This window comes from Dendronephthya gigantea, unplaced genomic scaffold, assembly GCF_004324835.1.
Source record: "Dendronephthya gigantea isolate DGI-Jeju-01 unplaced genomic scaffold, DenGig_1.0 000047F, whole genome shotgun sequence".
NCBI classification, from domain to species: domain Eukaryota; kingdom Metazoa; phylum Cnidaria; class Anthozoa; order Malacalcyonacea; family Nephtheidae; genus Dendronephthya; species Dendronephthya gigantea.
Window position 1 is genome coordinate 807,403 of NW_021163057.1, and position 137,433 is coordinate 944,835.

Below are 137,433 nucleotides of genomic sequence, written 5' to 3' on the forward strand. Positions count from 1 at the left end.
TAAAATCAATGTTTCTGGCTTGAATATTAACTGTAGCTTTAAGTGAATGCAAGAGATAAGATATATAAATTAGAAGCCATTATATAGGCCATGGTTTGCATCAATGTATTTACTCGTGTGCGTGTCTATTTTATGTGCAGCTACAAGATCATGAGGTATAGTGCATGATGTTTTGTATCTGTTCATATTTTGATATAAATCATGTTTTTTCATAAATACATACACAATATTATATGTTCAATTACAAAATATAGTAAGGCAAGATATAATCTATATTTACAATGTTTGCTGAGAAATAAAAAACGTATATCAGTATTTAATTTACATACAACCAGACCGAATAGTGACCCTATAGTTATCATTTTACAATGTTAATTCCGAAAGCCGCAATTGACCGGATTTCAAGAGCCGAAGATGATTTCAATCAGGACAAGATAGAGAAAGAGGAAAGAACCTATGGGATTATGTCTGCCATTTGTGGCTGTGATTTGTGTTAGTGTGTATGGCTTTTTAGCCATTTCTTTTGTGCAATATGGGTATATATAACAGTTGTGATGTTTTAAGTTTTAACAAGCAAATTATCAACCTAAACCTTAGCGCAGCTCTAAGCACAAGCGAGCAGTCCTAAGCGCAAAACCGATTAAAATATTTAACCGAATTTAAGAAACATTTGCTCACATGCATCATGCATCATGCATTAGCTATGTTCCTGGTGGCCAGAACTTAGTTAACTGAATTTAAAACTTTATTTAACTTAAGTTCGTTAACTAAATTAGTTAACTTCGTTAAGTTAATCATGCACAGACTAACCCCTGCATGCACATTTTTTGACCACCAGGCTACTCTAACCTGTAACGATGCCCGGGCATCGCTGAACGTTGCTTTTTGGCGTCGATTTGGCGTAGTTTTGGCGTATATTAGGCGTCGAGTTGGCCTACATTAGGCGTAGATTTGCCGTCGAGGTTGCCTACATTAGGCGTAGATTTGCCGTCGAGGTTGCCTACATTAGGCGTAGAGTGCCGTCGAGGTTGCCTACATTAGGCGTAGAGTGCCGTCGAGGTTGCCTACATTAGGCGTAGAGTGCCGTCGAGGTTGCCTACATTAGGCGTAGAGTGCCGTCGAGGTTGCCTACATTAGGCGTAGAGTGCCGTCGAGGTTGCCTACATTAGGCGTAGAGTGCCGTCGAGTTGCCTACATTAGGCGTAGATTTGCCGTCGAGGTTGCCTACATTAGGCGTAGATTTGCCGTCGAGGTTGCCTACATTAGGCGTAGAGATTGCCTACATTAGCGAGTGTTGCCTACATTAGGCGTAGATTTGCCGTCGAGGTTGCCTACATTAGGCGTAGATTTGCCGTCGAGGTTGCCTACATTAGGCGTAGATTTGCCGTCGAAGTTGCCTACATTAGGCGTAGATTTGCCGTCGAGGTTGCCTACATTAGGCGTAGATTTGCCGTCGAGTTGCCTACATTAGGCGTAGATTTGCCGTCGAGTTGCCTAAATTAGGCGTAGATTTGCCGTCGATTTGGCTTGTCGGTAATAGCTCAACAGAGCCCATCAACCTGAAATAAGATTAAAGAAATAAGCAAACTACATTTTTTTTTTGAGAAGAAACACGCGTAAAATCGGGATTGTAAACAGACCCAAAACAACATTTATAAAACCTCTCTGGGATTTCAAGTATTTCCTTGCCATTATTCATATTAAATTATCATGCGGCCGTTGTCGTTCTTGACCTGAATCATGCATAAACTCCCCATTGTTCGGTTTATCTAAAAATGTTTAATTGCTTAATACTCACGTTTTATTATGAACAGGTTTTGTCGTTGTTTCAAATGGCTTGACCCGCTAAATCGCTACCTGCAATAAAACCAAAAGAATGCTTGTTATAGACAGCAATTTAAAGGATTTACCTTCGATGAAGGGAGCTTAAATATCGGGAGAAAACTTGCGGTGTGATTATTCAGTTGAGAGAACGCGTGATGCCTGATCAAGCGTTTCAAGTTTTCCCATCCTATTTTGAATAAAATAGACCCCAAATTACCTGTTCATTTCAGCAACAAGTTTAAGAGCAGCTTTGGACTTGCCGTCTCTTTAAATGCGAGTCATCTCGGCGAATTTCAGCTATGGGTTTTCTTTCCCAGCTCATTTCTATATTCGGTTTGGTTTTAGCTTTTAAACTCTACCTGGAAGAACAAAAGGCAATGTTAGTTTACTGGTTTGGTCTTTATAACTCAATTCAAAGGTAATTGCTTGCGATTGGAGCAAAGGTTAGCGGCTCACATACGATTTAGCGTATATTACCTTTCTCATATCATCAACAAGTCCCAAGAAAATGCGTAGACGTGCTTTCTCTTCAAAGGCGAGTTATCTTGAGTCAAATGCGAGTCGTCTCGGGCAATTTCAGCTACGGTAACGGACTTTTTGCCCACTTCACTTCATTCAGTTTGGTTTTAAGCTCTCAAACTCTACCTGGAAGAATAAAAGGCACCATTAGTTTACTGCTTAGGTCTTTAGAACTCAATTCAAACGGTAATTTGCGTGTGGTTAGAGGGAAGGTTAGCGGCTCAACGGTAAGATTTGACGTATATTACCTTTCTCATATCATCAATATTCCCCAGAAAAAGCCTAGACTTGCTTTCTCTTCAAAGGCGAGTTATCTTGAGCCAGTTCAGCCACAATTCATCGGTCGTCAATCTCTTGCTCACAAATTTCATCGTTTAACTTCGCTTTAATACGTCAAAATTCTGCATGAAAAGAATAAAAGCTACGTTAGTGCTATACAAGTTCGTATTTGAAGCTGAACACAACACAAGAGAGGCATTACAAGACGTGAACTAAAGACACGTGGAACCTCAGCCCAAAAGCTCACGAATCACGATGAAACAAACTGATAAAAAACGCAAAGGGAAAGGCATATTACCTAATATTACACCAACGACAGTCTGTCAGAGATAGTAAACTTCTATTAAACTTCTCTTCTGCTGAAGACGATAGCAATCTGATAGCAATTTCTGTTAAAATTTACTTGGCATGGAGGAGACTCATTTTTATTCTTCGAAGAGCAGCGTTGAAATGATGTCTCAAAGTGAGCACATATTCATTTCACCCGCTCCTCGTGTCTGCAAAATAAAGTCATCCTATTGGATGAACACTCCAGACCTGACAGCTCAACAACGCTTCTGATTGGACGTTCATAGTAATTTAAATAATATGATTAATTCTCTTCTCCTGAGCCTGAACATCAGAAATGAAAGGAAAGAATTAATCATATTATTCAAATTACTATGCTCGTCCAATCAGAAGCAATGTTGAGCTGTCAGGCCGGGAGTATTCAGCCAATAGGATGACTTTATTTTGCAACACGAGGAGCGGGTGAAATAAATATCTAGCTTTGATTCAACGTTGCCACATCACCGTGACATGGATAACACGGAGTCGGAGTTCCGGAGCCGGAGTTAACATTACGGAGTCCGACGTAATAATATTGGAAAACACGGAGTCAAAAATCATGGAAAACACGTAGTCTGCCAAAAACATGGAAACCACGGAGTATAAATGTTTGGAAAACACGGAGTCAACGTAAATTATACATATATTCATAAATGAAGGATCGCTCATAAGTCTATACTAATTTTTTATACCACAGTAATAGTATAAAAGAAAGAATACACAATAACAAAAGATTATAGCTATAATGCCTCTTGCTCAAAGTCACCTTAAATCACACCAAAACTACCACATCCAATTTCCTCTTTGTCTACAATATCCTCCCATTTAAATTGAGGAATATTATTTATGTTTAATATAAGGATAAGTTTTTCGGTCGTTTATTTACTATTTGCGGAATAGCAAAAACGTTACGCGAATTTGACGCCATCAAATTTGCCAACACGCTATCAAATTTGCATAATTCACGTTGAGTCACTGAGCTTGGCAGACGTCCAAACATTTATACTCCGTGTTTTTCATATTTTAACAGACTCCGTGTTTTCCATAATTTTTGACTCCGTGTTTTCCAATATTATAACGTCAGACTCCGTAATTTTGACTCCGGGACTCCAACTCTGAAACTCCGGCTCCGGAACTCCGACTCCGTGTTATCCATGTTACCCTGCGGAGGAGGCTATATTCTGTCAACGTGATCGGAGATAAAGGACTGCACGCATATTCTGCGCGATCAAAATTGAACGTCTGTACGCATATTCTGTTTCTCGATAAAAACTAAACGATTGCGCGCATCTGCTTCCATTTATAAACATTCTCCGGCTAAAAGCACAAGCAAAATCATTCCTTTAGGTCGAGTAAACGTCGATTAGCAAGTTATTTAGTTATGTTGAGTGATGATTGAAACTGGAACTTTGTACGTTGACTGCAAATGCTATCAGTCGTCTGAAACGGTTTCATATTACTCTTTACATATGTTATACGTTGCCCTAATCTGGCAGACAGCGAGGTTTTGTTTCCGACAACATTTGTTGATATATTCGCGTTTTCACATCGACGTGGTTTCTGAAGACTGCATTAGATATAGCTACGGTAAGCAAAATTAATCTCTAAAATCATTAAGATATAAAGCCTGGTTGGTTCAATGCCCGAGCGTTTTTTAGCGGCGAAAAACGAAATCATTCCATTTGCGTTTTCGATTGGGACCAGCCAACTGAAACGGGCGAATTTGTTCCCGTGAAACGACGTGAAGAACAGAACTTGCATGATATTGCGAATGGTTAACGAAAACAAAATTCGTTGCGTTAAAAACGAGGCAGCATCTTGAGATAGCACAACATTTTAACACGTAATTTCTTATTACATTCCCGCGAAGCAGATTATATACATATATCATATAGAATATGATTTATATATAGGGTGTCAAAATTTGATCACATAACGCCTATACTTAAGAATCTTCGCTGGCTTCCCATATAGAAAAACAATTATATTTACGAGTTGCCACATTTGCTTTTAAATGCATGAAAGGCTGTGCACCAGAGTATTTAACTTAGTAAACAATTCGTCTTTAAAGAACAAATATCTGGACGTTTAACACGTAATAAACAAAGTCTTCCTATCCCACTTTTTAAAACTGCATTGGGTCAAAAGACATTCCATTATGGAGCTGTTAAATAGTGGGTGGAATTTGTTGGACTATATAAGACATGAAACTTTGTACAAATTTTATTACTTTTAAAAAAATCTAAAAAAGAAACTTCTTAAGGATTATCTATAACATTTAACCCGTGTTTACACTAAGGGGCCGTCATTTACCCCTAGCTGAGAAGTACCTATAACCAGGCTTTACAGGAAATTTAAAATTGTCAACTTCATGCAAAATCTTTGGTTTTAGGTAAAATGATGTGTCAAAGATTCTGTGTGGTCATTGTACTTCTATTTCTTCCTGTAATCGAGTCGAAGGTAAAATCTGCATGATGAAAATCAAGTGCAATTCTGTCAAATGTTACAGCTAGACCTTCAAGCAAAATAAAATTATAGCAACTTCACGGAGAAAAATATAAAACTGCTTTTGATATATGAGATTTTATAACACGATAACATTAGTAGCTCGCTTATAAGTTATAAATATTGCAAGTATGAATCCGTATTCGGCTTGAGGGTGCACTAATGACTGATTTTTGACCGAGCGTGAGGTCTGTACTGTGAAATATACGGACCACGGATTAGAATTCCTTATACGTGGACTCATGCATGAACTTTATGGCTACTATAAAAAAACCCTATGAAATTGAATCTCCAGATAATTTGCACACTTTCGACATAGATGCGAAAAGTGCTTAAAGTTCGTAATTACCATGACCCTGGAACGTGCGCAAAATCCAACCACGGTGAGCTCATCTTGGTGAAAGATCGTGAAAACAAGGATACCATTGTGGTGTGCACTGAGGATGCAGGAATATACAGTTGGAAGACAACGGAAGGTTTGGCGGAAACTTTGTAGACTAAATAATTAATACTTAACAATACATTTTCTCTTTTAAAATATCATATTTCAAAAATTTGCGGTGTTACTGAACAGTTACGACAATTTTATAATTTTATTGGCTTCCCTCTGGCCATTTTTATGCTTTCTTAAGCGACCGTTCACTTTGTTTAAAATAATATACTCTGTAAAAACAGATTGTTATAAAAACTAATTTAAAATGTTGATCAATCATATTTGGTAAAAACAACCAAAAATATCAATATTCGGTCATGCATCAAAATAATGTATCTCGAATGAAAACTATTTGCAGTTACCTCAATTTAGTAAATACATTGCATTTGAGGGCTTTAGCCGCTGGTCCCCTGATTCCAGCGTCCCTTGCGCTGTTGACCAAATTCTTGGTTATATACGGTTATGTAACGGATTTCGTGATTTGCGGTTAGGGACTCGGTTCAAAGAGTAAATATTTAGTGCGCGAAACTTGACGACAGTACCAAATTCTTCATTCTTCATGCATACGTGTTTTTAGGTTCAAGACCACCTGGTGAATATTTCAATCCCGGATATGACTGCTTGGATATCTTGACTCGAAACAGAAAAGCGAAGGACGGTTATTACTGGGTTGATTTTCACCGCTCAGTTCCATATAAGGTTTGTTCACAGGGCAATTTATGAACCAATCCGGGAGTGATATATAACTATATAGGCCTTCTGAGGTAATGAGGTATGAATACTGCAATTCTATTGGTTATTGAGCTGCGTCAATAATTGCATCATTTCATGAGCTGTTTTTGTTCCATTTTCTCAGCCAATTACAGTCATTGCAGCATTACGACCGTCGAATTAGCATTCGGGAAACATGCCTTAAATTTTGTTATCTTTTAGAGAAATAACTATTCCAAGGGGCACTGAAAAAATATTTTGAGTTTTCATTTCTGTAAAATCAGTGGCCTTTAATTATGCAATAGTGCATGCCAAGACCTTCATGCGTTTAGTAGCAGATGTGAACTGGAATTTTATGTGAATTGGATTATGCCCGATGGAATGAAAAGGTAAACGCCTTCTAATATAACAAGACAGTAGCATATGGTAGCGTCTGCAAAGAAAGGACCTTTGTCAGGGTAGTTAATAAGACTAAACTTTTACCCACATTTTACACTAGGAGCACGTGCATGGCAACTACATTGTTTAATTAATTTCTAATTATTTACAGGTGTGGTGCGACATGACAACAGATGGTGGGGGATACATATTAATAGGGTGGATGAACAATAGCGTTACATGGAATGTACCCTCAAGCAACGATACTGTTGGACCATTTGATGAACCTCATTGGTCAAGCGTGTTTGGAGATATACCTATATTGGATTTTAGAGTCCAAGTTGCGGCTGACGTCGATTACACACAAACAGTAGCACACTGGTATGCGTCTTAATTTGCGTTATTGCTTTATATCATCCTCACTCCTCAGAAATTGAAACAAAATGCAAACTACGCAGTTCATGGGTGACAAACAACAACAACTTTTCCCAAGGTTTTGCATTTTACTATCAGTTGATGTTCAGTAGGGGTATCGAATAACAATGCATAAGCTAATTAACGTAAGAATAAAATAGACAAAAATGTTAGCCATTGGACCGAACACAAGGGTTGCAACATGCAGGGGCAGTTTTGTGGATTGTAATCTTCTTTTTTGCTATATTGATTTTACTACAGTTATTAGTGCCCCACTGCCTGTGTCCCCTTTCCCTGGCAAAAAATCTTGGGTTGGGCCCTGAGTTGTTATACCACATTTGAAGACGCTGCCCTGCTGTTCCCTTTTCAAGGTGAGAATAGTAAAACAATCGAAGGGAAGCAGAATTGTCCCGTATAGCTCAGCGCCATTCTAATATAGAATTATATCGTATAGCACGTACTTATTTCAAATGTATACCTATAGCAGCAGCATATATGTGCTTCAGCGTGGTTACCATTATGTATATATGATTACTTTTTAGTAGTCTTTTTTTAGTAGTCGATTCAGAAAGTTTGGTTGAGTGTGTCCGGGATGACGATCAATTACAATACGTTTAACAATGGGTATTTTTCTAGGTCATTTCGTTTTAAAAATAAACGCCAACTGTCAAATTTGATGATGGTAAATGAAGGAGGCTGTCCATACAATCTACCAGGAATTGGAGATATTTCATATGTGAAGGACCTGATTACTGAAGAAATTTCTTCAAAAGACTTTTCATGCTCAGTGTTTGGTGTTTACAGCCATCCTTCAGCTAAAATTGGTTGGGTAGGTACATAAACATTAAAACTGCGAATTCTAGATGAAAAAAATAAAAATGCATTGCATATTACATCGTTTATAAAAATTGTATATATATTAATTACTTCATGTAGAAATATATTAAGGCGAAAATAATTATTACGATATAAGTTCGGTATATTCTGGCAGGCAAATATTCGCCAATTAAAATTCAACAAAAATGTTTCACTTTGTTTATAGAGTATGATGAATTCTTGTCTGCAAAAGCCGTGTCCTCATGGATTTGCATATCATCCCTTATTTCCTGTTCAGGTTGATTTTTCTGGCGGATTCAGGTAATTGCTTGAATATAGGACAGCATGAGCCGAAGATATAATAAGCTTAAGGTTTAGTTATATAGGAATAAAAGAGGAAAATTTTACAGGGAATTGATATATAGTTGCCATCCACCTTTCATGTTTTTATCTTAGACCCAAGATATCCCTGCCTAGCTACTGAGATATTCTTGATCTGCTTGGGACTAATAATTCTCATGCTCCATTTCATTTGAAATAATTTTACCATTGAACGCAAAAAACCTTTATGCTATTTTATATTTATTTGGTGACATTTCTTATTATTCATATTTAATCAGTTTTCTTGCTGCAAACCAGTCTGAAACAATTAGTGATGGTACAACTGCATTTTTTGGATGTGATAAAGGAAAGGTAGAGTCAACAGATTTGCTGTATATACACATATCATCATCGGCACTGGGCTAAAATTCAATGTATTTTGAATGGACATTATATTTCCCTTTTATTATTAGTGCTGTGCCTGTTATGGTCCAGTTGGTCGCAATGGAGTATATTGTGGTAGAGAATGCAAGGCTAAGAACGGTGGTACGGTTGTGAAAGATGCTCACGCTTGGTTTTGGATACGATTAAATCCTCCGCAAAAAGTCTGGGAGAAGTGCATGGAATACAGGACGGAAGAAGAAAATGGTGACGCAGCATGGTATAAGCTGATTGGAGATAGAGAAACACCTGTGAAGGTATACGTTGTTAAAAAACGTCGGCAATATAGCGAACGCAAGTGTAGTGAAATAACTATTGTCATTGTTTAAAATGAATGTTGCTCTTTTTCACTAGGAATGTCCTGAACCTGCCTGTATTGGCAAGTAAGCAACCATGCTCATCTATACCTGATTACACTTTAATTATTTAATATAGGGTCGATGTGGAAAAAATAAAGCAATTTTAAATGATGGGGTAAGCCACCTTCGCGCAGACTATAGATTATATTATCATATATTGCAATGAGCTTTCTAAAACATTTTGCGCCAACTTTGCGCCAACTAGATATTTCTTCATCATACTCACGAAAACCTGGATCAACGAAGAACGAACGATATATCTATAAAATTTTATATCAACAAACTTGAAGAACTATTTGCCTTGAATACAATATCGGGAAGAAATAAGTAAATAAATAAAATCATCACTGATTATATCAGTTAATTGAACAGTGCGTAACACGGAATATCTTAGATTGTAGTTGTTCCTGATGATGTCACCCAAGATAGAATACCGCATATTACTGGTTTGTTGGCGTATCAGAAAGATAGCCAAGTTCTTCGTTTAAGAAAAAAAGATGCGTGGAAAAATGTGGCAGAGGAAGAAATGGTAAATTTTTTCTTTATTGCTATTATTAATTTTCGGCGTACATGGATGTATGAAAAAAAATTCAAAAAGACATTAATAATTGATAAACAAAATACAAAAGAAATACTTCTAATCTATGTTTCTACCCTGCAGTAGAGAACTCATTAAGAATACAAAAGAAATACTTCTAATCTATGTTTCTACCGTGCAGTATAAAGAACTCATGAAGAATACAAAAGAAATACTTCTAATCTATGTTTCTACCGTGCAGTAGAGAACTCATTAAGAGGAGATTTTTTATGATGTCGCGTATTTTGGCGGGAAAACGCTAAATATATATGAGCTAGTTTGTAACACAGAAATTGTTTTGGAAACAAGTTGAAAGTTTACGAACTGCTTTTATTCCACACAACATTGTTGTTTAGATTTATGCTTATATATTGTTGCGTTGCGAGTTGATGTTGAAAGTTGTTTTGTGTATAGCATCATTACCTTTAGACGTTAGAATGTATTTGGTTATTATGTATATATATAGATGAAAGGCAAATTAGTGCAGAAGAGACTGGTTTTGTTGCTGATTTCTTCATGGTTATCCCATGCGCAATTCTAATTTATTTAAAAAACACTTTCCCAGGCTTCTATCGTAATTTATCGCAATTTTGAAATCTCGATCAATTCGTTATCATCCATGTCATGATAATAATAACAACTTGAAATTGAATATTTTAAACAACAAATTGAATGTTTTAAACAGGTACTCAGGATTAACAATGAAACTCTGACAAGGCTGGAGTTGATGGTGAACTTACTACATTCTCGTAAGTTATGCCCGTTTTATCAGTAAACTATAGACGCAAGTTGAATCTAATGTAACGACGTCGAAAGCGGGCCTTGCAAGTAATAGTTATAGAAATAACTACGAAATTAACCACAAAATGTGTATAGTATTAATGGCCAAATTGTATCAAATATATATTTGTTGATTCATAGGAGACATTTTAGCGTCAACAATATTGAGAAATGAGCCACCAGAATTTCTGGAAAGACTCAAACAGTGGATCCCATTTAATACCTTAACTCGATGTTATCGGGCCTCAGAAGATGGGTGGCTCTCGAACGTTTTTCACTTGCAATGTGGTGGTATTGGAAAAACTGTTACCCTTGTAAAAGTTCAAAATTACATTTTTGGGGGATACAGTGATCAATCATGGGGAAGTAAGTGCCGAGTGTTTAGTGGACACATGCATATAGCGTATTTGGCTATTTGCATCAGACGCCCATTATAATAGACCAGCCTGATCATTCTGAGGAGGAAGCAGGCTAATTACTGGCAGGTCTGTGTCATAAAGGGTTGTGCATGCATGCATGCATTTGTTTACTGTTTACTTCAGTTTCAAGGCGTAATAAATGGAGTGATAATTTAGCTACGAATCGAACTATATCTAACCGTTTACTGAAATCGATATCAATGAAAGCGATATCAAAAGTTTGCGCAAATAAAGAGCTTTCAAAATTTCCAATTCAGAATTCAACCATATTCCTACGTCTTGCTAGTGCTCTATAGCTAAAGCAACGTCGTGCATCTCAAACGTAAATATATACCCGGGCCGCTAGGCTAACACACGATGAAGCGCGAGCCGCACAACATTTAATATTTGAACAATCGTAGTTCCATATATTATTTAGAAATTATTTGAACATGCAGTTCGCACGTGAAAAGCCGATTGCGCATAAAATTTTGTGTGGAATTGTAATTCATCTAATTCTATACCGAAAATGTCTTTCAGTAATAGGTTCCAGTGCATCATACATATCCAGCTCAAACTCCTTCGTCTTCTCCTTTCGTAACAAAGACAATCTCAGTCCATTCAAAGCTAATGTATATCAAAACAATGGTAACGCTATTTACACAAACATTGGTTACGGACCAACCTTTGGGGGAGGACATGATTTCTACATTGCGACCAATGCCAAGAGTTCAACGAGTTCATATTCAAACTTTGGTCACACCTACCTTCCTCCATCAGGCTACAGCTATGCCAGCGGTAACACCCGAGCGTTATTGGCAGGGAGTTATCGCTTCCGCCCTTCCGAAGTGGAAGTTTATTACTTTTATTAAATTACTTTATATTACTATTACTTTACTTTTATTAATTAATATGATTAAAAATATAGAGCTAAAGTCTGAATTAGCAAATTTTGCTACTTTATGTAACTTTAATTGAAAATGCCGGTTTTGAACATACAGTAGTGAAAATTTCCATTATTGAATAACTATTAGAGAGTCTACCACTCTACCGGCAAATTTATCTCAGGGCTGTTTTGTAAAACTTTTAAGATTAAGACATGTAAACAACAGAAATTCATTAATAAAATAAAGATACTCGTAATTCTTAACCTCTCCATACACGCATGGTACGGCAAACTATGACTCAGCCTATGAGGATATGAATAAAGTTTATCACACATTGTATACTCGCTACGTATCTTCTTGAACAGCACTACGCATAATAGGCGTTGATCGACTAGTGAGTTGGTGTATGTGCACGCATCATGCATGTGCACGTGTCACGTGCACCTAACGTACTAGTGATCTCTTACATAACTGTTCCTATATAGGGAACGAGCAAGACGCACACTATACTTAAAGAGTCAACTTTGAATGAGTCAACTTTATGAATCTGATAACCTCTTGTCGCTAATTCGAATGCCAAATTTCACCAAGTAGTAAATAGCGGCGCAGCGGATTTGGAAACCGTAGACGGTCGGTATAACCTTTGATGGTTGCATTGTAGCATCTCTTTTTTTCGCTTTTTCTCCACGAATTTATTGCGCTTCACTTGTGTGATTCTTTTTACGCTGGTCGGGCAATTGGTAGTATATTGCGAGTGAACGGTAAACATACTTTATGCAAACAAAGCAAGTGAATAACATTATCTTGGTAACTTAGCATTTGAGTTGTTAAACACAAGTTGCTAAGTAATAAACTTGCAAATATTGATCCAACGGAAACATTACTTCAAGAACAGGAATTTTAAATTGTACCAAAACACTAGCAATTTACGGAAAATGTAAATACAAAAAAGGAATAGAAAGATATGAGTACTACGATTATGCAAATCATTCATTAGATACTGGGCTCCAAATCTTGTATATATAATTGAAGTGGGAAGGTGATTTTATGGGTCTAAAAAAGTTATTTGACGAAGTATTATTATTGGACCATCGACCGAATGGATATCGCCGGAAGGAAACTGCAAAAAATGCGAGTGTGACCGTCGGGCTTACACTACGTTGATATCCCACATTGATTTTAAATAAAGGTTACATACATGACAGACCAAGTATACATATGCTTCGCTTCATGATACTGGTATATATAAGATATACCGGGTTCAATGATTTACCGAAAGTATACTTTAAACTCTCACATGCTCGCGCGAATATTTCTTTATTAACGCGTGCATTATAATCGCAATTTGTAATATGCTATTTTATAGGTGCGTGTGATTTTGCTGCTGTACAAATATATATACATTCCCAACCCTGTTTTTCCAACGTACGATCCTATATATTACTCTATACTAACCTACTGTAAACTTTCCACTTGCGCGAAGCTATTTGCCATCTTCTTGATAATTCGGCAGGAAAATTTACATTACAGCGTCCAAAGAATACGATCACGAAATAATTCAAAAGGGAAAAAGCCGGTTTATTAGACGCCCAGTTACGAATGGCCAGAGGAGTTTTGTCGCTGCTTCGAAACGAACATTACTGCCAAAACTAGCCAATTAAACAGGCTTCAATGAACTATTATGGGGACACATTGTTAAACTTTGAAATATTTATGAGATCCGGTCAAAAACAAGTAGCTACTTGAAAATTTATATAGGATGGAAAACCTTAGAAGACGATGGTCTAAATCATATGAGTAAACAAAGTAAGGTTACATGAGTAAGGTTATTAAAGGGTGGAGTTCTGAAGTAAGTTCTGATTTATTCGAAATATGAAATAATGAAAATTCTAATCTACGAAGTAAGCGTATATGAGGCTTTCAAAACCTAATACAATTGCTACGATAAAGAGTTTAAGTTACAAAGGCGCAAAGGTCTGGAATAAGTAATTAATTTTTTTAGCTATATCATTTGTAAATGCATGCTACTTGTACATATAAGCTCACGCTCACGGCTCTATATGAAAAACAATGTACGTATATTGATAGTCTACCGTGATTAAATAAATTTAAATGAAAGGAAAATGAAATTAAAGGAATGAAATCTAAATCCGCAGCGGTGCACATATAGATACAATAAATTGAGCAATTTGAACGGAGAGTCAATAAAAACGTCTATAATACGTCCGGATTACTTAATGTTCATGCTCCCACGATCCCTGAAATACAATTCCATGTAATTTAGAAGATCTTTTAAATTCGCAAAACAGCACTGGATTTCTTAGGAACTTTCAGGCTTTTCATTTTCTGTCCATTTGTATGTTTACAATCAGTTCAGTCAATCGCACTGCTTGATAAATGTATATATAGCCTAGTTGACGTTAATTATTCCAATCATCAAATTAACAATTGATCATAGTATGAAGTTAGCTGATGCATACATGCATTACATACACCATATCCTACATGTGTTGCATGAATAAGGAAGTTAAAGAACTAAACATAAATCTTTCCCCGGGCGGCTATTGGCCAAAAGGTAGATTCAGCTTTCCGTACATGGTCTGAAGATGCTTCAATGCTTTCAATTTATCCTCGCGATCTTCTCCATCCTCACAATAATCATTAATGGCGTTTTCCATCTCTTGGTAACTTCCAAGCTCTGGGTGCGCCAGGTATATAATCGATTTTGCTTCAGGTCGTCCACCATATCCAAAAACCAACTTTCGAACATTTCCTTATCAAGATCATTTAGTCGTGCGGTTGCTTGCTCTTTGACACCTTCTTCATCTCTCATTTTTTCTATCTTCCCTTGCAAAGTTTTCAATTGCAAATTATACCGAGCCCTCCTACTTGCCCTATCTGTACCAGGAAAGACATATTCTGATACAAGCGATTCCAACTTGAACGCAATTTGACCAACCAATAATCTAAGCCTTTCTTCTTCGGATTGCAAATGCTTTTTCTTCAGGTCGTTGACAATCTTCTTCGTCTCTTCGTTGTCTCTGATTAGCTTCTCATTCGCTTCCTTGAGCTGTATCTGGAGTCTTTCGAAGTTTGCAATAATTCTTTTCATTTCCGCGTTTTCCACCATCAGCCTTTCATTTGCTTTTTCTAACGCTTCTATTCTTATTTCGTATTCATTTCTGCATTCATCGTGATCTGATTTTATCTGCCTCATCATTTCCTTCCAACTTTTCGCCAGTTCACCAAATTTCTCGGACATATCCGCTGTCTCCAGCTTCGAGTTCGCTAAGGCATCTGTCATTTTTCGAACCTTTTCACGCAGCGAAGCATTTTCGTCTGTCAAATCTTCCTGTGTGCCAAAAATGTGTTCAATTATATTATAGGCGCCTAATCATAAAATCACAGCGTACAGTAGGTCTAATTTTGCTAGATTTATACTCTTAATACAGAATATATATAATATAATTTTATGACCTGGAATTCTGGAAGAGCTATTACCAATAATTAATACTTCTTTACTGACACCGTAGAAAACAGTGTGTTTACAGTTTTTACTTTTGGCACGAATGACCAAAGTCGCCGGAAAGTCGCCCGCACACGAGAGCATAGCTCTTGTGTGCGCCGGCCGGGTCGGGTAGCTAGGAAAGGCATATATAACAGCGAGCATCAAATTTCATACAAAAGCCAACCGCTGCTATATGAAATACTTTTTGTTTTTTGCATTTTGTGCTTACATTTTGTATGGCCAATGCTGCTAACGCCGTACGATCTCTATTGAGCACACCACGTACTTCTATTCTTTGCAGCTGTGCATAAGAAGGCTATAGAAAAAAATTTTATTCTTCACTGCACCAATTATAAGCTATGTGACAGTAAAGCTAATTTCGATGCACAACCTTCTATAAATTTCACAATACATTCCTTTTAGTTTTCCCGTCACTTAGGAAGTAAACTTACCCTATTTCTTTCTTCTGTCATTGAATGATCAAGATTACCTGAAAGTTCTGTACCGTATGGAGAAGTCTATGGAGGAGATAATTAACACCCTGATACAACAAAACACAGCAACAATTTTTACAAACAAAATTTGGATATCCAATGTGCATATATATACTGGCTATATATAGGGTCTACATGGTCACATACGTGAAATAAGACAAAATTGAAATGATAAAATGCTGAGGAAAATGTGAGGTTGTTTCTAGACACATTTATGTCAAGACACCTAATATACTTATTTCCATCAAGCTACTTATAGCAATTGTCAGCGAGTTAATCATACCCTGCACTATAGCACAATCAGTTAAGTCAAGATCAGCCGAGTACAAAAGCAGACTGTGTTGCAGTGTTACACAAAGACATCGTATTAATTAAGAAAATCTGTTGTCATGGATTTAAATCCATTGCGTCAATATGACAAATGATCGAGAAATCACAAGATTTCGAAACTTTTTGCATCGAATATACTCAACTGACTAGGAAGCCACAATGCCAATAGTAGTCTACTGACAGTGAATTTACTGACGTGACTGAGAATTTACACGGTTTTAATTCAGGAGTATAACATTTTGTCTAAAACATGGGATGAGAAAACCGTTTACTTTACGCAAAAGGGCCCCTACATTTGTGAACGCTGAACCAAGAGGTTATACACTCTTTGCCTTTGGAATTTTCTTTATTTTATAATGTTTAAGGTTGATAGTTATATATATAGACATTTTTTATCCGGTTAAAATTGATCGATTAAAGTTTCAGGCTGAGCAAGTAGAAACATGCATGATAACAAGAAATAACGAGACCTTATGATGATATGATCGTATATCATATATAATTTTATATAGTTTGCATGTGAAACAAAATACACGATTTTTGGAGGTTATATACGAAATAGTCATATACGAGCATTAAATAAACTTTAAAGACATATTACAGGCACAAGTCGTATAGATATTAACCATCAGTTTTCTACCGACGCATATACTTCCGTGCATGTAAAAACTCGACATGCATGCGGTAAATGCCTACCATGTTGTTCGCGAAGAAGACGAATAAACGAGCTTTAGATAAATTAAATCGGCAATTTACGACGCAAGAAGAAAAACCATCGATATTTACAGTTTCACAACAGGGATAAACATTAAATTCTCTAGTTGGTAAAACAAAGTAGGGCTGTAAGGCATGTATCTGAAACGGATCGGATTTCTGAAATTGGCGGCTGTGTTTATCACACTATACTATACATAGTCCATATAGCGCTGCCGGATCGGCGTTGTACTTGTTTAGATCTCATGCATACAATGACATACGTAACGAACTAGAGAGCTCGTGAGTTTTTAGATGAAACAGCCTGTGATGTTTTAAGAGAAGAGTACCAATAATGAAACGGGTTATTGTTTCGTTAACATCGTACAAACGAAGCAAGCAGTCAACTTTTGTTTCTAACAAGCCTTCCTTTTTACAGCAGGTTACCCCGCCATATCACTAGTCATTATAAACTGATATTTTATAACGATGAAACTAACTTGTAATTGAGGTAATGCCATTGAGTTTCCCAAACACTTTTTTCCAAGCTGTCACTTTATACTGGAAAGGTATGTCGTTAAATTTTCGACACGAGATAACGCGATATGGTTTTGCCTCTTGGCTCAGTATTTGGATTCAGGTAAGCGACACAATAGCAACGATGTCTTTCGTTATTAAAAATCACGTGAGACATCTACTGATGCAATGTTGAGAGAATCTCAGACGAGGCATATTTGAAGTACTGATGAAATAACAAAATCCCACAACGCCCTCCCGACTGAATTATTAATAATTCCCGGAAGAAATTTTTGTATATGACGCATACGTTCCGAGAAGACTCCAAAAAAAATTCCAGGGCAAGGTCGTCGTCAAAGAGAGTATGCTAGTGGAAACATACACAGTGGAAACACCTTGGCCGATAGCAGAAAAGTTTTGGGGATCACTTTAACTATAAGGAACAATATAATTATTCAATTGGGGCCGGTTGTATCAAGCCCGTTTAGCTTAAACGGTGGTTGAGTTCAAAATAGAAAGCAAGTGTATCGTTTTATTCAACAAGCAAACTCAATGTTTTTAACCTTAATACAAAGATACTGTTTACAACTACATATTCAGTGCATAATAATATTCAAGTTGACTCATTCAAGAGAGACGTGAGATCTCGAGTGTTATTTAATTTTGACTTATCCACAGTTTGAGCCAAACGGACTAAATACAACCGTTCCCTGCATGATTGTTATATTATGATTATAACATATATTGATTGAGCACTCTAACGCCTAGATCTGGCCTGCATGGACCAGGTCTAGGACAAGTCTAGGTAATATGTGCCACGTTCACACTGTCTTCCTTGTTGATGATATCGGATAGCCAAAATAATTGACAAAATACTTGGAAAAACCCCAAACTCGCCGAAAAGTGGTAATACTAGTATGGATCATACTATTAAGTTGAAAATAGATCAGGAATAAGTAAAACCCATTCCCATTACAAACATCGTGCTCCAGGTCAGGTCTAAGGCCTGGTCCAGGCCGCCTTCTGATGGCCTGGATTTTGTGGCCTAGACCAGGTCCAGGCCTGGTGTAGGGCAGATAAACAACGTAATCACCTAGGTCTAGGTGGCTGGTCCAGGCCAGGTCAAACCACATAGCTATAGTGTAAACGCGGCTTTAAAGGCCTCCGATTTTGTAATCTTTGAATATTAATTAATGCAGTTTTTAATTGTTTCACAATTCTAGTACTTTAGCTCGTTAACCAGCTCGTCAACCAGCTTAAACAACCGTTCGACTAGGATGTGTTTAACTTTCCTAGGCCTAAAATGTCGTGCTTCTCGTTCATGTGCCGAACGCAATTGACCGCAAAGAAAAAGATGGCGGCAAGTACATTTTAATGCATTGCGGGCATTAAGAATGATTGACTGAAAAAAGATGAAAAACTCCTAACGACGTGAAATTTTAACACAGCGAAGAAAATAACTTGTCTGTCTAACTAATAATTTCTCTGTATTGCCTGTCCTTTAAAAGACGTCAGTTCGCTTTTTTAAACGATTTCTGACCGCAATGTATTCTGGTAAAATGTACATCCGCTATCTTTTTTGTTATGGTCAATTGCAAGAATAGATAATGAGTAAGTAACCACCACTAAGCCAGTTGCTCTGCTCTAGCGCGCACCGGCCTTATAATATAGTACTTGAAATACATGCATGCAGCAACCCCTCTCCATTTTAAACGAAGCAAAATATTTCGTGCGCAACATAGGTTTGCATGTTCAACGGACCTTTCCCCTTTTAGCTTTCAACCGCGCAATGCGTGACGGTAGTTAATTATCAAGGTCAATTTGAGTTGTGATTTTGCTATTTTCAACTCAAAGTTGCTTAATAATCAACTACCGTAAAGAATTGCGCGCTTGAAAGCTAAAAGGGGAAAGGTCTATTACGCAATTGTAGACCCATTGAGATTTTCACTGATTTATCTATCCTGTCACATCAAGCCCGAGTTGTATCAAACATTCTCTCGTCTTTCGAGAATATTTTCGAATATAGCCTATATGGCAGAACAGGTACATGCTTCGCTTCATGATACTGGTATAAGATATGCTGGCTTCAATGATTTACGGAAAGAATACTTTAAGCTCCGTTTACGCTACACTCAATTTATCGGCACGGCACGGCTAAAATGGGTACCGTGCCCATTTCATGGGTTCGCGTACCCATTTTTACAGCCGTACCGTGCCAATAAATTGACTGCATGTAGTGTATTTCTTTATTATCGCGTGCATTATAATTGCAATTTGTAATATGCTATTTTCCAGGTGCGTGTGATTTTGCTGCTGTACAAATATATATATACATTCCCAACCCTGTTTTTCCAACGTACGATTCTATATATTACTCTATACTAACCTACAGTAAACTTTCCACTTGCGCGAAGCTATTTGCCATCTTCTTGATAATTTGGCTGGAACCATTAGGAACAATAGGAACAATTTACATTACAGCGTCTAAAAGATCACGAAATAATTCGAAAGGGAAACAGACAGTTTATTAGACGCCCAGTTACGAATGGCCAGACGAGTTCTGTCGCTGCTTCAAAACGAACATTACTGCCAAAACTAGCATATTAAACAGGCTGCATGAACTATTAACTTGTCCGTTAAACTGCAATCGCTGGCGAGCGAATTGTACAATTATGGGGACACGTTGTTAAACCAAAGCACCGTCCCCGATAACTTCTGTTCAGAAGCCTTCGACTATTCTAAAGGCTTCTTTCAATTTCAACCGAACCGTACAGTATGTCTCTTTCCTAAACAGGCCGACAAAACTGGTTTCCATTCGAACGTAATTGTCGTGAACATGTGAATATGGATGATGCAAACAATAGAATAATGCCATGTGCATGTGTTTAGTCAAGAATGGCTGATTTGAATACCAAAAATAAAGATATATTTACATCCTAACGATTTTACATCGATTAGAATAACTTTTTACAGACAATCTGACAAAATGGAAACTAGGCTAGAGAACTAACGACTCTGAAGCAAGAGAACATGTCACGGCACATTACGATACGTCGAAAATGAAAACCAATTCGTATAGACCTGTTTCATGAGTAAAATTTCACATGTGCATATCAACATGTATATTCGTCAAGACGAATACATTTAAAAACAATAGATAATTACGCATTCCAGCTCATTATCCATTGTTTGTAAAAAATAATGTGCATGACGTATAGGCGTGCATGATCAAAAATACCAGAATTCCCTGCTAGACAATCGAGAGAAAAAATGGAATTCTTCATGACACACCGAAACATTTGAGGTCATATAATGCATATTAATGCACGTTTATTTGGCATATGTGAAATGTATATAGCGTAAAGGTCTGTTCACACGATCCAATTTTGTTGGATCCACTTCACTTCTGACGTATGGGATATAGTCTGTTATTGATAAAGCAGTACTGCATTGGCTTCAGTGCATTTGCTGCCCATAAACATCATAAGACTATAAAACATACATCAGAAGTGAATTGGATCCAACAATATTGTATCGTGTGAACAGATCTTAAGAAACGCGCCTAATCAGGAAAGTAATGAGACAATTTTACCCAGGGTTTCGACCTAACAGCTGTTTTCGCCGACATTTCTCCGGCCAAATGAATTTTATCGTTCCAGATGGTTCCAACCTAAAACGCGAGATTGACCATTTGCATCGCGCGATAGAATCGGCTAGTGGAAAGCGACTAGTGGAAAGCGGCTAGTGGAAAGCGTCTAGTGTCTCGAAAGATAATTCGTGATGATCAACAGCATTATTGACCTTTGCTCGCATTATTTCTCCTGATGGAGTGTAGTTAATCATTATCAGTCTTCTCTCGTCGTGATGGGCATCTGCATTAACGATGCTTCATAAGAGGATTCGGTGTCAACATTCATACTTCAAAATACTGATCACAAAATTATCTCTTCACTTATACTTCCGCGCGTAATGCTGCATTCTGCAATTGTTCCCATCGATTTCTGTTTGCAATGGCTCCGTCAAGAAGTGGTTTTAGAGCGGGATTGACTTTTGCACAAATCTATAGAGTATGAGGAAATTATATTGAAACGTTAAACTATTGTCTATTATATTATCTAAAGAGAGAAACTTAAATCAATGCATTCATGCAGTGAACTCTAAGTAGACTGACCGTATATCATGCATTTACCGTAGACCGTATACTTTTCGAATGATAGGTATTACTTACCCGAAAGATAGGTATTCCAACAGAATCAAAGAATTGGACTTGCATTTTTGGAAGTTCGTTCTTCTTTTGCCTATCCATCATCGCCTAATAGGTAACAACATTGTTGGTTACAAAATTTATCTATAATAATAACATCTCGAATCAAAATAAAGAGGCATACACCTCCGACACGTAATATTATATGCATGGACATAATATGGCGAATCCATATACACGGATTATTACAATGAGGTCTTTCGATCACAGGTATTATAATTGCTGCGAGGTATGAGCAGTGCTTGAACGAAGACGATAAATTGTCTGTTAGTGTGATTTTTAAACAAGATATATATATAATCTTACAGGAATATCATTTTCATTGAATTTCTCCCTTTCAATATCACCCTGCTGGATGAATTCGCTTGTGACTAGATGTACCACCTAGGATAAAAAAAAATTATTATTCATTTAAAAGAATTCGCAGCCTCTGATTGGCTAATAGCCATGTGTCATACCTAACGTGTGACGTCATAACGTGCGATACGACTTTTTTCTTGCACGCTATTACGTCATAACGTGTGACAAATAGTCGTATCCCACGTTATGACGTCACATCAATGGCGAAAATATGAACGTCCCAAAGGAACGGGAATGTGAGATCGACACAAATTCAAGCGAAAAATTGAAAGTTGTAATTAATGTTCATTGTTTTAAATAAATTATAAAACAATTATCAAATTCAGTTTTCAGATGATATGAAGAATTATCAAGCCTTTGTTTGTCATTATCAACCTCCTAAGCCTTTGGCTTCGGTTGATAACCACAGACTTCGGCTTGATAATTCTTCATATCATATTCAACCTCAATCAAAAATTGTTAAATATCAAATGTATATACGGTTGTCTAATCTATATCATCGATTATACCATTGCCACTGCCCGATTCTGGACAATGTGGCCGTGGCGTAGCCAGCCCGACAATTTAGTCATGCTATGCTAATATTTTGGTGTGCATTGACTGTGAAAACAATAAATTTGTAAATAAATGAATAATGATAATAACATAAAATTTGCATAGCATGACTAAATCGTCAGGCTGGCTACGCCACATTATGTGGGTGGATATCAGCGAATAAATGACTTCTCACCTCTCGTTGTATATTCCAAGGTTTAGTTATCCCACAAAGATCACACGCTGTCATCAACATCCCTCTATATTACAATACACCAAATAGACATTTAGTGCATGCGTATCATGTGTTAGTGTTTCTTTAGGTAAAGTACGTAGAAAATTATAATTATCGTATTATATATATTACACCATGTAGTGAGTACGTGTCTATAAAGCTACACGCCTAACTCCAAAGGAGATATATACACGAAGAAATAATGGTAATATTTGTAAAAGAAGGAAATAATGGTATAGTACTGTTACTAGATTAATTGTCAGTACATACCTCAGCAAACTTCGATGATCCTCATTTTCTAAATTCAATTCCCCATTTTCAACCAATGGGAAAAAGGTCGAACGGTACCTACGAGAATTGAACTTCATTATGCGTATACATTTTAAATCACTTTTGATCCCAGTATTTAAGCAGAAAATGCTAGAAAAATTTATGGCGTAAATAGCGAAGCAGATGAAATATTTTACACCCTTTTTGGTGAAGAAGAATAAACAGTACTGTAATTTGTAAAAGTACACAGATGAAAAATTTAAAATCTAATCACGCATTGCACTTTATTAGACTACTGACCGAAATTAATTCACAAACATTCCGCATGCATGTCAAGAAATTGAGGAAGAATCAACCGTCTCCATGCAAGTACCCAGGTACCCTATAACACATCGAAATTTCTCAGGGTACGAGTCCCAGAAGGACTTGTGATGTCAAATTGATTTTACTGTTTTTATAGTCTTCCCTTGTTAACAATTAATTTCCGGTAAGACTTACAATCTTATAGCAAAGCGTGAAAGTTTTCGATCTTCTCTGACTCAGACTGCATGTAGTATGAACAATATCTCATGCAAAAAGTGTCTACAACTATATTTGTAGTTTATTCACTTAGACGTACTTGAAATTGATTGCCAAATCAGTAGAAAGAATTGAATGTCGAAGCAAACTTATAACTTTACGATAGCTCTGTGAGGAGAGATTTTGGAATATATTGTGGCCCTAAAGGAAAAATATAGCATGAAAGGTTGCCAAATTATAAATGGTATTCAAGCAACTACACTAAGTCTAAAGAGCAAATATACTGACTTATTGCATATGGAGAATGCAAAGCAGGGAAAATGTATAATGTTTCAGTAAATTAAATGAATATACCCCAACATGCAGTGACCCTGTTTATATCTCTATTTCTTTATAACCTTTGTAAACTAATAACTAATTTAAGCTATGGTAGGCACGCACGTTGTGTCATAACTAGATGGAAAAAGGAAAACTCACCTCTGTGTTTAGGATCATTATTGTATGATTAAAATGATGATGTTCCATCACGCTGGTACCATAAAGCGTTGCTAGTGGGGATGCTGTTCTGTTTGAAAAGATTGATTTAATTTTAACGAAAGTTTACCTAGTTTTGTTCAAAATGTCCTTTTATAGCCGTCTGGTAGAATGATAGTATATTTCAGTCAACATTCATCACTTGGCCTTTGGCAAACGATGCGGTTTAATCAGGATTAAATTGTTTGCACTTTTGTATCCGTATAAATATCCGTAAGCAATCAACCTTAATGCCGTGGTATTAGAACTTATACAAAATTTACAATTCATACTCATGTGTCGTGTTGTATACATAAAGTATTAGGTATATAGATATGTTGAAGCATACTTTGCTTGAAATGCATTGTTGGTTCCCCGATGGTCGACGTCATGACACAGGCACCCAGCTAGTAAGGCCAAACACTCCAGCTTACTCAAATACTGGCTCATATTCCCTCCCTTGATTGCGAGAAAACATTCGAATATTAAAATTTGGATTCACACAAGCAGTTTTCGGTGAGATTTTTCGTATTGCTTTATGCCTATGCAGAGGGTGATTGAACGAGTCATTGGTGATTTACTTAATTCTGGTCAATCTCTGTTCCCTTTTTGAAATAACGGGCGGCGGTCTGGAAGTCAGATTTCGTAACAATAGACGTATTCATCTTAAGGGGACGTTCCATTGCATTGATCTCAATGTAATAATAGGTCCTTATCCACTTGTTCACGTAATTTGAGTGGAGGGAATCGCAAACATGTGCATACTGCTAAGGTCTCGCAATATACATGCACTCACCGATAATATGGCAAACATTGATTGGGCAACATTAAATGCATGCCTCCAATTGTGGTAGATGACATTCCTGTAGTTCTTTCGTGTAGTTGTTAGCCACCAGCATAACGTCTAAGAGAAGTTTCAAAAAATGCCTTAAATAATTGAAGCAAATTATCGGATCGATTGTGCATGTTGGCTATATTTGCAGTTCGTTTGATATTTCCGCATTCACCTGACTAATTAATTTTAAAAAATTGAAAAAATAAAGTCGAATTTGAACAAAACCATTGAATGAAAGACGTTTAATGAAAAACGTGGCCCGCCTTTTTGGCCGAAGGACATTTGGGCTAAGGACATCTAGGGACCGACAGACGTTTGACCGACAGGACCTTTCACCGACAGGATATTTGGCCGACAATACATCAAGCCGACTGAACGTTTGACCGAATTTTTTACATTAATTTTCTAAAATAACGCTCCCGGGTAATGACTAATTGGATTTGAATCATACCAGTTAATATCCGACTATGTTGATATTAAAGATCAGTTAGAATTTATATCGGAAGATGGAAGATATCATCTTCGCCACGATCGATGTCGTATCGAAAGCCTTATAACTCCTATATAATCCTTAAATTCCCTTAAATCCTGACCATATTAAGCGATGTTTGATAGGAAATTCAAACTGAAATTATATTCACATTATTTTTTTTATTCGAGATATATTTTCTATTCAGAATTGTTTTGAAATTGAACACATATTCGGATTTGCAAAAAGATGCAGAAGCAACCCGAGCTCGTTCTCTTCTATCGAGATTCATTGAAAATGATCGATGACAACGAGTATTGTGGCAGCGTATATTCATTCACATTCGACATGCAATCAAGCTTTGTGAAAAAAGTTTTGAAGCGCATGCAGGAATAGCATGATATTTCCATGAAATAAGTGATCCTATACATACCTGATAATCGATGTTGAATTCTTCGATCAAACCGCACTCCATAAACATTCGCACAGCAGCCGTAAGCATCTGGTCGGGATCCAAGGAAAAATCATCGAACTTCATGCTACCTAAATGAAGGCTCGACTGGGATGGAATCAAGGAAAGCTAGACAATGAAAGAATGATAAAACGGCATTGGCAGAAACCCGAGAGAAATCAATTCTGCAGACTGGGATTCTATCGCTTCAAGGGGCTAAAAATCTCTCGATATATAGATAGGTCATGAATACTTATATCATGCACCAAGACAGAATGTATGCATGTGAACTCTGAATAAACGCAAAACACTCAGTCGAAGGTTACAATTGTAGTTGGAAAACAAGCAACCTTGAACTAAAACTACCTTCAGTTTTTCAACCTCCATCTGAGGACATTTGACGTGGTAAGAAAGCACCTGGTTAGAAAGGAAACACGGATTTTAGGATTCGCGCACATGTAATATACCCTGCATGTATGATAAAAAATCATGAATGGAATGAAATGAACCGGCCGTTGTTGCATACCTCCAATGCAACTTGCTGCTTTGCTTTGGCTTTCGCCATCTGGTCATACAACATCGTATTGTTAATACCAAGCCCACAAAACAGGACGATTGCCTAAAAAGTTGACAATGCAAATTATATAATGGGCGAATACATATCCGTGGACAAATTATATAATACAGCCATCCAATTGTATAAGACCAATTTTTCGGTCATACAATCCCTAATGGCAATGCTACGATTTTTTATGAACGAAGAATTGACGTTATAATGTCATGTATAATAACAGTTTATTCGCGTGATGTGGAGGGGGATGCAATCGTGTGTTTTTCGTCGACTCATCCGAATTCCGAAACGCATATGGTTTTCTAATATACTCTCGAAATCATATTATAATACCCAAACCTGGGAAATGCATGCAATTAGAAATTTACATTGTAGCATATATGTAAGCGAAATACATGCATCATCTTTATACAACATTAAAATTCCTCATCTAAGCGCCCTATTTTCGAAGTAAGTTGTTAAAACCAAAGTGAATTGTCCAAATTAAGAAACTAACCTCGAATAGTGAGATGTCGTTTTCGTCGAACGGAGAATTATTCACCTTGTTCATTAGTGATGCAACACCTAAAACCAAACACCCACGCGTTACATTTATTGGATGATCGATACCTAGAAATTATGATCCTGACCTACAAGCTACCTTGAGATAAAACTAATCATTGTCTTACCCAGTATTTCGGACTTGCTATTCCGTATTGGCATGCTTAATATCGATCTGATTTCGTCACACGAACCTCGAGTCTGTCGCGAGTAATTTAGAAAAAGTTCAGAAAAATTTAGAAAAAGTTATATATCGTATAGGCCGTTTATACGAAACAATACTGTTCCCACACTGGATGAAAATATAAAAAAGAAGGAAACTGACTCACTCCATTACTTTATGAGTCTTGAGTAATCGAATTAATTTTGTGTCATTTGTATACTTCAAAATGATCAAACTCTACAAGCACTGAAAAAACTCTTCTTTACCTACCAAATTTTTTACGTTCGCGTCTTCATTGATGTCCGAAATACACAATGTCTATAATTAGTGTTTAATGCAGAAGATTATTTCAACCATTTCGATATGACAAACTATATCGCCATCAACGAAATTTTAAAAAAATGAAAATTAAATTAAATAACCTAGTAATAAGACTTAATAGAAAATTAAGAGAAGATGCGATATCCGATGGCAATAATTCCAAACAAATTTGAAAGAATTAAGCAGTTTTCAAATTACTCATTAAAATTAATATTATTCCTGAACTTCGCCGTTGTTTGTTCTTAAAAGTTGTATACATTGGCACAAAAGGACATGCACGTACCTTCGGATTCGAAATCACACGCTCACTTAAAATGGTTAAGGCGTTTAACAATTCTCCATTTATATCGCTGTAAAATATGCACAATACCAGATTACATTTAAACATTTATTTCGCAGTGGGGCAGAGCGTGAATCCACCTTTTTCTACAGCACAAAGACCAAGAGATTTTTTGATGGGAAAGGTGAAGGTCTAGTAATTTAGGCATGCACCCTCGATAAAGTGATCTGTAGTTAAAATAAATGTAGCCATTCATGAAACACGTCATGATCATACCTTACTATGACAGAATGTCTGGCCGAGGTTGTTGCTTTCAAATGGAAGTTGTTGGAGAACTTTAAGTTCTAAATAATAACCAAACTTTGTTACATCATTCATGTATGACGTACAGCCCAACGAAATTGTACGCAAAAACCTCAAGAGAATGCATGCTGCATGTCATTGGCGCACGGGAACTGCATGGTCAATTTGTTCCTGACCGTGTTGAAAATATTATATAGTTTAAGCGTTTACCTCAGAGTTCCTATCAGCAAATTGGCCATCTCCCGTTTCAATTAGTGGTTCGTTTAGCAACATCACTGAGCAGTGCTCACATTTCATTAGTTTTAAACTTCGCTTCATAACTCTGTTCACAATTTTACTGACGGACGTTTGCTCTTCAAATATGTCATGAATCATTTCAATCAAAACCTAGAGCCAAAAAGAAAATTCATGGACCAAGGCGAAATAAAAACTGCCTGGACATCTAATGAAATTTTAGCATCTTAAGGATGTATTTTGTTTCACAAATGTAAAATCTTGCCTTATTTCTTTGAAATTCTTTTTGTGACAATTCAAATAGCTGTGCATTCGTGATCCCTATGCCACAGAACGGTAGATATCTGTCACACAACTAAAAAATGAAAATCATCAAGGATCTGTTACAGTTCACATTTCAGAATATATATTTATATTTGTTCGTAACCTGGCAGCAAATAAAAATAACAAAATACATCAACCTCTCGTCGATTTCGTGTTGTTTCACATATCACAAGTTTCACAAGTATCAAACACTTCACAAGACTATATATCGACCGACCGTTTTTTGGCCCTTGAACTTCATATGACGAAAATTGCATTATTCATTTTTGATGTTTTAAGGTTTAAATAAAAAGTTTTTCAATGAAATCAATGAAAGTTTCATTTAGAGAAAAAAACTGTAATAATAATAACCTCTTGGTCTTCTTTGGTAAAAGCGGACGCATCTGGATTTTTGTTGATGAGTTGAGCCACACCGACCACCTTTAAAGAATTATGAACAATCGTTTCCATCGTTTATAGCGTGCTGGGGAGAGGTAGATGAAAGGTAGTTCACTATTTTGACCGCAAGAAACATTTCTCAAAGCAATAAAAATCGCGTTGGTCTACTAAAGAAATGATATAGTCGGAGAAAGAGAGATTTTGCGAAAGCCTTTCCATACCTCACCATCACTATTTTTGATTGGAGTACAGAGCAAACTCTTCGTTCGATAACCAGTCTGTTTATCAACTTCTTGGTTAAACCTTGAATCCTGCGTATACACAAAACGTGAAACAAAACCATTAATTAGGACAGTGATGATTATTACTCGTGCTCTTGGGGAGCGCGAGTCAGCGGTTTCGTCGTGTGTAGGTCGCGTTTTGGACCTCGATGACCCAATAATGCATTGCGCACTTGTATCGAAATCTCGCAATATGGGCACTGCTGCATGCGAGGAGTGACGAAATGTAATTATCCGACAATACAACTTATACAAGCCACATTTTACAAACAATACGAAGGATGCAAATGCCAAAATACATATGCATGCACAGAACACATTGATTACTATACGGTGCAACGTTTATATATTGCTTGGTGCATGCGATGTTTACTTTTAAATTCCTATACGAAAGCAAGATTTATCATGGATGTTTTGCCTGGCTTAGACATACAAAGGTTTATAAATGCTATTGAATCTCTGCAGCACGAGTGTACGCTAAGCCGGCGTCTTGTTTCTTTACACAATTTGTAGAACACTACGCGTGCATAAATACATTTGTTATCTGCAAAGCCTTCGGTCTGTAAACCCAAGCCTTCATTGATTGTAATCTGTTTTCCAACTTTTCGTATTATCTCACCAGTGAGTCTGACAGCGTTAATATCATTAAATACCCTAATATTCCCTGAACTTTCTAAAAGCTTATACTTGATCCCACAACCTTTTTGACGTGTGTGATTTTAAAAACAAAGCGGGCTGTAACAAAGAACTGCATGGGATAAATAAAAATTAATGCCTTGTGTTATTATACATTTGAATCAATGAAAAGATATAATATACTTTGAATATTTCAAATGAAATTCGTTACGTATGGCGAGCAACTACAGGTATAGCATGCATGAAGGCCTCTTCTAAGGGATATTCAATACTGCGCACTTGAATTATCGTAGCTATAGAGACCGAGGACTGGAGGTGCTATCGTGATGAAAATATTGAGATATCTCAAATATATGTCATCACTGAAATGGCCAATACAGATGTACAGATATTTAGGTAAATTATGTACAGCTTCGTATATATACATTTTCCAACAATATTTTAACAACAATAATTTCTTTCGCACGGAAAGTTACCCCTTCGCCCCGCCGTTGTTGAATATCAACCTGATTTTTAAATATATGCTCTATATAATCATCCTCAAGTCGATATTTTCAAATTTTAATACTGCATGCACACAATAACAATTACATACTGTACGCATTTCAACACTGTACACTTTCCCATAAAAAACATGTACAATACTGCACGTTAAACCGCTGAACTATATATGGATGTAATGTTCTTACTTCGCAATTTTACGTCTTACGTTTACTATAAAAAACAAGACCATGCATTAAACGCTGGGCAGCGACAAAATGCGCGCACAGCTGCTCAATGAAGAATATGTAGATGGTAACGATAACAAAGAATTTTCAACACCATAATGTGTGTGTGTTTTGAAATGAATTGACGAGATGATTATATGTTGTAATATATCGCCGCAGGTTTAATTTAATGACACGATAAATTTCTTGGCCAATTCCCAATCAACTTATAAATAAATCGCTGGATAACATCGGCTAACTATATGCCGCACACATTGACGCTTAGGTAACTGAATAACTACCGCAGGCATGCATGATCAACTCGGGCGTTGGCGCGCTTCCCTTCTTCGTTTTCCGTGCATCCGAACACAGTTAATGATCCGAATAACGAATGTCGTTCTGCTTTCTTAACATCTAACATCCAAGTTAGCAAGGCGTTAGTTACCAATTTCTTCCGCGCGGAAAAGAAATTTTTCGCTAATATCATAATCAGATGATTTTGCACTAAAATATAAATAACACAAGGTAATTCTTCTCTGGTTTTAAACAAGTGTTGGTTTCTATATGATACAAAAATTCGCATGCGAATTATGTTTTCTTATGGCCTTTCATATTCATGCAATAGCCGCTTAGTTCTCGAGCGTGATAACGGTGAAAATCCCGACTTCATTTACGAATAATTTATCTAAATATATGCCGTGTTTTGCATGATTTCTCTAGGCAACCTCCAGCATCAATCAACAAACCAATGATTAGCAATTTGCAAGGTCGCCGTTTTTTTTAGTACTTATTTCTTCACAATGCACCATCTGCGTTTTCGGTTAGGACAAAATATGCTTTGCCTTAGCATATGCATTAGAAATTATTTTGAATGTGGGATGATAATTTTATCGCCTGTCCTGAGTTAGATAAGCCAAGCCTGTGCGTAATCAAAGTTCCTTCGATTTGAACTGCAAGGATTTTACAATCTTGCAGATTTTTTGTTGTGTGAAACAAAAAAGAGGCTTTTCAAATATAAATCACCAAAGATGCAACGTGGCAACGTCTTTTAATAACTTCGCTTCAAGGCGAGACGAAAAGCCTTCGATCGAAATTCAAACGTCCCATGAGTTTATTGAAGTTTTTTGAACGCTAAAGACCCGAATATGAGCCAAACTTTTTGAGAAAACAATGCTTGGATTTAAACTATTATATAATAACAAATTGTGGGCGCTTACACATAAGTTATAAACGTTAACGTAGGCTTGTTTTTTCACACCAAACAGATTCCACTCTATATTTAATTGATGTGACGTCTTTTCCGCGCGGTCGGACACGTCATATTTTAGATAAGACAAAGAAACCCTGCTTGAAGTTCCCATTGTGTTTTTTTATTCAGCGAATTCGTTTGAAATGAAACCCAGCAACACAAGCCTACGTTTGTAATATGAAAATGAATTACGGAAACGTTATCGAATTTTAATTACAAGCTATTTCAATATCAGAAGTAATTGCACGGTATTTATATAAAAACACGAATACATAGTTTCCGCAATTGCTGACGCAATCTTGTGGCTTAGATTGCTGGGTCAACGATGCTAGAAGAAGTTAAACATATAAAGAATTGCCTTGAACTTGCCGCACTTTTGCCGACGTTTTGAAACATTTGAACAAAGCATATTTTCATCCCATGGATGCACGCATAGCTGACGGAAAAGCATGCCTCCTTCATGGCTAGTCAACCGGCACTTTATAACTACCTATCAAAACGTCCTACAGCAGCGAGCTCAAATTTATCCGGACAAACACATATTATAGAGTATTCACATGATTGCGTGAGCTGTTGGCGTGGGAAAATCGCATATGCAAAATGTTAAACTAAAATAAATAGATGGAAGATAGAGCTGCAAGATAAACACGACTATATATATGGAAATCTGACCTCGAAATCGTACATAGAGCATATTTTCTTTTTTACTTTGTTCCAATATAAACAGAGCATGCACTTTCAAATTTCTTTATACAAGCATGCAGACTTTCATCTTTGGTTTAAAAAACAATTTGAGTCCAACGAATAAAAATGAATAAAGAATAAAAATGAATAAAGAGGTATAATTACTGCTGAATACAACGGGCTGCAGAGTAATGAAATTCTTTTCTGAAATCAAATTGCACTAGGAAACTTGAATTGCAGTCGGATTCCATCGGGTTTTAATTGATGATAAATTTCGATATAAATTTCTTTGACGCATACTGAATATTATTATATAAACCTTTGTTTTGAATTCTTCACATTGAAAATTAGGCTCTCGTTTCGTTGCTGAAAGCGGTTAATAAATGGGTTGTTATCTCTCTCATATACATATAACATTTAAAAGAGCATATTTTATTGCTCGCCGTTGCGTCACTTGCGGACGAAAATAGCATTGTAAAAGTTTTTTCTTCCCATGCAGTTCAGTAATATTGCTGCGAACATGTTATTATGCATGCCCCGCGCATAAAAAGTATAGTTTTAGGAATTGCTTCCTATATATATTTCAAATATATTACGCAATTAGGACAAACAGGCGACCATAAAAAAACAATGATCTTCAGCTTGATTCGCCTTTTTAAACGATTTCTAATGGCAATACATTTGTTTTACTCTAACTAGTGCATTTCTTTTACAGTTTTACAATATAAATAGTAAACCGTACATCGCGTGCAGTGTATTTGAATGCACGTTATTAGCATGCAATAAGATATTATTTCATCAGGTATGTTATGAACGTGGCTCAGGGGCAGTCTGATGCTGTTGACGAAAGCACATGCATGTAGCTATGTTAACAAGTAGAAATGTTAAGTGGAACTAGAAGCGATCTGTTTTTTATTTGCATGTTTACGATTCCCAGCTGACTGTATAGTTACGTGTTATAATTACCGGCTTGCACGTTTCTGTTCAAAAGCGATTTTTAAACGCGACAATTTTAGAGCTACGCTCTTTTTTATTGGGTTTTTAAAAACATTCGACGAAATGTTTTCGACACGTTCGAGAGAGTCATATTACTGCGCGCAGTTTTAAGTAATGAAATAATAATAGGAAAAACAGCTTAAAACACCTAATTATATTTACGCGTGCCGCCAAGACCGTAGCGAAAAGGATATGGTCTTATGCAGGTGGACAGGGGTGTTGAATGAAACGGTTCATCGATTATGCAGTAATCGCAAATATTCATCCTACTTGAGAATACTCTTCCTATATATTTTAAATTAAAAAACAGCTTTTGTAGCATAAAAAATAGATTCATTACTGTATTGATCATTACCGCATGTCCCACTGATGTCACTGCCCAGAATCATTCTCATCGTGGAACAAAAAGTTGTTTATTTTTAAATCTCACGAGCTATTTTAACATACACCTGATGTTGACGCGCGTACATTCATTATTGTGCGTTGTGTGTTCGTGCGTGTATGGTCGACGTTTTTTTATGCTATAAAAGCTGTAGAGACTACTGAAATACTATCGAAACATGTTGGTTTCTTGCATGTATACAATTGTCGGGAAAAGCTTTAAAATTTATTTTCCGTTAAGAACTGAATATTTTGCCTGGTAAACCTCCTCCTTCATTTTAAAAACCTTATCTCAAAATGAACTCGATCGCTATTATAAGTGTTATAAGTGCGCTGAATTTCACCGCAAGAAACTAATTCTTTAAAGAGATATCAAATTGCATTTTGTAAAGTGAATAAATGTCTCGGTAGTTGATATAAGTGGGTTTGAACAACAACTCTTGCGCACTCAAGTACTCAGTAATTCATCGTGTTGTTCATGGTTATCAACTTTGGGACGGTCTATTTAAATTTTCAAGTGAGGACTGAGGTTTCTCCCTCGCACCTATTTTTAGTGTTGAAAGGTTCTGAGAAGGGACAAAAATAACTTTGAGAATATACTCAACTTCGAAGCACGTTCGACCATTATCTAAATCCTAGAATTCTATTATATTAAAATATAGAGTCGCAAAATATAGAGTTCAAAATATAGATTTTAGAGCATTCGGTAATTTTTTTCTGGCATTTTCATGTTATGCATACGTAGAGCTTCGCGATAATTTTTTTACAAATTTTCTTTTGTCATGAGCTAGGCCGGGTCTACGGTATCAAATTTCCAACAGCCGTTGATATTGTGTTTGACTTCACAAAAATACAATCAACATAATTTCGCGGGTGTATAAATAACCTATAAGGCTATATATGCATGTATCTATAAATACTCGAATAAATAAAGTGAAAATCTCACCGACTGAAAAACCAAGAATCTCTATTCATATAAAACATGAGAACGTGTAATATTGAATCACCCCTTAGCTGCTTTTTATTTGCTTTGCAATCACGTAAGAAAATTATATTTAGAAAAGACAACAGAACACGAATTCCTTTCTTGAGAATAGGCACGAAATTATATGGCACGAAATTCTACCCATCTCCAGTTTAAGATCAGGATATCTGTATCCGGATCTTTCCTCCAAGCTGCCAAACGTACATACATTTCGCTGACCTTGGACATATCGATTGAATAATTGAAGTTAAGTGCTTTTTTTAACATTTTCTAGTGATAACTTATCACGGTATAGTGAGGGAATTATAGGATTAGAAAGATTCTCGTACAATATTTTGTTTATACGAACAAGCTATAGAGTTTTTTACGAGTCTAAATATCGCGTGTGTACATCACTGCATAGCCAAGCGTGCATGAAACGAGATAAACCATAGATAAAATCGGTCGTTATTTACTGCTCTCTTGTAGAACCTTTGACCATTAAAACCGAGAGGAGAACTCAGAACTCAGCTCTTGGCATGCAGGTGTTAATAATGCCTCAAGAATCATATCATGCATGGTGAGAAAAGGGAAGGAACATGCTTTCGGTGGCGGCACGATTAACTTTTTTTACTAACTTTATACAGGTTATTTTTAATTTCAAAATAAAGTCGGTACTCACTGAATTGATGAAATTTAATTAATTTGTTCCCGCAAAATGTTTCTTTGTTTCCCAATTTGAAGTTCTGTTTATTTTCTCAGACGCAAATTGCACGTACATTCTTTTCTATATGCACAATTCAGGTGCGTAATTTGTCATTTCCGTGTATGTTTAGTTTTTATTTTAAACAGAAATTGACAGGCTGCATGACAGTGATTAATTTCATTCATTCATAGATAACATGCAGGCAGGCCAAAAGCATAACATATACGACACGAGTATTGCTTTTATATGTTCGTTCGGTAGCTTCGATTGCGATTGACAGTTCCAGAATGAACGAGGTATAAAGAAATTAAAAGAACAAAAAAGAGAAACCTTCCATTTTGTATCTATAGTCGTTCACTCTGCGTGCATCCTTGAGTTTGCTAGGCAAGTTATCGCGCGTGATGACTTTTTTTTTTCATGTACTTGTGCATGCGTTTTCCTTCCGCAAAGTTCATGTATGGGCACAAGAAAGTTTAAAATTTTAAATCTACTTAAAAGTATTAGGATTTCAATGATGTGATTTGACAATATTTAAGAGTACTGAATTTGGCATTCCCTGAGTTTCAAAAGAGAAGATTTAAGATTAAAAAAATCCGTATACATGCGTATATATATCAAAGCCAAAGGCATGCATTGCATGGGGACTGGTTATATAGGTCTTTGACTTTCCCTACATTGCATTTCTTTATCTCTGTTTGAGAAACTGATTACTTTACATCAACGGGATGAGTATACTTCAGGCTTTGTGTTAACCTTTAACCCTAATTGAAAATTCTTGCAGTCGTGTCTATGACGAGTCGGGCTGTTGATTATAACATAATATATACCAAATCGCCGTTCGTATGACCCTACTTTCGATGCGAACTGTCTGTAATGTAAGCTGTCTTATCGAGTTATCTTATGTATGTGCGAAATTATGTATATCATTTATCAGTTCTTAAACGGGTCCAATTATTTTTGTACTATATAGTACCTAAATACACACTAGAACAATAACTATAAAAGGAACTTCTGCCGAATTTGTAATTCAAAGGCCTTCGAGCTTATATTCTGTTATTATGATTTATAAATTTTATCAGCGGATCTTGCACAGGTTCAAAGGTATGGCCACGTAAATACGAACGAAATTAACTGTGGCCTATATAGCAACATTTTCGTCTGCTTTTGTAATCCTGCTATTCTTTGCAACGACGTAGCGAGTGAAGAACATTGCTCACTTCAATCGCAAAAAACACTTGATCGCATGTTGTCATTTCGATTCCATACTCATGCCAATATATGCGTTGCATATGCAGTATTACAGGTATCCGCACCGCAATAGCGTGGATCGCAGCAGAGGCGACATATAAATGCACGTACAGTGATAATTAATGGCTATATGTATTTATCTTACCGCATAAGCATCTTGTATGTTCACAGTTTGGCCAGTCTCTGCGGCGTATCCAACAATCCCTTTGCCCCATGGAACTCGAATTTCGAGGCCGCTTTCGTCGGTTTTCGTACGAAGTCGTATTGGATGCACATCAAATAACTCTGATACCAAACTCCGCCGATTCTTTGGTCCTTCGACCAGAAATAGCGAGCATCGGTCAGCGTTTGTTAAGATACCGATGTTAACGAGTATATTATAGCTCAGTGTCTTCAGGTTCAAATTATTCGCAATATCTTTAATTATCTCGTAGAAGAAATCCTCTTCGTTGTTATGTTTCAGGTTGAGCTTTTTCCCTTGGTCCAAAGACTTCGAGTTTGGTAGCTTGATTCGCGACTCTATAAGCGAGCCAAGCTGAGCAATCGAACGATGCCGTTGTCGTACAAACGGCGCGCCTGTACTTTCGTTGCCATATTTTCCCGAAAAATGCGAATCGGAGCTGTGCTTTCTTATCATCGAGTCACTAGTTTCATCTTCGGGAATCGTTGCATGTATCGGACTTTGCAGTGAATGATTTCGTCTGAGTCGGAAGCCTTTCCTAGCATCCCTGCCGCTCGACACGGGCTCCGAGAATCTCCTTGCATATTTCCCCTGGCCTTGATATCGTAATAATGTTTCGTCTGCGCTGTCCACCAGGTCATCTTCTAAACACGAAATATCCTCATTCTTACCGTTCGCACTGCTGTTATTGTTATTGTTATTGAGTAAGTCTTCTATACAAGCGCCAGGCGTCTTTATGTAAATACCGTGCTTTTTACAAGTATTTTCGTTCAGGTGAATCCATTTAAGGACGAACTCTACGGTCGCTTTTCGTTGAAAATATTCCTCTGTCCATTCACAATTTCCATCGAGCCATACCTCAACTTGTTCGCCACACAGTTTTATCTCTTCCCTCAACAGGTTCACGTCTGTACTCGGTGCTTTTTGTTCATCCATCGCACGATATGACACATTTAAAATACAAACGATAACGCGGCCATTTATTCGCCAGTCAGTATCTACAGCGTAATAACAAAGAACACATATCTTCAGTAATTAATATAAGGGCCTGCCGTATTGAAGTAAGAACGTCTACATATAATTATAACCTTTATATGACGGATTTATACTCGGACACAGTACTAATGGTTACCTGCCAGTATTCGTGCGACGACCGGCTAAGCTCTGAATGTTTTGTTTAAGTTATATCCAGTATGAGCCAATCAACACCGCGTGTGTTAGCCCTAATATATGTAATACGATCCACGAGCTAAATTTGTTGTAGACACCGGGAACCACAGCTATAGATCAGCGAAGATGCCGGAATGTCTTAAAGGGAAAGTGATTGTTTCATTTGCTCTCAGACTTATGAAAGCAAATGTCAACATAACGCTGAAGCAACCAAGTAACCCCTGAAGCAGCCAAGCGGAATAAATGCACAGATAAATTGATCGTTTTCTAGGTGTCATCAAAGGCAACATGCAAATTTTATATTATCGTCGGCCGCTCTTTGAGTGCGATCTTCCTACGCCGATCAGGAGACGTGGCCAGTTTGTAAATGACTATACGATTTTCATAATATATGCGTGCATGCATATATAGAAATTCATTAACACATAGTACATATACAATGAACGCAGCGCACAATATCTTTACCGCATTTCAATCTTGCATGCTTGGTTATGTTTATATATGGAATGGGTTGGGAAAAAAATTAAAAATACACTGTATAGTAATTGAACTGGCATTATTCATGTGTCGTCTTTATCGTCGAATCAAAAAGCGTTTGTTTGGATTTACGATTGTGGCATGCTGGCATGCATGCAGTCAGGCGAGTGTTGAATTTTTGCCATAACCAAATACTGATTCAGCAAAACTTGGCTATATATAGTTTTGTAACGGCTGTTCACAATCAAGACAAAAACAAAGGTTATGACTGGTCGTTACAGACGTACAAATTAAGAATAATATGTAATTTCTATCGACTATTCATTCGTTCACTGACGAGTTTAACAGCTGATGCATGGACATGGTTTGCAACCAGATTTATACTCAAGAGAGCAATTTATCGTAAAGCGAGAGTGTCCGCTTGTGGTGATGCTGATATGAAAATTAACATGTCTTTGTTCCCGTTTTAAAATTTAAATACTGCATGTCTGATTATCTATATTGTCTAAAACAGCAAAGTTCTGATTTGTAAAATACTACTTCCTAATTGCGATTTCAATCAACCTTGTGCATGCAATTTTCGCACGGCTGATATAGGCATCCGGCGGCGAAATTCGTTAGCCTCTTCGTGTTTACAACACATGCAACAGAAGGCGATTGCATATTGTGAGGGTCATGTAGCAGCTCAAACAAGGTGTGTTGCGAGCAATAGGAAACAACCTTGTTCAAGCTGCTACACTACAGTGATTGTGATAGTTCACACTTCGACACATCTTTTCTTTCTCTTCATAAAGAATATCCTTTGTCTCTGTTCTTTGCCTTTTGCTAGGGCAGACGGAACCGGACGAATTTTGAACTGCATCCATGGCTCCTTCGTCGCTATTCTCGTGTGAACACATAGAACCTGTTCAAATCTTTTAACAATAATGTAGCTATATGCGTTATTATTTCGGGGTTTTTTCGAGCTTCTTTATATATCGATCGTTTCCTAGCATCGCTTCATTTTTTTATAGCCAAGTAAATATATAATAATATATTACAATGAAATTAAGTCTTAAAATGAAGAAAATTATGTTTCGGCTTCGAGTTCGTACCATCTCTAATTTTAAGAATTTTTTATCACTGCATGCACATATCATCAGTCATCACAATGGTATATATAGTATAGATTGGCATGCAGGACATGATACAATTGGTACCAATTGGAGATTGGTAATTTAAAGATGGAGGAGTTGTAGAGGGTGTGAAAAACCTCTCACAGAAAATTTCCTGTATTTTTGAGTCCCTATATATATGACTTGATTTCCAGCATTTTGGGGGACAATTACTGACTGAATCCATCTCAGAAGAGTGAGATTTGTTGAGAAAATACCATAGTTATCACTGCACATCTCTCATTTTATTACTGCACATTCTATACTTTTATCGTTGCACAAACTGGTTATAACTGCTAGGTATGGTTCGTACGTCAAACCAGGCTAAGCAAAGAAAATTTTCTTGTTATTGTAAGAAAATAGACAGCGAAAGTTCTTTGCCACTTAAGGCTAGTTTTCACTCTCCTTTGGATCGGACAGTACAGGAAAGTTTCTCAGGAAAGAACTCACCGACAGGTGATTTTTCTTGAGTGGAAACTAGCCTGTATAAACCATAACGTATTGCGCCCGTTGTTTATATAGATCGATCAAGATGTCCATGGCAAGAAAGATCGACCATTACTTTTCCTGATTGTCGCAAGCTTGCAGGAATCGCAGTATAGAGAAATGTTTCTATTCTGGCCTTATATTATTAAATTATACACGACTTACAAAAGTGAAAAGCTGATGCATTAAGCCCGCTGCACACGAGGGCTATTAGCTGAGCTAAATACATCGTGAGACTGTTAGCTCAGCAAGTTACTCTCGTGTGCATGCGGTCGTTTTTCGTGAGGAATTCGCCTCGAGAGGCAAGTTTCTCACGTGTGCAGGTGGTTTTCGGCTGAGCTAACTGCCTCGCAAGGTCTTTACCTCAGCTACTAGCTTGCGTGTGCGGCGGGCTTTAGCGAATTTATAATTCGTTGATAAGTTTTCATCCAATGTTATTGGACAAAAAACACCACATGACAAACAATAAATATTTTGACTGGCGTTGGGTAACCACGGTTACCACGCAACCGCTATAAACATTAAACAGCATTTCCTTAAACGAGCCGAGCATGGTTATCTGGTATGGGGACAAAAACTGTTTAACAAATAACAATGCTATATTTTCCTCTCTAAATATTCTAAACAGTGGCCCTTATGCTAATATCATTATACTGAACTATGTCGTTATTATTACTTTGCAAGAGACCGCTTAGAAAGACCTCTAAGCGACTGTTTTTAATTTAGTCTGTCACAAATTTAAATGAATTATGGCACATGCTTGCATGTATTTAGAATATTCTAAGAAGGATAAATTTGACAAGTAATTTAAATTATCTCCATATGGTTGGGGTTAATGGCGAAAAGTTGTTGACACTTGCGCTAATTGCATTTAGTGTCACGAACCTTCTGCTTTCTAGTAAAAATCTATAAACGAGTAATGTGATATATATCGCTTCCATGCGGAAGGATACAATTAAAAATTTAAACTCTATCGGATCTGAAATGATGCATTTCAACGATGAAAAGGAATAATACAATTTTATTTTCTCATCGATCTTCAATCAAAATCCGATTTCTCCGCGCACAATCTTGTATATAGCTTAGCCTGCTTCAAGGTCATACCTCTCATATGTGCCATTAAGCGCATTAAAACATAACACGTTCACTTGAGATCATTATAGCTGTTAATTTGTAAATTAACAATCGACGTCGACCGTGGCACATGCATGAGAAGAAAGGTGTTTGGAAACAGGGGGCGCTTTGCTTTGACCGTCCAAAATGGTCAAACCGGTCAAAATCAGGAAACTTCATTTTCCGTGCTAGACAGATATAAATAACGATACACTTGAAAGCTGAGTTTTTGAAAAACTCTAAAATACAAGTAATCTGTCTGTACTGGAATGCAACAGGAACGGCCGGTCAAACTTTCCTTACTCAAAGAGTCTTGCACAAATCAAATACCACCATGCAAGATATATGAAAAGAACAAACGCAAGTCAGAGTTCCAGTTCATCGCCGCAGCAATTTTCCCTTTCGTAAACAGATGTTGCCATTTGAAACAGTCGTTGCTTTTTTTTACAACGGTTGATGAAAATGGTCGTTGCCACGTTTTAAAATGACTTCGGATATTGTGTAACATGGCAACGATAATTTCGAAAGGGATCGACCGTTCTAGAAAATATAGCAACGACCGCTCAATTGGCAACATCCGTTTACGAAAGGGAAAATTGCATCGCCGCAGTTCTGATCCAAAGTCGCGGGTTCCCGCGAGAGGACACATGCATACGCTTATTTACGCTTGCATGTATATACGCGGCACTGGCTATCTCATGCGGAGAAGATAAAAATGTAATACATGCGTTTTTTTACGTAAATCTATAGTTTAAACGCGGTAAAAGGCGTGCAAGCGCTCACCTTACCTTCTCAGGGTTATCGATTGTTCACGAAATATAACCAAGTTAAGTATCTACTGCAGTACTGCCCTCACATGTCAGTAAAATGATGCACAAGCCATGAGAGGTGTTCGTGACGCCAGTACTGTGCATGTATGTACGGAATTATTACAGCGAATTCGATTCTTATCTGATCCGAGAGTTGTGTTATACTATTTGGAATATACCCATGCGCACATTCATATGATAAACTAATACACAAGTCCAAGTATATACCACCTGAATTAGAATACAATTAAAACAGTATTAGCTGCGCGGTTTATGTCGGTTTTTATTAACGAATTACGAATAGTCATTATAGGGATACTTGGAGATAATCCCCCTTTATTTGACTGTCTTAAGACCATCTCCTATATCTAGCCTTCATATAGCCGTAGAAAGGTTAACAAAATAGCTATATTATGTGCTTACGCATTTTTTTGTTGTTGCAATTTTTGGCATGTCAATACTGTCTCGACAATTTGAGTTGCTCTTTATAAGAGAAAATTGTAATAAAGTGTGTCCCGAACCGTGAAAATTTAACTGTATGTGTAATCAATGCTTTGGCCGGTATAATCCTCGCTGTATCCTAGTTATAATCCACCATTGTAATATAACAAAGCATATAAGAAGATTTAATCGCTTAAACGTTTATTATTTCAGTAGCTGTAATTGCATGCCCTAATACTGAAACACTGTAGCCTGCATGTACAAAAATGACTTAGCTAATAGATATTGTTTGTAAACTGCGGGTAACTTTCTACAATAATTACATCGTTACTTTATAACTCAGTCCCGACTTTTTCAAGCCACTTTTTCATTAAGTCGTCATTGTCGTGAATGTTTTAATGTGGCTAATGTATTTAGAATAATTGCTATAGCATAGCCATAGGTGCATGTGTGGAGTGAACAAAGAATAATTTGAATAGCTGTATACGTAAAGAAAATGAAAGCAAATTTCCCATCGGACTATTTCACATTGGTAAAAATTACTTTTTTATGTGCAGTTCATGATTGTAAAAGAGTAAAGCTTTCATTGTATCTCTAGGATTACACAATAGCTAAATACTGATCTCTCTGCATACTCGACACAAAAGACAAGATAATCTTAGACTATTTCACATGTCACTCTACCAGCTGGTGCATTGGTTACTATAGTGACAGGTTACTACTAAATGCCTTTATTCTATAACCATTACTTCGACATCTAATTTTAAAAACAAATCAGGGGAGGTGAAGGAAGTGTACTGAATTCGCAATATAGAACCAAATTAATTAAGGAAAGGTTCCTCCCTAGAAGTGAAAAGTTGTGCCGCGATCTCCTTCGTAACAAATTATCATGAACATGTCAATAAGAAATTGAAAATGTTTATATAATAAGTTGTCTAATAAGCTGTTTTCTGTTTTTTAATTCCGATGGACTACCCTAAGTACGTATTGTATCACTATACATACACATATGACATATATAACTTGTTTGTGAAGGCTGCTCGCGTACAGGTTAGTATTGGCCTGGGAAGAAGCTGCAAGTTGTGACTGGCGTGAAACTGAGAAGCTGTGACTTAATTAAAACAGGGTTGCATGCAGGCAACTAACAGATGCTCGTGGATACTGAATGTCAAAAAAAAATTCCAAAACAACTGATATTTTTGATGATTGCATTATGTCAACTAAGCCCTGAAAGTGTTCCTTTGCCTCTTGTACGATATCCCCCGCATGGTTCAAACTAAGGCTTATAGAGAGATTAAATATAACTTGGTGCATGTAAACTAAATTGTACCGATGAATAATCATAATCGACATAATTATTGCCAACCATTTATATATATGGATGTATTTGCCAAGGCCCAAGCTTTGGGCGCTTTCTTTGTTTTGCCAATATTTTTTTGAGTTTTTCAAGTTCTAAAATGTGTTGCCATGAGGAAATATACATATGGAGGTAAAAACTATGGATTAAAATTTCAATAATCTATATAAGATCGGGGATAGCGTAATCGAGCTTTAATAGTTTTGCGATAGTGGAGTATCTATACCCAATAGGGGATCTTTGACATCTGTAATTAACATAGATATAAACGTTTATCTGAATTCTCACCTGAAATAACTTTACACCGAACGTTAGACGGCCAATAAGGGTCAAAGAGGCCACAATATTCTCATTTTCAATGCGAATTGACCGCTAATTTCTTTCAGCTTTGGCACTTTCTCACAACCGAATTTAGGCTATTGCATCGTGTATTTCACACGAAAGTTTCCTTTATTATAGGAAAGGATGCTCGAGAAGGAAACGAAGGAGACTAGCGCTTTCGTGCGCGAAACATACATTGCTTAAATACTGCACATGGATTATCATAATCGCATTCGTTGGCTAGGCAAATGATTGATGATTAGCGTATATACTGAATGGTTCCTGCATATTTTCTCTAAATGGCTCCTCATAAATGCATGTAGTTGAAACGTAGCTGGTGTGTACAGAATAAAATAGTTCCCGAACACCCTCCCACAAAACTGAAGATCGCTTGCATGTAAATGATAAAGTTTTATCGTGGGTGCAAAGTAAAAAGGGCATGACCAAATGCTTAGGCAGCTAATTAATATTGGAAGAGTCAGATTGAAAGGAATTTTTAAAATATTTAACTAGTTTTAGGCTTTTTTTCCGTTCGAGCTATATATGGGACTATAAGCCGAAAAAAGTTTGCTAGGTTACATTAATGAAAAAAAATACAAAAAAAGTGGAAAAATAACACGTAAATTTTTAATGAGCATAATAAAGATAATTTCTAGATTTATGGCAAAGAACGTCAACTCATTATTCATAAATCAAACAACCCGTCATCTTTTCTATAAACTAAAACTCTAAAAATAAAAACTATATATCATTACTGATCGATTGTATGACATTACTAATTCAACGCAAACATCACCTCAACGCCCATACTATATATACATCCAAACCCTATATATTAACATAAGTCGGAAAATGTGGTTTTCCACAGGGATCGATTTTTGGTCCACTGCATGCTTCTCATATAAGTTTTCGTCGGCAGATTCCAGTCTGTAGAATTTGGGAACGTGCTCGAATTCTTCTTGTTCAGATGTCCACATGGTAAAAATTTCACTGGTTTTACGTGTTCAAACGGGAAAGTGGACGAATTCAACTTATTCAAGCCAGGCCCGGTTCTGTGTTATTTCCATTTGCAAGCGACCATTCGGCGAAAACGTTTTCACATTTTTTATTACGTTTCAAACGTTAGGCACAGTCTCCTACGCAGGCTTCCTTGTTGCTTAAAACTAATCTTATCGTCTAACATGAACATTTTAATTTTGCCTGAAATATGGCGCGGTGGCCTTGTAGCCTCCCTGCATGCGCATCTTCATGTATATAAAACATGCAAAACGTCATGTTACTCAAAACGTTATGTACGATGATAAGAATATTTTTAATATGATGAATCTCGATCTGCGGCATCTGCCTGACGTGCACGTTTAGTACGTAATAAAACGCATGAAAACGTTTGCGCCAACTTTTGCTCGCAAATAACATAGCCTGAAACCATTCGATCATTCTTTACTAACTTGTTGTTGATTAGACAAACAAAATTGTCACTAAATTCTAACACTTTCTTATCGCCAAATTAGTGGGTTTCGTTAACTTTAAAAATTTTCATTGGTTTGAGTGCGATCATCCTCAAATATAGTGGTAAAAAAAATCGTAATTATAAATTCCAGATTAAGAGAATAAAATGCATTTGTAGCACTTTCCAGTTTCCATGAAAATTCGAGATGGCTGTTTTCAGGCATGCAGATATGCATGGAAATTATGTAATTGTTTGTCAAACAACTGTCTGATTCACAGCAAATTCTTCAAAAATGTAACCTACAATTTGAACGATAAAATAACGAATTAACAGAATTTGATTCATGTGTGAACTATAGAACTATAGAACTATAATGTGTGAGAACTATACATTTTCGTCAAATAAGAGGTGTTAGCTATTACTTTTCATGATGAGTGTATGTATCATTATGTGAGCAATGAGCGTTGTTTTTACCAGCTTGATTCTGACATCAGTATTTAGTTTGTCGCTTCGGGCTAAATTTGAGTTTTCTCATAATTTTTTTTATTTCACAATAACTCTCTGTCTATATATTATTGTGATATAGTTCTCGCCTAGTAAATAACCAGGCGAAGTAAAAATCTTCTAGCATACCCCGAAGGTTGGTTGCCCAGAATAGCATGCACCATCACCCGAGTAATACACACAACTATATATCACAACTTTTTGTCTTCTTCTTCATTTCTTCATTTAGGAGATTTCTTCATTTAGGGATATTTTATATATGTCTAAACTCCCATTAAGTTTGGAGCTACTTTTTAACGTTTTTTATTCTTTCCAACCCTTAGTTCGACGAGAAGGCCTTTGCAGTGGCTTCATCCTTTTCCAGTGTGACCATGCATGTATTTGATACTCTCTTCTGCATGCTTTGAATTTTGTAATTAATAAAATCAGGTGGGGCTGTTTGTGTGCATCCGACCGAAGTGGTAAAAAAAAAACTACCAAATCTGGTCACACTTTTCTTTGCTGTGCTGCAACAGCCACTTGGTCGCCGTTTGAAAGAACCATGCATGCACGTACATACTACATATCTAACTCCTTTTAATCTTGGCTTGAATTGGTTACGATAACAGACTTGCTTTTAAAAGTGTGTCAGCTATATACAATTCCTTCTCTCTTTTGTATTTAACTTCAAGATCATATATCATCATTAATTTCGTGAGCATCTTTTCCAATTGCACAGGGCTTGACGTCGCGCTTAGTTTTTAAAACTTTGCCACCATGCAGCGGTCTATTATGATCGGTTTATGAAAAGTTTCAATTCCCAGCTGTACTGGGGTCACACTTTAATCATTGTATTAAATCAACTCATACCCCCGAAACAAACTAAACAACGAAATAACGTATTCTACATTACAGCACACGCTCAGTATTGAGATGGACAATATTTTTTTGCGCCGCAAGCATCAGCATAATAATTGATGCCGCAAGCGCGTCAGCATCGGCATCGTATATTGAATCAGTTTTAGCGAGCATATATACATATACTCCAACACAAACTAAGACATATATTCACTATATGAGAAAATTTCAACTATATCAGAAAATTATGTTTGTAAGCCTCTTGTATATACACCGCTCTCGCTGAAAAAGATGGAATTTTATACAAATTTCGAAACTCACTTGTGCATGCATGTTTAATTTTCATATTGCCTACTCGAAATATTCTATTCATCTATGCACTAAGAAGCTAATGCTGCAAGTGCTCATTTGAATGCAAATTGAATATAGAATGCAGTTATGCGGAAAACATGTATCTTTCTACTTTTATATTATTACGCCTTTATTGCTACCCTATAGTAATTTATTATTTCAAATAGATAATTAGTGAACTAATAAATGTTATTATTAATATTTATTATCGTAAATTCTATATATATACGTCTTTCATTTATCACATAATGCCAAAACAGCGAAACGGGCGAACGGCTGATATAAATGAAACCAGTTTCAGACAGTGAATACTTTTAAACGCTTTGGCCGCAATAACTGATAAATTTAAACGTAATATTTCTCTTTTCTTTTCTCAAACAAGAAGGTATATAATAATATATATGTCAATATAACCTAAAGCATATATAAACAGAACGAGCATACCTTTCCTGAACAAGCTGTTTTCCACGAATCACGTACAGGAATTGAGTCGCGACACAGAATTAGATCTCTGACGTCGTAAACATGCACTTTCCACTGGCGAAAACAATGTAAAAATTTTTCCTCAACTTCACACGGATTCAGCGCAAGCAAGCTGAACTTATACAGCACACCGATTAGAAGTTGTCAAAATGATGTGATGATATCAAGGAACTGCACTAGGTGACAACATTTTGTACGGTCTTTGAAGTTGCCAAATTATAATTGCAAAATATATATGAAATTACAGAGACCAAATCACGAAGTGGAATTACGCATCGCTGTACATCAAACCATGGACTCTTCGTTTATATGTGATCGGGATACCGCACTCCCGAAGTGATGGACGCTATCAATTTGCCGGAAAGATAGGAATAAATACAGTCAGTGAATCGTTTTTTGACCTATAATTATATGTACATAAACATTCAAAACACGTCGCATTAATCTATAGAGATATCGTTACTACGAGTTACTATCACAAAAAAAGCGATGATGCCTTAAATTCAGCCTATAGTACGATGCGGATGGCACACAACTCGATGAAGTGAAATCACATAAAAATGCGGATGGCACACAACTCGATGAAGTGAAATCACATAAAAATGGCGCCGTGCATGCAAATGCAAACTTGCCTGTCAATCCTTAAAGTTTCCTTGACGTATTAGACAACGGGGTAACAGCGCAACGATTTACTTATATATATGGTCGCAATACGAATAATGCAAGCGAAAAACTACGACAACACAGATTGTATCAGAACGGCGCACTGCAATATACGGACATCAACCAAAGTAGTTCGAAAGTCGGGGATGAGTTTGAAAGTCCTTCGTCTGAACGTTTTACCGTACATGCAGGTGAAATGCCTAGTTGTGGGCATAGTGATGAAGGATATAGAAAGGTAGCCATATAGAAAAGAAGAAGCTACGGAATTCAGATTTCTCTGCCGCTCAACCGCGGTGTATACGATCATGACTTTATTTTTCGAAGGAATATAATTATCATAAAGTACTGCTTATCGGCCGTAAATCAGCTCGAAAAATTAAGGATTTATTCAAGTCAAAACATTGCATATCATTACATATCATATCAGAGTTGTTATTCGCGTAGTCAGAATATTAGTGACGAAATGCATGGCAGGTGATGTTTTTAGGTTTGCATGAGACAATACAGCAGGCGCAAATAGAATAACAACCTTCGCTCCTGGGCACGAGGTTGCCCTCGCTCGTTGTGAATATACCGAGTTTAATATGCCTGGACAGTGCTTGCTCAGTGGAACGTTTCCTATAGTCACGGGAGCAATATTTTAAAAAGAGTTTGAAACAATTTGGCACGAATTTTTTCCGAATCCATGCAGGAGCCAGCGTGAAGAAGAATTCATTCATATTTTTCGCTCGACTGCTTGAGACTGAGCAAAAATATGAATTGCATGAATTTTTAAAAAATAAACATTTGAACTATATATTTTGAACAAAGCGTATATAGCATGCAATAAGTATAATGGTATAGTTTAGACTGCAATTGCGAGTAAACATGCGTGTGATTATATTTTATGGATTACAAATAGTACCCAAAGAACCATCGCTGTTTATAATCTTTAATATACTCACGAAATTACACAGGCCTAACTAGACTATTACTTGTTCATGATATTCATGGAAAAATGTTGTGTTGTTGAGTAAAGTTAGTTATGAAATTACAAATGTAATCCCATGCACGCTCCTCTTATATATAATTATCAGTAGCCAATGAGCATTGAGATTAATGTTTTACATCGAATGCTTTAGCGCCGTCATTCGCATGAAGTTTAGAACTAATCTGGCTCTGTAGTTTATGATAATCCCACGTGTCATTATCGTCAGTATTAAAACCAACCAATTGGCGAACACGCGATTAAGGGCTGCGACGGGAAACTTCCCCTATATTGAATTTCCTGTACTGAGTCAGTGTATATGCTTCGAACCGACCGAAAGCTTTGCAGATAACACCACACGTGTCGCTCCTTTAATACACAATAAAAAATTGGGAGAAAATATTTTCATTTCTCGTGTTAAAAAATATTAGAAAACACTCGAAGAAAATTAAAATTTTTTCTATATATAGTTATCAATTTCACTTATATACTGTATGTTAAATTTAATATAATTATTCTAATTATTGTACGTTTCTTTTTATTTGAGAGAGACGCCAGTGAATAGATGTATCTATGCCTATAGAATCCGGTTGAGGAACTTTTCTTGGACATCATTCCTTTCCTTCTATTGTATTAACTTTTATACAATCAAAATTTTTTACTTCTCTCACACAACTTATTACATGCATCTCTCAATATTATATCTAATTATGGTTGGACTGCATGTCCTATGCCCATCTACAAACGAAATACTCTCTGACAAGCACCAACTCGATGTGTCCTTATTTCATGGGAACACTATTGTAATGAGCAATGAGTTAAGTCCAATCGAACCGGTTACGTGCAGCAGATTATTATGCAGGAGAGAATTCCAGCCAACCCTATAGACTATATGAATGTCATGACCGTTTTTTGTGAGGAACTATATGTTGCAATTCCATTGTGGCATTGCTGCCTAACGCATGCACCGCAAAATGAATGCCAGAATTCCATTAGTTAACGTTAGTTTCCACTGAATCCATTAACGCGGTCGCTTCTAAAATTACGGGCAATAATTATTATGAACCATCCATCATCAATACGGATCTTTTTACATCATAGCAATGAATAATATATGCAATTTTTGGCTTGAATAATTGGAACTCGAAACTGGAGTAAAACACCCACACACGCCTGCATGTATTTAACTCTCTCACACTCATTCACATTGTGTCTAGCATTCTCTCCCAATGCCTTCACAATCAATAAGTTTTAATAGATATATGTTTGCAAACAAGCCTAAAATATTATGTCGATGTGATAATGAGGCAAACCCTTTTTTACCTTTGAAAAATGGGAGTTTGCGGTTGTAACACTGAATAACGATTTGATTAGCATTCTGTGGCACAGGCATGTATGCATTCATACCATAGATTTTCAGTTATATATATAGTGAAAGGAAAAAATAGATTTATATATTTTATCAAAGATACTAAAAGATATCAAAGATGCATGGGTCTGTAGTGAAATGTCAAATTTTGCTTCGTCTACAGCAGATCACATACGCGAATGTTTTCGCGACAAGCTACCATCCTTGCATACTGCATGATGGAAGGATGTTATGACTGGTATTCTGTGGGATTTTTTTCTTAAAATGTTTAAATAAAGAAGTGCAGGATTCTGTAACAGTTTTGAAAAGTGTAATAGACATGCACTATAGACAGCTCTTTTACAGTTTTGGTTTTATTTGTTGTTTTGTACGGATTTTCTTCTCCTCTGGTGTTGTGGACCGAATCATGCAAATCCTTACCGCCGGACGATCCTTACTTACGAGCTTAAGAAGAAATTTCAAACGTACCTAGACTACAACGCAGCTTTATATTGTCTGCTGCTTCCCAAGGCAAGCGATATTTCAACGCCGGAAAATTAACTAAATTATTATCGTAATAATTACGAGACCCTTTTAGCATTATCCGACCCATCCATAAATACTGCATGTTTTGCTGATTTCATGAGATGCAATGATTTTGCCGAAATAAACAGAATGGCGGAAAGTTATTTGCATAAAAAAGCCCGGAAAGATAAACGAAAATACTTGTATAGTTGAAAAAAGTATAACATATTGGATAAAATATAGTTTTTTTGTGTTTTAAAAACTATCATGCTTGAATTGAGAAATCTCTTAAAAGATAGGTGATGTTTGATAAGGGACAACTGGGGGGTCGAGCAAAAGATTGGCAACTATGAAACATCCGGTCAAACTTTCGGCCAAGATTGCCGCGGACAAAGTTGTTTCTTTTAAATGCGCTAAATCACTTTAGTTGTCAGCGTTCTCCCGCATTTTTACTTGCTCGCTAATACTCTATCACGAGTCGTGAAACAACGCAGAAATTGTTGTTCATAATTCACTGGTTCATAATTTTGCATCTCATTGAATAAATGGAAAAAAGTTCAATTTTTCTTTTGAATACGCATTCTACAATCTTTTGACAGCTCATTATACACATCTGCACGACAGCTGTGAAATGGCCATAGATTATTGAGGTCTAAATATACAAAAGGTTATTAATTCAGACGATTCGTTTTCACCGTGTGCAAGCTTCAAATTTTCTGCATGTGCAAGTTATATTTTGTTGAAAACGAATTTCCGCGGTGTCCTTGTGGATAACAGTCGTCTTGATTTTAGAAGAAAATTCTAGGCGACCTCTGGAGTCCTGGCCGTGATGAACTGCTATAGGTTGCCATTCCATGTATTACATAACGGTGGCATTGCTAATTGACGCATGCGCAACAGTATGACAATGAATGACAGAATGTTCGAAATTCATGAATAATGGCATTTGGAGTTCATTTTTTACTTTCCAATCCTTTATGGCCGTTTTCTCAAGTGAACCGCCTGTGTAGGGATTTTGTCCCATTATGGCAATTAAAAATATACGCAGTCCTTATTTTGGTTTTAATTATTTCTCTATACTAAACAAAAACACTACGACATGGGGTATATTTGTTTCACACTTGCCTCTCAAACAAAATTTTTACATAATTGCAGGCAAATAACATACAGAAAAATTATTTTAAAGAATGCCGATTGGCAATTTAAGTTTTCGCATCTAATTACTCGTCGGCAGGTTGTCCATTTAACAGGGCGCGGATTATTATAAATATTTAATAGCTTGTTTATAATTTTGTTCCGTATTCATTTTACCGTTTGCAAGCCGTTCATTTAGCGTCACGACATTTATTAATCACAAGCCTATGGGAGACAGCTGAATGTGCTGAAAGTTTGTTCAACCGTTGTGGAAACGCAAAAGTAATGTATCAGATCTATCGAAAAACCGAATTGATATTCTCACTGTTGGTTACGCTACCTGTGGCTTTTTTGAGCTGGTCGAGTGGGTCCCAGCAGATTGAGCAGAATCCAATTTGTCGACAAGGATTTTTCAAGAAAAACACCGGTAAGAGCTTGTTTACACGCGACTGGAAGAAATAGGGAACCGTTTTGAGGGCCCCCTTTATATTTATGGTTTACGTGTGAAGTTAGGCGCGGAACAAATGAGCAAATGAGCAAAAGATAATTCTCCAAGAGTAAAAATTAAAGAAACAGTCATTTTATGTGCATACACGTTTTTTGAACCTATTCTTTTCAACCGGTAAAACAAAAGTTCATGGCTTAGTTTTTAAAAAATGCCATTTTATCAATGAGAATAATGTATGATAAAACACAAACTTAATTGTCTTGCGCCATCATCTGTTTGAATGTATTAGCCAACATATAATCAATGCAATTTTATTATGAAAAACTATATGATTCAACACAAATTATGTATTCATTTTCTGTCCATGGTTAAGTAAGGACAATGCAGCATTAAGCTAACAATATGAATTCAGTCTTGTTTGCGTCAAACATGAGAGGAAAATTATCAAGCGGACAGACAGAAATATTAATGTTTTTACCTATATCATGTCAATACAATATCATGCATATATGGCGATAAAATATAAGCGCAGACGTACGCTTATCAGTCAGTTTCTATTTTATTTGAACAATTTTAATTTACATCCAAGAAGAACGAGTGCATATGATATGGCTAGGTACACGACATAACTTTGACCATGCATCCGTACGCGGCTGTATACTGTGTATAAGCAGCACCTCAAAGGCCTGCTCATGTGGAACTATATATATAGAGCAGTCTCCATGGCAGCTGGTGCAATACATTCTTTTCGGCGCTTCTACCAGGTCTTTGTCTAAATAGTCTACTGAATAGATCGAGGGCTTTAGACTTGACTACAGCTCCTGCTGCGGCCACGAACATACACACTACCTCGCGTGCCAGCATAATAAACCTTCGCGAATATAATAACGAACGCATGTTCGAGAATACACATAATCAGAGCCACGGTTGTCAGCTGCCCCACTGAAAAAAACGAATCTAGTTTTGTTTGGCAAAAATTCACCACTTGCACCGTGGGCGCCACGTGTACTTGACACGTGATCAAAAATGTAAACAATCGCAAAAGTTCGGACTACGGGTCACGCAAACTCTCACGCGATAGTATAGAAAACATTAGTACATTGCACGCAAAAGTTCGGACTATGGTCGCAACTAAAAGATGCGCTTGGGGAACATGTAAAAATGATTCAAGATACCCGATAAAATCAGTGATAAGTCGGCCAATTTGTACCCATGGGTCGATAACTTTTTCTGAAATAATTTGTTTGCCCCCCGGCCTCGAACCTCACTTTCAATCTAAGAACTATTTCAACTGCGTGTGTTTGTCTGTTATCTAGCAACTGAAGTAAACGTGAATATCACCAAGCAAGTTTCCGTCGGTTCTGTTTTGGAATGCGCGCAGCTGTGTCTCGCTCAACAAAAATCTTGCGAAGTCTTCAAGCATAGGAATGATCATAATCATGACGATGCCATCAACTGTCAAGTAACACAAGGCAAACCGGAGTATTTTTCGATATCTGAGAAGAATAGCGCTAATGAAAAGTGGAAGTTGTACACGTTGCAGATTGTTGAATCGGTGCGAAATTATCAAATTAATAATGAATAGGTATATTCGTCATAGCTAAGTGGTCGTATATATTAATTTAAAACTTATATCAGGTTGTGAGCGAATCCTCTTTTTGAAGGTTTTGAATGCGATGAAAATCTTTCAAATGAGAAATATTGTAGTATTTTTGAGAATTTTAAGGTTTCTTGTAGTAATTCTGTAGCGACAGAGGAATTATGTTCTTAAAAGAGACGACTGAAAAATAAAACAGCTGCATGCATGTCTTAAAAAAGCGTTATATCGCGTATAGGCTAGCTATTTCCAATAACTGTTTGAACAATAAAAATATATCCTTATACACGATCCCGGTAAGAACATCTTAGAATTACTTTCAATTTTTACACTGCATGCAATGAAGAGGTCAGTTCAGCCTCAGGGCAATTTGGAACGATTTTGTGCTATGATATATATTAAGTACATAGATATGAATAAATTAAGCGCGTATCCTTATGCAGTAAATTTCTCCACATTTTAGCCAAAATGTATCAAGGACAATCTATGCCATGGCCATGGGCTATGCTTGGCAAACAGTTGTGAGCCTGAAGGATTCAAGTGCGACTGTGATGAGAAATACTATGGAAAATATTGCCAGCATGAAAAATACCGTGAGTATATTTTCAGATCATTTATGAACATGCACCCTCTGCTCCTCGATCATGGAATTCGTGGAACATGAACCAACTGGATTATTTTGTCTTATAGATAACTACGACATAGACTTTCCTAACTCTACTGAGAGCAATTTCCTTTTCCTGGGGACAGTAAACGAGGATTTCGACGAGTTCACATTTAGTGCATGGATTAAATTTAATCCAGGATTTACGGTATACCCTTTGATGTCGTACAGTTCCAAAACCTCGACCGAAACGATCACACTCGCGTTCTACGCAGACGATCCAAGCGGAGCGTCAATCAAATCATTTTCTGGAAATCTGTTTGGTCATTATAAAGGGTAAGAACGTTTACGAAATAGCTACATGGGCTTGGAGTAACCAAATTTGGGCAATGCCATAGCTGCAAGGGGCTGTAATAAAGGCCTGGAAATTCTCATGAGTCAGCGAAAGTCGGTGATGTATACATGGTTTTGGGCAGGCGACGAAGAAAATTGTTTCAAAATAACAAAGCACTTTTATATTCCCGAACATCACTGGTACAACTATATTTCAATAAAATGGGTACCAAACATATTCGACAGCTTAACAACAAAACTGATTTGTTGAGACAGATTCTTTACTTTTGCTCGGATAACTATTTGAACCCTCTATTTTTAAAACTATTTTGACTGTAATATTATTCCGCTTTATTCGTGTGACTTTATTTCTCAGAACTGCCACCATACCCATAAATGACGGTTATTGGCATCACGTGGGATTCACCTGGTCGGGTGTTACAGGACAATGGATGCTGCTGATCGATGGTGTTCTTTGGGCGCACAGAAATACTTTGAAAGGAAGAAAAATCCAATCTGGTGGGATTCTGAACATTGGAAAAATTACACACAAAGAAGTAAACTGCACTTTGGTTGGAAGTATAAGCCGGGTAAATTTATGGAGTCAGGCAAAAAACGGTAGTGAGATCGAGTTGATTGCTAAAAGTCCTGGGTCTAGAGAAGGTGATTTGATCGCTTGGTTTACAGCTAAAGACAATATAGTATCACGTCAAAGAATCATCCGTCCATCAAATGCATCTTTCTCAGGTACGACAATACGGCTTATCACGAATTATTTGTCAGAAAATTGTATGTACCTCAATATGATCAGACATTTTTTATTATACTAATTAACTGATGGAACAGTCTAAGACTTGCGGTGCCTCGTCGATGCGATAGTCAGAGTACAACAGGGTATTGCAGGGCATATACATCTTTCATGCACAGCCAATCAGCCAGAACAGATACCATAACACCATCCACACATTTTTGTAGGTGATGGGTTAAATTACGAAATGACACTACCACTGTCAAACGAAGTAAACTATCCGGGACCGTCCAAACCCATGAAATTTCTATCAACCTGTTTGTGGGTTAAAAATGGTGGAAATGCGCAGTTTTTTGCCTACAGTGCGAGTAATACATTCAGTCTTCGCTATACTTCGCTGAAGGAATTGGCCTTCACTCTTAATAGCTTATCTGAAGGAACGTGAGTATGATTTGAAGTTTGAACGGTGTTGCCCGAATTCGACCACAACTAGTTATTTTTTAAATTACATTGTATAGGAGAAAAAGTAAAAGCGAATAATTCAAGTTCAGTTTTTAGGTATATAGCAAAAGGGTCCAGTTTTGTAATGATAGGAACAGTATAGGTGTATGGTCGAGGGCACCACGCGGATGGTTGAGGGTACCTTATGTTTTATTTTCTTAGAGCTGTGACCTGTGACGGTTGGCATTTTCTGTGCATGAAATGGAATGGTGAGAAAGGTAAGGCGAGTTTATACTATGACGGGTACCAAAGTGGTAATAGTTTCGAGGACGCAAAACTCGTGACAGAACTACCTGCGGGAAGGAATTTTATCTTCGGTTCCAGTGGCGATAGTGCAACTCTTACACAACTCAATATCTGGTGGATTGACAGTTTATATACACGTGCGTAGACACGAATGGAACTCATTATAATTGAACTTTGAAACTATGATGACAATATTAGGTATCAAATAGCAATCATAGCATTAGCATATAGACGCACAGCGAGACGGAAAAGGTGTAAATATAACGCATGTTTTGTTAAATAAGTAAATGAAAGAAAGACGGGCTAACCTGAACGATAAACGATGAAATAGACAGCTAAAGGATCTCGCCACAGAAGTAAGACATTGACTTTATATTCTAGTTTGTTTACGCAGAATTTATGCATTGTATGGGTAATTTATACGCCACACGTGCGAACATTTATAGGCTTATATGCATGTTTACTTTAATATTTCTTTGTATTAATTTGCTCTATTTAGATCGAATTGTTATTATATAATTTATAATGCGATTTGCGAGACTTCTTTGGTTTAATGTCTGAGATTACTTGCTAACCGGTCGTCTTGGTTCCGACGAAACACTATTCGATTTCTTGCTAACCACGGTTCGAAGGAATTTGAGACGAATTATACTGTAAAACGACAATGGAAAATATGACATCGAAAGACGGCAATTGCGACGATTTTAAGAAAGCTAAGATGAAACGACGAAACGGCAAAGCAGCATTAACACGGCTCGGGAAAGTTATAATAGTCCAAATCGAGGGGAAACGTTCGACCGATGAGGTTCAAAGGGCGCTTGATAATTATGAACACGCATTTGCCGACCTGGAAGCCAAACACGAAGAAGTGACAATGCTAATCGAAGATGACGAACAGTTCAATGAGGAAGAACGATATATTGAACAATGCCAGGAAACCTTTCTGCGCTTAAAAATTGACGCGCAAGATTATATAAAGCAACAGACGAAAATATCAGAGATGAAACAAAATACTGTCGAAACCGGAAGCGTAAATACTCCCGCAGAGAACTTGTCGAATGAAGAACAAATTAACGAAATCCCGGCCGGCGAAGAAAGTCATGCATCGATACCGAATGAAGAAAATCAAGACAACCAGATATCAGCACCAGTAGCTCAAGAAACCCAAAGTCATCCTGTACAACCCAGCACATCTATTAATGATTCATCGTTCAACACAACTGAGAACACCGCGGAGACAGCAACTCATATAAGCAAAGGAGAAAGCCTATTTCGAATTGAGAAGCCAAAGATGCCAAAATTCACTGGTGACGTCAGAGAATTTGGAACTTTTAGAGCGGACTTTAAGCACTTGGTGGAAAATAGATACAGTAAACGTGATGCAATAACCATTCTGAGGTCTAGTCTCCAAGGAAAACCGCTGGAAATGATCAAGGGAATTGGTCAAGACTATGATGCCGCATGGGAATATCTCGATTCCGTGTATGGAGATCCACGATTTGTTGCTGACATCATCACTCACGATATCTCCAAGTTTAAGCCAATAAAGGACGGAGAAGATGCCCGGTTTTGCGACTTGGTCCATTTAATAAAGCGGAGTTTCAACACCCTTAGAGAAGTAGGACGGGAGAATGACATGGATAACAACCACATGCTGGCTATCATTGAACAGAAAATGTTTACCGACGATCGCAAAGTCTGGTCACGCTATTTGGAGAGTTCAAAGAGTCAAGCCACATTGGAGTCGTTAATTTCCTGGATGACAAGTGAGATGAAGTCGAGAATGAGAGCAACGGCACCATTAAGAAGCTCATGGCAGTCACCCAAGCATGTTGGACATGTTACTGGAAAAGAAGATGGGAAGCCAACAAACCATAAGTGCTGGTTCTGCAAAACGTCTGAACATTGGACCGACCAATGCCAAAAGTTCCTTGCCCAGAGTGCTAGCGACCGCCTGAAAGTTGTGAAGGAGAACCATGCCTGTTATAGCTGCCTGAAGCGAGCTGGTCGTGGTCACAACATGTCAACCTGCTCTCGAAGGCGCCAGTGCAGCGAGACCATCAGCGGAGTTCAGTGCAAGCATTACCATCATCCACTATTGCATATTTTAAACATATCTGCTGTGTCATCTGTTACTACTAGCGGAGAGACTATGTTACCGACTATTCAGGCAGAAATCCTGGGACCACAGAAGGTCAAGAAACAGGCTAATATGTTACTAGACACTGGTGCTCAAATCAGTTTAATACGGACATCAGTCGCTGAGGAGCTGGGTCTCAAAGGCAAGAGTGTCACAGTAACAATGGCGAAAGTTGGAGGAGAAGAAAATGAGATGTCAACAAAGATGTATCGATTCCAAATTCGATCCCTCGAGAACCAGTCCATCCACACAATTGCAGCTGTGGGAATCCCAAGTATCAGTGGTGATATTTCCGGAATGAAACTTGATGGCATAGCTGAAGCTTTCAACCTTGAAAGAGAGAAATTACGAAGAGAGAATGGTCCAATAGATGTCCTGTTGGGAATTGATCAACCGAAGTTGCACACTGGTGAGACAAAAGAAGCTGGTAATCTTGTTGCAAGATATTCGCCATTGGGATGGGTTGTCTTTGGAGCCACGTCTGAAAAGTGTGACGTCAGTCAAGTCTACCATGTCAAGTGTTCAAATCCCATCGATATGACCGACTTTTGGACCACCGAATCAATGGGCGTGGAAGGGAATATGTGTTCTTGTGAAAGCAAGAAGTTAAGTCCAGTTGAAGCCTACGAAGCCAAGATTATAGAACAATCCTGCAAAAAGATTGGTAATAAATGGTTAGTTTCATACCCCTGGGTCAAAGATGCATCTGAATTACCGGATAACAGAAGCCAAGCGGAGAAGAAATTGGAAACAACCGAGCGTCGATTAGCCAAGAACCCAGATCATGCAGAAGCGTATGACAAGCAGATGAGGGAAATGAGTGAAATGAACTTCTCTCGAAAATTATCAAGTGAAGAATTAAAGTCATACAAGGGACCAACCCACTACATATCCCACCATGAGGTAGTCAGACCCGAGAAGAAGAGCACCCCCATCCGAATTGTTTTCAATTCCTCAGCATCGTATAAAGGGCACCGCTTAAATGATTACTGGATGAAAGGACCCGATTTACTAAATAATCTGTTTGGAGTTCTCCTACGATTTCGAGAAAATGAAGTGGCTATCAACGCGGATATATCCAAGATGTATCACAGAATCCTAATCCCGGAAAGAGATCAACATGTTCACCGATACCTGTGGAGAAACATGGATACGGATCGAGAACCTGATGTTTATGTCAAAACAGTCTTGACATTTGGTGACAAACCAGCCCCAGCCATGGCACAGACCGCGCTGCAAAAGACTGCTGAAGAAGGAGAAAAACGCTACCCTGCAGCTGCTGAAGTCTTAAAGAAGAATACTTACATGGACGACATATGCGATTCGGTCCATTCTGAAAATCAAGCAAGAAAAATAACAGCAGAGATTGACGAAATCCTTCGCAACGGTGGTTTTAACGTGAAGTGTTGGCTCTCAAACCGGTCATTAAAGAAGAATGATGAAAGCGTTATTGAAAAAAGTGAATTGGAATTAAAGCTCCTACAAGGCCCAGTTGAAGAGAAAGTTTTGGGAACTGTCTGGAACCACCACGACGACGTTTTTGGGTTCAAAGTGATTCCTCCTGAACTAGTTAAACTTACGAAGAGAGCAATACTAAGCCAAGTAGCTCGGATCTACGATCCTCTAGGAGTAGCTGCAGCTTTCCTGATTCGCGCCAAAATAGAGATGCAAAAACTGTGGTTAGAAGGACTACAATGGGATGATGAATTGCCGCCGAATCTCCAAATAACGTGGATACGATTCTTCCAAGAGATGAACGACCTGAACAACGTCACCTTCGAAAGGTCTCTTACGCCAGATTCCGTGATCGGAGCGCCAGTACTATGCATTTTCTCGGACGCATCGATTGAAGCCTTCGGAGCATGTGCTTACATCAGATGGGAGACAGAAAACAACACCTTTGTAACCAGGTTCATCGCAGCAAAGTCAAGAGTAGCCCCACTGAAGTCGCTGACCATACCTCGTTTAGAGCTACAAGCAGCTGTCCTGGCGACACGATTATGTTGTTCTATTCTCGAAGAGTCTCGAATGAAGTTTGTGAAGATAATTTTCTTCTCTGACAGCCACATTGTTCTTTCATGGATCCGTAACCAACCCAGAGAGTTTAAGCCGTTCGTTTCAGCCCGAATTGCCGAAATCCAGAGCAAGTCTGAACCAGATCAGTGGAGACACGTTCCTGGAGAGCTAAATGTCGCTGATGATGTGTCGCGAGGAATACCTGCTCTGCAACTGACAGGCAGATGGAAGTATGGCCCCGAGTTTCTGAAGTTACCGGAGGAAGAATGGCCGAGCGAGTCGTCTTCTGCTACCATCACTAAAAGCGTGGATATCGATCAGTCTGAACGTCGAAAAGTTCAACCTGTCTTTCAAGTAACCCAATCGCCAGAAGTCATTCCGTGCAAGAAGTTTTCCAGTTGGGGGAAACTTATCCGAGTCACAGCCTATGTGTTACGGTTCATCAACACGCTACGAAACAAGCATCAAAACAAAGACAACACAGAAACGACCCGACCGAAACCTCAGATGATCATCCAGCAAAGGAGTTAGAAGATGCCGAAGTTGTATTGGTCAAACAAAGTCAGAAGTCACTTCATGATCGCCTGAAAAAGGGAGAACTGAAAGGACTCACCCCGTTTACCGATGACAACGGAGTTATCAGAGTCGGAGGTCGAGTAAGCGAAGCCGTAATCTCGTACGATGCCAAACATCCAGTTTTACTCCCACGTGAACACTGGATATCCCTGCTGATCACTCGTAACTTCCATCGAAACGGCCACTCAGGAGTTGCAACAACCGTTGCAAAGATCAAGAAAAAGTTTTGGATTATCCGATGTCATGATCTTGCCAAGTCAATAAAGTTCCGATGCGTATGTTGTCGCCGAATCCAAGCCAAAACCGAGGAGCAGTTCATGTCAGACCTACCAATTACCCGACTGGAGCCATTCACACCACCCTTTCATCGCACGGCATGCGATTACTTCGGTCCTTACCAAGTTAAAATTGGCCGAAACAAAACAACCAAACACTATGGCGTACTGTTTACATGTCTGAATACTCGTGCCGTACACCTGGAAATCGCAGTGGACTATTCCGCTATGGAATTCTTGCAAACCTTACGTCGATTTTTCGCAATCCGTGGACAACCGGCTCTGATGATCAGTGACAACGGGACGCAGCTGGTGGGAGCTCAACGTGAACTCCGAGAAATGATAGAAGGATGGAACGAGAAAGAGTTGAAGGAATTCAGCGCCGAGAAAGGAATGGAGTGGAGATTTATTACTCCTGCAGCACCACATCATAACGGTTGTGCTGAGGCTCTTGTCAAGAGTTCGAAGAAAGCATTAAAGATCGCGATTGGTGAACAAATTTTGGCTCCGTTCGAGCTGTACACATGCTTGCTGGAAGTTAGTAACCTGATTAATCAGCGTCCTATTGGAAGGATCCCCAATGATCCAGATGACGGTTCTTTCCTTTGTCCAAACGACATTTTACTTGGTCGAGCATCAACAATGGTACCACAAGGGCCATTCAGAGAAACGAAGAATCCTCAACATCGTGTTGAATTTGTCCAGAAGATCATCGATAGTTTTTGGAAGCGTTGGAGCAGAGATGTATTTCCCACCTTAGTTCCCAGAAAGAAATGGACTACTGAAAAAAGAAATGTACGAGTGGATGACATCGTCGTGGTTCAAGATACGAATGCGATTCGTGGAAACTGGACTACGGGCAGAATTGTTAATGTATATCCTGGAAATGACGGACGAATTCGTAACGTTAAGGTGAAGACATCCACATCGCACTACGAAAGACCTATTACAAAAGTCGCAGTACTGTACCCTGCAGAAGGATATGAAGATAAGTAACTCACAATTAGTAACATTAAGTGATGAGGAAGAGTCCTCATCGGGGGGGAGAGTGGATTGACAGTTTATATACACGTGCGTAGACACGAATGGAACTCATTATAATTGAACTTTGAAACTATGATGACAATATTAGGTATCAAATAGCAATCATAGCATTAGCATATAGACGCACAGCGAGACGGAAAAGGTGTAAATATAACGCATGTTTTGTTAAATAAGTAAATGAAAGAAAGACGGGCTAACCTGAACGATAAACGATGAAATAGACAGCTAAAGGATCTCGCCACAGAAGTAAGACATTGACTTTATATTCTAGTTTGTTTACGCAGAATTTATGCATTGTATGGGTAATTTATACGCCACACGTGCGAACATTTATAGGCTTATATGCATGTTTACTTTAATATTTCTTTGTATTAATTTGCTCTATTTAGATCGAATTGTTATTATATAATTTATAATGCGATTTGCGAGACTTCTTTGGTTTAATGTCTGAGATTACTTGCTAACCGGTCGTCTTGGTTCCGACGAAACATCTGGGACTATGAAATAGCGACCGAAAGTATTTATCCTATGTCTGCTGGAGGATTCAATGTACACGGGAATATGCTTTCGTGGGGCAGCATGACAAAATCTCTAACCGAGAACATGGCATGGAAAACTGGCGTATATTTACCCGGTAAGGAAGAGTATACATGCAGGCCCCAGTTGTATAAAAGACTAGTTAACTTTTAACTCTATAATTAAGGACAGAGTTGGCCAATCATAGTCGAGTTAACTAGGATTTAACTATACAAAATGTAGTTAAAGAGTTTTATACAATCGGCCCCAGAATAATATATACATCATTTAAATTGAACACAGTTCTATTTACATAATATAGTTTATCAAAAGAAGTTGCCGTTGCATTTTTGAGTCGTTTTTTTCTTTATTGTTTTTTATGACTCATCATGGGAAAGATGACCAGAAAGTAATGTTGTTTGAATGTTGTAATGTTGTTTGCAAAATTATGAGAAAATATTGTTCCAAGATTTTCCCCTCATTCGAGAGACATTTCTCCGAAAAAACATCTGGCTTTAATTGTCTCAGGAAACACATGCATGTCAGCGAACCACAGATGTTTATATAATAGATTTCTTTGTTTCGAAGATATTTCTCGAGAACGTGCGTTTATGGGCAGGTAATGATCAAGCTTTAAAAATTGATTGCATGGGATTGAATTACCCACACCGCTGAACAATTATATTTCCCACCCACAGGCTTTACTGTTTTGGGCAAGAGAACAACATGGTGTCATGATAATATAAGAACCAGCTGCCCCTACGATCTACTAGCAAGACTTGGAGGTCACCAGGGGCGCAAGAATATGCAGTGGCGTTGCTATTGTCCCACGGCACTGACTGAAACCAAATTTACATACAATTTTAGTTCCTCAACCACCTCCTATTTCAGTAGACACAGCGAGCTCACCGCTATAAATGACTGAGTTATGTATGGCTATAGTATATAATATAGGTATAAATAAATTATATAATATACGAGTCACTGCTGTATTAGGACAAAATCATAGAAGCAATGAATTTGGATCATAAGACCACAGGTAGCCCGCTATTGTGTTGCTTCACGTGAAGTATCCACATCCTTAATTGCTGATTCACCTGCTGGCATATCATCGCAGGAGCCGCAATTTTTTTTCCATGCACTTCACATCAGTGCACTTAAAGTGAAGTGCACTGAAAAAAATTGCCGCGCTTGCGATGATATGCCAGCAGGTGAATTAAGAATGCGGATACTTCGAAGCAACACAATAGCGCGGGCTACCTGTGATAAGACAAACAATTATTGTTGTCACTCAACAAAAAAAAGAACTCAAGTTCTTTATACGTCGAACATTGTATTATTAAGATAATATATATATATATATAATGCAAATTAAACTCCTTCTGCTGTAATGATCTCAGTACATGACGTAATTTTGCATGGCAGCTCACTCCGTAGACTAGAGCAGGACATATTTTCATTGGAGAAACTACATGCACATCTGACACCATCTAAGACTAATTTTCAAAGAACAAACCGAGACAAACAAATTACACCATTATCATTACTTTCATCGTTTTCAACTACACTCATGCATGCCTATAATGGTCCGTCCCGGCTACACTCATGCATGCCTATCAACGTTTGAACAACTTACAAACGTACCATTTTCAAAATGTTTTTAAACAACGCATTTTTAAGAAATATTTTAAAAAATGATAGTTCGAGATGTTATATAATTTATAAGAGAAAACATGCATTTCGTAACGTAATACAATAATCAATATTATCACGGACGCTTTCTCGCCGCGGGTATTTTGCAAAATATAAGCTTATATATTTAAGTTGGGACAACGAACGAAACGTTGCTAACGAAAATAAAACACAAAATTTCTAATGAGTTAAATTTCTAGCGATTCGAAAACGGTTTGACGTCATTCTTCAAGGACTCTATATTTGAAGTTGCATTCCTTTTTCCGGCGGACATTGTTAATTCCGTTCTGGAAAATAAATAGGACGTGCAAGTTTGAGGCCGTGTATGACAACTGAATCAAAATTCTGAAAACAAGTTTCTGCGAAATGTCAGCAAAATCAAAAGCCAAGAAAAGCAGCGGCGGCGGCAAAAGTCGCGGAATCAAAAGCAGAAAAATAACCAAGAAAAAAGTAACCAAGACTCCCAGTTTATCCCATTAGGTAAATAGAGCACCTTTTAACGATTTACCAGATATGGTTCATAGATATAGTTCTAGATTCGATACGAGGTTTACGAGGTTACTTTATTAATAAGAATACTCGCCCTCTAGGGGGCCTGGGCGGGTTGCATAATGGTAGTATGTATATATATATATAGGTGATATATTAATTGTTCCTTGGGCGATAAAACTCACGCCCCTCTTCATACCTTGGATACACTGATTCTGTACGTGCATGCCATAAATCAGACATATCAAAATGCAGGAAACATTGCAACCATGGATGTAAAATGATGAAAGTCACATTAGTTGGATTAGTTTTGTACCCTACTAATCCTAGGTCTAGGACAGTTAATTGACTTTATAAATACTTTGATTTGTAATTATATGAATTTTCTAAACCCTTCACTGTAGGAATCCTTGGTACAATTGGTGCGCTTGTATATGGTGCGTATGCTTACCGGAATAGAAGATCGATGAGCACAAGCGGTGGTTACCTTACGAGACTTCGAGTATTGGCACAGTCAATCATTGGTGGACCATGACAATCTGAATGGTTTTTGGAGAAATAATGGCTGGAGTTACACAGCTGTATAGCGAGAAAACTTAATTATTGATTTTAGAATAATCTATATAAAATACTTTTTCGAATTGTTACAAAGGTTATTATTGAAAATTCTGCCCTGTCAAAGTGACAGATGAAGAATTAAATCAGTATCTGAAACAACGAAAGAAGCAAAAATATGCTTAAAATATTTTGATGTAAAAACTGCGCAGTAGGACAGTGCTTATAACTTAATTCAGCATAATTTTTTTAATTACGTTTTTAATTACATACTAAAACAATTATTGACATAATATAACTCTAAGAAAGCTCATGCAAATCTCCGTTGTCATGCATCCCACTTTATATATCTCCTTCACTCTTCAACGGCTCGGGAATGATTTTCCCAGCCCATCCGGTGATCCTCCCTTTTACTGTATAACTTTTACTTTATAACTCTTGCGCACGGCTTTAAAAAACAACCCACGCATAATATCGTCACGTTCCTTATAGTTACTGTCGTGAATTTGTTCAAACTTGAAACTATTCTCTAGCGAAATCGTGACAAGAAACATGATCTTTATTCAGTGGGGGAGTAACTTTATGACGTCAATAATCAATGACGTTCTGACAAAGCCTTTTGCTCACGGAAATTACGTAATCCATTTCGCAAAATAAATACAACGTGCGAGATTTGAGAGCAGTGCATGAGACATAGAAGGTTTAAGTTTTGACTTTTGAAAACAATTTCACGCGAAATGTCAGCAAGAAGAACACCGACCGCGGAAGAGGTTGCCGAATTTGCATCACCAGCAGTTGAGGAGTCTGAAACAGATAAATTGCTAAGAAAGAGTCGAGATCAGCCGTTCGTTCCATTAGGTAAATAAAGGACTATTTGAGTATTTCACAATATTTTATCGTCCTATATAGTATTTTAACATCGTAATGACTTATAATTTACCTAATAACTCCTATATAGTCACAACTTCGTTACGAGGTCACCTTAATGGTGCTAGACGTAATGACTAATGTCAGTTTTATCCCCTCTGGAGTCGGTTGTATGAAAAGGTAGTTAATGTACTATAGTTTATGACAAAATTTTGGGGTTTGAATGCAAATAATGTAGCGAGTTTTTTACAATCAACCCAAGAGAAAATAAAAACTGTTCCTTTAGCCAATAATCACATCATCCCCCTCTTTATTAAGGTTTTGTATTTGCCATAATTAGAGTTTTCACTTTGGGTATTTCAGATAAATACCCCTAGATATTTTATCCCCAAGGAACATATTCCTCATTTTCGACTCAAAACTTCCCCTATTTTGAGTCACCTACAGAAAATTCTTGGGGTAGTGCAATACATGTAAAATGGTGAAGGTGGATTTAATAGTTTTTGCATCCCAGGATATAAATTTTTGCATCCCAGGGAGGAGGATTTTTTAAAATATGTAATGTGAAATTATATGAATTTTGTCAACCCTTTTTACTGTAGGAATCCTTGGTACAATTGGTGCACTTGCATATGGTGCATATGCTTACAAGAACCGAGGACCAATGAGCACAAGTCGTTACCTCATGAGACTCCGAGTAATAGCACAATCAATGGTTGTTGGAGCAATAATGGTTGGAGTTGGTTACACGGCTATAAAAGAGAAGCGGGAAAAGAATAAATAAATAATAAATTAATAAGTAAAAATCAGTTGTTGGGACTGTATAATATATCATTTTCATGTTTTAAATTGTAAATAGGATATATGAGATTATGTCTAAATTATCCTCATTAGGTAATATTGTATATTTATTCAAACAAAAAAAGTCATTCGAACAATTTTGGTTAGAAAATTGTAAAATTCCTAAAGCAAAGCCAGAATTGTTTGTATCTTAACATTGATAGTATGAATACCATTCTACCTAGACTGAATAGTCTGTGGTAACCTAATGGCCAGGCATTATGAATAGATGCAATTGTAGTTGTTAGAAAATGCTTTAGAGTAGTTGTCCTTTGATTTTCTTACATGATCATATAGTTAGAAAATCAATTGCATTATATGTGGTTAACCTTAATAATACATCAGAAATCATCACTTTTATTACAGTTCACCTATCTATTAATATTTGGTTTCTTGTCCTATCAATTACTTATATTTGTTGGGAATACAGCTTTATACTATTTGGCTGTATGTAAAATATAGTAGCAATACGTACATACAGAAACTCCTATCCCTATTCTGCAGGTGAAATATAAATTATACCTTGAGGCTTGAGTATAAAACTTCTATTGAAAGTATAAATATAATCTTGCCTTACTTAAATACCTGATTAGTTGCCAGTTTTCTTTTCGTAAACCGCGCGCTTCTGTATTGGAGAAGCATACTTTCAAAATTACTGAAAATTAGATGACGTGTGGAACAACTCCATTCAAGAAGCTCATCCTCTACAGACCCCAGATTAGACATCAACATATTTTAAATGCGCAGTCTGACTCAATGATCTGGGATTCTGACTGACTTAAGACCAAATGACGTAAGACTAAAGTTGATGACCGCGCAATGAGTTACTGGGACTAGGGAGCAAACCGGCTGCAACAAGTCTAAAAATATTACAATAAATCAACTGAATATTTCTTTACTATATTTAATATCACACGAGTGCGTAAGAATGATAAAGAAATTTTTTATCCCGAAAAAAAAGTTAATCGTGGAGAAAAATGGTAGTGGGTTCAACTATCTTGGCCTGGCTGTCGCACGCCTCCTATTCACAAGTGCTATCCCACTACTGTTCGACGCGGGAACTTTTGTCTGCTATGTTTCCATCCTGGACCGGTACGTTCCTCCTTAATCAACCTGGTGGACGAGGGTTCCCCGAAGTCCACCATATTGACGCCTAACTTAGTGTGGACACCCGATCGACATAGGTCGACGTACGACAGGAATCCCGACCTCAAGCCATTCGACACCACCTGCTCCGTAGTAGCTCGGTTACAGGCGCACGCCACCACGCCCAGCGATAGTATAAATAAAATTTATTGTATATAAAGCCACACATAGTTGATACATGTGAAATAAAAAACATCTGTATAGGTAGACTTTTCTACAAGTTTACAACCGTGAACATTGAAAAGTGTAAGTGTATAAAATATAATTCGAAAAACTAGACGGATGGAGTCAAGTATTAAAAAGTTAATTCAAGTCTGATGCTAGTCTACAGCTCGCGGGCATCGTTACTCTCTCAAATTAATTTCCGTCAATATAGGTAATTTTATGTACTTTTCGGACTTCAGGCCACCATGTCCTCTCATAGGGAGGATTTTTACCGCAGGATTAATTGATTAAATGTGGGAACAAAATTATACAGTCTAATTCGAATCTTTCGTCGATCTTTCGAATTAACTCATTGAGTGAGAGATCTCAATTTCTCATAACGTTTCCATGGCTGTAATTTCAGCCGAGTAAGAGCTTGATTTTCAGTTTTTCACCTTTAAAATCTGTCAACTGATGAAACATTTCTCTCATTGATCAATAACTAACAGCAAAATTTCTATTTCACACTCAATGAGTGTGAGTGCGAGTGAGCTCCTTAAATACCGCAGAGAAAACCGGAATGTTTTAAAAACGCGCGTCGTAACGCGGCCTCGAGTCAAGCATCCATGGTTCGCCCAGTACATAATAGTTCTATATCGAACATCGTTCAATTTCGGCAAACAGTACAGTGTCAGTGATGTAGCTGTGTGACTATTGATATTTAAACTGATGCTCGAATATTCAGTCATGCATAAGTAATGACACGTGCAAAAAATAGCACACAAGGGTGCTATTTCATACGGTAAAAACGGCTAGACCGCTTATGTTGTATCTGAGTACGTACAGGCAGATTACTGGTATTACAGGCAGATTACAGTGTTTTAGTGCTGTTACTCTACATTCAAGTGTTTCGTTTTTTAATTACATCTGCCTAGCATGTAAAACTAACGCTAAATTAAAACTCTTCATGAAATACTCCATTTTAATTCAAAATATGACCAGTTTCACCATTTTGGCCGCTGAAAGGAGAAAGCGTTAAGGGTTGAGTGGACATTCAAATGCTGTTTGCAATGTGTTTTGATCTAAAATAGGCCACAAATAGGTCGACATAGGCTATACTCTCCAAGACCACCATGTTAACGCCTAACTTAGTGTGGACACCCGTTTCCACTTAGGAAAAATCTCCTCTGGATCGGACAGGAAAATTTCCTTTGTCGGTGAGTTCTAAGACGGCGTTTGTACAAAGGAAACTTTCATGTTCCGATCTAAAAGAGAATTTTCCTGAGTGGAAACTAGCCTTTACAGGCGCACGCCACCACGCCCAGCGAACAGTTTACCAAATTTTGTTTTATTTAAAATGACTTATGTTTCTTTTCATAAAGCTATAGGCATAAAGTCCCATTTTAAACGTAACAGAGTGAATACAGAATCAAGATAAAAAAACACATTCGGTAGACTGAAAAATTCAGCAAACCTGCTAACTTAGTCTAATTGAAAAATTAGACAAATCGACGCTATGTCGACGAGGAAACTAAAAATGGTAGTGGGTTGAATACATTGTTTGGATTGGTAGCACAGTCTAATTGAAAAACTAGACCAAAACACGCTACTTCGTTTGCATAACCTATGCCGAAACAGATTATAATAATAAAATTTGACTAGAATTATTTTAGTTAATTGTGACGGAAGAAATTTAGAAGGATTTTATTCCAGGGAGGGAATATAGTAAAAAAAGGGACTAAAATGGTAGTGGGTTCAACTATCTTGGCCTGGCTGTCGCACGCTTCCTATTCACAAGTGCTATCCCACCACTGTTCGACGCGGGAATTTTTGTCTGCTATGTTTCCATCCTGGACTGGTACGTTCCTCCTTATTCAACCTGGTCGATTAAGGTTCCCCGAAGTCCACCATGTTGACGCCTAGCTTAGTGTGGACACCCGATCGGCATAGGTCGACGTACGACAGGAATCCCCACCTCAAGCTATTCCACACCACCCGCGCTGTGGAAGCTCGGTTATAGGCGCACGCCACCACGCCCAGCGAACATTTTACCAAATTTTGTTTCAATTAAATTGACTTATGTTTCTTTTCATAAAGCAATAGGAAGAAAGTCCCATTTTAAACGTAACAGAATGAATACAGACTCAAGATAAAAAAAACGCATTCGGTAGACTGAAAAATTCAGGTAATCTCTTAACTTAGTGTAATTAAAAAATTAGACAAATCCCTGCTATGCTATGTCGACGAAGGAACCAAAAATGGTAGTGGGTTGACTAGGCTGTTTGGATTGATAACGCAGTCTAATTAAAAAACTAGACCAAAACACGTGAGATTTAATTTTCCACGGGCGGTGAGAGAGGGTGCCCCACGGCAAACTATATTTTTACAAATTTCAATACTTTTTCTATAAATGACCACTATAACTTAAATCAACCTAGCCCGTTTTCCAACGTTTCACATCCAGTTGAGTGGTCAAGTGATTTATCTCCCGCGCGTGATGCATGCTTAGGTTCGGACACGGTAGGTGCTATTTTTCGTTCTTCAATTCTCTTTAATTTTTTTTTCTAACTTTCGAATATTTGCAAACTCAGAAATTGAACTACTGACAATATCTTCTGGGTAGTTTCTTAGTTAGGGTTAGGGTCTGGTTTTTTTTTTGCAGTTTACTTTGTTCTATTTAAGAGTGTGAGCTTCTGGTGGATGGAAAGTAGGTAATCTTCAGCCGACCCTCTCTCTCCGCCCGTGGAAAATTGAACCCCAAAACACGCTACGTCGTTGGCATAACTTATGTCGAAATGAATTATAATAAACTTTACTGGAATTATATTTTTGCTAAATGTGACGGAAGAAATTTAGAAGTATTTCATTCCAGGGAGGGAATATAGTAAAAAAAGAGACTAAAATGGTAGTGGGTTCAACTATCTTGGCCTGGCTGTCGCACGCCTCCTATTCAGAAGTGTTATCCCACTACTGTTCGACGCGGGAACTTTTGTCTGCTATGTTTCCATCCTGGACCGGTACATTCCTCCTTATTCAACCTGGCGGTCAAAGGTTCCCCGAAGTCCACCATGTTGACGCCTAGCTTAGTGTGGACACCCGATCGACATAGGTCGACGTACGACAGGAATCCCGACCTCAAGCCATTCCACACCACCCACGCCGTGGAAACTCTGTTACAGGCGCACGCCACCACGCCCAGCGGAACGGAACATTTTACCAAATTTTGTTTGAATTAAATTGACTTATGTTTCTTCTCATAAAGCTATAGGAAGAAAGTCCCATTTTAAACGTAACAGAATGAATACAGGCTCAAGATAAAAAACACATTCGGTAGACTGAAAAATTCAGCTAACCTGTTAACTTTGTCTAATTGACAAATTAGACAAATCCATGCTATGTCGACAAGGAAATCAAAAATGGTAGTGGGTTGACTGGACTGTTTGGATTGGCAACGCAGTCTAATTGAAAAACTAGACCAAAACCCGCTACGTCGTTGGCATAACCTATGTCGAAACGAATTATAATAAAATTTGATTGGAATTATATTTTTGTTAAATGTGACGGTATCTTGGCCGGGTTGTTGCACGCCTCCTATTCAGATGTGCTATCCCACTACTGTTCGACGTGGACCGGTACGTTCCGATCTATATTCATACAGGCATAATAGTTACAACTGAACACAATTAAACACAATAAAACTAGGGTTAACAAAGTCACGTATGATCAATAACATTTTTGTATCATCCATAACAAGCTCACCACTTTACATACAATTTATACTATTTTAACTAGTAGATTCGGTATAGTATTGGTGTTCATAGTATACAAACATATAAAATTTTGTAAAATTGAAGTCGATCCCGTAAAACGCTCAACTTCTCTCTATCCTAAAAGTATACCAAAGCAAAACTCCTTTTTTTTGCTTATATGTATAAAGGTTTCAGAAATTATCAGCTTTAATATTGGGTGACACACAATCTAAAAATATTAATACCCAATGGATTTGACATATATTATCAGTTTGAAACCCGACCTAGGCCAAATATATCGTCAGTATTTCGTTACAGAATATCCATTATATATATATATATAATCTGGTATAAGAACTCATGGAGCATGAACATTTATATGAGCCAGGCTGGTCCTGTTAAACGAATTGAAAAATGGAATAAAGTGAGGTGTAAATTTACTGTTGATTGAGACATTTTATTGTTGCCTAGGAAGGACTTTTGAGTTTTTGCCTGGCTCATATATAAATGCCCTTAATGAAGAAGTATAGAAACCATTCTTCTGCAAGTCGGGTTAGCTCCGTACTAAAGGCAGATTTCTATTATATTAATGGAACACTGACTTCATATACGAAAATCCGGCCGCAGCCGATTACATATAATCAGTTAACTATAGAACAGATACAAGGCTACTGCAAGCAGGTGGTTAGTGTGGTCAAGTGCATCTATTTTAGTTCTCATATAATTACCATGAATTTTGCAATATTTGCTCCCGGTACAGGTAAACTATGGGTCTATAGAGTTCTACAGGATGGCCTGCATGTATATTGGGTTATACAATGAAAGTTAAATATCCTAGTTTGTAAAATACGTGTTGTATTATTACTTAACAGCTCATTGTTTAGGAACGACGAAGATTCAAAATTTCTAAATCCACTCTAAACTGCATTTTTATGCACCAAACAGTGTATAATAGTTATCAATCAGACATTGGACAACAAGTTTTTGAAATTTGATTAAACTTTGACACTCCAACAGGCTCTTATCTTCGGGTGTCCTCATGAGCGTTGGACCAAAAACGATAGACAAGTTCTCTGAAGTCATCATGTTATCTTTATAATGCGTTGTAACACTGCAAATTACAGGGAATAATGTAGTGATGATACAATTTCTTCCTGCTTCAGTTCAGTTTGAACTTTGAAATAAAATTCACTGGGACAGCAAACTAATTTCAACATCCACAACTACCCAGGCGATCTTACGCTCAAAGAGTTTGTCAAAATAGAACCACTTTGCAGTATTTAATCAATAATTTGTTATTCTTTATGGAACCCGTCGATTTTTGCGATTAACAACTAGCCCCAGTCCTTTCCCGCCATTCCGGATATAACCAGAACAATATTTCGAAATAACAAGTGCATGATTTAACCGGCCTCTGCTATAGTTTAGTGGACATTTACAATAAAGGGCTATATAGGTAGACATTAATTCCCACTGTAAAACCATTCATAGTTTGCTGAAAATGGTGACACTCGTAAAGCTGCAAAGTGACTTCAAAAAACCAAATCGTATTAAAAAAACCCAATCCATATCATAATCAACAAATATTTGTAGTTAAGTAGAGTTGTATACTTACATGTTGAGGTGGGAGATGATATATTTTAGAGTTGCATAATGTGCATGAGGTAATTCCGCTAACGATCTACCAATTGCTTCGATACACGCGTTCTTCTCCAACTCTATGTAACAAAGTATTAAACAGCACATCATAAAACATCTATATTGGCGAGAACTTGTCATGGTCGAAGTGAAATTGAAGCTCAAAACCTGGCTCTAAGGTTGAATGGAAAACGCCGTTGAACAGTCGACACTTACGTATTGCTTCGATAAACTTGTTATACGTTTCAAACGTTATCACAGGCAATGGCAGCATACGAAGGTAAAGTTTCAAAGCACCAGCTATAATGTTAATATCTCCGAATTTTGAAGGACCGACGTCAACGACATCTCCTATAAAAAGATCAAAATTTCGAACGTCACATTGGCATAACGTCGTTACTATTATGACACTGCATTTTTATTAATTTGCTCCGATGGTATAGAGAGTCGATCCGCAATAGCGCTAAGTAATTATGGTAGTCTTATACTACTTTTTCCTACATTTAAAGGCTATGAAAAAGGAGAGAAAAAAACAAGGTGACAAGAGAGAGAGCACCCAAGAGTCGAAAGAAGACTAGTCTCAAACAAGTATACAAATCGTGAATCGAACTTTAGAGCTGTCTTCACAGTATACCACACAATATATGGTATTAGCGAGAGAGGGCACGCTTTCCTGCTAAACAAAGATTCTAAAAATCTAAATTCCAATTTTATGACATGGGCACTTTAACATACATACATCACATACATACATAAATAATTTATTTAATGACGCATTTCTCATCACCATTAAATTTATGTTCTTCCTGAGAAGCGTCAAAGCTAAACTTCATATTACGTCAAAACGCAAGCAGCTATACCATGAAACATTTGCGAAATTGAGATATAGAAAGTCGCCCAAAGCAACACAGCTGCATGCCTAACTAAAACAATTAAACAAGCCTGCATTTTCGTTTTAAGTTTGACACTATGATGAGAAACCCACTGTTTGAATGTCGAGTTTCAAACCGGGTCAGAATGAAAACGAAATCTACAGTAGGCTACGGTACATAACAGCATTAACTATTTATATTGCACCCAAAGGGAGCCTCCAACCTTTGTCATATAAAGTCTTTAGATATTCAATGTCATCCGCAAACCCTGATACTCGGTAAATGCCTTCACATGTCATCCCTAAAGGTAACCGTAGGTGAGAGTAAATTTGATTACTATTAATAAATCAGCTTTAAAAAACTGAAATGGGAAGTGAAGAAAATCCGAGCAATATGTTAATTTATATAACAGCTAGTTTTCTATATAATACATGTACTGCTAATTCACTAAGCTAGCTGCTCCTCAAACCTGAACTCCGAGGGACTGTCAACTAGATAATCTTTTAAGTAAGGAAATGGCCTTTGAGGCAGGACAAAAATATAAACATGATTTTGGAAATACCTCTCTTTTCAACTTCTCTTACGCAGTCCTCCAATATAGTGGGAAGTTTTGTATTGTGTGCTTTCACAAGAGTGGTCAGATCAACTCCGAACACTAAAAATACCATGCTTATTGTGAGATGTATATATGATTCCTGGGTCGGTATATTTGCATGTATTTTTATCGCTACCGCGTCCCTAAATAAAAAGCCCGGTTGTTTTTCTATGCCACGTATTGCATGCACACATGCACACCTCTTAAAGCTGCGGTGCATTTCGCCCAAATACAAAATACGGACGCGCTACACCAATGGCATTTATTCGCCATTTCCACATCGTCGTTGACGTTCTCGTGATGAAGGTGTAGTGCAGGATCAAATAACTTTAGAGTTTTCGCGTCGTTTTTGTGTTTACGTGTGGACGCCGAAAAATATTTTAACGGATAAATATTTTTTACATGGCCTAAGCTAAATCTGCCTGTAAGATATAGGCATTGTCAGACTACGTTCACTCAAAGTTAAGAAATATAACGCATTGTTAGCAGGCTATTAACACAGTATACAGGGGTTTCGATTTTAGTAATTGGTTCAACAATATTTCTGGTTAGTCGATTGTAAAACTGAATGATCATTATAATTATGTTTGGCTATATTTGATTTGGGAAAAACAGGCTATAAAGTTATTATTATACGCACTCTATAGCAATTAACCCTTGGAAATTATTGAAATTAAGTTAACAAGTACAAACCTCGTTTTACTAATTTCTTGTGCGGTTGACAATTATCTTTTATTAAACGCGTGATACATTGTTTGTGTGCATTCAATCCACAATCTAATGGTAATTTTAGAGCAGAATTAGGGCTGGTTTTGATGGCTCACAATTTGGTCAAAATTTGTGGTTTGTTAAATTCAATACCTTGACATTTGTGTCCTTGTTGCTTCAAGCCCCATAAGAAGTTTTTACAATAATCACACCAATAGAAACCTTTATAAGTGTGAACCTGAGAAAAAATTGAAAAACAATGAAAATTGACAGCGCTATGTGAATGAAATATTTTGTAAGGGTCTTGCTTTCCTGTTGCCATATATTATTAAAAGGTTTCCGATATTCAGGTGGTAAAAACAAAGATATGAAGAGATTAATTCTTACAAGAAGGACAATCGTATGATGCACTGCAGTACCTTAAAGTTGTGTTCTTTGGTGTATCCAGCAGCAGATTTGATGCTCTGCCTGTGATCCACACTGGGCCTTCTTTCATCACCCTGCATGTACAGGAAAGGTCAAGATGATTAAATACATTGAACTGAATTGTGAAGATTGCATTAGATGTTAGTTCCAGACATGTTTGAACTGGAGTTCTATTTATATAAAATCTTGCAAAAATTGAGGGATATTTTATCCAAAATTAAAGACTTATTCAAATTGTACAGAAGTGATAAAATGATAACATCAATGAATACTAAAAAACAGTGAATGTTTTACAACACTTTGCAAGTTTTACAACATTTTGCAAAAATGGTGAAACATACAATTCGTCAACTTTAACAAGTTGTAACAAGATTTGTAACAACCATGTTTGTAATGTGTGAGACAACTTCGTCGAATTTTTTTTTCCAAGTAACACACGGACAACCCTTGTGTGCTTACCAATGTTTACGAATTAATATGAACGGTTTTGGTAATGATGCGTGTATGCGCAATGGATGCAGTTATACATGTATATTATTATACGTTTAGAGTAGACGGAAATAATCTATGTGGGAATATTGATAATTAATTGGTTTTTTCAAAACCAAGCCGACTGCAAGTGATGGTCTTCTATAGTTACCGTTTGCTTTTGTTCGTTTGCATCTGACGATGATATTCTTCTTCGCGTTGATTCGGATCTTTTTGGCGGGGTTGGCGGCTGTAACATCATAGTTTCTATATAATCCTTGGCATTCATTTCAATATACATTGAAATCAATCCATCCTCCACCAAATCATTGAGCGTTTCGAATCTTTTCTCGGCTGGAAAGGTGCGTTATTTTTAATCATTATCAGGGGGGGGGTGATACATAGTGCGACATAGGGATGTTTATTTTCGAAAAACAATTCTGATGCTTAGCCATTATTATTTGCACTCTCAACCTCAACTCTGGGATGGCTGATGAGCAAGGCATACATGGGAGACTAGTACCTAGGGTCTCCGAGGGCCCCCCAAAAAAAAACAACCTGGGCACGAGGTTAACTTGCTGTTAACTTGCGCTTTCATACATAGTGTTTCATATTCACTCTTGTGATTAGTGGCATTATCTCAAAGCACGTTTCATTGTCATTTTTCGTTTTTGCTTGAGGAAAGAATGAAATGCGCATCCCTCCTTTAGGCTTTACTATTTTCCTATAAAATTATGCATATTTCCTTTATCTTTAGCGTTTTGATTAGCTTAAAAACGAAATTGCCCCTGTTGAACTCCCCTGTTTGACATCCTAGACCTGGTATATATCACTGGTATATATCCCCTAGGCCCTACTCGCCCAATTCATCCTTACCGACGTAATGCATTCCATCATAATACAATCGGAAATTCATGGTTTGATTTTGAATTCTAAAGAATGTGAACAAGATCTTTAACAACCGACGTAATAATTTTAAGGGAACAGCCCTTACGCAAGTAATTTGCATCTTCAATTTCGTTACAGAACTAATAGGAGAGTGAGAAAATGTGGTTACATCGTTATCGGTGGGGTTTTTAAAACAGCGGATATCTTAGAGGTTTTTGAGGAAAACAGGAAGTGAAAGAAGAAGCGAAGCTTAATATGCATACGTTCATATAATGTATTATTGTTAAATTAATACATCATATCTTTTAAACATATATTGTTTTAAATGCCGAAAACCAGACATTACAAATATAAAATGATATTGACTTGTGCCTGTGAGTATTGCACAATAGGGAACGGGAGATCCAAGAAACATGCTCAAGTACCAAACTTAACCAAACTATAACATGAGAACGAAGCACTGAATAACGAAATATACATAGACTTTCAAAAAATGATAAAAACGGCATTATTTTAGCATTGTTTCATTGTAATGACAGACATTGTTGCCAATAGCAATGAACAATGCTGTGTTGTGAATCTAACTTTTTTGGAATATTTAGCTTGAACAAAGCATGATCATCACCCACCAAATACAGACACACAAATGAAGGCAATCCGCCCTCTCGAAAAGCAGTGTTAAAATTTCTCTTACCTCATGGATAAGGCATATGAGCCAGGGCTTTTTTGACTTTCTCGCACTAAATAACTTCCACTCTGAGCTGATACAAGGCGGTCTGCCTCTTCTCGTGATATTAAGCCATGGAATCTATGTAAGTGGAAATACCTTGTATGTTAGTTTCCTGCTTCTAAGACATAGGCACAGCCTTTTTTGAGTTTTTTCTACCAGAAGAAAAAGGGATAGTTTTTATTAAACATCTCCAATGTACCCAAGAGTTTACAGATAAATCATGCATGATAAAAATGCAATTTTTGTTTACTAAACTTGTATATGAAACCAAATGAAAATATCAAATAAATATTATATAAGATACTTCATATATTGATACAATAGTTGTGTTTAGAAATTTGAAAATAAAGTATATAATCCAGGGACTGATTGTTCAAAAGACATTTCTAAAGCTTAAAGGGTGGAAGTTGAAAATGGAAAACAAAATTAAACTTTTTTGAACAACTGAGTTGAAATATTTCGATGTTAATAGTTTAATTTTCAATGGGGGTACATATTTAATGCATAGGATGCATGTTTAGTCATTCACAAGATGTATGAGTATACTTTAGACTGGAAAAATGTGTAGTAATACAGTAGCTTCTTACGGCAGGAAATTGCCATTTGTGATCAATTTTCCAGTATTCAACCGTATATGCAAATGAAGCTCAGTCAGCTTATTAATCAAGGAAATTATTTGGAAGAATTGATTTTGTAATAATTCTAAAACTTACTCTTTTCCATAATGATTAGGTTTGTTGTTAATCTATGATTGAAAAAAAAATAAGGGTGATTATTTTGAGTTATCAGTTAGCTTGAATGACAACTTAGATCTTTTCCAAAACATGAAACCCAGGGTTACGATGAAACTCCTGGATGTCATTTTGCCTGCAATATTTCTAAAACCAATGTCTTTTTCCACAAGGAATTTACAGCTAATATAAGAAAGTTTATTAAAAATAAAAAATTAAAAAAGAAAATTCATTTTAAAAAGAAGTTCAAAAGTTATTTAATAAAAATTTTAATAAATTTTCAAACAAAGAATATGCCAAAAAATGATGTTCCAAATTCAGAAAAAGTTGGCATTTGATAGTTAGGGACAACTATTATGTATTATCATATTTCACTTATTTTATCATAAAATCATCAATACACATAGAGCAGATGAAAGGATCTCTTTGTTAGCTTGTGTGATGTGAATAAAGGTATCCAACAAGGAAGTCATTAATGTGTGGGAATAAGAGACAGCACTTATTAAAGCTTGAAATATATAGAAAATTCCATGCCAACATACAAAACATAAATCATATCTGAGTCCAATAATGATGTGCTAAAACAATATTATTTCCTCATACAATTTCAAATATGGAATCTTATGCTTTTATTTGCAGTCATTAAATGGAATTTAATTGTAAAATAGTGAAAACGACAATTGATCAACGCCCTAAAGGCAGTGCCAACAATAATTAGATAGTGGGATGATGTATAAATTTCATAATGATATATGTATTAAACTTGTGTATTTTTAGCAGGTGGTATAACAATTCTATTAAGTATTAAGTATTTAAAAAAGATTTAAAACAATTGTTTTTTATTAAGGATATTTCTGTGTCGTCAAACAGTAGACAGGTACAATTGCTTACAAGTGTGAAACTGTTTGTGGGAGTTAAATTAATACTTCCATAGTCTATCACACTATAAAATTCAGACTAATTGGTTCCATATGATACCCTGTGGAGGATACTAGCCATTTCAAATCACTCTAATATGTAAACAAACAATTGTTAGATACGAAAATGTCAGATAACATTCAAATTCTGACAAACGCTTTTCAAAATGTTATTATACGGGAAACAATTCATTTTCCATTATCCCAAAAAGCATTGTATAAAGAACCATTGTATGCATGTACATAGCATCCGTTTTTAAAACAATATTAAAAAAACTTTATAATACAGACCTGTCTTTCGCATCGGACTCGAGTTGGTTTAGGTGCACGCAGCTGCAACTGATAAACTAAAAAGTGTAAAAGGTATTTTCATTGTTACGCCGACCAGTGTTAAAGCGTTTAGTGACGATTCGTCTTATATTGAAACGCTTGCTGTGTTCCAAATCATATATTGTGGAGAATGTATTATATATAAAATTCATAAAATTTTCAATCAACTTCAATACTTCCTGTTTCGTAACTTTACAATTTGTATGTGTGATCCGATCACATTGCCGTATAAAAACAAAACACGGATAAAACAGTATCGTTATTCTATTTAAGGTAGACATACAAAATGCTCGGACAATACTCACGATAGCTTTTCCATACTGGCGGCTGAACTTCGTGATAAAGCGAGCCTAGAAAATATTCGATATTATGTAAACACGAAACGCTGGGTAGACAAAACTTTGCGTCTATTGATCACAAGATCATGAGATAATTTCGAACAACTTGCCGTCGGGCTCGTTCTCTTCGTCCTCATTCATACTGTATTGTCGCAAATAATGCTCTAAATTATTGGGAATATCGTCTCTTTTAGACTTTAACTATAAGAAAAGATGCAGCAGCTGCGAAAAAATAGTCCTTGCGATTTTTGAAGTTCGATAAACGATAATTGGAAAATTAGTCCAGCGGTTGCCTTCGAAGCGTCCCAAGCCCTCCCTTAAAGTCCCTAATTGTCCTCTGTTGTTCTAATTTATATCTATTAGAAATATTTTTAAAGTATTTTTACTATTTAAAATTTTAATACTACTTTTCTTTAAAAAGAGAATACGTATTATGTACGTACAGAAGTGAAAAAATATGGCAGAGGTAAAAGGAAGGAAGAAGATATACTGCGATGTTTGCAACACATTTATTTCATCAGGTACGTACTAAAGCTTATGTTCGATGATATTTAATTTTACAAGTATGCCAGTATGGAATGTAAGAAAGTACGCACCAAACTACCTACAAACTTAGGCTAAACTAAGATCAGACTGCTCAGCTGAACGGGATGAACGATGAAGGCTAGATTTAGCTTGCTAACTTTATAAAAATGTACATCTTAATTGCATACAGCCAGTACTTAATTTAGCAAACTAAGAAAAATGTGCGCCGAAATACGAACGCCAAATTTTGTACACCAAACATTATTATGCAAAATTTCACGCAAAAAGGGCGCCGGAACCATGGGGGCAGCTGCCCCCCCCCCCTGCTCTTTTCGCATAAAAATAACCGGTAATATTATTTAAAATGCGTTCTCCGGATTTTCAAGTTCGCATGTACTTGTAAGTTTGAGTTTCCTCTTTGTGTCGTTGCTAAGGTAAAATGAATGTGCCCTTTTCTAAAACTCTGCCCCCACCGCCCTAAACTGCTTCCGGCGCCCCTGAGGACATGTCCGGCGTACGCCTTCTACGTAGGCCTTCTACTTCTACCAAAACTATTTGTTGTATCTGTTTTTCATCAACTTCATATTCAGACTTCTACTTTATTCCCATTTCTACAAACTTTTTCAACCAGACAAGCATGATACATCTGGTCAAGTAAACCCCGTCCAGGCCCTCCTCACGAGAACATTATCAAATTAAGCTGTGCATGTATAGCATTAAAATTACATGAATACATGATATTCCATTTAGCAAACTTTATGTTTTTCAGATCTTTACTACGAAGTTTCACCGTAAATAGAGAACAATACATGCATTCTCAGAAATATGGAATTTATATCAAGTGTTGAGAATTATATTGCAGTCTTTCACTGTGCTCACTCTTTCAATATCATTCTCAACATGCACTCAACAAATTCCATATTTTCTAGTATCTATGTATTTTTGTTTTTATTATATATTTTATAATATAAATCTGGTTTTATTAAAAGTACCTACTTCCTGTTTGGTGGAGCAAACACAATAATCGCACATGTGTTATTATGATTAATAATTGCACATGTGTCATCATCGCTTTACACATGCAATGGCAGATTTGCCAATAAAACACTGCATATTATATAATAAATTGTAATATATAATATACAACACTGTAGTGTGTAAATCTTGTGTAAATATGGTACCATGTAGATTGACTGATGGTTTTCTGTTTATCAGTCTGCATGTTGGCAGGCAGGTTACTACAATATGAATAATTGTTGTCTCAGCAATATGTTATTTAACAGAATATTAATCAATTATGTAATGCAGTTGCAATTTAAAAGATACTGTTAATAATAGAAATGGTTTCTTTAGAACCATTACTTGATATCCATAACAATGGAAAGAAGCACCAAAGATTATTGCAATCTCGTAAAGAGAGACAAGCATGTACAGAAAGAAGTATTTACGTTCGTGGCTTCGAAAACAGAAACGCCTTGGAAAATGATCTCAATGAATATTTTTCTCGGTTTGGTACAGTAACAAACATTTTTATCGACAAGCAAAAGGTTTGATATTATGTTTAAGTATTATTTAAAGAAGCCTGGTGTTTAATTGGTTAACAATAAATTGTGAAGTTGTTATTATCAACTCTTTCTGCATTAGTTGACAAAAATAGGATGTCAAAAACCGGAAAAGTAAACCAGTCTGCTAAATTGATGAGTTTGGTGTGTGTTTCTAGCAATGTTAAGTCAAATGTAAAATGTTTCTTCTCATTTTGAAAAGTTGAATAATATTTTCATCCCTACAGGCTACATTTGCCATCGTCGAATTTGATTGTCCAACGGAGGCTGAAGCAATCCTCAAGTCACAACAGCTGCCCTTGTTTTTTGGAAAGCACCTGATAATCAAGAAGCGAACATTGAAGGAACGATTTCAAGAGAACCCAAAGGAATCTTATAAGTCCAGAAAGGAAAAAGAAAGAGCAAAAACGGGTTGTTTTCTCGACGAAGAAGTAATCGAAAAAATAAAACATATGACAACGGTAATATACACTTAATTATAACTGACTAATTGGAAAAAATGCAATTGATATTTTTTTAGAATTAATGAGATCAAGAATATAAGCATAATATAATTTTTTTGATGACTTTAAACCTTTTTTTCAGTTAGATGAGCAAATATTAGGTGTAACCTTATCAACGTTTCTCACTGAAGACGATTTGAAACTAAGACATCTCATTGTCCAGTACTTGCAAGAAATATTTGTTGAGGTATTCCCAGCATGTAGCGTAACCCCGTTCGGTTCAACGACTACAGGACTTGGCTTAAAAGGCGCCGACATCGACCTATGCCTTTTGGTAGAGCACGAAGCTTTAAATCGCGTTCTGGACCACGACGACAGCTTACCAAGCTCTTCTGATTTTCTTTCCGAAGTGTTGGAATTTGTTGTCAACATTCTCCGGCGGTTCGCTGCAGGTTGTCAGAATGTTGTTGGGGTCAAGACAGCTAAATGTCCCGTCGTGAAGTTTGTTCACCGTGATTCTGGGTTATCTTGTGACCTCAGTATCAATAACAGGTAAAATTAATTAATTCAAAGTGGTGGAGAAATAGTAGGTATTAGTGATGGGCGATACTTCGATACCAAGTATCGATACTCACCGATATTTATGATTTGCAGTAAATATCGATACTTGACCAAGTAGTTGCAAAATTTCGATACTGAGCCTACAGTATTTTAGGTCAGCGTTTTCCACCAAAAAGTATAAAAAATCTGATTTATTTTTTTTTGTTCGTCACTTTTTTGTTCCTTAGTTCTTTAATTATATGCTACCAATGAAAATAATTTCTGCCCATTTTTCATTTCGCGAAAAAACAAAGGGAAAAACCAAAAATGTGAGTGGATAAATGCACATTATGGTATGGTATATGAAATTACAAACGGTAAAAAACGGCTCAAATTTCTGGTATCGGTATCGAAATTTGGTATCGATACCACTACAAATTGTCTGGTATCGAAACGGTATCGTATCGATTTGAAAAAGCTGGTATCGCCCATCACTAGTAGGTATTGTATAAAAGAATAGTTAACTTTTATCTGTAGTTAAGGACAGAATTGGCCAATTAGATTCGTTTATTTCTGAGTTAACTAGGATTTAACAATGCAAAATGTAGTTAAATAGTTTTATACAACCGGAACCAGGTGTACAACACATGGCGATGGCTGATGCACTATTATTTTTTAGTTCAGTGTTTTATATGGTAATAAGAAGAATAGAAAATATAGTATTTGTTTCCAAAGTGAACAGAACCAGATGTCTCGATGAATTAACAGCTTTAATTTTGGGCTTAGCCTTTGTTCAGCCTAGCCTACTGGTATTTTAACCAAAACTGATAACATAGTGTTACATATTTTTTAGGTTGGCGTTAAGAAATACTGAGCTCATTAAATCCTACGTTGCGCTGGACGACCGCATTCGACCACTCGCTATCACGCTGAAGAACTGGGGCGCAGCAAAACGTCTGACCGGAAGTGGTGGTCGCCAAATCTCAAACTATTGCCTTGTTCTTATGCTACTCCACTTTTTACAGCGAACACGCCCTCCAGTTATTCCTGTGCTGCAGTTGCCACCTGAAGATGGTGCGATGGTAATAGACGATGCAAGTGCAACAGGCTCGTCACATTCTGAGGAGATGTTAATTGATGGATGGGACTGCAGTTTTATGTCTACTGCCAAAGAGTCGAGCCAAAACAGGGATTCACTAGGTACAGTAAGTACAGTACGTTAACGCGATTATTGGCGTAAAAGTCCAAACGAATATATATAAGGCTAACCATGTTAACTTTCATATTGAGGTTTCTCATGTTTGATCGCTCTCACTTTAATCTTGAGTAGTTGCCGTGCATGTCCTGACATGAAATAATTAATAGTTGAACGGGAAAATAAATGGGCAACTTGGTGATGGGTCTGGCATAAGATCAGTCCTAGAACATTGTGCAGGGAACACTATACATAACTTTCCTTTCCTTGAAATTTTCGTGATGAGATCAACTTGTTCTTGAATTGGAAAGGAAGACCATGCCACGCCACAGACACTGTGCAAATATACATTTATTCGTATTGTGCTATTTATTCGCGCCCACTTACCGAGAAAAAAGCGTTTTTATGCGTTTCATTTAATCTTGTTTAGGGACATTATTGAAAGGTTTGTTTGATTACTATGGTACGTTTGACTATGAAAATGATGCTATTACAATCCAAAATGGTGTCGATCAACGCGTATTGAAAGTCGGTATCAAGGAAAGCCTACCGCAATCGGCCGTTAATGCCACCTTATTTAAACTATCTGCCGTGTGTGTGCAGGACCCACTTGAACTATCTCACAACTTAACACAGCATGTTCCTGGTGAAACTCTTCGAACCTTCATCCAATATTGTCGAGAAGCACATAGAAGTTTGTCAAGTGATTCTCAGCTAACCACAGATGATATAACGAAAGCAAGTGGTTTTATTAAACTTTTTTCATTACCGACTGATTCAAATCAAAAGGCGTCGAAATCTTTTTATCCCTTTACTATACCTTGTGTAAGAAGCGAAACGTTTTCTTGTAGTTCGCTTGAACAGACTTGTAAATTTGTTGTAAATTTACTAAACAGCGAGTTGAAGATTGCAAGTGAATTTCAACCTGATATGGGATGTACGCCAGCTCCAAACACGGTACTAAACCCCGAGTCAATGACTGATGAGAATGCGTTAGACAGTAATATGTGTATGGATGAAGATACTGCGATTAGCGAAGGTCTTTTATCGACGTCTTCACGTAAGCGGCCACACAGAGCTGAAAACTCTAATGATACCAGTGCCAAGAGAATGAAAAGTTGCGACGAGAGTGGAAACACAGCGTTTAGTTTTCTCTGTAAGGCTTCACAGATCACGTGGCAAAATCGAAGACGAGAAAGACGACTTCAAATGCCAAAGGCAAAGGACGGCACAGCGAACAGTGGTAGGCGTGGCGAAATAGCCGAAATGGAAGTCGCCATTCCTCTTGGAAAAGAAATTACAGAAACTGGGGAGAAAAGCCTGCAATCATTTTCGCAAAACATTGCAAGTCAATCGCATGCCAGTGGCAGTACCAGGCGAATGGAGGTATCGTCGCCTTCTTTTGACGCAAATACTGATCAAAACACTTCCAACAGTCTACCTGTAATAGAGTTTAGACTGACCATCAGTGAACATGCTGGTAAAAGGTCAAGCTCTATGTTTAATCAGCAATGTGATGTAGTTTTGACCCACTTAGGGGGGCCCTTGCAACAATTTGCCAACTTCTATGCGTTCTTTAAGAAATATGTTGCACACAAAATCACTGAAAGTTGTGCATGATTTTAAAAACGTGTTAAATACATGGATAAAGAAATTCTTGATGCTTGGTAAAATTATATTAAAAATGTAATTTCATATGTGTATGCACTTTATTTTCTTCAAAACGTAATAATGCATATCATCTCCTGTTATACAAAAGTAAATCAATCACTGTCTTGCCGCTAAGGAAATGTAACTCGCTGAAATTACAAATTTACATTTTTGAAAGGTCGGTCATTCAAAATCGGCTAGCCAGTGAGTTTGCATTTCTTATGCCTGCATATAGAAATACTATAAAATTGGATTATATGTCCAGGACAAATTTAGGTACCACTACAGTACTTTTAATAAAGCATTAACCAATCAAATGCGATAATTCTGTCAGATTAACCAATCACGTGGGCAATAAGTCAACCAAAGATAGATGTGGTGGAAGTTGAAACTCGAAATCATCTTAACATTCACATCACAGCCTTCAGATGAATCTCTCTTGTCGTATAACATGTGTAAAGAGCAAGGTAAGCCTTGCGCGTCGACTTTCAGTTGTCTCTGTAGAGAAGTAAACCAGCGAAATTCACTCCTGTCACTGCGAGCGCTCGATCCTTGGTCATCAGGTCATAAAGCCGTTGTCGGCTGCATTATAGCGTTTTTGGTCGGGCTTGCTTGCAGGTGTTGCAGCTGTTAACGACACCTTTCACCATTTCTTCGCAAACTTGGTATCCAAATCGTTCATTTGTTTTTGCTATCGTTGAGTTTATATACTTTATACATTCCCCCTTGAAAGATTTGCTCATGTACAGTACCTTGCGCACCAATAGTCGGTCTGACGCGCAGTTTCTCGGAAAAAAGATCGGATTTATCCAGTATGCTCCGTCAACTCGCACACGTCATAGCGGTGCGCGTAAAGAGTTCAACTTGAATCATTCTTCACGTTCTCGTGAACGATTTTCACCGGGTAAGTTCGGCTAGATTTTTCGGGTACGTAACAAGCCGTGTCACCTGCAGGGAATTCTGGTCTTAATAGTCACGGCGGGAAATTTTGGGCCCTCTCAAACAACAATTTCGTCTGCATCAGGGGGCAAAATACAAATCGTGACGATGCAACGCCCATGCATGATGAATATCACGCGCGCACTCTTCGCAACCTGATTATTATAAACCATGATGTAATTTTAAAATGTTGTCACAGAATGTGAGCATGCGCATTTGTCGTGTCGCAATATTGATAGCTTCCGTTAAAATTTTCCCAAAGGGAACTCGAATTGTTCTTCCGACTTCGAACAGTGTATTTTGAATAGTTTCTTTTCTTCAACATATCATTCGTCGATACGTTTCGTGATAAACGATATGGAAAAAGATCAAAAGAACACATTGCCGTATCCAGCATACGGTACAGATACAAACAGCGGTTATCCGCCAGTTTCGACGGCTTATCCACCGATGGCGAGTGCCTACCCTCCTCCTTCGGCTGAAGCTTACCCACCAACAACAAATGCTTATCCACCTCAAGCGAGCTCGTATCCTCCGCCAATGGCAGCCCCTCCACCATACTCAGCCACTGCTCCACCATACGAACCCGCACAAACGACACAAATTACAAACACGACAATCGTTGCGATCAGTAACACTCCAAGCTCCTATCAAAATTATTCACCCGAGGTTGGATTCATGAGCAAAACCGTTCGCTTAGGTAAGTTTTGCTAGTCGTTAGGAAGATTTCGTCAAATATATATACCGAGATATGTTCGATAGATTTTAATTTTCAAACGTGAAACCTGAAAATGGAAGGTAGCCGTTCGATCAAATCACAAATGATCAAACTGTCTTGACTTAAGCTTTGTTTACAAATACTTGTATTACGTTAATAATTATTTTGTTACTGGAATATGGTATTTTGGATGTTGAAAAAACATAGTTTATATGCGTATATATGGCATTAAGTGACTTTTAAAACACTGTTATTTATTCAGTCAATACAATTATACCAATATTTTTCTGCTGGATGGTGAGGAATACTTTATTAATTATATTCAAAGAAACGTTTAGCAGGACAAAGACAAAGTGGATCCTAAGACTTTCAGGAATCCCTGATGTTTCTGTGATGTTAAATTTCTGTAGCCACACAAGTAACTTAAGACATTTAAGCATGGTTAAGGTACACATGTTGCAATGCAAGGAAAGCCACATTACTGCAACATTAAAAGTATGTATAGTTTTATTTATGGAAAAAAATGGGAAATTACTAAGGCATTTTTTGAAACAATGAGTGTATGTTCATAACATTTTTCAAAGAGGAAATTTTATTCGCAAAATTATATTGTCTGTGTGATGTGAACATGGATGGCAAAATTTGTTGGTAATTGGTAAATGTATACACATGTCCATTTATCACACAAAGATCAAAATTTACAAGGGTAGTTTATGATTATCAATTTTCAGTTAGAAAGTTGAAACATGCATGATGAACCACCCCTTGAAATTGAAAAATAGCATATTTCTCAGCTAATCGAATCATGGAAATCAATCTCATGATACACTATAGTGAGATCATATTTTGTTCACTTTCAATTTCATTATAAAATTTTTTAAAAATTTGCAATAGGTAATTAATTTTAATGAGCATAATACATATTCCTCCCAATTTTCTTCATATATTTGCACATGTACACCACAAACCTGATTGTCAACAATGTTATTCATTTAAGTTCAATAAGCTTAAAAACCCAATTGGCAAGTCCGCCACTTTTTCCTAACCCATTTTTTTCTATTTGCATATAGGTTTTATTCGAAAGGTATGTTGATTTCTTTACTATGGCATCAAGGCTCACAAGAACCAGTCCAAGCCCTGAGGCAATTTTTTTACTGTTCCCCCTGTCACCAGTGTTGGCCCCAACCCTGTTTGATTGGTTTGATCATAGACAATCCAGAAGATACTCGGATTGTCTTTTGGATTGTCTATGGTTTGATTTTATTAATAATAATCCAGTGAACTGCCCAGGCCCAGGGTATTTTGTTTCTTTTGTGAATAAACAATATAATTCCTGGATTTTCTCCAATGATTTTCTCCTTTTTCTCCTTTCTGCATCAGCATTGACGGAATGACCTGTTCTACATTATCTACGTAGCTATTGTTAACTCGTTTATGAATACCTTTCTTGTGTTTCATTTTTAAACCGCTTCTGCTAAAACATTCCGTCGTACAAATGTGGCGAAACTACAAAAATACATATAAAAAGTGTAAATAAGCGTAAACCTAATTGTCGTACATCATAAAATTATCAAAATAAACTTACACTTGTTTCTATCTTCAATAAAATAAGTTTTAAGTCCAAATTTTTTAAAAAATATTAGTACGAACTCCGTTCAACGTGCTACGTTGTTCCCGCCTTTTTTGTTGCTAAGCAACATGATTTTAAATCTTATTTTTGATCACTGAGCTATATTATAATTCCAGTATAAGTGGATAGGCCTATCCACCTGATAAGGATTTTTTCAATCTTGTAAGAATGCTTGAAAAGTAATAAAGCTTTCTGTAATTTTAAGAAAAATTACTGTAGTAATTACTACAAATTTCCAATTACTACAATCATCCGAAAAATTACCAAAAGTAATTAAAATTACTACGTCTGGTCACACTGAAAAGAGCGTTCTGGAATTAGTAAAATTGTTTGGTGTCACGTATCAAATGAAAAATGCGAAAGCAGAGCTGAGGCCAGAAGTGCCTAGCACTTCTGAACGTCTAATTTAGAGCTTCATCAGCGCAAATCCAATACTCTACATAGAGGCACTTCTTATTCGGCACCAGTTCGCTTGTGTGCTTCCCAACAAGGAAGAATAACTTTTGCGAGCAGTTTCTGTTTGAACAGTATTATGTATTTATGCTATAAAAAATGTGGCTATTCCTCTCACCGGTTTTATAATTTCACTGTCATTCCTCTCATTAACTTAAAGGTATTTACTATATTGTCCTTTCAACTTGTTGTGACAGTTGGAGTTATCTGCTTGTTCCTCTTTGTGTAAGTTTCTGATATCGATTAATATTTGCTTCAGTGTAAATTCTAATTACGATTTTTTTTTATGATATTCTTGCAATACACATTTTATAATGACGTCAATCGCGGAAAGTCAAATGAAACACAACGTTTGCTTGGCTCGCAAGCCGATCAAACTTTGTTTAACGTACGACTTTCCGCGCTTGACGTAATTATGAGAAAGGCCTATTAGTTATAGTTACAGGGCCTAGGGAAGAAACTTTACGACTGAAAAAACGACATATATCGTCATTTGGAATACCAACCGCGCTCTCAAATGTTATTAGTTCGACATCATACATTATTGTCGTATATTTTGCAATTTATTGGCATTGGCGTTTTTTGTCATATTGTATTAAGTAATTTTAAAAATTCAGTGGCGTAGCCAGACCGACGATTTAGTCCTGCTATGCGAATTTTAAGTGATTATCATTATTCATTTCTTTATAAAAATCAGTGTTTTCACAGTATATGCATGAGCACCAAAATGTTAGCATAAATTGTAAAGTCGCCTCGTATTTGTCCAATTTTTCTTGACATCCTCACGTAATATTTAAACGCTCTCGTTTTAGACCTGCTGTTGAAAAAGCTGGACAAAACACCATTCTCTACATTATTGCATAGTAAGTGATGTGAATTGCATGAAAGTTCTGATGGTTCAGTAATAATTATATGGTTCATATTGGGTAACTTTGTTATAAGCGCATGCCCCAAAGTCTTCCGGATAATGAACTTAACAGTCTTCTACATTACTTTTAGTCTTATCTTTTTTGTTCTCTATTTCGTTCTGGTTTGCTGTGACTCAGTCAGGTGAGTACTTCTGTTCTGCACTGTTCAGTTCCCATCAGGATTGAGTGAATTAATCAGTATTGGTTAGAAATATTCATACGAATGAATGAATGAATAAGAGAATTCATCCGCGCTTAGGAAGGTTCAAAAAAGTAAAATTTACAAGGGAATATATCCATTCAACTTATCGAAAGTTTAAATTTATTATAAGTATTATAAAAAATACTTCCGTATGTACACATGACTTCGACAGGGGTAAATAGGGTTACGATAGGGTAAATTTATGCTATGTAAGCCCGCATCTATAGATTATTCTTTAAACTTTCTCAGTTAATGTTTAACATTTTGCTAATCTTATTTCTGTTTAGGCGAAACCATCCGACCAACCTAATTTTGTTGGGACTATTTGTAAGTAAAGTCTAAATATTTTATAGCTATACTGTATCTTATTACAACTATCGAATTACGTGTATTTAAATACGTTGCATGTGTCTTCATGTTTGAATCTTTTAATCTCTTATACAATAAGCGGTAATAAATATTTTATCAGACTTGTCACTAGATCACTCTAAATGACGTGGAAAATAAGATGGAAACATTCGCCCTATCTAGCTCGTTTTCCCACTGATTATTGCTCGTTCTCCCAAACACCCACACGTATTTCTGTACGGAAAATGTTTTATATTTCTTAATTGATGCATGAAAAAATTCCTCGACTGTTCATATGTTTAGACTCTCGCACTGTCGTTTCTGGTTGGGGCGATTTCGAGGTAAGCACTTTCACGGGAATGCGAAAATTTCGATGACCCATTTACTGATATTTACGTAGCGTCCAGGAGCAGTATCTATTGTGGACGATTAATGTGTTAGTGCGTGCATGCATAAGTCTTGACAATGAGTTTTTTGAAACATTTATTCCCAATAAAAATTTGTGAGCGATTGGTCCTTTCTAGATTTAAATCTCTCTGGGGGAAGCTGTCATCCTTCCCCCACCCTGCTTTTTGTACGCCTATACCTATGTACTATGTAGCAGAGCCCTATGATGCTTTATTAGTAGGAATGAACTTGCACTACCATGTTTACTGTTAAATGTGTTTAAAGATATCATTAATTTGATTTTTATATTTTTATATAGTTACCATAAAACAAATATTGTTCTGGTGATGATGGGGGTCACTGCGGTAAGATTCGTCCTTGGGTGCGAACATCATCCTGACGCACTTTCATAACAATTCTTCATTATATTTAGATTGTGACCATTTGCGTGTGTTTGTTCGCTTGTCAGACCAAGGTGAGTCAAATTGACTGAATTAGCACAAGATATCAGTGACTCTACACACTTATGCATAAAACGATTTTTATCCTCTAAGTTTCGTGCGCGACTTATATAGGATAATCCGAAGTAAATAATGTCTGAAGTGGCAATACATGCTATGATATATGAAATTTTCATAAGGAATTTTGCAAGTCACCATGCATTGCATGCCAATTTAAAATCACTATTATAACTTGTGAGTTGTGACAAGTCATTTTTACTTTTTTTTACCAATATTGCAATCAAACGCTTTCTCACAAAGGCATTCAATTTGTTTTTGTCTTTTTCCATGCAAAGATAAACATTTTTCATTTCAGTTTGACATGACGAAATTTGGAGGTGTTTTGTTTGTTTTTGCTTTGGTCGTGTTCTTTGTGCTCATTTTTTCGCCTGCGTTTCTGCTGGTAACAACGGTAAGAAGGTTTTTGATACCTGTAAATTTTCGAGATCCATATAGAAATAGAAAGTGGTCGATTTAATCGATTCACGGGCGCCAACGAGAAGATATTGTTTTGTTGTTTGGTGCTATGCAGTGTTTACTATAGAGGCCCTATAGAGTACGATAGAATATAGTTTATTATTGCATATGGTGTATTGTGTTATTTTTAGGCGGGCAAAATTGCCATTGGTGGAGTCTTGGCTTTGCTGTTTACTGCTGTAAGTCGTCCTGGATAATGATCAATAGGAACCGGGATACACCGGAATATTTTCCTATTATCATTTATTTATTATATTTTGTGCCTTCTTTCTCCCTCATTATATTCAAAGCAACTATAGTACACAGGTCAAAACAAGGGAGAAAATCCATGTTAGGAATTGGAGAAACGTCTTCGTTTGCATAGATTAGCTAATGATTAACTCACACTTAAAACATTCAGGGTAAATCAAGTAATCGTTAGTTATTTGCATAACGTTACAAACAGCCAGCTCAACGTCGAATGTTAATGGTTTGGATTTTAAAATTTCTTATTTAACGCACCTTAAAAAGGGAAATTATTGTATAAAAAGTTGGGGGGGGGGGCAATTACATTTTCGTCCCATCCTACTCCAAAAGGGGGGGGTCCCTAGTGGGGTGTTATTTAGCAACTTGCTGATTGGCTAAGACAAAATTTTGGTATTTCAATGAAAAACGTCAGCAATTTAACTGTCATTTTGCAATCTATTTTTTTAATAAGTAAATTAGCTTGTAAGTCTATAACAGCATGCAACGTAATGCGGCAGGTAAACGCAAATAGTTACTTAGAAGGTTAGGTCTGGCTAGGTAAGGAAATATTTCGCTTCGTTTGAAATGGCGAGGGGTTTCAGCATGCATGTATATTTCTAGTAAAATATAGCCAGTTACTGTTATCGTACGTTAGAGATTCGTCACGTGTGCTCGATGCGATATACTCCCAAGAACTAATGTAAAGGAGAATCGTTGGCTTTTGTTGCAGTTTTTAAATTCTACTGTATTCATTAGCATTATATAGCGGATTCTATATTTAATAATAGAATTGCCACTCGATTCAAAATCATGCATAGAGAACATATATAGACTTGCTCGAAATGGATGGAAGGCTGGAAGGAAGCCTGTCATTTTCCCTTACGAAGTGATTTTATTTAAGGGTTTCCAATTTTTTTTCTTGTAGTTTATGGTATACGATGTACAACTGATCATGGGAGGTCGTAAGTATGAACTAAGTGAAGAAGAATACGTGTTTGGAGCATTGATCCTGTATGTTGACATTGTGAACATCCTGCTACTCTTGCTCTATCTCTTTGGTGGAAGCAGCAATTAATAGCAAAAGGCAAATTGCAAATTCTACACCCCGTACATAAGTAACTATAACATTTACTGTATAATTTTATGTGATCTGTATACATTAGTTGTATGTAGGCGTCAGTCTGAGCAAACGTAATTTTACTTGGTCGAAATTTATGTTTTCAAAATGCAAGGAACGGTGAAGCGGGTCTATCTCCAAATTGTGGTGAACGATTAATTGAATTAGTTGTGATAAAAACACGTAAAAATATACTAAGGTCTTTGTGAAAAATAAAAAGGAAACATGTCCCACTCGATGTTGCCGTTGGCACCTCGATGTCGGTATCCTCGAACATGCTAATAAAGCTATTTAACAAAATAATTGAAGATTGGGGAGAACAATGCATCACATGCACTTGTTTATCTCCTGCTAAAAGTGCGACACGTTTCCATAAGAGTGAGACTTGTTATTTGTAATTTTTTTCATTCTGTTTTCTGTGTCGGGTACATCCAAACAGGTGATCGATGGGGTAAACATTTTGCTTTCGCTAAAGGCAAAACCAAAGCCAGTACTGACAGTATATATAGTTCGATATGTTAAATGTATATCTTATAACTAAACCAGGAGCTTATAATTTAGGAAACTTCATGTAATGTTGTATATGTCCACTATAATTACTCCAATTCTGGACAAAACAAATATATATATCTATATATAATTATAAAATCTTGTAATCATGCAAACGTTTCCAACTGCAGCGGGGAAACTTTTGCGGCTCTGCATGACGGACTTCATCCTCGAGCTCCCCTCAAAAAGCATGCAATAAGTATATGAAGGCTGGATTATTACACATGCATAAAAATACTATACTGTTATGCGATAGGAAGAAATCAATCACAGCGATCATTATATATTTAGTCATTGATTTCTATACAAACATCCTGTCATATAATATTTGGACGTTGTTCTTGTGACTTTTGATCTTTAATTTTAAAAGCATGGAATTGAAGATAGGAAGCCCACATTATTGCATACATATAGAAAGAAAAACAATCATATAACGGCGATCACTGTTTAAACACTTCAACGTTAATGCTGTCACAAATTGTGGTAAAGCGCTGAATTATTTGAAAGAGTAGAAATCAATTCCAACTATATTGTAATCTATGTATAATAGAACGAGGAATCGAACTATTTAGGCTTAAAACGTAAGCCGAGTTTCGTCATGCTGAATGATGGATGAAAACAACAATTTTACCATGGTCGGGTTGGCTATTTATTTCATCCGTTTATGTGGCGTTATTTTCCATGTACTACTTTTGATGGCATTCTACAAAGATCCTCTCAAATGTTTTAGAAACTCCGCCACCTATCTCGTCGCCAATCTGGCAGTTTCCGATCTCACAGTTTTTTTTTATGCAGTTTTGGTATACATACTGTGTTTGCCAAATTATCGAAAAACATGTTTTGCACTCTACCTGAAACGAAACTGAGTCGATTGACATTTTATATGGATATGATAAAACACGCCATGCAATAGCTCGCAACAAGGGCCAGGCAAGGTTTAACTACAAGGACGGCGCCGGATCTTTGCACAGTTAGCGGTGTATATGTATGTATTACGCTGTGTATGTGTGTATCTAATATTTTGGTCATCATTGAGTGTAAAACAATAAATTTCTAAAGAAATGAATAAAATTTACATTGCGGGACAAAATCTTCAGGCTGCACGGCTACGCCACTGAATATACTTTAAATTTAATTTGCCAGGTATGTTTTCGCCAAGTAAAATTTGCCAATCTCATCTGGAACATATAAATACTGATGTATATATATATAGCCGTGGTATAAACGCACGACTTCCGAGTGTCGTCCACCAAAAACATCGTCGTGACGCTCAATTCTCGTCATATTTACCCCTCCATAATCTATGTTCTCATAGCCATGCATATATATAGTTGTTACTTGACGGCATTTAATTAAAAATAATTTAATTCAATCTTAATCGTCCTGTCATCGTCATAGGTTGGGTTTTATTACAAAATGTATAACAGGTCTATTACAGAGTTGATCGTATATTTTCTCTGTATATGGTGATGGGCATGCTTTATTTATGCAGACTATTTAGCAAATGCCTTCTTGTTTCTATTTGAAAACTGATGGAAAAGAGCGCTGTAATCTTAATGAACGTGCCGATATATTTCATATGTTTATGCGGCATCGTGTGTCATGTATTACTTCTGATAGCATTCTTCAAAGATCCTCTCAAATGCTTCAGGAATTCGGCAACCTTTCTCGTCGCTAATCTCGCAGTTTCCGATCTCACAGTATCGCTATGTAGTCCGTACACAATGGGGACCGTTAGCCTACACTGGAGTGCGAATATTATTTGGCAAATGGCGGCATGTGTGTCGATTACTACAATCTTTTCAATTGCTGCAGATCGATTTCTCATGGTCGCTTACCCATTTTTCCATCGTTCTTTGACGAGGGGAAGGAAAATTATCACTTTGATTACGTCTATTTGGATTTCATCGTTATTTGTGCCAGTCAACAGTTTCTTGATATCTTCTTCAAAACCAGATATTTTCTGTGTGAATTCAATCAATGTTTACGTTGGGATTAGCCTAATGTTTGGAACAGGACTTCTATACACAGCAACCTCACTGTCCTTGCGAAAACAAGCCCAAAAGCTAGCCAATGCCAGCGGGGAATCTGGATCAAACCGTACTCAAGAAATTCGTAGGTTAAAGGAGAAGCGATTTCTGACGACAATATTTTTGGTAGCGTGTGTTGAAGTGATCGGTATTCTTCCGTCCTTGGTCTTATACGAAGTTGTTAAAGCAGACGGGATATATTACATCCAGCGTTCACTACCCATAATTATCATATGGCATGCCGCATTCATGTTATTCTATTTTACTTTTGCCATAAATCCTTTGATATACTTTCTGCGTTTGCCAAATTACCGTAAGACATTTTTTGCAGTCTACATGAAACGCAAGTAGTGTACATGCGTGCACTTTGCGGGTACGTAGGACAAATCTCGCCAATTTAGGGCCTTTGGACTGGTTTTGAACTATATTGGTGTAGAGCTTTGCATATTCAAATCCTGTAGAACTAAACCATGTATTTTTGCTATATTTACTATTATAGCCTAGGTATCAATTTTTAAAAGTGAAGGAAATCCGTCACTTATTTTACTTTCGAGTGACGTAAAGGTCGTGGGTTGGAGAAAATCGCGCGTTCTTTAGAACTTTTATAGCTCTTGTATAGACCATTTTGCTTTCCATGCTTTGTATCATGAGTAAAAAAGCCACGAATTGAAAGTACTGAAGCAATTCAATACTCCAGGAGCGACCGGATGGGCACAGTAGATGCACTAGAAGGAAAAATTAACAATGCCAATAGCATGATCACCAGCTCAGCGCACGTAGTCTGACTGAACGATGCCTAAGAGGTCAACTTGCTTATGGTTGTCTTTTTTTAAACGCCTTGTTAACAAATAAAATCCGAATCCACAGGGGAAGATTGTCATCTTCGAGTAATATATAATAATTTTAATGCTCGCATCTGTAATATAAGGGAAATTGTTGTTATATGCACCCAAGGGTTTCGCACGTGATGGACACATGGAAATGACAACACTTTGCACTTTGCACTATGCACAATGAACAATGAACAATGCACAATAACGCACTATAGTTTAGAGTATAAAATATCACGGGTTGCACTGGTTAAAAGAGAAGGTTAAGAGAGAAGGTTGATGACTTGGTCTGGGGCACGACAACAAAATAAATATATAAGAAAAGAGAAGGAAGTTGTATTAATATTATCTGAGCTGTCCCTCATACGGCCCCGACGATCCCGCGGATAGAATCATACAAAAAAGGGGTTGTTTTAACATTGGTGGAGGATGCGGGCGCCGCTGATGATGATATAGCCAGAACATAAAAGACAAGCAGAATATAAGAGACAACAGCTATAAAGACAACAGCTATAAAGACAACAGCTATAAAGACAACAGCTATAAAGACAACAGCTATAAGAGAAAAAAAAAACAGGTGCGACTTTGTTATACTCAAATTACAATAGCACGGAAAAGACAAAGAACCACATGTCGTGTCAATTTTCCTTTACTATATTATACATCAATTTTATTTGCGTATAAATGTCCGTTAATTGTTTATAGTGTGTTTTATGTTTACTACCTGTTGTGCTCGTCGTAATAAGTACTTAGTAATTTGCACTTTCGGCCACAATCACAAAAAATTTCATTGTGTCTTTTACCGGTCCTGTTACACGTAGTCGCGGTCGCGCTACAGACAACATACAGTCTGATTGTCCATCAAAAGCATTTGCACGCGGTCTGAATATGAGTTTGACGGAACATCCTGAGATTGCGAATAGTTTGTCTGAACTGTTAAAAGTGATTGAAAAGTCGGTACGGACAACTGAACAAAACAACGCTATCCTAGATGAAACACATCGTCTAGGCAAACAAAATCATGACGACTTGCTTCAGTTACATGAAAAACAACAGGCTCAACTAGCCACACTAAGTGCACAGAATACATTACACGTTGGCACTGCACTACAGCCAACACCTTTTCAGGGCAAATCCACTGATGACTTTGTAGCGTTTTTAAATCACTTTGAAAGATATGCAAATTTTTGTGGGTGGGATGACAATCACCGTCTACGCGCTCTACCCCTTTATTTTCAGGGTAATGCTAGTTCTTGGTATTCTAGTATTGATAAAAATGAAATTAGATCGTATAAAAACTTAACTGATGCTCTTAAGACGCAGTTCAACAATCCAGCTGCGATCTGGCTTTTGCGTCAGCAATTGTCATCAAGAAAGCAGGGATCAACAGAGCCGCTAACGAGCTATGCCGCGGATATCCGGCGATTGTATAAGCGCTTGGGTTTAAATGATAGCGATGGCATGCATTATTTTATCCAAGGTCTTCGCGACGAATTAAAAGCTCATGTTATACTTGGGCAACCCAAATCTCTAGCTGAGGCGGAAAATTTAGCAACCTTGAAGGAAGCTGTCTCAATTAGCACACCTAACACAGGGCAGCAAAAGCTCGAAAACCAACTGCAATCAATGGTAAAAAGTTTAGAGACGCTTGCAAATGCGCAGCAGGAGCAAGCACAACAGGTAGCCGCTTATAGTGTGCCTACTGGCCCAAAATTTTCTGGTTACCCACGGAACAGCAGTTATCAAAACGAATGGCGCAAACAAGCACCTGGCTCAAGGCACGACCCAGACCATATTGCTCAATTAGTTCGGGACGAAGTACGGCGCCAAACACGTTTTATGACACACATGCATAGACAAGCAAATTCGGGTGTACCTTCAACACGTAATCGTCGTACAACAGATGGTTTACCCATATGCAACAAATGCGATAAAATTGGCCACATAGCTCGCAACTGTCACCTCGCAACATCCAACGCCTCCTAGTCATCCGCATCAAAACTCAAGTCTCAGTAGAAATGCGCGCCCATTTTTTCCGCAACAGGCCCCTAGAGGTAACAATCCATTTCAACAGAACTCGGGAAACTAATTAACGCTTCCTTATTACGGGACGATAAGGAAGCATATTTTGTAAATAAACTTAGTGAATCAAAATGTTCCAAAATCCAAACTGTTAATAAAGATAATGTTAATATTAAGAATACGCATGTTGTTCCAGTTGATACCTTAATTGAAATAGATAGTGATGAAGAGATTTTGGAGGAACCTGTTCGTGAAGAAAGCTCAGAATTTGTTAAAATACATCCTGATTTATCAGATATTGATTTTAGTTTTAGCGCAGACAAAAGTAGCGATGTATTGTACCAAGATATTGTTTCCGTAAACCGCATGAATGAACATTGTGAAACGCATAAAACAAATGAACAATTAATCGACGAAGAAAGCGCGAATAGTTGTGAGGTGACCGCGTCACCAGATGTTTATGTTCCAGTTCCACAAAACCTTGATATTGGTTTTCAGAAATGTAATAAATTGCACGATGTAGCAAAAGTACCAGTCTGTGATAATCTTGTTGACTTATCTGATAATAGCGATGCGAAACTTGATACCTGTAATTACGAAACTGTCTTAAACACTGATTTAGAAGGACTTGTATATCCAGTTCCTGACTCCAGCACTAGTGATAACCCCAAACCGTCTAAAACGTTATCTAATATTAAGGTTAAATTTCAGACTTATAACAACTGTCCTTTTATCCCAGGTAAGGTAAACAATGTTCCTGTGTCATTTCTCTGTGACACTGGCGCAGCAATAACTACCATAAGTTCGGCATTATTTAAACGTGTGCCTGATCTCACTAAGCACCCTCCAAAGGCAACCAGGGTGAGTTCTATTAGAACAGTAAGCGGAGAAAGCATTTCAGTGGACGGTCTTACACTTATACAAGTTCAGTTTGAGGAAATGTGTACCCTTTCTACGCTCACATCATTGAACGTCTAAATTATGATGCGATCCTTGGGGCAGACTTTTTGTCCCACTACCAATCTGTGATAGACCTTGACACATGCATTTTGCGAATGCCACCTCCAACGGACACTCCGCCGCCTTTTCAAGAGTCTTCATTTTCAAGTTCGGTTCATGCTTACATGACCTGTATTCTGCCGCCATTTTCGGAATCAGTAATCCCAGCAAAGCTAGACATGCAGCCAAATTCGTTTTTTAACTGTAATTTAATGGGTCTCGTAGAATCTAATCCTATGTTAGCAGATCGATATAGCCTTTGCGGTGCAGCAGCAATAGTGGAAATATCTGAAAACACAACAATCCCATTTCGAGTCATTAATCCAACCTCACAACCGGTCACCATTTACCGCCGCACTAATTTAGGACAATTTACCATGTGCGACGAGCCTCCGGTCGTAGCTACTGTCGACCAATCAACTCAAAGTAAAGCAAGCGTCTCAACTTCGGAGCAAGCTGATCTTCCAATTGATCTTAACCATACTGACCTCACTGACGCACAGAAAAGCCAACTGTTCAAACTACTGCAAGCAAATCGTGACGTATTTGCAGTCACAGATGACGAACTAGGACAAACTTCACTCGTGCAACATCACATTGACACAGGTAATGCCTCTCCAGTTCGTCAACAACCCTACCGCGTTTCGCCGGCTGTACGCGATCGGATCGATGCACATGTTGAAAAAATGCTAAACCAAGGAACGATTCAACCATCCGTTAGCCCATGGGCAGCCCCAGTAGTGCTGGTTAAGAAGAAAGACGGTAGCGAACGTTTTTGTGTTGATTACCGCAAGTTGAACAGTGTCACTCGGCGTGACTCTCATCCAATTCCAAATGTACAGGATACTTTGGACTGCTTACATGGCACCGCCTACTTTTCGTGCATGGACCTCCGGTCAGGGTATTGGCAGGTTGAGATGGACGAGGAATCCAAACCTAAAACAGCTTTTGCTACCCATGCTGGACTGTTCGAGTTTAGGAAAATGCCATTTGGCCTCGCCAACGCCCCTTCTACATTTCAGCGTCTGATGCACGCAGTTCTGCGCGGCCTCCAATATATGATTTGTCTTGTCTACCTGGATGATATTATCATCTTTTCCAGAACATTCGAAGACCACTTATTGCATCTCAATGATGTCTTTTCCAGGCTCCGCGCTGCTAATGTTAAGCTCAAACCTAGCAAATGCTTGTTTGCGCGCCCAAGCGTCGAATATCTTGGACATTTAGTTTCTCGCGATGGCATTAGCCCTGATCCTGCTAAAATTGCCGCAGTTAAAGAATTCCCTATTCCACGCTGTACTCGCGAAGTTCGTAGTTTTTTGGGTCTGGCTAATTATTACAGACGCTTCATAAAAATTTTGCTGCAATAGCCTCGCCGTTAAACCAGTTAACACACAAGCATGTTCGCTTTTCTTGGAATGACGCATGCCAAACAGCATTTACCAACCTGAAATCAGCTCTTACTAGCGCGCCTATTCTAGCTTATCCAAGTTTTTCGCTCCCCTTTGAGCTCCACACCGACGCCTCTTCAACCGGTATTGGCTATGCGCTGTGTCAAGTGCAAGAAGGGTTAAACCGCGCAATAGCATATGGCGGGCGTGATCTAAACCCTGCCGAACGTAATTACACTACCACCGAGCGTGAAGCTCTAGCGATTATAGAAGGCATAAAAAAATTCAGGAACTATCTTGACGACCGCAAATTCACAATCTACACAGATCATCATTCGCTGCGCTGGTTAATGTCCTTAAAGAATCCAAATGGTCGACTTGCGCGTTGGGCTCTTCTTATCCAACAATATAATTTTACTATCGTGCACAAACCAGGTAAGATGAACTCGGATGCTGATGCTCTTTCTCGTCGTCCTTATAAAATACCGCCGACCATTAGTGCATATGATCTACCGGGCGTACCAATCGCACGAATTCGTCGTCTCCAACGCAGTGATGTAGAGCTTGCTGATCTCATTGCCTACTTAGAAAATGATCACCTCCCAGCGAACCAAAACCGCGCTCGTTCCCTTGTGTTGCACCGTGACACATTTTACCTGGACGAACATGACCTGCTCTTTTCGTTGTGGACTCCCAATAAACGTAGACGTCAAGACGTATGTTCTCGCTTAGTTATCCCTGATGCTCTGAAATCCGAGAATTTTTAACTGGGCACATGATGATGTTACTGCAGGCCATCTGGGTACTCAAAAGACCTACGCCAAACTCCGCACTCGATACTACTGGCGCAACATGTACAGTGATATTGATCGGTGGTGTAAGACTTGTGTGGATTGCGCCATGAAAAAATCTCCTAGAAACCGCCACAAGGCCCCTCTCTTACCAATTCCGGTAGAAAACGCCTTTGACCGGTTGGCTGTCGACTGCTTAGGACCATTCCCTGTTTCGAATACTGGTAACCGATACGTTGTTGTATTCACAGAATACTTGACACGCTGGCCTGAAGCATTTGCGGTCCCAAAAATCGATGCTCCGACTATCGCCAACCTTCTTGTGGACGAGATCTTGGCTAGGCATGGTGCACCGCGCACCCTTCTGTCCGATCGCGGTACAAACTTCCTATCATCACTGGTTCGCTCCGTTTGCGACCTACTTAATACGAAAAAAGTCAACACAAGCATATCATCCTCAAACGGACGGCATGGTTGAGCGCTTTAATCACACCTTGTGCCAGTCAATATCCATGTACGTCAGCCGCAACCAGAAAGACTGGGACTTACATATCCCTGCTATCCTTTTCGGATATCGTGTTAGCCCTCACGACACAACTGGAGAAAGTCCCTTTTACCTCCTCTACGGTCGAGAAGCTAGGCTACCTATGGACGTCACTCTCCTCCCTTCGCGTAACGAGACGAGATCCATACACGAGCATCGCGCGCGTATCGTCGAAGCAATCGAAGAAGCGCAGGAAATAGCTCGTACGAATATTCAACGCGCTCAGCAAGCCATGAAAACTGTATATGATCAGTCCGCTCGCGAACCGACCTTTGCAATCGGTGATAGAGTATGGGTGTACACGCCCAAAACCAAGAAAGGCTTGTCGCGAAAACTTATGCACCATTGGCACGGGCCATTCCGCATTGTCGCAAAATGCTCTCCAGTACACTTCAAACTAAGAACCTGTGATAACCGCCTCGTGTCCGTTACAGTACATGCCAACAGAATGAAACCGTACTATGACCCAGATTCACGTCCTCAAAACCCTCCCAATCCGGATGTGCCAACCGACCCACCAATTCCCGAGAACGAACTACCCCATCACAACCAGCAAAACGAAAACAATACCGCGCCACAGCAGTCTACGGACAATACAGCAGCTAAGGTGCATGAACCTGTTTACAATATAGAGCGAATTCTTAAAACACGCACTCGAAAAGGTAAGAAACAATTTTTCGTCAAATGGGAAGGTTACAGCCCTACACACAATTCATGGATTGATGAGACAGACATGGTCATGACAAACACTGAAAACACAGACTGTACCTCTAACTGACCGATAATTCATAGTTTTATGGTTTAGACTTTCGATTTCGTAGTCCCTGCGTTGTTTCTAATTACCATTTCGGCCGAAGCAGATGAAACAATGGACAATTTGACTACTGTTGTTCCCAACCCTCCTGCACACATTGTGCCTGTGGCTGAAGTCAAATTGCGTTTTATTTCGTACTTGCATGGAACTGTGCTTTGTTAACGTCAATGTTGAGCTAGGATCTAGGCATTGTATTGTATGTTATTTTGTCACAAATTGCACTCTTTATGTTATGTTATGTTTTGTTACGATACGTTGTGTCTTTGTAAATTCCTTGGCACGACATCTTCTTCCTATTCTTGGTTCATGTCAAATTTCCAACGCTAGTAAAAGTGAGTACAGCTAGTATAGTCGCTAATTGCATAAACTTGACAACACAAAATTATCATCGCGTGGCAACGTCCAACAGAGAAGCTTACTGCCGTCAATAAAAGAAAAACGCAATTACAAGAGAAGAAAAGATGGACAAGAGAAAGAACAATATGATGATGATAAACGAACCGTCAACGAGGAGCTAACTATAATTGTTTTAACCTTGTATTGCAATGAATACAAGAAAAATGCTTACGTTTTGGCCTAACCGAAAACCAGGAGGTTTTCATCTAAAGGGGAGAGATATGTAATATAAGGGAAATTGTTGTTATATGCACCCAAGGGTTTCGCACGTGATGGACACATGGAAATGACAACACTTTGCACTTTGCACTATGCACAATGAACAATGAACAATGCACAATAACGCACTATAGTTTAGAGTATAAAATATCACGGGTTGCACTGGTTAAAAGAGAAGGTTAAGAGAGAAGGTTGATGACTTGGTCTGGGGCACGACAACAAAATAAATATATAAGAAAAGAGAAGGAAGTTGTATTAATATTATCTGAGCTGTCCCTCATACGGCCCCGACGATCCCGCGGATAGAATCATACAAAAAAGGGGTTGTTTTAACACATCTTATCAGGCATTTTCATGCATTATATATATAGCTGCATGAAATACTGTATAGAAAAACCGACCAAATTTAAGCTGGTCGAAACATCATTCCCACATCCGTTACGATTACATTAGAATGAGAATATTCTATAGAGACGGGCGATATTTTGCCTCCCTCTTTTTTAGGAATGCGTATTTGTACTTTTGGACATATGTGTTAATCATCAAGGTTTTGTTCGATTAAAATTAACCGCCTTGCGAACTATAATCATTCAAAAATACCCCAAAATTTCGTAAATTCCATTGTGTTTAAATCATCAGAAAACAGAGCTTTTAGGAAGGAAAATATAGAGATGCACATAATTTTTTCTTATAGGTCAGCAACCTGTCAGTAAATCGTAACTTGAAAAGTAAGATTATATTGTTCTTATGTCCGGCACCTTTTTAATTTGACTGCATGTTATAATGAGTAAAAAAATTAAAAAATTAAGTTCAATTTTCCTGTCGTCGTTGTAATATACATGTATGTTAATGCTATAATTATTGCAAAAAGTAATAAAAAACCACAAGATGTCAGACGTCTACTGAAAGAGTTGTCTATTGTTGTCTTCATGCACTGGTATTAAAAAGATTACATATTATTTCACGACAGACTGTTTTGAAAATTGTTTAGTTTTTAGAATTTGGAATCTGATGGAACAAAGTACTATAATCTTGATAAACATCCCTACATATTTCATATGTACCTGTGGCGTCATATGTCATATACTACTTTTGCTGGCATTCATCAAGGATCCTCTTAAATGCTTTAGAAATTCCGCAACCTATCTCGTCGCTAATCTCGCAGTTTCTGATCTCATAGTGTCTTTATTCAGTCCATACGCAAAGGGGAGCGAGTGGCTGCACTGGAGCGTGAATGTCATTTGGCAAATGGCAGTTTGTGCCTCGATGATTTCAATCTTCTCAATTGCTGTAGATCGCTATGTAATGGTCGCCTATCCATTTAAACATCGTTCTTTGATGAGCGGAAAGAAAATTATCTTCCTGATTACGTTTATTTGGATTTTATCAACTTTTGCCCCTCTCAACAGTTTCCTGTTATCTTCCTCCCAGTCGGATACTTTTAGTGTTGATTCCAATAATATTTACTTCGTGATGAGCGTATTGCTTGGAACAGGCCTCTTTTACACAGGAACCTCCATGTCCCTGCGAAAGCAAGCCCAAAATCTAGCTGATGTGAGCAGAGAATCTGGACCAAACCGTACCCAAAAGATTCGTAGGCAAAAGGAAAAGCGATTTCTGACGACAATACTTTTAATAGCGTGTATCGAAGTCATCGGCATACTTCCTTGCTTAGTCTCATATGAAGTCCTAAGAGCGGATGGGAGAAATTATCTTCACCGGTCACTTAACACAATTGTAATATGGCATGCCGCGTTCATTTTATTCTATTCTGTTTTTGCCATAAATCCATTGATATATTTTCTGCGTTTGCCAAATTATCGTAAAACATTTTTTGCACTCTATTTAAAACGCAGATCGCCTTAATTATATTATAATACTTTTGATATATTACCAGTAAACAAGCCAACGAGGACCCGTTTAACTTGGTTAGGCGAGCTGTCGCGGGCCGGCTTGAACCGAAAGTGTGACGTTAGAGTGACTGCATGAGATTACGATTGACTGTTGCCCATTTTGATTAATCGCCATTTGCGTTAAGACTAGCCGGCAAGTAACTGAATTTTGTGAAAGCTTTGTGAAGTAAATTCATTCTGCCTTGCATGATACTTATTTGGGGTGAAAGATTTTGGATGGTGAACAGTGAACTAGAGAATTGCCTAGAAAATCACACGCCATGGCTGAAATGATAAATTCTATAATTCCCAGCCTTGTATATAATTCTCGTATTATAAAAAATGTGACAATGAAAGACAGTTATTAAACAACTTCAAACATTCCAATTACGTTTGGTAAAAATATGTACAGATAGAGCTTACACTTGCAACAGCATATGCTCATCAGTTTTTGAGCTATGAATGTCGAACGAAAACTCAGAAAAAAACTTTTTAACAAGTATAGTACTTGAAGACTGGTAGTTTAATAACAGGTAGTTTAATAATAGTTTGTAACTGGTAGCCTTAAATAACCGTATAATGAGTAATGTCAAGGGGTGTATTGTACTATGGATCGACTTCTTTCCATATTGCTTTTTTTTTAAATACAGACCGTCGAACGGATCCCAAAAGATGCACCACACGCACACATTTCAAATGGAAAAGATGAAAAAATCGATCGTGCGCAATGTTGCTATGAATAGAAAGTTTCCCTTTAGTGCATTAATAACAGTTTTCCACTAATTTTCGATCGAGCGTAATCCTTGCTTGATTTTCTCCCAATTGTGCCCGGTCACAATTATGGAACAGAAAGTCAAGCGAAAATTTCATTCGATCCGAAATTGGGTAGTATAATGGCCTTGTTGAAGCCTGCCTTTGATCAATCATGATCCCTGTCGACTAATAGTCCGATATTAATCGGTCATCTCACATGTACAACTTTATGAAAAATATATAATATTGAAGCCAGGGTTTGTGATTGGATATGTTTATTATTACTTAACAAATACATAAGGTGGGAAATTAAAAATTTAATATCAATAATTTATAATCAACATATCATTTATTTGTCACCAAAATAAATTTATGGTACAATATATTTGATATTAACCGTCACAAATACAATAAAGACAGCAAGTTTATTATTAAAAGGAGTTGATTGAACATAACTGTATCCACTCCCCACAGATATCGAGAAGGTTTAAATTTTTGTAATTTACACTACAGACTATTTGCGAACTGCCTTAGTTTAAAGAATCGAAAAACTGATGGAAAACAGTGAAGAAATCTTGAGGGACCTGCCTATATATCTTGTTTGTTGTTGTGGCGTCATGTTTCATGTACTACTTTTGGTTGCATTCATCAAAGATCCTCTCAAATGCTTTAGAAATTCCGGAACTTATCTCGTTATAAATCTCGCAGTTTCTGATCTCACAGTTTGTCTATGCATTCCGCACATCACTCGGGTCGGGCGACATTGGAGTTTCAACATCATTTGGCAAATGGCGACAGGTGGATCCATGGTTACAATCTTCTCGATTGGCGTAGATCGATTTTTCATGGTCGCCTACCCATTTAAATATCGCTCTTTTATGAGGGGGAAGAAAATAATGCTATTGATCACGACTATTTGGATTATAACGTCGTTGTCCCCTGTCAACAATTTCTTAATATATTCTTCCGCGACAAGCATTTTCAGTGTCAATTCTATCAACATTTACATCGGATGCAGTCTTATGTTTGGAGCAGGCCTTTTCTACACAGCAACCTTACTGTCGTTACGAAAGCAATCCCGACGGCTAGCGGTGCATGCCAGCGAAGAATCTGGATCAAACCGTACTCAAGAGATTCGTAGGTTAAAGGAGAAGCGATTTTTGACGACAATACTTTTGATAGCGTGTTTTGAAGTGATCGGTATTGTTCCTTTCTTGGTTTTGTACGAAGTGCTAAAAGAAAGCGGACCTAATAATCGTCAGCATCCTTTCCTTTATGACATATGGTATGCTTCAGCAGTTTTATTCTCTGTGACTTTTTCCGTAAATCCTTTGCTGTATTTCCTGCGTTTGCCGAACTATCGTAAATCATTTTTCGCACTCTACCTGAAACGCAGATTGCGTTGATATGGCACATCATTTCGAGCGACTATATAGCTATACATCCATTACGCAAGTCGATTGAGATTTAAAAGCACCTGTTTTATATTTATATATTAAATAAACTGTAATTTTGCTTGAACTAGAGCTTACTCATGCACAGCATGGAAAAAGCTTTGATTTAAAATCCGTGAAATATAGTTTAAAAACAGTTTGATCGGGAAACTATTTCACTACATCGATTTGTCTCGGTCTGTAGAATTCCTTACTGAATATTTTTGGGTGGGGACTAGTGCATACTGCATGTCAGTACTGTAAAAATAAACAAATATATTTGTTAAAATAGCAAAATAATTTTAGTAGGTCGAAAACAGTACGATAAAAAGAGTTTATTTGGTTAATTAAGAAACCGGAAAGCGAAAATGTAAAAAACAAACTATATGAAATGGGTTTCTGTTTATTCGTGCATGGATCTTGGGATGGAATTAATAGAAAGCTCCATGACTATAGACTATACATATAATTTTATCTCTTAACCTTAAATAAATTAAAGGTAGTCAATTAGAACAACTCTACTCTAAGTCTAATAAGCAACTATAAAGTTTGATAAACTAACCAAACGCTTTTCTTATGTACCACAATGTCTTAATGTATAGGATTTCAGATAAATCAATAATTTTCGGAAACAAATATATAATCGTATAAAACTAAGTAAATATCACCGTTTTCCCGCAGCATTTAGCAGGCGGTTTACGGATCTTCAGAACTTATGCACAGTTAAAAGTTAAAGTTCAAAACATCAAAATAGTACAAAATTACATTTTTTGCACTCCATGCACCTGAAAACGCAGATTGCGTTGATATGATACGTCATTTCGAGCGACTATATAATCCATTATATTTTTTTGGAATAATTTCCATTATAAAGGAACTACATTCTATGTAGTTGAAAACGTATATGAAACTCTCATACGTCTTTAAATATTTGTATCTTTCTAGCGACCAATTGTATTGATAGTCGCCATCCTCGTGCTTCCATCCTATATGCTTAAAGGTCCCTAACCTCAGTAACCTGCTTGCCGCACGCAGATTCACGTACGCTTAGCGTACCTATTTTTATACAATTCATCATGGCATACTATGCAATATGCATTACTTTTGTGCCTATAAATAAGATAATCATTTCATAGAATGAGTTTGATATTCAACCACTACTTAATTGTGTTTTTAATTCATTGTTCCTTGGTGGATGTTTTACACTGACTGCTATATAGAAGCGTGAAGAAAAATATTGAGCAATTCCTTTTCTATTAAGCAGTGGATTAACGTACGCAGAGTTCATCATGCAGATATTTTGAGGAACTCTTTGCTGAAAACCTACTCATACCGGAACCGTATTTTCATCAACCAATCAGATTTTTATGATATGAGTATAAACAAAAAATTTCGGGTTTTTTGAAGAAACTCAATGAATAGCCCAATATTTTCTAATGCCGCTTCTATTGCCGCAATTGCTTGTATAATTGCTATTCTCTACTGACAAAGAAGTTTCAGTCAATGTTTGTCCGAGAACTCAGGACGACTTTTATAAAGATGGTATCATCTTGTACAAAGCCACCTGACTCCAGCAGTTCGTTTGGAACGAAACATGGGTTTCCTATGCCGAGATTCTCTTTACCTATCGGTCTGTTGAAGACGACCTTGATATTGGGCAAAGAGAGATTGGGACTCAGCGTGTGCGAGCGATGTTGACGCCTGTCGCTTTGATCCAACAAATAGAATGTCACTTTCATGTTGTACGGCCAGTCAAGAAGAGCGTCGTAATCCCCTTTCATAATGATGATGTACAAGGAAAGATGTGTCCCTCGTCCTCGATCCCGTCCATTGAGGTACGCCTTCAATTTAAGTTTGTATCCATATTGACTGGTATAGAACGCCGGACTGAATATCGCCGTTTCCTCCTCTGATGCAAGCGACTCGTCCATCTGCTTTCTGTAGTTGTTTATTTTCCAGATGTACATGCCATCCACGCACACGGTTCTGCTCTCGTTTTCGCGTATTTTATAGCACGCCAACTGCAAATGTTTCTGCACGGCTGTTTTGTTGTGATCTTCTAAATTGTCCCGTTTACCCTGAAGAAGTAAAGTAAAAAATGTAATCATCCACTTCAATCGAGGAGCCAGGACAAGGAGGGAAACAGAAAAAAGACGCAGGAATAGACGCCCATTCGATTAGCGAAGTTCAAATCCCGTCCAAATCTGCAAACTTTCAATCCGTGAGTAACAATAGCGAACAGTGTTTATATGTTATGTTCTTTTGAAAAACACTTTCTATATTTCATTGTTTTATTTTTATCATCATGCAAACAATAGCAAAGCTTGTTCGTATATAGGTACCGACCCAATCACATACCAAACCCACATATACCTTAAAGTCACAACCAATGTCTGCATAGGAACAAGGATTAGTGGCCTGCGGGCATCCGTTGAGATGGACTGACATCTACATATATCAAACGAGAACTATAGTGAGCCGTGGTATAACTGTAGGTCCCGTGGAGTAGAGCACATTCATTTGGCAAGTGGTGTTATATTGCTCTATATTATCAAGAAATTTAAGCTTGACATTTAAACATTGGACATGCAGTTAGTAAACTGGTCCATTTTTAATTCCATTTTCCTTGATTTATATTAACTTTATACATTATGATTAATGAAGGTGAAGTTCTTTGTTATAAATTTTAGCCACGGAACTCGCCCAGATATAAGAAAATTACAAAATACATAAAAATAATTCTCATAGCTGTCGGACTGGACATTTGAGCGCCGCGTGTTATTTATAACACCCTTAGAACTTGCAATAAGTACAAAAGGCGGGCATTGAAAACAGTACTGACCAACATGGAAATTATCGTAAATGCATGCAGTCATGTAATATGAGTAGGAGCATGTAGGTATATCCTATACCTCTTCTCTTGGGATATCTTTCTTGCCACATTTGTTTAAGCACTCCAACGGAAGTCTCTTGCACCGTTTCATATGTACCTGAATATAACATGTCTTTATATCATTACCCTGTTGCAATTTCAGTGAACTCTGCATGGTGGTAAGCGGAGTTTAATGCGATAAAGACAAAAACGTTAGAACACTGAATGTCTCTCTGAGTTGTTTGGAAAAACATCTAAGACTATGTGCACACGGTAACGTTTTCGAGCGTTTTCATTTTCGTTTTCATGCCAAAACCGTTTGAAACACCGTCAATTTACAATAGAAGTTGAAGCTAACTTATAAGATAAAGCATATTTTTCCTTGGAACGTAACGGATTTTGAAAACGCTTGAAAACGACGCTCGTGTGCACATAGCCTAAGAATCTCTTAAGGTGGATTTCCACTTACAGTGAAATCGTTCGCTAGCGAAATATTTGCATATTTTCTTTTGAATTGAGAACAGTCAAGCACTAATTTATTCATGCTGTTGAAATTCAAAAGAAAATATGCAAATATTTCGCTAGCGAACGATTTCGCTGTAAGTGGAAATCCGCCTTTTTATACAGGGTGTATAAAAAAAGAAGACCTTTCTCAAAACGTGTTTTGTACGTACGTGTTTTTGACGTCTGGATATAAGTAATAAGTCTGAACGATAAAAACGTTTTTGACCATGCATTATTGTGCAGAATTTTGCTTTTAGACGTTATCTCAAATTCCCAGGAGCAGAAAGACTTTTGTGCTTGTGACAATTAAAAATATGTACATCATGTACAATGCACAAAGCTGGCAATATTTTACGCATCCAAAGGCTTAGAGTAGTGATAGGGCATTTAAATTACATATAGCAATAGTTTAATTTTTAAAGTTCTTCTTTTTTGCGATACATCCTGTAGATTTATAGAATTAGCTTATATATTTTATAACGAGATTAGGATAACGCCTAATAACCGTATAACGTTTGTGATAACAACTTGTTGAAAACAAGGTAGGTAAAGTTTCGCTTTTTGGCTTGAACCAGCTCTTGTTTGCAAGCTTTCAGCCGCAACCAATTAAACAGCAAATTCCTAGCCAGACACAATTATAAATTCCTTGTAGAGAACTCACTTGAATTGTGCTGGCAAATGTAACATGATAGTTTGTCGGTTCAAGAATCGGTTTTTAGTCGAAATGAAATATCTTTGTTAATAAATAATAAAGAAACGGGAAATGTTAGCGAAGCAATGGCGTATCCGAGTATAGCAGGCTTTGCTGGACAAACGTCTGAACAACAGGTTAGATTTGTTGTATATACTTTGTCGTGTTTGCATGCAGCATTAAAACTTTCAAAGATGTGCAAATACGATTGGAATGGGGACGAAATGAATTTCACACTAGAAAATGTTGTTGTATAGACCCCAAATTTAATTCCTGAACGAGTAATGAATATATATGATAGGATATTTAGGGAAGTTTAAAGTTTATATGTCTATATAATAAAAAATTAGTTGGACGCCATGATCGTCGTGTAACCATTTGCATTTCTGCTGATGAAGCCTGGAAACGAGCCACCTATGTTATTGCTTAAGATCTAGCTTGGAAGATATATTATCTCGTGAAGGCTTAAATCTTGTGCTCGCTAAAACTGTATCCTCGGAATATTTTATGATCATCTAGATCTATACCATCATATTAATACTGTAACACGATGTAAACATGCAGATTGAGGTTCATACACGCGTACCTTGTTATCCTTATAACAATACGTTTCGCTGCAGAATGAACAAGAGACCGTTCTCAACTTGCATTTTGCGCTGAGATGATATTGTAGCGCTCGTCTGTGTAACATTTCATCACATCCAGCATTGGTGCACTGTATCTCTTCGAAATTGCAGTTTTTCAAGTGATCCTGTATAGAATAGCAGATCATACATTACATTTTACACGAAACTAGCGAGAGAAATTGTTTCAGATCCCAGACAATTTCTTATAAAGAACCCCTTTGCATTGTAAACGTGTGATTCGAGTTCACTAAAAGTTGCGCTGTGTTATACATCACCTGTAATGTGATTACACAGCTGTTGCAAAGCTGAATTAAACTGACACGTTCGAGGTCAGTTCCGGTTTAAACATACAACACAAAAATTAAATAATGATTAAAGCTATATTTTATTCACTTTAATCATTAATATTATTGCAGGGAAACGACTTTATTCTAATATCTGTGCTACACTTTCCAGGCAGGGGAAGCACGCTGGCTGGGAATTAGGCAGACCCAGCACGAGGACGTGAATAAATGGCGTGGTATGCCCATATATAGGTGCATCACGCCATTCATTCGTCACTTTCGTGTGTTTTTTGACGTTCACGTCCTCATGCCTATTAACAACAAGCGGTTGTATAAGCAGCGATATCCTAAAAAGAGGCGTCGCTATAGAGGCAAATGGGGGAGGGAGATGCATACATATGTGTTTGGGTTGAACCCGAACGATAGCGTTTGATAGCGTTTGCATAATTATAAGATTATACGAACATGAACATATGAAATATATAGAACAACGTTACCGTATAATCTGCAATAAGAATACAAATAATGATACATGTATATTTCTCATAAAGGAAAAGATAACTTTCTAGTAATTTTAGAGTTCGAAAAGGTTTTAAAAAACTTGCAGTGGCCCATATACTATGCATGCATAGGTTCATGCAACTAGTACGTTCGTGCACATTCAATTTGAGACCGGTATATATAGGCAGGTTAGCTCAGTTTGAACCTTGCATGGGTTAATTTACCGATATACTGGATAAGATACTCGGTGCCTCAAAAACGCAACGAAATTAACAGACCTTTACAAATTTACTCTTCCAAATGAAACCCTTCTTTACCTCATAACCGGAAAAAAAATTAATATTTTCTTGAAAATTTGAGATCGAGACCAATTTGCACGAGCTTTATGCTTGTATATATGCATACATGCATTCCCAGCGGTAACAGAATGTGGTTCTCGACCGGCAATCTTTAAAACATGATTATTTGGTTATTTCTAGCAGCAAGTATATGGCACAAAAAAGATACCGAAAAGCTAAAAGGCTAGAAAGCTAAAAAACTCAAATGTCATTCGAGTATTGCATTATAACAAATGGCATTTGAGTAAATATAAGCTTCTATCCGCGACAGTGTGCCGGCACCTCCAGTGTGTTTGCTTATAGCAACGCATACAGAAAAACGGATCTTGGGGGCAGGTGAAAACTCGGACAAACTGGCGGCACAGGTATTTAAGAGTTCGAATTCGAATTAAGGTGTCCAATAGTTTTTAGCTTAATCTCCGTATGCTAGCTCCCCAAGATTCAACGAATCCAACGAGGTATTGAAATAAGTCTTAATGAGACCAAACAAAAACATGTATAGGTATTGTCGGGATGAATTAACCACTGCCAGAATCATGTTGTATATACTCATTTCACTACCTCAAAGTCATCTCACGCTTCGTTGGATCTACGGCTTGGCTATGCGGGTTCATGTAAACAGCCCATCAGTTCGAGATAAAGATAAAGTTAGAAAATTTAAAGTCCCGAATTGTCGCTCCCCGAGAGGGGATGGCTTCACGACAAGGTCGCATATTCCGGGATTTTCATCTCCAAGTCAACTGAAGTTTCTTATCCCTCAGCTATCTCCTAATAAAAATGTGTTTGTACTTGTGTATCTTCTACCGAAATTGAATCAGCTTATTCAAGTAGTTGAAATTAAAATTTGAAAAACGTGCAACATTGTCATTGAACATAAATTAAGACATTTAATAAGTTTAAGAACTCGCGCCGCAATCGAGACGTCAATATTTTGTGACTATATTATCATACAATAGCGGCGGTTGAAATGAAATTTCAAATTTCGATTCTACCAAAATATCAATAGATGCGCAATTTAATTTTTCTAAATCTCGATACTCATACCTCTAAGCTGCTCAGCTCACCGGACCAATCGCATTTTCTTTTCCAGTTACAACATTTGACCATTTGACTTAAGATGGCTCTTTTCGCTGCCTTGTCGAAGAACAGCTGCAATTACAATTGAGAATGATTATTGACCGTGTGCCAACTTTTATATTTTTTCTGAAACCTTCGGCTCAATGCCCCACAGTTTATGCTTGCGTGCAATCAAGAACGCAGAGTCGAAAATCCTTACCCTTTTAAGGAAGAATTTATAATAATCGAGGTTATGCCAAATAAGAGGTTGAGGTGATTGATCGAGATTTTCAATGAATTGAATATATAATAAAAGCATACGGTTTCTTGTCCCATGAGCATTGTTATGGAAATTTTTGCGGAAATTTCTGTGTCACGGTGACAGTTATTTGCTTTAACTATTACAAAAAAACAAGCGGTGTCAATAAAAGGTGTTTAGGAGGAGGATTTTATGGCTCACCTTTGATGCAGAGACTGGCCTCCGGTCTAACGGGCAAACACAACATTCTCCTTGTCTAAAAGGATAATATAAATAATATAAATAATATACATCATAGTTACACTTTACTATGTAACGAGTGTATGCATGCTGTAAAAATATAAAAAACAGCATAGTATATAAAAACAGCTTGCAAAATAATTCTCCAAATTACAATGCCTTTTTTATCGAAAAAACATCACTTCTTTGAAATGATACACTCTATACAAGTCGTAATTTATCTGGTGTACCTTCAAGATACAGTAATTTAACATTTGTCGACCATAACTGTGATGAATAGCTATATAAACAACTGTGCATGCATGTAGCTATACAGTTATATATATATAAAATTGATCGTTAACCACGGGCCATATCGGAAAAAAATGTAAAAATAGCGTATACCTGTGAACATTAAATAAGGTTGTTCACCATGATCCTAGTTACCGAAAACATTATTTTGAGGATTGAAAAAATTTTCATAGAAACAAACAAGGTCACATGCTATTTGGTCGGGATTCACGCACTACCTTGCACAACATGTTATTTGCTTATTTTAATAATACACGGGTCAATGTCATACTTCGCTTAAAACGTGTGCAGTCAACCGCAAACAGCTAACGTGACTTGTTCCAATTGTTTGGCAAAGAAAGTGTTTGCAAAACGTGAGACAATGAACCGTGAATGCATGAACATCCCCGATAAATATTATTAAAAACCTTTACTGAAGAGAAGTTTATACCACCCTGTCTAGCTTATTGAAACAATATGCCGAAGTCTACAGATCACTTTTCTAATCTTATAGTACTCGTTGGATTTGATCTATAGCTATAGCTTTAGATAGCTTTATATACCTATAAAACGCCCGCATACATCGGCAAGATATGTCAAAACAACTTAAGGCCCACACACACTGAACGCGATTTCATTTTCAGAAACGAATAAATTCAATTCTAAAAGAACATTTTGCGAGATATGGGCACCAGAGCAGTCAAAATGTACCATCAATTCGTAATTACCAGAATATCACAACATCGGCGTCAAAATTAGCAGCTTTTAAAAACTGAAAAATTCGTAAAAATCGCGTCGCGTTGGCGGATCGCGTTCGGTGTGTGTCGGTCTTTCAGCTGTAGAATTTTAACTGTAACAAATTGCCCGGCAAATAACGCGTCAAACATGCTATTGCATGGTTATGAATTTGCAATGAATTTTCAGAAGTTTTTGTTTTTTATGTCAAGACACCCGAATCGAGCCCTTCTTGAATTTGAAATGTATTAACGGCCTTGCGTGTTTGAAAAGGCAAATGTTTTTTCGGGTCTGCACGCAACCGCCCCACGCAGCACCCAATGCAGATATATATGTAGTGTTGCGAAACGACTTTATATATAAAAAGGCTTTGAAGTCATCCCCGCGAATAGGGCAATCAGTAAGAAATAACCGTTATCGATCTAGGTCCTGATAATAATAGCTTGCATGCATCATTACGTATACTGTATAATCTAGTCACACATATAGGTCCATGAGACAGAAAGGTCAAGAGAGAGCCTTTATTTCAATACCGAGGGAAAAGTGTATACAATCATTGTCTGGCACGATTGATTGCTTTGAAAATCATACGTTTGCATCAAAAATATATGACGGCTGGAACAGAAATTCCCTTATAGTACTGCAGTAAGGTTTAAGGCAAGCGAGATATATACGTGGACTCGCAGGAATGCTGTAAACAAGCAGAGTGGACTTGTTTCAGAACACTGTGCCGGTCTAGAAAGACGAAGGGGAGGGAGTTTAATTGAAATTTACAAAGGATAATCATTCCTGGATGCGTTCGTCCCATTCTGAGTCAGTGGGACAATCACATATGCGCGTATTATAACGTAACGATTGATATAATAAGATCGATTTGTTATTGCAGGTCATAATTTTTACGTATACCTTCGTCGTAGTTCTTGCAAACAGGAATAACACAGGCGATGTCCGCAATCTTCCAACTGCACTGGATCGCGGTAAGCCAACTGACAGATCGGACACTCGTATTCGTCGGGTAAAGTTGTAACGAATTCTGCTTCGTACCCGCCAATTTCACGTTCTGTTCTGTTCGCCATAACGCGGCCGTCTCGTTTAGAACCGGCAGGTGGTTCCATATTTCGGCCGAGTTGCGACAACATTATTGCGGTTTGATGCATGAATATGCAATTAATCAATTGCTTCTCAGCAGCTGATGTCTTCACATCAGTTTCGTCGTAATAAATGTTAGCGCATGCATGTAGATGACTGTATTTAAAAAATAAGAGCTTAAACTCTATATAGTATACAGTATATAGTATAGTATAGTATATAGGGCAGTATGGCGGGGGCAGACAAACTTGTTACAACCGGAAAATTTAAACAACATTTTTGCGTGTTTCGCCCTCCACATGCACGCGTGGAAATCCTGCATGCTACAACGAGAACGCTGCGAGAACACGCGTTTCACTGAGGAGTGAGGACGATAAGAAGGAATGCACTCAGTTGCTGTAAATCTTATTTATACTCTTACACCAATATAGAGCATTTATTACCTAAACTGCATTAAACACACAACTGAACAGTAGACGGTGGCGGGCATCTCTTTATTCGTCTATGCGTAGGATATTTACTGACAAGCATGTCGGTATTTTTACAAACTTTATATTCTACGATTTTCACTGTTCCCGTGATGTTTTAACTTTATATCTTTTCACAATTTCCATTGAAATCAAACCCATCCACTGAACATGGACATTTTTGAAGCGAAGCATTTCCACTCAGCAGCAATCTTGACAATGATGTATAGGTAATGAAGTCGGTTTCAACCATTTTTGGGGTCAATAACATGCAGAACGCCAAAACTAAAGTAGGAGAATAAATCTCTTCCTTTAGGAAATACTGCTACTGACTGCAAGAAAACTGAGAGACGAGAGAATGCCATCGATACCGAATTCTATTATTCAACCGCTCTCATATATACTCCCTTATTTTGAATGACTGATTCCCAGTAGACTAGCTGACACGTCCCACGTGTATATTCCCTATATACGCTAATAAATACATTTTTGAGATAGCCACTCCGGTCTCCGAGACGGTTTTTTACTTTACACCTTAAATTGATCTCAATCTCATTTTTCTTTCTCACTGATAATGTTAGAGAAGTTGGAGAATAATTTACTACTGCTGACTATACCAACCTTATCACGAGTGGTGATCCAATAAATAAATCCAATACTGCGTTTTATAGCTACTATAATGCATGCAATTTCTACTTATCTTAAGTCTTAGGTGTTTGTCTTAACCGAAAAAATGTTTCCGAATAGTGTTAATTTTAGTAGATTAGTGCAATTCCATTGCTATTGCGCAAATTTAGCAAGGCTTTTATCTAATTTATATTTTCTTCATTTTACAACATTTTGTAACCAAACATATGGCACTAATTTCAATATGCTTTTCAGTTCTAGCTTCATAATAGGGTTTCTTGATATATAGGTTAAAAGCCTATGGAGATCGAGGTTTCTATTAATTTATTCTTTTCAGTTTTCGGAGGTTTTCTAATTGACATACCTGCACTTTTATTTACTCATGTTTATTAAGTGTTGCTAATGTTTGATAATTTAATTTTAATTTTTTAAGAGTTGCTAATGATCGTAAAGGTGCAGTGTTTATTTTTAGTAGTAACTTGCTATTCGGTTTTTATTTTCCGTAATAACCCTTCCACCCCGCATTTCCCCCGGAGAAATCAAATACCACCGCCTGCTTTTTAGATTTATTACTACTGAAAAGTGAAAAACCGATAAAAACAAAAGAATATATGGTGTGATGAGTTTATAAAACATCTTCTCGCCCTGATAGCAAATTAGTCGAACATGCACATTATCATGCATGCATTCGTTACAAAAACGTTATTTTCAGTTGAGTATATATATACCTTTTATTTTCTTGTGTTAATGAATACATATTGAATATACTTACTTATTTACAAATGAGGAACCCAAGCCTGGATGTTTCCAGCGTATTGATTTGCTGAAAGGTAACAAGTCGGAACCTAACCATATAATGGTGACACGCTTTAGGTGGTACCTTAATTCTCCCACACGAGAATTTTTCCTGATAGAGTCACATATAGAAAAGCTGGGGCGAGTCGCCTGAAGCCCGTTCTCCACTATAGGCTAATTTATTCGCGCGACGCGACATTTGAAAGTCGGTGATGTGATTGGTTTGCGAATCGCTCCCTACTTTTTATCTGTTCGTGCGAATAAATTCGCCTAGTGGAAAACCGCCCCACTTGTGCTGCCCCACGAATCGACTTCCATCGCTTCCACTTTATCCCTCGATTTCCAATTAGGAAAAATCCGGTCAGCAATGTTGTAACGACTTTCCAAGTCTTCACATATTGCTCTAAAGTTGATCCCAAACTCCATCCTAGGATATTTGATTCCTTCAACCTCCTCTATGTAGCGTTCCGCGTGCATGACTATGATTTTCCCGTCCATGCCAAAACCAGGTGAGCCACTTGATCCACGCCGAAGGCTGGTATCGTATGCTACGCGATGTGGATATTTCTTCAACAAGAGATCGATGTTGATATCTACGCCACCGCTATTTATTTGACGTCGCTTTAATTTTTCTTCAAGATCTTTTTGAACAATGACACACGTCTCTTCTGTCAGCGCTTTGCCTTCAGGATAGCCAATAATGCACACGCGATCATCATCCAAATCATAACCACGGACATATCCACCAAGGGGAGTACGACCTAGCAGATGACTGCTTTGACTTTGTTTCAACAAAAGTAGTATGTAATCCAATCTTTCACTATAGCAAAAAAGATCTTGCGATTCATCTATCTCAATAACGACATCTTTATCTTGCCCCTGTTCGTAAAAATCGAAGGCAACTACTATCGGCATTGTCCGTTGGTTGGCTTTCTTTTTCTCGATAGCGCAATTTAAATATACGTGAAAACACGTAATGACAATGTTTTCTGCAACAAGGAAACACGTTCCTTGTACATTACCACATGTGATCCGGCCAATCGATGGTAACAATTTGGCCAGCCATATCAGAAGGATACCAGGCCTATCGATGGGATCATTCTTGCAAACACACTCTTTAGACGTAGAATTAAGGGAAGAATTATTGCCAGATGATATGCAATCACCTCGACTCACAAGATTCACGTAAGCTGTAAAATATTTGAAAATTCATTTCATTGGTTACCATACCAAGCATGCATGCATGTGTTAGTTAGTTAATTACACACACATTAAGATTTCAGAAGATATTGTGTGTCATTTATGAAAAAAGATATTCAACTTTGTAAACAAGCAAAAACAAGTAAAAAATGAATGTAAAGATTTGCTTTACCCAGGGTAAGCCAACCGGCTTTTGAACAGCTGACCCCCGGAGGAGAATGTTAAAAACCTCGTGAAAGATAAGTATACAATGCAAGTAGTCTCCTCTTCAGTTTTTTTAACATATTTTCTAAAATCGGACTCCTTCGAGAAGGGTATTTTTTGCAAGGGATTTCACAAGGTATTTAAATTATACATATAGTGACGAGATTCCAGTTGCGGGCGGAAATTGATCTTGGAAAGCCCTGCACCGTATATAACGTCACCTTAGAGGAGTTTAAGAAACAAACGGATATTTTGTGTAAGAATAAACAATACGATTTTCAGAAATAATATGACTTTACTGAGATATATTACTTACCATGAATAACAGGGAAAAGTTTGTGGTAGGTTTTTGTAGGTGTTTGATAGCGTGCCTGAGATAGTTTTATATAGTGTTCATGGTCTTCAGTACTGCAGGTAAAATGTACCAACAGGCTTCTGCGGCCATTTTCGCTTTTACAAAGCATTTTTTTCTTTCTTCGACTTCACCTAGTTCTATGAAGCAATCACCCATCCCCTGTAACGCTAACATTTCTTCTAACACATTACCATCTTTCTGTGCCGATTTAGCAGCTTTCTTATAACTTTGGATTGCCTTCTGATACTCGTTATTGCTTTTGTATGTATTTGCTAAACTTAGAAATAATTTCCATTTTTTTCTAAAACCTTGATTTTGCCTGATATCGATAGCCACAAACCCGAAGTGATGCTTTGCATTCTCGGGATCTCCAGGGTTTCTATAGGACCTCCACAAACCATGACATGCCTCACTTTGCTCCCACTTAGGGTGAAGTTTGAGCACTTTCTTGTTGGCAACTTCATAATTTTCAATTCGTTTATGACGGGGTCATTCATTTTAAGGAATCCCTTGTAAGGACGATATCCTACTGCTTTTGGTTTTGCAATGGCGAACAACATTTTTTTCACAAGAAATATTCTCATCTCGGATTATATCTTTTGTTTATCAACTGCAGAAATAGAGTGGGAAAGGTTATTATACAGTGGCCACGGAAGATCGTAGAGCGTGTGTGTGTGGGGGGGGTCATATTTTACGTTCAGACCGGTTTATTAATCAGATGGTCTCTTTTAAAATTGATGGTTTTTACGGTCTAGTAACATGAATACAAACTCGTAATTTCCAACTGATCAGAAAAACACAAGTGAATGGAGCGCGGGCGGAGGGTGCATTATTTTTCAGGCTCGTCACGGTCGGATGCATGGTAATGCAGAATTGCCTTTAGTCTGAGTTAACTGTACTCAGGTTTCCGAAAGGCAGCATGTCTCGCTGATCTGTGACATCTGTGAGGCAATTAATAATTACTGTGCTAAGCAACGTAATCATAGACGCCAAAAACAATAACACATTATAAACCTAAAGCAAACAGATAATTTTAAACTTCAAAATCGTCTATTTGAAAACAAAATATTTAAATTTTAGCATTTACTTCCATCTAAATGAATACATAGACTGTCCCCAGGCTCGGCGTCAATGTTGATACAACTCAAGACTGGATATTACAACGTCACTAACGGCTGAGAATTGAAGTTAGCTACTAATCAATGCCAATGGAAAAGAACTGTACAGAGGGTCAGAGTGTATAACATACGTATATATATATATATATTTAAAGTTGTATATTGGCGGGAAAACAGCAAGAGACTTTTTGTTCGCCGTGTTCCTCTGAAATTTCACTTTGTCGTTTACAAATTTGCCGTACACAACTTAATTCTCTTCTAGCGTATGAAAATTTATACTGAGGAAATGTTAGCACAGAATACCGTATAAAATATCCACCGTTCGTTGCGCAATCGTCATATACGAGTTCGTCACACACGAAAGACGGAAAATACCGTAAACAAAAATAGTTTAAAATAGCCCACCTTCCGGGACGACTACTTTTCTACGGGTCCTATACGACAAACACATGTAAACGAACTTTAAACTTACCAACTGACCATCATTTATTATATAGTCATTCCACAAAAACGCTAATGTAGAACGCACAGCCACAAAATATTGCTTACTTAGTATTTTACGTGCAGATATCACATTACAAAATTAATGTTAAGACCCCGGTTCCGGTCTAAGGTAAGCCGGATCTTGTTCAATGGAATTACTTGTTGTTTACATGTTTTATGATGCGATTTTTGCTCAGCCGAAATGAGGCTTACGTCTAAGGGGAAAGTATTGTGGCTGTAAAGCCGAAAAAATTCTAAAACTTAGATGAAATTTTAACAAAGATTGAGCAAAGTTAGGCTATTCGTAACCTCGTTCCCGCATTCTCCATCCCCGCATATTTCCCCTGGCCAAACCTGAGCGAAATACCTTGGCACGGGCAGCAACCTCGTTCCCAGGGCCTTTTGGGACTTTATAGGGAGGGTTAATCAAGGTAAAATGCCCTGGAAACGAGGTTGTATGGGCTGATTAAGTCATATCGGATATTTTTAGGGCTGGGGGGGAGGAGAGGGGAGTGAATTTCATTTTTATGTACAGCCTGTTTGGCAGTACAATTATATTTTTTAAAAGTGTTGGGTCAGTTTACCGAATTTTTAACCTTTAACAAAACCTTGTTCCCCCACGCCCTTGTGTCCTACATGTGTTCGAAAGTAACGTTGATTGGGGAGCTAGGGGGAGGGGGTTAGGTCAAAATGTGTAACAATCATTATATTGCAGATTGTGGTAAAACATGTCCCAACTACTTTTTGATGGAGGTCGATGTATATCCGAATTTTCATTTAATATTTAATATATGGTTTCAGTAAATCACCTATGATATACACGAGTACGGAATATAGCATTCAGATTTGCTTGAATTTAAGGTATTCCAAGTACTCTGTTTATACTAGTCCACAGTCTCTCTGTGTATAATCAGTAAACCAGGGTAGGTGTAGCAGTTCTCCTCAACATATTTTCATACACACACCATCATGCTTTTGCGAGAGAGAAGTTCCTGAAAACATCGAACAATTCATCAAATAATCTCCGCATACAGTTCAAGAGTTCCTTAAACCTCTCGAACATATATTTGCGCGTAATCTAGCTAATACGTTATCTTTTAACAAAATACATTGCCATGCTGTTCTCTCGAATAGCATTATATTTTCTCATCTCACTATTGCCAAAGTTTAGTTCTGGAAGTATAATGGACCTTACGTCATGCTTCCGCTGCAAATTCTCCATTGTACGAATATCGATCTATATCGTTCTGGCTTCAGTGGTTTATTTATATCACTCACAATTTATCATTTACTCGCATTCAGTTTATTCTATAACCTGTGTTTACATTAACGCTATTTTTAGTCGAGCATATACAGTGGCGTAGCCAGAACGATAATTGGGGGGGCCAATATTCATATATTCGTGATACGCAGGTTTAATTTCTTTTCAAATCAATTGTCTTTACAGTCTGTTAACATGAATATATGAATATGGGCCCCCCCAATTATCGATGCTGGCTACGCCACTGAGCATATATATTTTCACCTTTTCAATGAATACAAATTAAATACTTATCAAAAAATGAACCACTCAGCCCTGGATATGCCAAGCCTAAATATGTAATATTTAACTGATGGTCACATGCTTCAGCAGTTGTAATAAAACTAATGGTTTCATTATTTCTAACTATTCTCAATATGAAAGTTGGTTATGTAACCCGCAAATTAACACGAGCTATTTTCATGATAGACTGATTTAAATGGAGAGGCTTGGCGAGCTACAACTCCTGCTCCGTGCATGCTTATTTATTAATCCACGACCATATCTTCCACTTTATCTTCTGATTTCCAGTTTGGAAATATCCGCTGAGCCATGTTGAAACGTTTCAAGTCTTCGCATATTTCTTGGATGTTGACCCCAAACTCCATTAAAGCGTACTTGTTTGGTGTAACATCAAGTATATAGCGTTGCGCGTGCATGACTATGATTTCCCCTTCCATGCCAAAACCAGGTGAGCCACTTGAACCACGCCAGAGGCTGGTATCGTATGCTACGCGATGTGGATGCTCTTCTAAGAGGATGTCAATGTTCGTCATGTGCATTCCACCACATTTTATTCGACGTTGTTCTATTCTGTCCGTAAAATCTTGTTGAACAATAACACATGTTTCCTCCCTCAGTGCGCTGCCTTCAGGAAAACCAATTAGGCACACAAGATTGTCATTCAAATTTCGCTTACCGACAAATTGACCAAGGCGGATGCGATCATCCAGATGACTGCTTTGTTTTAACGAAAGTAGTATATAATCCAATCTATCATCACAGTACGTAATGTGATTCGATTCATCTATTGCAATAACTACTGCATCTCCAGGCTCGTTATATCTGTAATAATCGAAAGCAACTTCTATTGGCATTGGGTGGGGGACTTTCTTTTTCTCGGACACAAAATCCAAATACACGTGATAACACGTCATAACAAAGTTTTCGGCAACAAGGAAACAGGTGCCTTGTGCACTACCACATGTAATCTGACCAATCGATCGTATTAAAGGGGCTAGCGATCTTAGAAGGATGCCTGGTCTATTGGTTGGAGTATTCTTGCAAACACAGTTTTTAGCCATAGAATAAAGTGGTTCATCGTTCCCTGAACATACGCCCCCAACTTGATTCAAAACATTAACGTAAGCTGACTTTTTGACGTCCCTTAGCATGGTCTGTTTTATCTCTTCTGTCAAACCGTCTTCGATTGATGCTTTGAAGGTGTACACCTCAGTCATCTTTTCAGCCGAAACTTCTTTCGAGAAATTGTCTGGTGGTATTTTTTTAACAACACTTGTATCGACGGTAGTATCAACCCCTAATTACGAGAAGATCGACATTAGAGACCTCTAGTTTCACAATATCTAATTATTGTATGAATGCGAGCGATTTTATAGATTTGTTGATAAAAAACGGTCAATATAATTGTTTAAAATTTCTGCGATTGTGGAAACGTCCAAGGTAAACAAGAGACCGCAAAAAATCTTTAATTGGGGAGGGGGGCTATAATATTCATACGTTCGTGTTCTGCATTTTTAGTTTCTTATCAAATTGATTGTTAACTTTTTACGGACTGTTAACAGCATATATGAATAATAGAGAGGTTAAGATACCCCGGTTCCGGTGTACGGGTACGGGTAGCGCCATTTTGTTTTCCATTTTTCGCTGATGTCAGCATATATACCTGTAATATCTACCCATTTTCCCGTTGTAAACGACGGTCTACACGTAAACAACGAACGGGTAACTACAAAGACAAAGTGGTCAAAGTGATGAATGACAAATGGAGAAGCGGGTGAGTGTCTTTAACACCCTTAAAATACATTTTACGTATTAATATAGTGTTCATATCGTTGTATAATTATACAGTCTATATACAAGCTACAGTACAGGCTTCTCAAAAATGGTTTGCAAACATAATTTATGAACGCCATCTTGATATTTTTGATTTTCAAAACAAACACATGAAATACTATAGTTATATAAAAGTTAAGTAGGACTTACAATGGAAATGTGTAATACATATTTACTTTTATAGTCAGTTCTTACCCGGTGTTGTTCTTGCCCGGAATTTAAGAAAATTCTTAAGTTGCAAACCGTACCCGTCTTACCGGTAACGGGTACGTGTAATTCACCCGTACCCGTACACCGAAACCGGGGTATCTTAACCTCTCTATTAGCCCTGCCCCGCCCCGACCCCGGTTAAGGATCTTCCTGGGTCCGTAGTAAAACACTCGTTTACCAAAACGTTTCAAATCGGCTGCTCAATTGACCTCCAGGTTCTGAAAACAGTCCCTGAACTCAGTGGTTGCAAGGATTTTACGTTTTATATTTCCACTCAATGTATTTGTTGTAATGTTAATCTTCAAATTCAAATTGTCAAATAAAAAATGCCCCATTGAAGATGGCCACGTGAAGATTAAATTTATCATAGTATTCCGCGTTTACCGGTAGACGACAATCTGCCATCCTTTTGGGCAGCGCGTTCCCCATATTAACCGTTCCTCAGTATTCACCGTTAGAGCGGTGAGTACTAACATCTGCGGTCGTTGGCAACAGTGGACACTATATATTCACCGCAATAGGGATGGATATTAATCGTGAAAGCCACAAGTCAGAAGCGGGAAAATCTTATTGTTATGTTTCATAGCGCACGTTTTAGGTTTTCACAGTCAACAAATGTTCGGTATAATACATTATTATTCTATAGACCCTAGGCTAAGGAGATCAAGAAAAAAAATTTCCCTCACTTCAAATATCATCATTTGGAAAATATTTGGGAAATATTTCGCGGAACCCCCCTAACCCCGGAGTCTATGGCCATTATATTTATGATACACAAGAGACAGCCATTTTGTCACTAGATTCGGGTAAAGAATCTTGGCAACGCCTTGGTAAGGTACCGCCCTAAAGACTATAAGTGTGTTTGCAATGAACTCTGAGTGGTGTTGAAGAATAGACATTCACTTAGGTATTGCTAAAAATAAAGACAAAGAATGCATGAATTTCATATTCATTGTATTATCAAAAAATTATTGTGGTTTTTTTCACTTTTTGAAATTATAGAATTTTATTCCAGTATATACTCGTTACTCACCATCGATTGAAGAAATAGCGTTTTGGGGGTAGAATGTTTCGAGCCAATGATCCCCTGCTCCAAAATCATGATCAGATAACGTAAATGTGTTCATGACTTTCATCACTGCAGGTAGAATTTCCCATTGCTCTTCTGCGGTCTTTTCGCCTTTTTCAAAGTATTTTCTTGCTTTATCGATTTCATTAAGTTTCTTGTAGCAATAACCTATCTTCTGATATGCTATCGTTTTGAACTCGTTTTGATCTCGTTGAGCTGATTTGACCGCTTTCTCGTAAGCTGCAATCGCTCTTTGAAATTCACCATATCTTTTACATCTGTCGCCCAAATCTAAGAAATCTCTCGGGCCTTTTTCTCTGCTTCCTGGTTTTCTCTTAAAAGAGCTTCGACAGGTATTCGAAACTTCGGAGAGGTATTGCTTTGCAGTTTCGTAATCACCAATTTGTTTGAAGATTCTCTCTAAAGCAAGACATGCTTCATCCTTGGCCGGCCAAAAGTCATGTTTTATCGCCGTCTCTCTAGCCCTTTTATATTTTTCAATTGCTTGTTCATATTCCTTATTATTTTCGTAAACCTTTGCAAAACCCAATAACACTTCTGAAAGTTGCTTCCTGCTACTTCCAGATCGTGCCAACGGCATGGCTTCCTCGAAACAACTGATTGCCTTTTCCTTTTTGCCGACGTCTCTGTATGTATGACCTAAACCAATCAAAGCCTCTGTGCGACAAGACGTGTTGGTTTGGCTCTGTGTTAATATTTTCAAAGCTTTTATATAGAAACGGATCGCATCTTTATATTCTCCGGATATTCTAAGCTCATTAGCATTCGACACGCATGCCTGAGGCGTTAGGCCTAAATTGCTATCCCTTCTTCTGTCACTCCCTCTTGCTTCCCCTCTAGTCCATTCAGTTAGATTACGATCGTGTTCGTTTTCTGCAGTTGATGATGCTTCATTGTCAAAACGGTCGGAAGATCCAGGTGCTTGGCGTCCAGAGTTCGCTTTCTTGAATCCAAATTTTTTCGGCATAATCAGCTAAATGAACGAAGTAAAACAAGATCACACCATCAATATATTGGTTCACGTTTACCCGGTGGCGATGTAGTCTTTTCACGATTGAGGAACAATATAATTCTTATATCTAGAGCCGGGAAAAATGATACTAGCAATATTAATTCGTTTAGAGTAAAATGCGGCCTGCTTGGTTTTTTTTTTGGAAATCTCAAAAAATTTATTACATATGTAATGTTTTGTTCCAGTAAAGCAATATATTATTGTGTAAAAGTGACGTTACAGAGTTATAAGATACATTACATTTGCTATAAAATACCTATAACACAGTTAATAAAGGGGAACAATTATCATTTATAGACCTGGAGCGAGGGGAATTCGACGAAATATTACCCCCAAGGGATATATCTTCCCGAGGGGGTAATATTTCGTCGAATTCCCCGAGCGGAAGGTCTATAAATTATATATTATATCGAAACAACGTGTAGGCAGCGCAAAAGCTGGGTGAAATGACTTCTTTTGCCTCCATTTTGAAAATGTTTGTCAACCTCGAGTCGTGTGCGAGGCATCCACGCGTGGTACACGCAAACTCGAATACCCGCTGCAGCTGGGTATTCGAAGTCGAATACCCCGCTGCAGCGGCGGGGTATTCGACTTTTATAGCATAATGTGAAAAAATTCGATGGAACTCCATGAATAATTTACTGATCACGTGGTACAAATCGAGCTTTCTGATTGGATGATTTACAGTTGAGATATAATATTACAAATTGTCCAAGGAGCACCCTGGAGCACGAAGGATCCAAAAGACGTACGTTATTACTGCTATTTGTAAACATGTCATTTACATGCCACTGGCCTCAATATTTAGGAGTTCAAGCACTTTTATACAATGACTTAATGGCTTCCGTGTTTGGATGGCCTGATCTAAACACGCGGGAATGCAAGAGATTAGAAAAGCTCGCAAAACACTCGCCATTCCCGACCAATCAAAACACGCGTTATATAAATGTTATTTTATAATTTTTTTTACCTAATTCATAAAACGTAGTTCAGTTTTATATGCAAAATGTACACGATGCAGGGACTCTTATTTTACGCAGGTACACGTATTCGTTCTAGGTATTCTCTATATATGCATCACGATCTATCACAAGAAACAGTGATTTATATAATATTACGGCCATTGGTATATATATGAACATCATGCATGGTTGGTTTTTTATATATATAGTGCCATAATTTATAGAATGTCCAATTTTGAAATATAGTGATTAGCAAGCTACCTTAACTAGCTTCCACCCACGCCATTTGAATTTCTGAGGCAGGAAACAAAGACATGATTCATATTTAAAGGCAAAATTAATGATGGTATATGACTTCCCTGGACGTTTCAAATATTTTAAATACAGGCCTTATGCTATGAGGTCTCATCAAATAATCTAAATTTTCGTTTAATATGGAACTATGTGACTTCGGTAAAGCAAGATACGATTGTGTAACAATGATGTGTACACAACAATTGCTTGAATTTATGGTATTTCAAGTATTCTGGTTATCTCACCTCACAATCTCTATATAGCTATACATATAACCAATAATGACGAATTATTCATATATGGCAAATGTTTTTTTTCAGTAAAGTGATTAGACCAGGATAAACCAACCTAGAGATCAACTCCGTCAATCTCGAAAGTATGGTATAGATATAAATGAATATAAAATTGGATGATATCTACGGAATCTTTTCAATGTGTTATATTTTTGAAGGAGGGGGGGGGGGAGGGGGTGGGTCAAGTACAGTGAAAAGCATTCAACATGCATACTGCAGTTTCAGTGAAGCAAAGCATCGTAAACAGATATTTCGTAATTCGTATGGCGGTATTTCATACTTTTTCCAAAGGCCAATCTTCACATGGAAACGCCGAACGGTATAAATAGTTCGTTGATATTATTTAATAATGCGATCCAGTGATAACTTGAAGGCAGAATTAGCTATCTAATGTGTTATATATATTATTCAAATTTGAAGTCGTGGTATGAAAAAAAAGTGCATTGCAAGACGTACACAGAGAAATGAAATTGGGGGGCCAAAAAACCATTTATCAAAAAAGAAATTGCCTATAGCTACTTAATGAATGACAATCATGCAATAGGATATTTTTCCGAAACTGATGCGCTAGCGCTTTAAATGTATCTTCGGAGGTAACAGCGTTCAAGGGTAAGCGTTCTGCTGAACTGTAAAAAAGTCTGTAATAAAATATTTATATCATGTTGCAAGGTTCGTTTTTGCAATTAGTTTAGATTGGTGGTCGGTTAAGCAACTTTTGCTTTCTATTTTTCAGATTTGATTTAAGCATGCAGCTTGAACAATTTTTGAGCAACTCTTTAGCTTTTATTAAGTTGACCAAAATTTGCCGGCAGCCATGAATTAACATTTCCAACATCGCATATTCATTTTCTGCGAACATTAGCTATAGCCTATGCTAAAACCAAAAACCAAACTGTCAGAAAGAACTTGTTCCAAGGTTGCGTATTATTCTAACTGAATTAATCAATATTAATAGAATTTCCATAAAATGTTTCTGTTGCTGGAAATTGAAATATATATTTCCAAGGCGGGAGCTTTATACCATAAGGACTTCCCACGACTTTCTTTCAAAAAGACCTGTTAAAGTGCTCAGTTAATAAGAAATTATTAACAATAACAGTATAACTGTGAATGTAAGTGACTATTGGTATGTAAACATTGCGTATAAGCTATATTTTAGTATTTTCACACCATGCCGCATAAAATGATTTGGGAATCTTGTGAAACGCTCCTCCCACGCTATTTAAATTTCTTTATTCAGGAACAAAGCCACGACATAAGAAATGTTGGTATATATATCACTTTGTTTCGGGATTAATAATTATTGCAGGCCTACGAGTCTATCAAATATCTAAATTAATTATTACTGATTTAATACGGAGTATATAGTTCCAGTAAATCAACATATGATTGTGCAACAATGACGTGCACTGCAATTTGCTTGAATTTATGATATTCCAAGTATTCTTCATTGTTATATCTAAGCTCACAATCTCTCTATATATAACCAATAATGACTAATAAGCATGAAGGTTTCTTAAGTTATTAGATAAGAATAAGCTAATTAAATAACACATAGAGAAGAATATATTCTTATAAGTGAATTTGGAGACAATTAAACTCTCTCTGTCAATCTCGAACGTACGATATATACATACATGCACGATTATAAAATAGATTTTAGTGAATATATATCCGAAATTTTGCAGTTACTTTCAATGTTCTTTATGTTGCAGGGAGGTGGGGGGTCACATAACAGCGAAAAGCATTTAACATGCATGATTTAGTGATAATTTCAATAGGGAAAGCATCGCGTATATGCATAGAGTTTAAACGGTATTTAATTTACTCTTTTCAAAGGCGAACTGCTTTATACTAAATCGACAAATTGTCAATAGTTGGTTTATTAAATGACTATAGCTCAAAATATTAATATAGTAATCTAATCCACTGATAAAAAGCTGAGTTATCTTATGTTTTATATCTTATTTAAATTTTAAATGTGCACTGCATGCAAGACATAAAGAAACGAAATCGACGGCAAAAAAGGCTTATCAAAGAAGAATACTCAGTCTCAGTAATGAAAGATAATCAATTATTAAGATATTTTCCTTAAGTCGACAGGCTTCAAAATGTAAAATCTAAGGTATCAGCGCTCCGAAGGTAAGGAAAGCGTTCTACTGCATGTATGTATATATCGGCATGATAAAATATTTATATTATGTGCAAGTTTGCACATTTTTTTGCAAATTTTTTTTCATTTAGCTACTCGCGTATTTGCGAAATAGGCTATCAAAGAAATAAGGCACATCGACTTGAATAATGTTATGCCTTATGGGATATTCCAATAAAAAATTCCAGGTGTATAAAAAATTTCGTTCCACCCGCAATATTTTGTATCATTTATATATGCTTGTGCGGCGCTACCTAGCTGACATTGTATTTTATTGACATGCCATATTAAAGCATGTGGTGGACTAAACGGGGAAACTATATATGCTTCATATTAATTGGTGCCGGGGTAGGAAAATGAATAGATGAAAATCTCAGTTCGAAACGATGCACCCGGAATCGCTATAAGCAAAGCAGTATTTCCATCGATCTTTCCTAGTTCAAATGAGAAATTGCGTCATTTTTCTGAAGAACAATTTAAAGTAAAAAATTGAAAAAAACACGAAAAAAACTTACTCCTTAGTCCATCAAAACGTCTTCCCTTTTGGTTTCTGGCGACCTTCTACAACGTCATACGCTCTTGGGAATAACAGAGTTACATGTCCTTCTTCCAATGCTATACATGAAACAATGCTATGATTCATTTGAATATGTTGTGCGAACAATTTCCTTAAAGAAAACTGCTGATATTGCGAATTGCTTAAAGGAGCACCCTGAAATTGGAGCCTGGTTCCCAGTAACTAATTTCCCTTATTAACTCGCATTGCGCAATGGGCAAGCGAGTTCTTAAAATGGGAAGCGTTCTTAATATTTTTATGGTCGAGAATTTCGCGACCCGCAAGGTGCGATAAGGTGCGCTGACCTGCAAGCCACGAGCTACGCAGGCGTGGTTGCTAAGCTAACGTGCATGCTGCACCGCTGAGTGCATTCGTTCATGACGTTCATCGTTTTCTTGTGGACAGAAGACGATAAAAATTCAAGATATTTCGAAATGTGGCTTCCAAGTGCCATATTTATCTTAACGCTCACCTTACATACAACTGCACACGCCGAGCACAGTAGCTCTACACTAAAAGATGCCGAGCGTTTTCGAAACGGGGTGTTCTGTTGCTCTCATGCTTTTCAAATTCATGTTGAACCAAAGTTGCTTAATATCGCTATGAATTCTCTGATCAAACTGAATACAATCTCAAATCAATCTCACGAGTTCTCACTAGTACCATCAATTGAAAACAATACAACGACGTTGTCAATGAACTGTGTACATGACGTGCTACGAATATCTGAACAAGACTAACTCCACTGTGCAACAAGACTAACTTCACAGCGCAATTAAATTTATCCAATGCTCTCCCCATTTTCACGCCCGTTCCGTTGCATAGCTGAACAACTATGGCAAGCCCAAACACACGCCTGAGTAAGCGTCTTTTTTGTCATAGCCCTAGCTCGACTCAAGCAATGCGAGTTTAATGCCTAGCGGGCATCTTGTTATATTATGGATGTTTATATATTATATATTCCAGTATGGAATTTAATTTAATATGGAAATAATGTGTCATGCAGTAAATCAACATATGACACACACGTTTACAGAATTATACAGAATTAATAAAATATTCCTGCATGAAATTATTTCAGTTGCTTAATTAAATCTATGACATTCCAAGCACTCTGTTTATCACAGTTCACAATCTCTGTCTCTCTTTATATAAAACAAATAATCCTAATTATTCGTAAAGGTTTCTCAAAGACAAAGCTAAGTTAGAAATTAACTGAAAGAAGCTTTATCTCTCGATCTCGAAAGTATTCTCTTAACCAAGTCTTTCATAGCTTTAGTAAAGCAAACCATCGAAAACATTTGATAATATTTAATGAATATTTTACCAAAGGCTATAAACTCTTCAGTGTCGAAACGGTAAATAGTTGGCTTATTGACTAAATAATTTGACCCACTGTTAAAAGGCTGAGTTATCTTATGTTAATTTTATATCTAAATTAGAAATGTGCGCTGCAACGAAATTGAGTGCAAAAAAGCCTCCCATTAAAAACGAGGACTCGCTAATGAATGACAATTATTTGAATACAATACTTCCATAATTGATAGCTAGGCTTTTAAATATACAATCCTAGGTAACGGCGCTTGGTAGAGCGTTCTACTGAACTAAACAGGCGTTTTTCTATTGCTCTCTTCACTCTTTCAATAACGACGTATCACAAAAGTAATCCGCCATCTTGAGCCTAGAATATTAATAATCGTCTTAATCGCTGTGGAGAATATAAGCCGCGATACTAAAATCATTCTATTGTATTCTGTGTGCGTTCGTTGCTTTCAACTTACGGTATTTTGGTGAATTTGCCCAGTGGCGTCGCCAGGTTGTTCAGACTGGGAGAGGGGACGATAAAAAAATGAAAGGCGCGGGACGATATAAAAATGAAAGGCGCAAGACCTCTAGGGGGGTTCGGGGGCATTCCCTCCGAGAAAATTTTGATCTCTAGGGTCTCTAAAACGCTATTTCCAACATTTTCAGGCAAGTTTTATGAAAATCTGAAAGCCACAGATCGGCTATTTTTGTTATAAACAAAAGGTTTTCACAAGGGCAACTTTTTGTTGTTAGCTAATCTAAATGTATCAACAAGAGTATCCAACTCAATTTTAGCTGCAAAGTCTCTTCCTATGTTGATATGTTATTCTAATGTTACTCTTTACGTGATCAAAAGTAACGTTAATTCGAAAATTAATTATTTACACGGCTGTTGGAAATGAGAATCATTGTACCTCCCCCCATCAATTTTCTCTTCAGATTTAGAAAAATCTCAAAAGTGGTCTTTAGAGTCACTGAATTTGCCGCCCTTACTTGCATGCAAAAGCTCAATACGACGATATACATGAAAAACTGTGCGATCATCTATGAGGTAAAATGAGGTATTGAGAAAGCAACCTGGTCCCGAGGGCCTTCTGTGTTGTGTACACGTGTGTCCACGGCG

The 137,433-nt window shown here is 37.3% G+C and overlaps 11 protein-coding genes and 1 long non-coding RNA gene across 15 annotated transcripts; 7 read left to right on the forward strand and 5 right to left on the reverse strand.

The window, feature by feature from the left end:
* Positions 1-4,324: 4,324 nt before the first annotated feature.
* Positions 4,325-12,206, forward strand: LOC114527885. Of its 2 annotated transcripts, none has more exons than XM_028549596.1 (14): positions 4,325-4,536; positions 5,342-5,409; positions 5,774-5,930; positions 6,465-6,586; positions 7,149-7,357; positions 8,027-8,219; positions 8,433-8,527; positions 8,827-8,899; positions 9,001-9,225; positions 9,404-9,442; positions 9,722-9,856; positions 10,590-10,653; positions 10,826-11,050; positions 11,623-12,206. In XM_028549596.1, the coding sequence occupies exons 1-14, from the start codon at positions 4,341-4,343 to the stop codon at positions 11,952-11,954; spliced, it is 2,133 nt and encodes a 710-aa protein (XP_028405397.1). In that variant the 5' UTR covers positions 4,325-4,340; the 3' UTR covers positions 11,955-12,206. The 2 variants fall into 2 exon arrangements, with proteins under 2 accessions (XP_028405397.1, XP_028405398.1); XM_028549597.1 differs by having other exon boundaries at positions 4,456-4,539; positions 5,344-5,409.
* Positions 12,207-19,417: 7,211 nt separating this feature from the next.
* Positions 19,418-38,519, reverse strand: LOC114527831 (dual 3',5'-cyclic-AMP and -GMP phosphodiesterase 11A-like). Of its 3 annotated transcripts, none has more exons than XM_028549532.1 (23): positions 38,240-38,519; positions 37,072-38,105; positions 29,296-29,385; positions 29,048-29,116; positions 28,638-28,727; positions 28,349-28,525; positions 28,112-28,179; positions 27,839-27,905; positions 27,505-27,552; positions 27,200-27,272; positions 27,028-27,095; positions 26,487-26,579; positions 26,327-26,377; positions 25,943-26,089; positions 25,002-25,109; positions 24,555-24,664; positions 24,170-24,257; positions 23,793-23,893; positions 23,174-23,251; positions 22,865-22,928; positions 22,081-22,158; positions 21,739-21,822; positions 19,418-21,570 (listed from the first exon to the last, which is right to left on the reverse strand). In XM_028549532.1, the coding sequence occupies exons 2-23, from the start codon at positions 38,041-38,043 to the stop codon at positions 21,463-21,465; spliced, it is 2,832 nt and encodes a 943-aa protein (XP_028405333.1). In that variant the 5' UTR covers positions 38,044-38,105; positions 38,240-38,519; the 3' UTR covers positions 19,418-21,462. The 3 variants fall into 3 exon arrangements, with proteins under 3 accessions (XP_028405333.1, XP_028405334.1, XP_028405332.1); XM_028549533.1 differs by having other exon boundaries at positions 38,196-38,519; XM_028549531.1 differs by having other exon boundaries at positions 37,072-38,519.
* A 14,484-nt stretch (positions 38,520-53,003) lies between these two features.
* LOC114527808 lies at positions 53,004-57,319 on the forward strand. Its single transcript, XM_028549503.1, has 7 exons — positions 53,004-53,124; positions 54,462-54,700; positions 55,206-55,335; positions 55,433-55,682; positions 56,056-56,426; positions 56,655-56,868; positions 57,091-57,319. Exons 4-7 carry the CDS (start codon positions 55,567-55,569, stop codon positions 57,317-57,319), a joined length of 930 nt encoding a protein of 309 aa, XP_028405304.1. The 5' UTR covers positions 53,004-53,124; positions 54,462-54,700; positions 55,206-55,335; positions 55,433-55,566.
* Positions 57,285-61,861, forward strand: LOC114527809. Its single transcript, XM_028549504.1, has 2 exons — positions 57,285-57,530; positions 57,674-61,861. Exon 2 carries the CDS (start codon positions 57,839-57,841, stop codon positions 61,859-61,861), a length of 4,023 nt encoding a protein of 1,340 aa, XP_028405305.1. The 5' UTR covers positions 57,285-57,530; positions 57,674-57,838.
* A 25-nt stretch (positions 61,862-61,886) lies between these two features.
* Positions 61,887-63,716, forward strand: LOC114527901. Its single transcript, XM_028549612.1, has 2 exons — positions 61,887-63,471; positions 63,615-63,716. Exon 1 carries the CDS (start codon positions 62,224-62,226, stop codon positions 63,175-63,177), a length of 954 nt encoding a protein of 317 aa, XP_028405413.1. The 5' UTR covers positions 61,887-62,223; the 3' UTR covers positions 63,178-63,471; positions 63,615-63,716.
* A 3,476-nt stretch (positions 63,717-67,192) lies between these two features.
* LOC114527845 (HIG1 domain family member 1A, mitochondrial-like) lies at positions 67,193-68,710 on the forward strand. Its single transcript, XM_028549549.1, has 2 exons — positions 67,193-67,335; positions 67,947-68,710. The coding sequence occupies exons 1-2, from the start codon at positions 67,215-67,217 to the stop codon at positions 68,126-68,128; spliced, it is 303 nt and encodes a 100-aa protein (XP_028405350.1). The 5' UTR covers positions 67,193-67,214; the 3' UTR covers positions 68,129-68,710.
* Positions 67,206-68,913, reverse strand: LOC114527846. The gene is made up of 3 exons (XR_003687446.1): positions 68,770-68,913; positions 68,027-68,096; positions 67,206-67,281 (listed from the first exon to the last, which is right to left on the reverse strand). It is a non-coding gene; the product is annotated as an uncharacterized LOC114527846 (long non-coding RNA).
* Positions 68,914-73,179: 4,266 nt separating this feature from the next.
* On the reverse strand, positions 73,180-82,116 carry LOC114527861 (beta-chimaerin-like). The gene is made up of 15 exons (XM_028549567.1): positions 81,975-82,116; positions 81,832-81,876; positions 81,488-81,543; positions 80,262-80,293; positions 79,513-79,626; positions 78,807-78,862; positions 78,103-78,284; positions 77,456-77,536; positions 77,190-77,274; positions 77,022-77,105; positions 76,296-76,388; positions 75,957-76,034; positions 75,078-75,212; positions 74,839-74,941; positions 73,180-74,334 (listed from the first exon to the last, which is right to left on the reverse strand). Exons 1-15 carry the CDS (start codon positions 82,003-82,005, stop codon positions 74,154-74,156), a joined length of 1,356 nt encoding a protein of 451 aa, XP_028405368.1. The 5' UTR covers positions 82,006-82,116; the 3' UTR covers positions 73,180-74,153.
* A 123-nt stretch (positions 82,117-82,239) lies between these two features.
* Positions 82,240-87,791, forward strand: LOC114527891 (speckle targeted PIP5K1A-regulated poly(A) polymerase-like). Its single transcript, XM_028549603.1, has 6 exons — positions 82,240-82,385; positions 83,743-83,936; positions 84,179-84,412; positions 84,537-84,946; positions 85,788-86,134; positions 86,560-87,791. The coding sequence occupies exons 1-6, from the start codon at positions 82,322-82,324 to the stop codon at positions 87,747-87,749; spliced, it is 2,439 nt and encodes an 812-aa protein (XP_028405404.1). The 5' UTR covers positions 82,240-82,321; the 3' UTR covers positions 87,750-87,791.
* A 1,166-nt stretch (positions 87,792-88,957) lies between these two features.
* Positions 88,958-96,663, forward strand: LOC114527858 (protein lifeguard 2-like). The gene is made up of 12 exons (XM_028549565.1): positions 88,958-89,418; positions 90,507-90,520; positions 91,680-91,744; positions 92,332-92,382; positions 92,519-92,569; positions 92,917-92,956; positions 93,281-93,318; positions 93,684-93,729; positions 93,798-93,839; positions 94,181-94,276; positions 94,473-94,520; positions 95,492-96,663. The coding sequence occupies exons 1-12, from the start codon at positions 89,076-89,078 to the stop codon at positions 95,639-95,641; spliced, it is 984 nt and encodes a 327-aa protein (XP_028405366.1). The 5' UTR covers positions 88,958-89,075; the 3' UTR covers positions 95,642-96,663.
* A 14,106-nt stretch (positions 96,664-110,769) lies between these two features.
* LOC114527835 (TNF receptor-associated factor 3-like) lies at positions 110,770-119,862 on the reverse strand. The gene is made up of 7 exons (XM_028549539.1): positions 119,629-119,862; positions 117,679-117,733; positions 117,207-117,311; positions 115,000-115,164; positions 113,259-113,336; positions 112,720-112,794; positions 110,770-112,424 (listed from the first exon to the last, which is right to left on the reverse strand). Exons 1-7 carry the CDS (start codon positions 119,859-119,861, stop codon positions 111,843-111,845), a joined length of 1,293 nt encoding a protein of 430 aa, XP_028405340.1. The 5' UTR covers position 119,862; the 3' UTR covers positions 110,770-111,842.
* A 9,809-nt stretch (positions 119,863-129,671) lies between these two features.
* LOC114527810 (tetratricopeptide repeat protein 28-like) lies at positions 129,672-130,703 on the reverse strand. The gene has a single exon (XM_028549505.1). The coding sequence runs from the start codon at positions 130,701-130,703 to the stop codon at positions 129,672-129,674; it is 1,032 nt and encodes a 343-aa protein (XP_028405306.1).
* Between the last annotated feature and the right edge of the window lie 6,730 nt (positions 130,704-137,433).

Excerpts from the sequence above, each read along its gene's own strand:
- LOC114527891 (XM_028549603.1), top strand. The coding sequence starts at position 82,322 with ATGGCAGAGGTAAAAGGAAGGAAGAAGATATACTGCGATGTTTGCAAC. Across the intron at positions 82,386-83,742 it reads CAACACATTTATTTCATCAG|AACCATTACTTGATATCCAT; the intron begins GTACGTACTAAA and ends TGGTTTCTTTAG. Across the intron at positions 83,937-84,178 it reads TTTTTATCGACAAGCAAAAG|GCTACATTTGCCATCGTCGA; the intron begins GTTTGATATTAT and ends TCATCCCTACAG.
- LOC114527810 (XM_028549505.1), bottom strand. The coding sequence starts at position 130,703 with ATGCCGAAAAAATTTGGATTCAAGAAAGCGAACTCTGGACGCCAAGCA.
- LOC114527831 (XM_028549532.1), bottom strand. The coding sequence starts at position 38,043 with ATGGATGAACAAAAAGCACCGAGTACAGACGTGAACCTGTTGAGGGAA. Across the intron at positions 26,378-26,486 it reads AGCAGCAAGTTGCATTGGAG|GTGCTTTCTTACCACGTCAA; the intron begins GTATGCAACAAC and ends CTTTCTAACCAG. Across the intron at positions 22,929-23,173 it reads GATCATCGAAGTTTGCTGAG|AGGGATGTTGATGACAGCGT; the intron begins GTATGTACTGAC and ends ATTGTAATATAG.
- LOC114527809 (XM_028549504.1), top strand. The coding sequence starts at position 57,839 with ATGGAAAATATGACATCGAAAGACGGCAATTGCGACGATTTTAAGAAA.
- LOC114527901 (XM_028549612.1), top strand. The coding sequence starts at position 62,224 with ATGTCAGACCTACCAATTACCCGACTGGAGCCATTCACACCACCCTTT.
- LOC114527845 (XM_028549549.1), top strand. The coding sequence starts at position 67,215 with ATGTCAGCAAGAAGAACACCGACCGCGGAAGAGGTTGCCGAATTTGCA. Across the intron at positions 67,336-67,946 it reads TCAGCCGTTCGTTCCATTAG|GAATCCTTGGTACAATTGGT; the intron begins GTAAATAAAGGA and ends TTTTTACTGTAG.
- LOC114527808 (XM_028549503.1), top strand. The coding sequence starts at position 55,567 with ATGTCGTACAGTTCCAAAACCTCGACCGAAACGATCACACTCGCGTTC. Across the intron at positions 56,427-56,654 it reads ATCAAATGCATCTTTCTCAG|GTGATGGGTTAAATTACGAA; the intron begins GTACGACAATAC and ends ACATTTTTGTAG. Across the intron at positions 56,869-57,090 it reads AATAGCTTATCTGAAGGAAC|AGCTGTGACCTGTGACGGTT; the intron begins GTGAGTATGATT and ends TTATTTTCTTAG.
- LOC114527835 (XM_028549539.1), bottom strand. The coding sequence starts at position 119,861 with ATGTTGTCGCAACTCGGCCGAAATATGGAACCACCTGCCGGTTCTAAA. Across the intron at positions 117,312-117,678 it reads GGCCAGTCTCTGCATCAAAG|CTGTTCTTCGACAAGGCAGC; the intron begins GTGAGCCATAAA and ends TTGTAATTGCAG. Across the intron at positions 112,795-113,258 it reads AAGATATCCCAAGAGAAGAG|ATGTCAGTCCATCTCAACGG; the intron begins GTATAGGATATA and ends TGATATATGTAG.
- LOC114527858 (XM_028549565.1), top strand. The coding sequence starts at position 89,076 with ATGGAAAAAGATCAAAAGAACACATTGCCGTATCCAGCATACGGTACA. Across the intron at positions 92,383-92,518 it reads ATTCTCTACATTATTGCATA|TCTTATCTTTTTTGTTCTCT; the intron begins GTAAGTGATGTG and ends CATTACTTTTAG. Across the intron at positions 94,277-94,472 it reads CGTTTCTGCTGGTAACAACG|GCGGGCAAAATTGCCATTGG; the intron begins GTAAGAAGGTTT and ends TGTTATTTTTAG.
- LOC114527885 (XM_028549596.1), top strand. The coding sequence starts at position 4,341 with ATGATTGAAACTGGAACTTTGTACGTTGACTGCAAATGCTATCAGTCG. Across the intron at positions 7,358-8,026 it reads ACACAAACAGTAGCACACTG|GTCATTTCGTTTTAAAAATA; the intron begins GTATGCGTCTTA and ends GTATTTTTCTAG. Across the intron at positions 8,528-8,826 it reads GATTTTTCTGGCGGATTCAG|TTTTCTTGCTGCAAACCAGT; the intron begins GTAATTGCTTGA and ends ATATTTAATCAG.
- LOC114527861 (XM_028549567.1), bottom strand. The coding sequence starts at position 82,005 with ATGAATGAGGACGAAGAGAACGAGCCCGACG. Across the intron at positions 81,544-81,831 it reads GCCAGTATGGAAAAGCTATC|TTTATCAGTTGCAGCTGCGT; the intron begins GTGAGTATTGTC and ends TACACTTTTTAG. Across the intron at positions 76,389-77,021 it reads CAAGAAATTAGTAAAACGAG|TGTTCGGAGTTGATCTGACC; the intron begins GTTTGTACTTGT and ends TGGTATTTTTAG.